This window comes from Mustelus asterias, chromosome 17 (assembly GCF_964213995.1).
Source record: "Mustelus asterias chromosome 17, sMusAst1.hap1.1, whole genome shotgun sequence".
Taxonomy (NCBI): Eukaryota; Metazoa; Chordata; class Chondrichthyes; order Carcharhiniformes; family Triakidae; genus Mustelus; species Mustelus asterias.
In genome coordinates this window covers 75,074,756-75,218,934 of record NC_135817.1, presented here as the reverse complement: position 1 = coordinate 75,218,934, position 144,179 = coordinate 75,074,756, and the positions used below count along the sequence as shown (strand labels likewise).

The window sequence follows — 144,179 nt, the reverse complement described above, 5'->3', positions numbered from 1 at the left end:
ATGTGCCCACTAGACCATTCGTTTGTATCCCTCTATTCCCAGTCTGTTCATGTGGCTACCTAGATAAATCTTAAACGATCCCAGTGTGTCCGCCTCAATTACCTTGCTTGGCAGTGCATTCCAGGCCCCCACCACCCTCTGTGTGAAATACGTCCCCCTGACATCTGTGTTGAACCTTGCCCCCCTCGCCTTGAACCCGTGACCCCTTGTGTTCGTCACCTCCGACCTGGGAAAAAGCTTCCCACTGTTCACCCTATCTATGCCCTTCATAATTTTATACACCTCTATTAGGTTGCCCCTCATCCTCCGTCTTTCCAGGGAGAACATCTCCAGTTTACCCAATCTCTCCTCATAGCTGAGACCCTCCATACCAGGCAACATTCTGGTAAACCTTTTCTGTACTCTCTCCAAAGCCTCCATGTCCTTCTGGTAGTGTGGCGACCAGAACTGAACGCAGTATTCCAAATGTGGCCTAACCAACGTTCTCTGCAGCCGCAACATCATATGCCAACTTTTATATTCTATGCCCCGTCCAATAAAGGCAAGCATGCCATATGCCTTCTTCACCACCCTCTCCACCTGTGCTGCCACCTTTAAGGATCTGTGGACTTGTACACCCAAGTCCCTCTGTGTGTCTATACTCCTGATGGTTCTGCCATTTATTGTATAGCTCCCCCTTACATTAGATCTACTGAAATGCATCACTTCACATTTATCTGGATTAAATTCCATCTGCCATTTCTCCGCCCAATGTTCCAGCCTATCTATATCCTGCTGTATTCTCTGACAATGTTCATCACTATCCGCAACTCCAGCAATCTTTGTGTCGTCCGCAAACTTACTGATCACACCAGCTACATCTTCCTCCAAATCATTTATATATATCACAAACAGCAGAGGTCCCAGTACAGAGCCCTGCGGAACACCACTAGTCACAGACCTCCAACCGGAAAAAGACCCCTCCACTGTTACCCTCTATCTTCTATGGCTAATCATGATGTGGAGATGCCGGAATTGGACTGGGGTAAACACAATAAGAAGTTTAACAACACCAGGTTAAAGTCCAATAGGTTTATTTGGTAGCAAAAGCCACAAGCTTTCGGAGCCTTAAGCCCCTTCTTCTTCAGGTGAGTGGGAATTCTGTTCACAAACAGGGCATATAAAGACACAAACTCAATTTACAGAATAATGGTTGGAATGCGAATACTTACAACTAATCAAGTCTTTAAGATACAAACAATGTGAGTGGAGAGAGCATTAAGACAGGTTAAAGAGATGTGTATTGTGGCTGTCCTGTCTGGAGACAATACACATCTCTTTAACCTGCTCTCTCCACTCACATTGTTTGCATCTTAAAGACTTGATTAACTGTAAGTATTCGCATTCCAACCATTATTCTGTAAATTGAGTTTGTGTCTTTATATGCCCTGTTTGTGAACAGAATTCCCACTCACCTGAAGAAGGGGCTTAAGGCTTCGAAAGCTTGTGGCTTTTGCTACCAAATAAACCTGTTGGACTTTAACCTGTGTTGCTAAACTTCTTTCTATGGCTAAGCCAGTTCTCCACCCATCTAGCTAGCTCACCTTTTATCCTGTGAGATTTAACCTTTTGCACCAGCCTGCCATGAGGGACCTTGTCAAACGCTTTACTAAAATCCATATAGACGACATCCACGGCCCTTCCCTCGTCAATCATTTTTGTCACCTCCTCAAAAAACTCAACCAAATTTATGAGGCATGACCTCCTTCGTACAAAACCATGCTGTCTATCGCTAATGAGATTATTCAGTTCTCAATGCGCATATATCCTATCTCTAAGAATCTTCTCCAACAATTTCCCTACCACGGACGTCAAGCTCACCGGCCTATAATTACCCGGGTTATCCTTGCTACCCTTCTTAAATAACGGGACCACATTTGCTATCCTCCAATCCTCTCGGACCTCACCTGTGTCCAGCGAAGAGACAAAGATTTCTGTTAGAGGCCCTCTATATCCCTCCATAATCCCTCTATACGTTGGTATAGAGGGATATGGGCCAAATGCGGGCAATTGGGACTAGCTTAGTGGTAAAAATTGGGTGGCATGGACAAGTTGGGCTGAAGGGCCTATTTCCATGCTGTAAAGCTCTATGACTCTATGAGAGGGCCGTGAGTCTCTGGAACTCTCCTTCTCAAAAGGCATTGGAAGCAGAATAATTGAATATTTGGGAGGCAGGAGAGATAGATTCTAGAATAACAAGGGGGGGGGGGGTGAAAGGTTATCGACATAGATAGAAAGATGGCTCCCCATTGGCCACCAGTGACATTTGCTGGCCCGGGTGGTGTCCATGGCACTTTGCAGCACGATGGCACAGTGGTTAGCACTGCTGCTTCACAGCGCCAGGGACCCGGGTTCAATTCCCAGCTTGGGTCACTGTCTGTGTGGAGTCTGCACGTTCTGCCCGTGTCTGCGTGGGTTTCCTCCGGGTGCTCCGGTTTCCTCCCACAGTCCGAAAGACGTGCTAGTTGGGTGCATTGACCCGAACAGGCGCCAAAGTGTGGCGACTGGGGGAATTCCACAGTAACTTCATTGCAGCGTTAAAATAAGCCTTACTTGTGACTAACAAATAAATAAAATACAAATAAATAGCTTGCCCATCCCGCTGCTCAGGAAGCTGCTACTGGGAAGAGGGAAAGGGGCACCTTTGCTGGGATGGGAAGATCCCGCCATCGGGAAGGGCCAGAAAATCCCACCCTTAGTCTCAGTAATGGCGATGGTGATGTTTGAAATCCGCTGGTTCACTAATGCCTTTGAGGGAAAGAAATCTGTCTTTATCTGGCCCGGCCTCCATGCAACTCCAGACCCACTCTAATGTGGTTGACTCTTACCTGCCCTCCAAAATGGTCTAGCAAAGCACCCAGTTCAAGGGCAATTACGGATGGATATAAAAATGCTGGCCTTGCCAGTGATGCCCATATCCCAAGAAATAATTTTTAAATATTACAGGTTAAAGGAAAAGTTCAAGACGTCATAAAATCCAGCATACACTTCATACCTCAGTATAAGTCCCTTGCTTAAGCTGCAATTGATCTATTAGATCTCAGAGTAAATTGGAATTAGCAAGCCATCTTGCCTCATCTGATGCCCAGCTTTATTTAATTAAAAAAAAAGTCAGCTCACCAGGGCTTCAAAAATACAATTGCAATATGAAAACTGAAATTATGCAAAAGGAATGAATCTGTCAGTCTTCATCAATTTTTAATATCAAGAGTTGCTGCAGTAGCTAATTAAAAATCGCCATGCGATTGAGATACAAGATGATTGTTAACAGTCTGTTGAACATGCATTATTTTAACTAATGTGCATAAAATCACAGACCATGTTGGCCCCCACTCGCCCAGCGGAGAAACCAAGACACAATGAACTAGGATGGCCCAGCTATACCGCTAGCTCTTGCTGAGTTAGCTGATCAAAGTGGGGTAGCAAATGCTGCATATCATTTAAAGAAAGACATGCATTTATGTAGCCTCTTATCGCAGAGGGAGGCAATGACCTAGTGGTGTTATTGCTGGGCAGCACACCGGCATAGTGTTTAGCATTGCTGCCTCACAACACCAGTGACCCGGGTTCGATTCCCAGCCTCGGCTCACTGTCTATGTGGAGTTTGCACTTTCTCCCCGTGTCTGCGTGGGTTTCCTCCGGGTGCTCCGGTTTCTTCCCACAGTCTGAAAGACGTGCAGGTTAGGTGCATTGGCCACTTTATATTCTCCCTCAGTGTACCCGAACAGGCGCCAGAGTGTGGCGACTTGGAGATTTTCATAGTAACTTAGAATCATAGAATCCCTACAGTGCAGAAGGAGGCCATTTAGCCCATTGAGTCTGCACCAACAGCAAATCCACCCAGGCCCCAGCCCCGTAACCCCATGTATTTACCCTGTTACTCCCCCTGACACTAAGTGGCAAATTATGATGGCCAATCCACCTAACCTGCACATCTTTGGAGTGTAGGAGGAAACCCACGCAGGCACGGGAGAATGTGCAAACTCCACACAGTCACCCAAGGCTGGAATTGAATCCAGGACCCTGGTGCTGTGAGGCAGCACTGCTAACCACTGCGCCACCATGCCACCCCTTTTTTTGCAGAAGGAAGTCATTTGGCCCATCTTAGACTATTAATCCAGAAACTCCGCTAATGTTTTGGAGACCTGGGTTCAAATCCTGCCACAGCAGATGGTGGAATGTTAATTCAATAAAAATGTTTGGAATGAAGAATCTACTGATGACCATGAAACCATTGTCGATTGTCAGAAAAAAAACTTCTGGTTCACTAATGTCCTTTAAGGAAGGAAATCTGCCATCCTTACCCAGTCTGGCCCACATGTGACTCCAGAGCCACAGCAATGTGGTTGACACTCAACTGCCCTCTGAACATGGCAACTTGGGATGGGCCATGTCCCACGAATGATAAAAAAACCCTCTACAATATCTCGACGTGCTCCAGGGACAATGAATCACCTTGAAGTGCAGTAGCATTGATGTGTATCCATGTTGCTAAGTGACGTCAATACTCCTGAATACGGAGCAGTAAATTAACTCCTGACTACTGTCCAGGAACCCCCTCTGAAACATTTGGGGACATGGACAACGTGGTGTCCTCTGTGATCGAATAATGACCCTCACGACCAAGGTTGGGAAGCGGAAGAGGGAGTTATGAAGGTCAAAATTGTTCTACATAGAAACATAGAAACTAGAAGCAGGAGTAGGCCATTCGGCCCTTCGAGCCTGCTCTGCCATTTATCTTGATCATGGCTGATCATCGAATTCCATATCCTGATCTCCCTTCCTCCCACATCCCTTTATCCCTTTAGCCCCAAGAGCTATATCTAATTTCTTCTTGAAATCAGACAACGTTTTGGCCTCAACTACATTTGGTGGTAGTGAATTCCACACATCTCTCCTGAAAGCTGATCTTCTGAAAGATAATCTTTCAGGAGAGGAATGAGGACAGTTGAAAAAAATTGCAAAACACAGTTTCTCATGTCTAATTGGATTTCTTTTCTAAACACATTTTTTAATGAAGTGTCGAACATGCCCAGACCTCAGTGAGAAATATACATTTCTCTCCGTGAGATTCTGCCAAGGCCACTTGGCTGCAGACCTCATTAAATCCTTGGCTCAAACATGGGAAAAAGAGCTCAGTTCCAGGGTAAGGTAAGAGTAGACACAGTGAGAATTCTCACAACACCAGGTTTATTTGGTAGCACGCTGCTCCTTCATCAGGTGAGTGCTACCAAATAAACCTGTTAGACTTTAACCTGGTGTTGTGAAACTTCTTATTGTGCCCACCCCAGTCTAATGCCGGCATCTCCACAACAAGGTAAGAGTGACTGCCCTTGGCATCAAGGCAACATTTGACCAACTGTAGCATCAAGGAGCCCCAGCACATTTGAGGTCCAAGGAGTCATAGAGTCATAACGGTTTACATATTGGGAACAGGCCCTTTGGCCCAACTTGTCCATGCCATCCTTTTTTTTAACCACTAAGCTAGTCTCAATTGCCCACATTTGGTCCATATCCCTCTACACTCATCTTACCCATGTAACTGTCTAAATGTTTTTTAAAAGACAAATTTGTACCCGCCTCTACTACTAACTCTGGCAGCTTGTTCCAGACACTCACCACCCTCTGTGTGAAAAAATTGCCCTTCTGGACCCTTTTGGATCTCTCTCCTCTCATCTTAAATCTATGCCCTCTAGTTTTAGACTCCCCTACTTTTGGGAAAAGATGTTGACTATCTAGTTGATCTATGCCTCTCATCGTTTTGTAGACCTCTATAAGATCACCTCTAAGTCTCCTACACTCCAGGGAAAAAATCCTAGTCCATCCAGCTTCTCTTTAAAACTCAAACCATCACGTCCCGGTAGCATTTCAGTAAATCTTTTCTGCACTCTTTCTAGTTTAATAATATCCTTTCTACGATAGGGTGACCAGAACTGTACACAGTATTCCAAGTGTGGTCTTTCCAATGTCTTGTACAACTTTAACAAGATGTCCCAACTCCTGTATTCAATGTTCTGACCAATGAAACTAAACATGAGCTATATGATAAATGGCAGAACCATAAAGGGTGTAGATACGCAAAGGGACCTGGGTGTGCAAGTCCACAGATCCTTGAAGGTGACGTCACAGGTGGAGAAGGTAGTGAATAAGGCATATGGCATGCTTGCCTTTATAGGATGGGGCATAGAGTATAAAAGTTGGGGTCTGATGTTGCAGTTGTATAGAACGTTGGTTCGGCCGCATTTGGAATACTGCGCCCAGTTCTGGTCGCCACACTACCAGAAGGACGTGGAGGCTTTAGAGAGAGTGCAGAGGAGGTTTACGAGGATGCTGCCTGGTATGGAGGGGCTTAGTTATGAGGAGAGATTGGGTAAACTGGGGTTGTTCTCACTGGAAAGACGGGGGATGAGGGGTGACCTAATAGAGGTGTGTAAAATTATGAAAGGCATAGATAGGGTGAACGGTGGGAGGCTTTTTCCCAGGTCGGTGGTGACGTTCACGAGGGGTCATAGGTTCAAGGTGAGGCGGGGGGAGGTTTAACACGGATATCAGAAGGACGTATTTTACACAGAGGGTGGTGGGGACCTGGAATGCGCTGCCAGGCAAGGTGGTGGAGGCGGACACACTGGGAACGTTTAAGACTTATCTAGATAGCCACATGAATGGAGTGGGAATGGAGGGATACAAAAGAATGGTCTAGTTTGGGCCAGGGAGTGGCACGGGCTTGGAGGGCCGAAGGGCCTGTTCTTGTGCTGTATTGTTCTTTGTTCTTTGTATGCCAAATGCCTTCTTCACCACTCTGTGCACCTGTGACTCCACTTTCAAGGAGCTATGAACCTGTACCCCTCGATCTCTTTGTTCTATAACTCAGAATCAGAAGAAAAACTCTCCACTGGTTGGAGTCATACCTAGCACAAAGGAAGATGGTTGTGGTTGTTGGAGGACAATCATCTCAGCCTCAGAGGATCACGGCAGGAGCCCTTCAGGGTAGTATCCAAGGCCCAGCCATCTTCAGCTGCTTCATCTTGACCATTCCTTCAGTGTTCAGTATCATTCTCATCTTCTCAGTTGCTGAAGCAGTCCATGCCTCCTAACAACAAGAGCTCGACAATATTTTGACTTGGGCTGATAGATGGCAAGTAAAATCTGTGCCACACAAGAGAATGTAATCATTTCCTGTTGACATTCAATGGGCATTACCATCACTGAAACACCCACTATCAACATCCTGGGGTTACCATTGACCAGAAACCTAGCTGAAGCTGTCATATAAATACTGTGCCCACATGGGCCAGTTTGAGGCTTGGAATTCTACATCAAGTAACTCACCTCCTGACTCCCCAAAGCCTACCCACCATTCGGTACAAGTCTGGCGTATGATGGAATATTCTTCACTTGCCTGAGCGAGAGCAATTCAATCAACGTTCAAAAAGCTCGACACCATCCAGGACAGAGCAACCTGTTTGATCAGCACCTTACACGTTCATTCTCTCCACCACCAGCGTACAATGGCAGCAGTGAGTTCCATCTGCAAGATGCACCCTAGCAACTCACCAAGTCTCCTTCAACAGAACTGTCCAAACCCGTGGCCTCTATCACCTTGAAGGACAAGGGCGACAGGGGTGCATGGCAACACAAATGAAGGTCCTCCTCCAAGTTACACGCCATCTTAACTGGGAACCATATCACTGTTCCTTCACTGTTGCTGGGTGTTGTAGGTAAAAAACCTCTGACACTATTAGTGGATCGAAGTGCAGGTTTATTTTCACAATTGTGGGAGAAGTGAGGTTCCTAACAGTGGACCCCCAGCCTTCTCATCGAACACAAGTAAGAACAGAGTTTATATATGTCCCGGGCCCCGCCCTCATTACATTGCAATTCTCTAAGATGTCTGTCATTGTTCATGGTGAGATTCTTGTTGTATTAGCAGTATCTTCCTCTGCGTAGTTTGTTCGATCTCCAAGGTCACGATTGTTCGTCATTTATATCCTTGAAACAACATCACAGGTTTTGCACAAACAAGTTCACTAATATACATACAAGTTTGTATAATACTTTATATCAGGATAAGATGAATAACGTATGATGAATATATATATATAAATCAATGGTTATACAAAGACAGAAGGCATACATGTCAATTCCATCGTGTTAAACAAAGGTACATAAAACTGGAGACTGTTTAGCTTATTTCGAGCTGGGTTAATCGCATTTCTTAATAACAAGAAAAGCTGTTCCTCTTATCTGGCACAGACATGAAAAACACCAAACTCTGACAAAAACATGAACTCTGCAGTGTTCTCAACAAAATCACAGAGTTCGGGTCTTAATGCTTAAGTGTGACAAAGTTCATTAACCCATTCCCGACTTCACTGGGTCAAAGTCCATGAACTCTCATCCTAACAGCATTGTGGGTGTTCCTACAACATGCGGAATACATTGGTTCAAGATAACCATCATTTTCTCAAGGGCAGTTATAGATGAGCAAGTAATCCTGGCCTTGCCAGCAACCCTCGCATCTCACAATCATCGAATCATAGGGCGGAATTTTCCTGTCCGCCTGACAAGGGAATTGTAGCGGGCGGGAATGGACCATGCAAAGATCCATTGGCCTCGGGGGGGGAGGATTTTCTGGTTTTGGGGCGAGTGTGGCTGGAAAATCCCACCCTTAGAATCCCTACAGTGCAGAAGAGGCCATTTGGCCCATCGTGTCTGCACCAACTTTCCAAAAGAGCACTCTACATAGGCCCAATTCCCCACCCTAACCCCACACATTTACCATGGCCAATCCACCTAACCTGCACACCTTCCAACTCAAGAATAATTATTTTAATAAAAATTTCTGATCTCAGTGATAGCAACAACAATAAAACCTTGCATTCGTATCATGCCTTTAACAAACTGAAAAACCCAAGTTGCTTCACAGAATCATTATCAAACACAATTTGTTACCAAGCCAAACTGCAAATGACCAAAAGCTGAGTTGGAGAAATAGGTTTTATCCAGTGTGTGCATTGAGGAAAGGAAAAAGAGATGTGGAATGGTTCAGGTAGGGAATTCCAGCGTTTGGGGTTTTAGCAACAGTAGACACGGCCACCAAATTTGATGCCAGTTAAAACACAGGCAATAGGCCTTTGGATCACCTCAAGTTTAGGAAGGGTAGAATAGTCAAGTCTCGAGGTAACAAAGGCATGGATGAGGGTTTCAGCAGCAAATGCGCTGAGGCAGGGGTGGAATTGAGCACAGAGGTGGAAATATGTGATCTCAGTGATGACACGAAAATGCTTTCAGAAGCTCATCCTGGGGTCAAATATGACACCAAGGTTGCAACCAGTCTGAATCAGTCCCTGACAGTTGCCAGGCGGAGGGTTAGTGTCAGTGGCCAGAGAATGAGTTTGAAATGGGAAACAGAGTTTGGTATGGAGACCTAAACAATGACTTTGATCTTAAGGAGGTTACAAAGCGATACAGATAGGTTAAATAAGTGGGCACTGATCTGGCAAATTGAGTATAATGTGGGAAAATGTGAAATTGTCCATTTTGGCAGGAAGAATAAAAAATAAGCTTATTATGTAAATGATGAGATCGCAGAACTCTGAGATGCAGAGGGATCTGGGTGTCCTAGGGCATGAATCGTAATAGGCTAGTAAGCAGCTACAGCAAGTAATTAGGAAAGCTAACAGAATGTTATCATTTATTACAAAGGGACATTGAATACAATAGAAGGTACGACACGGTGGCACAATGGTTAGCACTGCTGTCTCACAGCGCCAGGGACCCAGGTTCAATTCTGGTCTCGGGTGACTGTCTGTGTGGAGTTTGCACATTCTCCCCGTGTCTGCATGGGTTTCCTCCGGGTGCTCCAGTTTCCTCCCACAGTCCAAAGATGTGCAGGTTAGATTGATTGGCCATGTTAAATTGTCCCTTAGTGTTGGGGGATTAGGACTGTAAATATGTGCGGTTACGGGGATGGGGCCTGGGTGGGATTGCTGTTGGTGCAGACTCAATGGGCCAAATGGCCTCCTTCTGCATTGTAGATTCTATGATTATGCTTCAGTTATACAGGACATTGGTGAGACCACATCTGGCATACAATGCGTACAGCATTGGTCTCCTTATTTAAGGAAAGATGTAAATGCCTTTGTGTAGTTCAGAGAAGGCTTACGAGACTACTGCGATGAATGGATGGATTGCCTTACGAGGAAAGGTTGGAGCGGTTAGGCTTGTATCCGCTGGAGTTTGGATTTGAGGTGATTTGAAGATCGTGAGGAATTTTGATGGGGTGGATGTGGAGAGGATGTTTTCTTGTGATAGAATCTCGAACTAGGGGGTCAATGTTTAAAAATAAGGGACAGCTCACTTAAGACAGAAATGGGGAGAATTTCTCTGCCTACAGCTGGCTAGATGCATATCCTTCATGAATCAGTATAGATCAGAACATCTCTCCTGAAAAAAAGGAAAGGAACAGCCACAGCTTCTCAAACCTTTCCTCAGGCCAGCAATGGAACCGCATTGGGGAGATCCAGTCACTGGGCTGCAGCCTGATCCCTGGACTGAGGATAATGTGGGAATGGGGAGAGACCAAGAAAAAGGATAGGTAAAAAAATGCAATTGATGAGGAAAATAAATCTTCCACCTACTAGACAAAACATGCGTTTTCTGTGGACTATCTCATTCCTCGCCTAATATATTTCCAATCCATACCATCTATGTAGGCTTTCAAACTCAAGCTGGATTTATTCCCAGAGGTTACAGCACATGACCACCAATCCCCACTTCTGTCATTGGCCACCTGATCCATTTATCCTCCCAGCACACTGTTGTAAACTGAACGTTATCTGATTCTTGGGTAAGAGGCCTTCTCACTCCAAATCCCACTCCACCCTGCCTCTGATATTTTTTTTATCAGCTTTCTCCCAGTCCAAAGATTATAGAATCATAGAATCCCTACAGTGCAGAAGGAGGCCATTTGGCCCATCAAGTCTGCACTGAACACAATCCCACCCAGGCCCTATTCCTCATCTATTTACCGTGCTAGTTCCCCTAACATTAAGGAGCAATTTAGCATGGCCAATCCACCTAACCCGCACATCTTTGGAGTGTTGGAGGAAACCAGAGCACCCGGCAGAAGCCCACGCAGACACAGGGAGAACGTGCAGACTCCACACCGGTGCCCCACAAGGCTGTGTTCTCAGCCCCCTACTATACTCCTTGTACATCTATGACTGTGCGGCCAAATTCCCCTCCAATTCAATTTTCAAGTTTGCTGACGACACCACCGTAGTGGGTGGGATCTCAAACAACGACAAGACACAGTACAGGAATGAGATAGAAAATCTCATCGTGAACTGGTGTGGCAACAATAATCTCTCCCTCAATGTCAACAAAATGAAGGAGATTGTCATCAACTTCAGGAAGCGTAAAGGAGAACATGCCCCTGTCTACACCAATGGGGACGAAGTAGAAAGTGTTGAGAGCTTCAAGTTTATAGGTGTCCAGATCACCAACAACCTGTCCCGGTCCCCCCATGCCCACACTATAATTAAGAAAGCCCACCAACACCTCTACTTTCTCAGAAGACTAAGGAAATTTGGCATGTCAGCTATGACTCTCACCAACTTTTACAGATGCACCATAGAAAGCATTCTTTCTGGTTGTATCACAGCTTGGTATGGCTCCTACTCTGCCCAAGACCGCAAGAATCTACGAAAGGTCGTGAATGTAGCCTAATCCATCATGCAAACCAGTCTCCCATTCATTGACTCTGTCTACACTTCCCACTGCCTCAGCAAAGCAGCCAGCATAATTAAGGACCCCACGCACCCCGGACATTCTCTCTTCCACCTTCTTCCTTCGGGAAAAAGATACAAAAGTCGGAGGTCACGTACCAACCGATTCAATAACAGCTTCTTCCCTGCTGCTGTCAGACTTTTGAATGGACTTACCTTTCATTAAGTTGATCTTTGTCTACACCCTAGCTATGACTGTAACATTACATTCTGCACTCTCTCGCTTCCAAGGTCGTGTCCAGGGATGTGCAGGTTAGGTGGATTGGCCATGGTAAATGCTCGGGGTTATGAGGATAGGAATGGAGGGGTGGGTCTGGGTAAGAAGCTCTTTCGGCAAGTCAGTGCAGACTCGATGGGCCAAATGGCCTCCTTCTGCGCTATCGGGATTCTATGGTTACTTGCAGTTCTGTCTGTGGCTTGTAGGGAGGGTGTGGGGAGGGTGGGGGACGGGGGAAGAATTAACCTTTAACTCCTGGAGACTCCAGGTTAGTCCTGCTGGGTTCGCAACCCCATGTGTGTGATTGAATGATCTTTGTGCCTCTGTCACCACAGCAACAGGTAAAGGTTAAATTGCAAAGTCAATAATTTCCCATGAGTGCCTCCTTTCGGAGCCCAGTATTCACAATTGTAGTCATTGAAAACATCTCAAGAGTCAGTTACATTTCATCTGACAGTTATTGTGCCAATTACAACGGAATTGTAGAATTCATTTATTGAAGAAGATAAGCAAATTTAGGCTGAGATTAATTTTCATTTAATCATAAAATCATACACCCGTCAGTCATACTGAAAATATGCATATATAATGCAGCGAAAACAACTGCCAAAATCCCACAAAGAAGTGTCAACATCCCTGACTTACATACCAATCAATTGTATCCTAGATGTGAATTGTGTGAGAGGAATGAAAATAGAAAGGCCATTGCCAGTGGGTGGGCAAAACATTTGTTGACTTACAATAGAAATATTTATCAGAGGTTCATAGAATCCCTACAGTGCAGAAGGAGGCCATTCGGCCCATCAAGTCTGCACCGACCACAATCCCACCCAGCCCCTATTCTCGTAACCCCATACATTTACCCTAGCTAGTCCCCCTGACACTAAGGGGCAATTTAGCATGACCAATCTACCTAACCCGCACATCTTTGGACTGTGGGAGGAAACCTGAGCACTTGGAGGAAACCCACACAGACATGGGGGAGAATGTGCAAACTCCACACAGACAGTGACTGACCCTAGCTGGGAATCAAACCCGGGTCCCTGGCACTGTGAGGCAGCAGTGCTAACCACTGTGCTACCGTGCCACAAAAGTCAATTCTTGTTTACCATGATTAAAGTATTTTTAAATTTATATAGTACCTATCATGTCCTCAGATGTCCCAACATGTTTGCAACCAAGTACTTTTGCAATGTAGGGAATGCAACAGCACAAGGCTAGATCCCACAAACTGCACCGTGATAGTGATCAGATAATCCATTATGATGATGTTGGTTGAGGGATAAATGTTGGTCAGGATCCCAGAGATAATTCTTTCCTATTTTTAAAAAGATTCCATGGGATTATTTACACCCATCTGGGAGGGTGTCAGCTTAACATCTCACCCAGCACCTCTAACAATGCAGCACTTCCTCAATGCAGAAGTGGATGTTTGGGTTTTGAAATGCAACAGTACTGCATGTCTTATCTGTGGACATGTGACCTCTGTCATGAGGGAATCTCTGTAAGCTTCCATCTTAGAATCAATTCAGGAGAGACTTCTCACTGAGACAGGTACTGAAGAAGAACTGCGGTCTTCAAACACAGAACAGGAGGAGTACCAGCTTAAATCAAACCTCTGAGGGGCGACACTGTGGCACAGTGGTTGGCACTGCTGCCTCACAGTGCCAGGGGCCCGGGTTCGATTCCCAGCTTGGGTCACTGTTTGTGTGGAGTTTGCACATTCTCCCCATGTCTGCGTGGGTTTCCTCCGGGTGCTCTGGTTTCCTCCCACAGTCCAAAGATGTGCAGGTTAGATGGCTTGGCCATGCTAAATTGCCCCTTAGTGTCAGGGGCACTAGCTAGGGTAAATGCATGGGGTTTTGGGGAAAGGGCCTGGGTGGGATTGTGGTCGGTGCAGTCTCGACCTCCTTCTGCACTGTAGGATTCTATGATTCTCTGGGCTAAGCCTGTGAATTCACAACCTCTGATTTATGGCTGGAATTCTCCAACCGTTCACGCCGGCGGGATTCTCTGGTCCCGCCGGCAGCGCGTCTCCGCCATGGGTTTCCCAGCAGCGTGAGGTGGATTCAATGGGAATTCCCATTGACAATGGTGGGACCAGACTATTCCGCCACCAGGGACCGGCGCGCCACCTCCCACTGCCGAGAAACGTGCGGGTGGGAGGCCAAGGAATCTCACCCAGAGGCAAGAGTTCCACCAGCTGAGTCATGTTGACAGCTCGGTATTCTATTGACTGGTTTTCTAAATTTAATGAACAAAGGAATTAACTTGTCCTGGGTACTCATGGATGAGATCACTGATATCGACTGTTGTTAATTATCACTCCTCAGGTCATGGCGTTCTTCAAAAAAACAATCCGCCAATAACCTCTACATCACTTTCCAAATTCTTGAAGAACAGAAATGTCACGGACAAGTTTCTAACTTTTTTTTCCTTTGATCCTCACCGAATCCATAAATTACAACATGTCCGCCTCCTCAGGTTGGCCCCTCAATCTGAAGACTATAGGCTGGATTTTACAGCTCCAGTTGGCATGTTTGCTGGCAAGGGGGATGCTGCAAAATGCCATGGGTGCTGTGCCCACTGCCTGCCTACCTGGCCCCGATGAAAGCAGAAGTCACATCCCAAGGCAATTCACACCCCTTTGAGTGTTTAAACGCTTGCTTAATAAGCTGCAGGAGTGGGGATGAGCTCACCTCTGACTATTCCGGGGACGGGAGGGTGGGGGTTTGCGGAGAATTGTGTCTTCAGCTGGATTTAACAGGGCACTGATGTTGTTGCCCATACACCCCCATCGGCGCCCTCCTGACCCATCTCCAACATCCACCCCCAGGAAAAAGGCAGGGGCCAGCTCATCTGCTCCTGTGGGTTACCCCATAGGCATCTAACACTCGGAGGATGCTTCCAGCCGATCAAACGTTGCCTAGCTCTCCAGTTCCAGCTGGCCACTGCTGGGACTGCATCCAAACCCTGACCACCCGGAGCCTGAGCTGGAACGAGAGATAAGTAGGATATGGGGCTGGCACCCAGGCCAGGCTGATGGGGCCACGGGAAGGAGAAGTGAGGAGGATGGGGAACCAGGGTAGACAGACCCAGGGGGGGGAAGTTCAACAAACTGGGGTGGACACACTGGTGGTGGAGGTGGGGCGTGGGCCGGTATTCGTAAGGGGGGAGGGGAACTCCTCCAGAGGGGGCTATCTGACAGGCGTGGGGGGCCTGTTAAGGAGGCCCATGACCAGTGAAATTACCACAGTGAAAGCTGCTGATGTTGAGTGCTGGGTATGGGCCTAATCCTTCAGTGGGAATTAATTGGCCAATTAAGAGCCACATGAGCATGAGGGTCACCTGACAGCCCCACTCCCACTGCTATTAAAATGATGATGTGGAGATGCCGGCGTTGGACTGGGGTAAGCACAGTAAGAAGTCTCACAACACCAGGTGATGGCCAGATCAATGGTCGGGCAGGTACATGGGGAGACATGGCGGCGTGGCATTTTACAGAGCCCACCCCCCTCTTGCCCGCAAGCAAACCTCCAGACGGCTGTAAACTCCAGCCCACTTCCCTCACCATGGGAAGGATGTTTTTGCACTGTCTGAAATGCAACTAATGCCAACAGCCAATCTCCATAGAAACAGGAATAGGTTAATCACCCCCCTGAAGCATGCCCTGCCATCCAGTCAGATCATGGCTGGTCTGTACCATAACTCCAATTACCTGCCTGCTTCCATATTCCTTCATGCTTGCATCTGACAAAAAATATTATCAATATTATTTCTTGAAGTTATTTATTGAGAATAGCTCTCTGAGGAAAAGAATGCCAGATTTCCGCTCACCGTCATGTAAAGATTGTTTTAATTTGAAGGTGATGCCTCTTTGTTCTGAGCTGCACAATATTTCCAGCTCATGACTTGACTCTGATAAACTAATCACAGACATTAAGTACAGGACATGGAATAGCTCCATCAATCTGCCAACAGGGTATTCATTGATTATTGTTAAAAGGTGCGGCCAGGTTCACAGTTGAAATGGGAAGAATATTGTGTTGATAATGTTGCACGTTAATCACACACAATTCACAGCCACAGCAGCACATTAATGACCCTTCCGTGGGAGGGTTATTTGGACTCAAAACGTTGGAGCCGATTTTGATCCCGCGCTGTCCATCTTGCGGGAATGGCACTGCGTGCCCCAAATACGGAGATCACCATTCGCGCTGGTGAGCTTGCGAGTTCCGATCTTACCAGCCCCTCGCCGGGGGAGTGGCGTGAAACACGCCGCGGGATCCCAGAAAACTCACTTTACTGCATTAGCATGTCATTAGCTAGCACCCTTTCCAGGACCTTCCCCCCACCTCCTCACTGGATATTCAGCCATGATGTGGAGATGCCGGCCTTGGACTGGGGTGGGCACAGTCAGTAGTCTCACAACACCAGGTTAAAGTCCAACAGGTTTATTTGGTAGCACGAGCTTTCGGAGTGCTGCTCCTTCATCAGGTGAGCGTTTACAACAGGTTCACCTGGACGTGAACCTGTCGTGGGGGTCTCCCTGGGGGCATAAAGTAAGTGTAGCCCCCCCGGGGAGAGGGACATGGCCAGGCAGTGACCTGGCACTGCCCCCCTGGCACTGCCTCTTGGCACAGGTTGGCAGTGTCAACCTGTACCAAGAGGCAGGCCCCAGTGAGAGCTTCATGCGGGTGGGGAGGGAATTCATTTAGATGTGTTGCTGCCCGGGAGAGGATGCAGGAGCAGGGATGCCGGCGATGGGCGTTGGGGAGGGGTGTGGGTGGAGGTGGGTGCCAGCACAGACTTGTGGGTGGGGCCAATGATCAGGTGGGAAGTGGGGAGTGGAGGGTAGAGAAGTGCTGACTCCAGCCAGGGGTAGGGAAGGGGGGAGGTTTACCCAGGTCCTGATCGGGTGCTGTTTAATGATGGCGCCCCGATCTCTGAGCAGCGGGACTTTTGCCAAGCGTTTGAGGTCCCTCCCCCCTCAATGACAGCATGAAACACGCCCCCTTGATTTTGTTCGGCAGATTGGCGTAAGACCTGGAGAGAAAACCGATAGGTTTCCCTGGAGAGAAGCAACACCCTGCCATTGTTTGGTAAGATTTCACCCTTCGATTCTGTTTCTCTCTCCACAGATGCTGCCAGATCTGCTGAGTTAATCCAGCATTTTCTGTTTTTATTTCAGATTTCCAGCATCCACAGTATTTTGCTTTTATTTGCTTTTATTTACATATCAATAATATTCTTATACCACAGCACATCTGTCCCACTGTACAAGAAGAAAGAACAAAGAAAATTCCAGCACAGGAACAGGCCCTTCGGCCCTCCAAGCCTGCACCGACCATGCTGCCCAACTGAACTAAAAAACCCCATCCTTCCGGGGACCATATCCCTCTATTCCCCTCCTATTCATGTATTTGTCAAGACGCCCCTTAAAAGTCACTATCGTGTCTGCTTCCACGACATGCCCATAACATTTGATGCAATCTGACAGATTCCTGTCTCAGCTTACTGGTCTGCAGCTCTTGGCATAGCTGAGTGTAACTTGAATGTCTTGGTAGAATCTACTATCTTTATCTCTTAGCTGCCATCAGCCCATTGTCCATCTAACAGGCCAATCGTAATGATCCCTTGGGGCAAGAACATCAGAATCGATATTTGCACTTCAACATTCCTCAGTGCTAAAAGTAATTCTCCCAGTGCAATTTCACAGAAGCTGTGTTCATTTGACCAGCCTGGGCATTTTAACAAAACAAAGAAAATTACAGCACAGGAACAGGCCCTTCGGCCCCTCCAAGCCTGCACCGACTATGCTGCCCATCTGAACTAAAACCCCCTACCCTTCCGGGGACCATATCCCTCCATTCCCATCCTATTCATGTATTTGTCAAGATGCCCCTTAAAAGTCACCATCGTATCTGCTTCCACTGCCTCCCCCAGCAGCAAGTTCCAGGCACCCACCAGCCTCTGACAAAAAACTTGCCTCGTACATCTCCTTTAAACCTTGCCCCCTGCACCTTAAACCTATGCCCCTGAGTAACTGACTCTTCCACCCTGGGAAAAAGCTTCTGACTATCCACTCTGTCCATGCCTCTCATAATCTTGTAGACTTCTATCAGGTCGCCCCTCAACCTCCGTCACTCCAGTGAGAACAAACCAAGTTTCTCCAACCTCTCCTCACAGCTAATGCCCTCCATACTGGACACATCCTGGTAAATCTTTTCTCCAAAGCCGCCACATCCTTCTGATAGTGTGGCAGCCAGAATTGAACACTATGTTACAAGTGCAGCCTGATAAGGTTCTATAAAGCTGCAAACATGACTTGCCAATTTTTAAACTCAATGTCCCGGCCGATGAAGGCAAGCATGCTGTATGCCTTCTTGACTACCTTCTCCACCTGCATTGCCACTTTCAGTGACCTGTGTACCTGTACACCCAGATCCCTCTGCTTATCAATACTCTTAAGGGTTCTGCCATTTACTGTATATTTCCAATCTGTTTTAGACCTCCCAAAATGCACAGTGGTTAGCACTGTTGCCTCACAGCGCTAGGGACCTGGGTTCAATTCCCGGCCTGGGTCACTGTCTGTGTGGAGTCTGCCCGTTCTCCCTGTGTCTGCGTGGGTTTCCTCCAAGTGCTCTGGTTTCCTCCCAAAGTGCGAAAGACGTGCTGGTTAGCTGCATTGGCCATGTTAAATTCTCCCTCAGTGTACCCGAACAGGCGCCATAGTGTGGCGACTCGGGGATTTTCACAGTAACTTCATTGCAGTGTTAATGTAAAACCTACTTGTGACAATAATAAATAAATAAACGTTAAACATTAAATGTTACCTTACATTTCTCTCCATTAAACTCCATCTGCCATCTCTCAGTCCAAGTCCCATTTCCATATTCCCATTTTAATGGGAATATCTCCATGTTTGCTGGTGTCTCTAATCGCCAGTTTAAGCTCAGACCTCCTTTCAGCCTTCAATACTGATGATCCTCTTCGGAGTTGCCAATGACAGTCCTTTAACCCTCCCAGACAAGCAGTCAACTAGAATACTTCAATTATTTTATCTGCGGTTGCTAATTGGTTTTTGGTTGCTCCTGTTCTCTCTGTCATTATATATGGGGAACACAGTGTCCCTCCTGAATGGAGATATTAAATAAATGATGCGAATCCAAAGATACCATGCACCAACATTGTGCACCCGCATTAATGCAAACTTTTATTTTTTTCACCTTGCATGGTACTTTTTCTTTGAGGAGTTGGAAACTAACTTAATGGTCATCCATTTTGATAGGAATAACAGCAAAATGGACTATTATTTAAATGGCAAAAAATTGCAGCATTCTGCTGTGCAGAGGGACCTGGGTGTCCTTGTGCAGGAATCTCAAGGAGTTGGTTAGCTGGTGCAGCAGGTAATTAAGGCAAATGGAATTTTGTCCTTCATTGCTAGAGGGATGGAGTTCAAAAACAGCGAGGTTATGTTGCAGCTGGTGAGGCCACACCTGGAGTACTGTGTACAGTTTTGGTCTCCTTACTTGAGAAAGGATATACTGGCACTGGAGGGGGTGCAGAGGAGATTCACTAGCTTGATTCCGGAGTTGAGAGGGTTTGCTTATGAGGAGAGACTGAATAGACTGGGGCTATACTCACTGGAATTCAGAAGAATGAGGGGAGATCTTAGAGAAACATAAGATTATGAAGGGCATAGATAAGATAGAAGCTGGGAAGTTGTTTCCACTGGCGGGTGAAACTAGAACGAGGGGGCATAGTCTCAACATAAGGGGAAGCAGATTTAGGACTGAGTTGAGGAGGAACTTCTTCACACAAAGGGTTGTGAATCTGTGGAATTCCCTGCCCAGTGAAGCAGTTGAGGCTACCTCATTGAATGTTTTTAAGGCAAGGATAGATAAAGTTTTGAACAGTAAAGGAATTAAGGGTTATGGTGAGCGGGCGGGTAAGTGGAACTGAGTCCATGAAAAGATCAGCCAAGATCTTATTGAATGGCAGAGCAGGCTCGAGGGCCAGATGGCCTTGTCCTAGTTCTTATCTGGCAACACCTTCTTAATTTGGAATTCACTAAGCTCCTGTGGTTACAGTGCTGAACAGGAATGAAACTTCCTGCTGGCATTAACAAGGTATTCTGATTTAAATTGTCCTGGACAAGTCCTAAGTTTAAGTTTAAGTGCATTTATTAATGTCACAAGTAGGCTTACATTAATACTGCAATGAGGTTACTGTGAAAATCCCCTAGTCGCCACATTCAGGTGCTTGTTCAGGTACACTGAGGGAGAATTTAGCATGGCCAATGCATCTAACCAGCACGATTTTCAGATTGTGGGAGGAAACCGGAGCACCCGGAGGAAACCCACGCAGACACGGGGAGAACGTGCAGACTCCACACAGACAGTGACCCAAGCCGGGAATCGAACCCAGGTCCCTGGTGTTGTGAGGCAGCAGTGCTAACCACTGTGCTACCGTGCTGTCCTGGACAAGGTCGCTGATACATTCTCTTCTTGTACCTCAATTCTTTGGAAATTCCACTCAAAATCCATCAAATTCCAATAGATCACAAATTTGACGGAACTGCATCTGGCCTTTTTCCTCACCCTCTCAAATTAAAGCCTTGAATTAATCTATTGAAGGTGACTGAATCTTCATATGTTGGTTCTTAAGTGTTAAAGATGCACAATATGTACTCCTGCTACTTGTTGGAATCTTCAAATTAATGCATGGTTGAAGGATGCAAAACATGAATATTTATTAGTATAACTATTGCCTGTGAGGCAATTTCCCAGACTGTTTTGAAGCAAATTATATCTGAAAGTTCCTCCCCCAACAAAACCGAATGCAGTCAATATGCAAAAGGGTCTAAACAGAAAAGTAGGTCAATCAATCTGGCAATCAAGTACAGGTTCGGTGGATTGGCCATGCTAATTATTTTTCATTCATTTGTGGCACATGGGCATCGCTTGCTGGGCCAGCATTTATTGCCCATCCCTAGTTGCCTGAGGGCAGTTATGAGTCAACCACATTGCTGTGGCTCTGGAGTCACATTTGAATGAACTTTTGAATGGACCTACCATATATTAAGCTGATCTTTCTCCATACCCTTTACATCCTTTCCTTCTCCCCTATGTACTCTATGAACGGTATGTTTTGTCTGTATAGTACGCAAGAAACAAAACTTTTCACTGTGTTGTGGGAAATTTACCACCGGAGTCAGACTGGAGGTTCAACAATACAATTTTATTTTGGGTACGAAGCTTCAGGGAGAAAGCGCTGGTACTCCGCAGCTACCTTCTCAATTACACAATAGCAGTTGATCATTTTTATACCTTTTAGACGATAGGTAGCCCGGACATTAGCCGTTTAACACATCGTTATAGTTGAGTAGACAGATCATGGTGATCGATAGTTAACACATCGTTACAATCAGACAGGTACAGACATGGGCAGTTAACATAGCATTGTTCATAGAATGGATACATTTCCTCTATCAAGGACTGGTTTCGATCTATACATTCAGTGATTGGTGTTGTTGCATTTATGTATTTATGTTCCCATCTAGGGCTGATCTTATTATCAGTCTTTATTGTTCTGGGTCTGCCCTTATCTTTAAAGTGCCTCAAGCTCTGACTAGCTTCCTGCAGCATTTCGGTTACTGCATGTTTTAACTTTAAATAACTGTCTGTGCTAAACGCCAGTGCCTGTTAATGTCTCTTTCCCAGGTAACCATTTTGTGTGCCAGGTAACCATTTCTTTATTTTCCCCACTTCAGCTGTATACCAATACATGTGACAATAATAAATCAAATCAAATGTAGGCCAGACAACATGGTGCGATGACAATAATCTCTCCCTCAATGTCAACAAAATGAAGGAGACTGTCATTGACTTCAGGAAGCGTAAAGGAGAACATGCCCCTGTCTACATCAACGGGAATGAAGAAGAAATAGTCAAAAGCTTCAAGTTTTTAGGTGTCCAGATCATCAACAACCTGTCCTGGTCCCACCATGCCGACACTATAGTTAAGAAAGCCCATCAATGCCTCTACTTTCTCAGAAAATTAAGGAAATTTGGCATGTCAGCTACGGCGTGCACCAACTTTCACAGATGCACCATAGAAAACATCCTTTCAGGTTGTATCACAGCTTGGTATGGTTCCTGCTCTGCCTAAGACTGCAAGAAACTACAAAAGGTCGTGAATGTAGCCCAATCCATCACGCAAACCAGCCTCCTATCCATTGACTCTGTCTACACTTCCTGCTACCTTGGCAAAGCAGCCAGTATAATTAAGGATCCCATGCACCCCGGACATTCTCTCTTCCACCTTCTTCCGTCGGGAAAAAGATATAAAAGTCTGGGGTCACGTATCAACCGACTCAAGAACAGTTTCTTCCCTGCTGCTGTCAGACTTTTGAATGGACCTACCTTGCATTAAGTTGATCTTTCTCTACACCCTAGCTACGACTGTAACACTACATTTTGCACTCTCTCGTTTTATCTCTATGAACGGTATGCTTTGTCAGTATAGCGCGCAAGAAACAATACTTTTCACTGTGTTAATACATGTGACAATAATAAATCAAATCAAATCCAGGTAAGGACAACATATTTCCTTCCTTAAAAGACATTAGTGAACCAGATGGGTTTTTTCAACAATTGACAATAGTTTCATGGTCTTCAGTAGATTCTTAATTCCAGATAAATTTTTATTGAACTCAAATTCCACCATCTGCCATGGTGTGATTTGAACGCAGGTCCCCAGAACATTAGTTGAGTTTCAGGATCAATAGTCTAGTGATAATACCACTAGACCATCGCCTCCACATTACTCCTTAGTTTACCAAGATGTGCAGGTTAGGGGGATTAGCAGCAATAAGTGCAGGTTATAGGTGAGGGAGGGGGAGAGAGCCTGGGTACAATACTCCGTCAGAGAGTCGGTGCAGAGTCGATGGGCCAAATGGCCTGCTTCTGCACTGTAGGGATTCTATGAACATTCTATTCTATGAAGGCAGTTTATTTGCTAACTGTGCAGTTATATTCACAATTTACACCTAGATGGAAGGCACCGAGGTTTGATAACAAAGCACGTTTACTACGCATATTAACTTCCAACTACAGTCACTAATTTTTATTTATTAGTCACAAGTAAGGCTTATATTAACTCTGCAATGAAGTTACTGTGAAATTCCCCTAGTCGCCACACTCCGGTGCCTGTTCGGGTCAATGTACCTAATCAGCACGTCTTTCAGACAGTGGGAGGAAACCGGAGCACCCGGAGGAAACCCACGCAGACACGGGGAGAATGTGCAAACTCCACACAGACAGTGACCCAAGCCAGGAATCGAACCCGAGTCCCTGGCGCTGTGAGGCAGCAGTGCTAACCACTGTGCCACCGTGCCGCCCATCACACAAAAGAGTTACGAACATTAGCTTAGAAATGGCATTTTAGCAGAATTGAATGGTAGCCATTTCAACTGATGCATTAACCCAGAACCCTGGTAAAATGGCATACAGAATTATCAGAACACTTGAATCATTTGTATGTTAATGCCACAAATTTAATGCTTAAATTTCAGCCCATTTCTTCCAATTCTTGTCCTGCTCTGGTGGGTACATTTTGGAAAGTGAGTCATTGTTTTCTGGAATCACTTTGCTTTTCAAATTTACACTCAACGTTTGTCAGACGGAATGCAAATGTTATTTATTATTTAGCTGCCATGTCAAACTCAAACTCTCAAGCATAACACCCATCTCATCATCGTACAGATTACACTTGTCATTCCATCACTGTTGGTCATGCACAAAGACAAATTTGTATGAAGGCACAGTTGTTACTATATAACTAGATTCCATTAGCCAGTCTACTCTGAAAATTCCACCAGGGATCCATTAAAATGATATGGTTAAAGGGTCCTCTGTTAATAAAGGCACTTCTGTGCATTCAACTTAGCTACGAAGACTCACAAGAGCTTGAGGAGGGAGTTTACATATGCTTCTGGGGTCGACACAGTGCTTGGCACTGAACAAAAAACAAAGAAAATTATAGCACAGGAACAGGCCCTTCGGCCCTCCAAGCCTGCACCGACCATGCTGCCCGACTTAACTAAAACCCCCTACTCTTCCAGGGACCATGTCCCAAAGCTAAAGATTTACACTGAACCAGCCAGGAGTAGAACCTGGAATTTTCTGATCTATAGTCAGACATGTTATCCATTGCACCACTGGCCCACAAAATTCAAATGCCACATCTGCCGTGGCTGGATTTGAACTGGGGTCCCCTTAACATTAGCTGAGTTTCTGGATTAATAGTTTAGCAATAATACCACTTGGCCATCACTTCTCCTTGTGCCAGGGATCCAGGTTCAATTCTGTCCTTTGCGACTGTCTGTGTGGAGTTTGCCCGTTCTCCCCGTGTCTGCGTGGGTTTCCTCCGGGTGCTCCGGTTTCCTCCCGCAGTCCAAGGTTCATAAAATATAGGAGCAGAATTAGGCCATTCGGCCCATCGAGTCTGCTCTGCCATTCGATCATGGCTGATATGCTCCTCATCCCCATTTTCCTGCCTTCTCCCCATAACCCTTCAACCCATTACCAATTAAAAATCTGTCTAACTCCTCCTTAAATTTACTCACTGTCCCAGCATCCACCGCACTTTGGGGTAGCGAATTCCACAGATTCACACCCCTTTGGGAGAAGTAGTTTCTCCTCCAACTTTGTTTTAAATTTGCTACCCCTTATCCTAAGACTATGGCCTCTCGTCCTAGAATGCCCCACAAGAGGAAGCATCTGCTCCAAGTCTACTTTATGTGCCAGGTGCGTGGAACTGCAGCTCTTGAGGGACCGTGTTAGGGAACTGGAGCTGCAGATCGCTGACCTTAGCCTAGTCAGGGAAAATGGGAGAAAAATTGACAGCAGTTATAGGCAACTAGTTACACCGGGGCATCGGGAGAATGACACGTGGGTCACAGTTAGGAGGAGTAAAGGGCAGAAGGGTAAAGTACAAGGGAGGACTCCAGAGGTGTCTCAAAATAGGAAGGGCTTGGTGACAGGTGTGAGAGGGGAGGGGAGTGGACAGTTAGAAGAGGGGTCACCTGTGGTTGTCCCTCTCCAAAACAGGTACATTGTTTTAGATAGTGTGGAGGAGTGTGCCTCTCCAGGGGTAAGACACAGTGACCAGGTCACTGGCACACAGTCAGGCTCTGTGGCCCGGAAAGGCAAGAGAGGGGTTAGGAGAGCGATAGTGGTGGGGGATGCGTCAGTTAGAGGCACAGACAGGCGATTCTGTGGGGGCGAACGGGACTCCAGGATGGTAGTCTGCCTACCTAGTGCTGGGGTCACGGATGTCTCCGAGCGGATAGGAGGCATATTAAAAGGGGAAGATAAAGAAACGGATGTCATTATACACATTGGTGGAAATGACGTAGATAGGAAGAGTAGGGGGGTCCTAAGAGAGCAATTCAGGGAGTTGGGAAATAGGTTAAAAAGTAGGGTCACTAGGGTGGCCATCTCTGGGCTGCTCCCAATGCCTCGTGCCAGTGAGGCTAAGAATAGGGAGTTGGTTCAAATGAATGCCTGGCTAAAGGACTGGTCCAGGAGGGAGGGCTTTATTTTCATAGACCAATGGGAGGTTTTCAGGAGAGGATGGCACCTGTACAAGAGGGAGGGGTCACAACTAAGTTGGAAGGGCACAAATATCCTGGCTGGGAGCTTTGCTCGTGCAGTTCGGGGGGGTTTAAACTAGTATGGCAGGGGGGTGGGGAACAAACTATTAGGTCTATAAGTGTGGTGGCTGGGGACGAGCTTGGGGCTGGGACAAGGCTGGCAAAGAAGAAGAGCACTCTGGGGGAGGACGACCTCACTGAGCCTGGGGGTCTGGAGTGTTTATACTTCAATGCAAGGAGCGTAGCAGGTAAAACAGACGAACTTGGGCCTTAATGCGCACGAGGAATTTGGATGTGGTTGCGGTGACAGAGACTTGGTTGAAAGAGGGACAAGACTGGCAGCTGAATATTCCAGGGTACAAGTGTTTTAGGCGAGACAGACGAGAGGCCAAAAGAGGTGGGGGAGTAGCGGTATTGGTTGGAGAGCATATTACAGCGGTGCAGAGGGAGGACAATTCGGAGGAGTCGTGTAGCGAGTCACTCTGGGTGGAGCTTAGAAACAGGAAAGGCGCAGTCACTATGTTGGGGGTGTACTACAGGCCCCCCAACAGCCCAAGGGAAGTGGAAGAATGGATATGTCAGGAGATACTGGATAGGTGCAGGAAATATAGGGTTGTTGTAGTGGGAGACTTCAATTTCCCTGGTATAGACTGGAAATCGCTGAGGGCAGGGACTCTGGATGGGGAGGAATTTGTAAAATGTGTACAGGAGGGTTCGTTGGAACAATATGTGGACAGCCCGACTAGAGAGGGGGCTATACTGGACCTGGTACTGGGGAATGAGCCCGGTCAGGTCTTCAAAGTTTTGGTTGGGGAACATGTGGCAAATAGTGACCACAATTCTGTTAGCTTTAGGATAGTGATGGAAAAGGATGAGTGGTGTCCCAAGGGTAAGGTGTTGGATTGGGGGAAGGCTAACTTTATTGGGATCAGGCAGAAATTGGCAGCTCTTGATTGGGAGAGGCTGTTTGAGGGTAAATCCACATCTGGTATGTGGCAGTCTTTTAAGGAACGGTTGTTAGGGCTACAGGACAAGCATGTGCCTGTAAAAAAGAAGGATAGGAAGGGTAGGATTAGAGAACCGTGGATAACCAGGGAAATTGAGGGACTGGTCAAAAGGAAAAGAGAGGCGTATGTTAGGTCCAAGCAGCTAAAAACGGAGGGAGCTCTGGAGGAGTACAATGAAAGTAGGAAAATACTCAAACGGGGAATTAGAAGAGCAAAAAGGGGTCACGAAATGTTCTTGGCAGACAGGATTAAGGAGAATCCCAAGGCATTTTATTCATATGTTAGGAACAAAAGGGTTGTTAGGGAAAAAATCGGACCTCTCAGGGACAAAAGTGGGGACTTATGCTTGGAGCCCAAAGAGGTAGGGGAGATCCTAAATGAATACTTTGCGTCGGTATTCACAAAGGAGAGGGATGTGTTGACTGGGAGTGTCTCGGAGGGGAGTGTTGAACCGTTGGAGAAAATCTCCATTACAAAGGAGGAAGTGTTAGGTTTGTTAGAGAATATAAAGACTGACAAATCCCCAGGGCCTGATGGAATCTATCCAAGGCTGCTCAGGGAGACGAGAGGTGAAATCGTTGGGCCTCTGACGCAAATCTTTGTCTCGTCACTGGACACAGGTGAGGTCCCAGAGGATTGGAGGATAGCCAATGTGGTCCCGTTATTTAAGAAGGGTAGGAAGGATAACCCGGGTAATTATAGGCCGGTGAGCTTGACGTCCGTGGTGGGGAAGTTGTTGGAGAAGATTCTTAAAGATAGGATGTATGCGCATTTAGAAAGGAATAAACTCATTAACGATAGTCAACATGGTTTTGTGAGAGGGAGGTCATGCCTCACTAACCTGGTGGTGTTTTTTGAAGAAGTGACCAAAATGGTTGACGAAGGAAGGGCCGTGGATGTTGTCTATATGGACTTTAGTAAAGCGTTTGACAAAGTCCCTCATGGTAGGCTAGTGAAAAAGGTTGGATCCCATGGGATAAAGGGGGAGGTGGCTAGATGGGTGGAGAACTGGCTTGGTCATAGAAGACAGAGGGTGGTAGTGGAAGGGTCTTTTTCCGGCTGGAGGCCTGTGACTAGTGGTGTACCGTAGGGCTCTGTATTGGGACCTCTGCTGTTTGTGATTTATATAAATGATCTGGAAGAAGGAGTAACTGGGGTGATCAGTAAGTTTGCGGACGACACAAAACTGGCAGGACTTGCAGACAGTGAGGAACATAGTCAGAGGCTACAGAAGGATATAGATAGGCTGGAAATTTGGGCAAGGAAATGGCAGATGGAGTTCAATCCTGATAAATGCGAAGTGATGCATTTTGGTGGGAATAATGTAGGGAGGAGCTACACGATAAATGGAAGAACCATAAAGGGTGTAGAGACGCAGAGGGACCTGGGTGTGCAAGTCCACAGATCTTTGAAGGTGACGTCACAGGTGGAGAAGGTGGTGAAGAAGGCATATGGCATGCTTGCCTTTATAGGACGGGGCATAGAGTATAAAAGTTGGGGTCTGATGTTGCAGATGTATAGAACGTTGGTTCGGCCGCATTTGGAATACTGCGTCCAGTTCTGGTCGCCACACTACCAGAAGGACGTGGAGGCTTTGGAGAGAGTACAGAGGAGGTTTACCAGGATGTTGCCTGGTATGGAGGGGCTTGGTTATGAGGAGAGATTGGGGAAACTGGGGTTGTTCTCCTTGGAAAGACGGAGGATGAGGGGAGACTTAATAGAGGTGTATAAAATTATGAAAGGCATGGATAGGGTGAACGGTGGGAAGCTTTTCCCCGGGTCGGTGGTGACGTTCACGAGGGGTCATAGGTTCAAGGTGAAGGGGGGGAGGTTTAACACAGATATCAGAAGGACATATTTCACACAGAGGGTCGTGGGGGCCTGGAATGTGTTGCCGGGCAAGGTGGTGGAGGCGGACACACTGGGAACGTTTAAGACTTATCTAGACAGCTATATGAACGGAGTGGGAATGGAGGGATACAAAAGAGTGGTCTAGTTTGGACCAGGGAGCGGCGCGGGCTAATTGTTCCTTGTTTCTCGTTTCAAGGCTTCATTCTATGATCATCTTGCTGGTGCCAGTACAGAGCGAGACTGCGGATAGTTGGGAACCTGTCTCGGGGGCAGGGAATTCATATGGTGTTCGTGGAAGTGGAAATGACTAGGGTTGGGAAGCATTTTCCGATCAGGGCCATTGTGATCTCCTGGACTCGTTTCGATCGCCTCAGGGGGTCGGAGAGGAATTTCCCAGATTTTTTTTTCCCCATATTGGCCCTGGGGTTTTTCACTCTGGGTTTTCGCCTCTCCCTGGAGATCACATGGTCTGGAATGGGGGGGTGGGGGTGAGTTAATAGGTTGTAATGAACAAAGCATCGTAGCTGTGAGGGACAGCTCGGTGGATAGGATATTGGTATGTAGATAGGCTGGAAAAATGGGCGGGGATCCTGGATTCAGGATTCATTCCTGGACCGGGGAGCGGCGCGGGCTTGGAGGGCCGAAGGGCCTGTTCCTGTGCTGCATTGTTCTTTGTTTTGTTCTTTATCCATACCACCCAAAGATGTGCGGGTTAGGTTGATTGGCCATGCTAAATTGCCCCTGAGTGTTAGGCGGATTAGCAGGGTAAATACATAGGGTTTACGGGGATAGGGCCTAGATGGGATTGTTGTCGGTGAAGGTTCGATGGGCCGAATGGCCTACTTCTGCACTGTAGGGATTCTATGATTCTAAGAATACTGGTCCAAACTTGTCTTGTATTCGTTAAAATGGAACACCAATAAAAACAAGGAAATAAGAATGCTAGCCCAAACTGCTTTTTTCCTATTGGGTGCTGTGTGGTGATGAGTCATGGATCCTGTACCGCTGTCATGTACGCACTCGAGAAGATTTTCATTCAGTCTCCATAGCATCTTCATGGTCCATTCCCAGGATTGTTCCGCAAACATTCAATCCATGGAACCAGCCAACGTCACCAGCATCGAGGTCAGCCTCCTGCGTTGGTCACGTTGCCTGGTTGGGGAACAGTCGTCAGCCCAAGCTTGTGTCGCGTGGTGAACTGAGTACTGGTAGGCAGAACAGAGGGGCCTCACACAAATGTTTCACAGACCCCCTGAAGAGGTCGCTCTCTGTGTGCCACATTGGCCATCGCCAGTGGGTAGCGCAGGCCATAATCGTGATGCCGAGAGAGGAATGTTACAACCACCTTTCGGGACTGAGTGAAGAACCAGCACAAAAGAGGAAAGGAGGAGAGCGATAGGTCTAATTACTATAGCTTCACTGGCACCCACTGGAGGGAAATCTATCAATCACTGATAGACTGAACTAGCCACCAGCGAACCTGCAACCGATGAGAAGAAAACTACAACCTTCCAAACATCCTCATTCGTGAAGAATCCAAAAACGAGAAGGATGAAGAGTAATGAGGCTAACCTCAGACTGAGTTAAGGAACTGACCTCAGCCTCGTGTCACTCCTAGTCCATAAATGTTTCTTTTTATTCATTCGTGTGACAAGGGCATCGCTGGCTGGTCAGAATGTATTGCCCATCCCTAATTGCCCAAGGGCAAGTTGAGAGTCAACCACATCGCTGTGGCTCTGTAATGACATGTAGGCCAGACCAGGTAAGGACAGCAGATTTCCTTCCCTAAAGGGCATTACTGAACCAGATGGGTTTTTCCAACAATCAACAATGGTTTCATGGTCACCAGAAGATTCTTAATTCCAGATATCCCTTTATTGAATTCAGATTCCACCATCTGCCGTGGCGGGATTCGAACCCGGGTCCCCAGAACATTAGCTGAGTTTCGGGATTAATAGTCTCGCTATAATACCGCGAGACCATCACCTCCCCCTAAGTGGATGGACAGGTTTCCTCTCCCAGAGCATTGTTCATTAAATCTGGCAGGAAGCCATGCAGGTTGTCAGGTGATGAAAGGTTGTGATGACTCTCTGTCCCCTTCCACCTCCGCATCTGAAAAACGTTCTATCACTCACAATCGAGTCTCACGTGTGAAGAGAATTCACGTTGGTGAACAGGAGGCACTGGATGGCAGCTGGAATCCGCTGGTTGCCCTGGCATGAGTCAGCATCTTCCAGTGAGGATTGGAGAGGAGAGCATTTGAGTTGGCACGGAAGAAATCTTGGCCTCTTGGAGTGCAACGTTATACAAAATATAACCTCATTGCGGCTAGTTACAGATACCTTCCCACGTGAGGTAGAACGCCTAAAATAGCCATTAACTGGAGTAGGTACATGCTGCGAAATCTACACCGCCTCACACAGTTGGGATGACGTGGGTTTGGAATGGAATCTGGCTGCGATCAGTTCATTCCTTTTGCTATATGACATAAGAGAAAAAGATAAAGATCCCAGCGCTGGGATGGATTGTTAACAGACGACTTGCTAGTTTTCTTAATGTGGTTGATTTTTTTTTCAGCTTCCCTTACCTTCAGCTAAACCATACATCCTGTCAGACTGTGTACTTTCTGACAAGCTGTTTCATTTGCATAAGTTCATGGGGCTCTATTTAATTGAAGCGGAATTCATTCTCAAGAAATGAATGTGCCTGGCAGAGTGATATAGCAGCAACAAGGAGAATAAAGAACCTCCCCGTGAGCTGCGGTGGTCTTTGGGATGAGCGGGTCTTTTATCTACATGTGCTGTTGCAATCCCTCCTGCAGGCTTCCACATCATAGGAAACACAGGGAACGGTAGGACATTGGGCCCGTCGACCTGCTCCTTCAATACGATCATGGCTGATCTTGGGCTTCAACTTCATTTTCCCTCCCATTCCCCATATCCCCCGGTTCCCTGACAGACCAGAAATCTGGCTGTCTCAGCCTTAGATATCCCCTATGATGGACCGATTGGCCTTCTTCTGCACTCTATGATGGAGCATCCCACAACTTTCTGGGGTAGAGAATTCCAAAGAGCTCATTGAGTTTCTTTGCCAGGTATTGACTGTTGTGATGCACCATTAATGCAGCACATCCCAAACATTGCTAGCTGCAGAACCTCCCAAGAGTACCGAAGAAATCCCTAGAAACATTAGTAATGTGTTGAAAAGACAAACCACAAAAAAATTCCTTTCGCACAATTGATATAAACACACAAACCTTAGTTTCACAGAATCACAGAAACACAGAATACTACAGCGCAAAGAGGCCCTTCGGCCCATCAAGTCTGCACCAACGCATGAAAGGCCCTGACTTGCCCACCGCACCCCACTTGCCAGCACTTGGCCCATAGCCTTGAATGTTATGACATGCCAAGTACTCATCCAGGTACTTTTTAAAGGATCCAGCCTCCACCACCCTCCCAGGCAGCGCATTCCAGATTGTCACCACCCTCTGGGTAAAAAAGCTTTTCCTCAAATCCCTCCTAAACCTCCCACCCCTCACTTCTAACTTGTGTCCCCTCGTAACTGACCCTTCAACTAAGGGGAACAGCTGTTCCGTATCCACCCTGTCCATGCCCTTCATAATCTTGTACAACTCAGTCAGGTCGACCCTCAGTCCTCTCTGCACCACAGAAAACAATCCAAGCCTATCCAACCTCTCTTCACAACTTAAATGTTCCATCCCAGGCAGCATCCTGGTAAATCTCTTCTGCACCCCTTCCAGTGTGATCGCATCCTTCCTATAACATGTACGAGACGGCAGGAGGCATTGTACCAATAAAGAGAAAGGAATAGACCAAGTAATACAGGCCAGTCAACCTAACCTCAGGGGTGGGCAAGTAGTTGGAGAAATTCCTGTGGGACAGTATGAGTTGTTATTAGAGAGGCATGGATTAATCTAGCACAGGTGAGAGGCTGGGAACAGCAACAAAACCGACCTAGCTGTGAAGTTTCAGGCAAGATAGTAGCAGCTATAGTTAAGAAAGCTGTAGACACAATAGTTAAGAAAGCCCACCAACACCTCTACTTTTTCAGAAGACTAAGGAAATTTGGCATGTCGGCTACGACTCTCATCAACTTTTACAGATGCACTATAGTAAGCATTCTTTCTGGTTGTATCACAGCTTGGTATGGCTCCTGCTCTGACCAAGACCGCAAAGCACTACAAAAGGCCATGAATGTGGCCCAATCCATCACCCAAACCAGCATCCCATCCATTGACTCTGTCTATACTTCCCGCTGCCTCGGCAAAGCAGCCAGCATAATTAAGAACCTCACGCACCCCGGACATTCTCTCTTCCACCTTCTTCCTTCGGGAAAAAGATACAAAAGTCTGAGGTCACGTACAAACCGACTCAAGAACAGCTTCTTCCCTGCTGCCGTCAGACTTTTGAATGGACCTACCTTGCATTAAGTTGATCTTTCTCTACACGCCAGCTATGACTGTAACACTACATTCTGCACTCTCTCGTTTCCTTCTCTATGAACGGTATGCTTTGTCTGTATAGTGTGCAACAAACAATACTTTTCACTGTATCCTAATATATGTGACAATAATAAATCAAACCAAATCAGCGAATGGCTATCTTGTCCCTGTGATTCCCTGCGAGGCTCTGAGTCAGCAGTGTACCGAGCCATTCACCTTCTAACCAATTAGTGTCACAGTCAATGGAGGTCAGCATTGGCTCTACCTCCAGCTCAATCACACCCAACTCATGCTCCTGAACACGGTGCTGGAACCTGCCCAATGCCAATAAGAGCTGCTGAGTATTGATCAGGAGGCTAAGCAGGAGTTTGTGAAACACCCCATTGGGCAGCACGGTAGCACAGTGGTTAGCACTGCTGCCTCACAGCGCCAGGGACCCAGGTTTAATTCCGACCTTGGGTGACTGTGTAGAGTTTACACATTCTCTCCGTTCCTGTGTAGGTTTCCTCCGGGTGCTCCGGTTTCCTCCCACACTCCAAAGATGTGCGGGTTAGATGGATTGACCATGCTAAATTGCTCTTTAGTGTCAGGGGGACTAGCAGCGGAAATACGTGGGGTGATGTGGATGGCGCCTGGGTGCGATTGTGGTTGGTGCAGCCTTGATGGGCCGAGTGGCCTCCTTCTGCACTGTAGTGATTCTACATCACTATAAAATCATGTGACTGGCTCTGAAAGCAATCATGCAACCACTTAAATATATGACACGCTCCAAGAAAAAAATTTCTTGCAGCCTTCAAGGTTTAACTGCAATGTTAAGTTACTCACACATCTCATTCAGTGCTGACTAATGCAGCATCCCTCCAGGTCGTGCAATGATTTTCCCCAAACTCTGATATAAAAATAATAAACTCTTTTTTTGCTTCCAATTGCAGAAAGAGCACTGCACCAGCCTCTCGATGTGATAAAGTAGCCCAGGATAGTGTCCCCTAGTACAACAACTCTGTCTGCCCAGGGTTCAGGCCTCTCGCTGGTCGTCAGGCTGGAGTGGGGGGTGCGGAATGCATGGGGAACAACTGTACGATTGAGAAGGTATTGATTTTCACAATACAATTTGCACAGCTTTTGCTCAAACGTTTATTCTGAGTGTTTTGTCTGGAGTCAGTTACAAGCAGTGCAGACAGTGTCTGTATTTCAGTTATGTGAGTTGGTTCTCTTTGTTTCCACAATAAAATTTGCATAGTTTTTGCTCAAGTTTTTATTCTGAGTGTTTTGGCTGGATGTGCATGGAGATGAAGCCTCCAAATTCTGCTGAATTACACTTATTCATCCAGAACACCTCCATTCACATATACACACACGCACACACACACACACACACACCACACACACACACACACAGACACACACACACACATACACACACACACACAGACACACAGACACATATACACACACACACACACCCACACACACACAGACACACAGACGCATACACACACACACACACACACCCACACACACACAGACACATATACACACACACAGACACACAGACACATACACACACACACAAACACACACAGACACACACACACAGACACATATACACACACACAGACACACAGACACATACACACAAACACACACAGACACACACACAAACACACACACAAACACACACTCAACCACACACACAAACACACACACACACACACACACAGACACACACACACACATACACAGACACACACACACAAACACACACACAGACACAGACACACACAGACACACACACACACAGACACACACACACACAAACACACACAGAAACACATTGGAAAGGGACTGAGTACTTCACTTGAATACTGACATCAGTTGATTCTCATTAAAGCCTGTCTTATATATACACACACCGACAATAAATGCACCTCATGGTTGGAGCTCGAAATACTGGGAAACTGGGACAATAACCAGCTTGGAGCTGGCCTACTGGTAGTCACCAGTTTAACTGACACTATTCCTTGTATTACTGGCAGTAATATCACCAGTTCTGCCCCACTGAGCTGCCTCTGTCTTATAGGCAGAACCTCAGAATCGAGGATGATTTGCTTCCACACTGAAAATGAGTTCTCAGGTGACTGAGGCGTCCAATGCATGATTTACAGTCTCTCTCACAGGTTGGTAGATGGTTGTTGGAGGAGCCGGTGGGTGGGTGGGGGGCCCAGGTTGCTAAGCGTTCCTTTCACTGCTGACAACTGGCTTCAGCTTGCTCTCAGTGATGAAACTCGAAGTGTTCAGCTCCTCCCCGGATGCTTTTCCTTCACTTTGGGTGGTCTTGAGCCAGAGATTCCCAGGTGTCGGTGGGAATTTTGCACTTTTCCAATGAGGCTTTGAGGGTGCCCTTGAAGCACTTCCCCTGCCTTCCTGGGGCTCGCTTGCTGTGTCGATGCTCCAAGTAGAGCCCTTGTTTCAGGAGTCTCGTGTCAGGCATGTGGACAATGTGGCCTGCCCAGCAGAGCTGATTGAGTGTGGTCAATGCTTCGACGCTGGGATGTTGGCCTGAGTGAGAACACTGATGTCGGTGCACCTATCCTGGGCGGCATGGTGGCACAGTGGTTAGCACTGCAGCCTCACAGCGCCAGGGACCCGGGTTCGATTCCCAGCTTGGGTCACTATCGGTGTGGAGTTTGCACATTCTCCCCATATCTATGTGGGTTTCCTCCGGGGGCTCCAGTTTCCACCCACAGTCCAAAGATGTGCAGGTTAGGTGGATTGGCCATGCTAGGTTCTCTCTCAATATACCCGAACAGACGCCGGGCTGTGGCGACCAGGGGATTTTCACAGTAACTTCATTGCAGTGTTAATGTAAACTTACTTGTGACTAATAATAAACTTTACTTTAACTATCCTGCCAATGGATTTGAAGGATCTTGTGGAGGCAGCACTGTTGCTACTTCTCCAGGGTCTTGAGGTGCCTGCTGTATATGGTCCATACCTCTGAGCCATATAGGAGGGTGGGGATCACTGCTGCTCTGTAGACCATGGGCTTGGTGCCGGGTCTGAGATCCTGGTCTTCAAACAGTACGACTTTGATAATTCTCCTCCTTTTTAGAATTTGTAATATCTATGGATGGTATTCAGTATTCACCGTTTAAAATTAAGTGGTTCAGCTTTGACTTGTTGTTGGGCAATTAGCAGTCAAGATGGTTTGGGAAATGGGAAAAACATATGTTTGTGAAAAAACATTCTGGTTTCAGTGCTTTATGGCAGAGCTCATTTGAGTTAAGCTGAAACTGTCTTAATGGCCAAAATACCAGGATGTGTTTGTTTTGAAGGAATGGCTAAAACCGTGTGAGGTTAGGATGGCACTGGTTAAACAAACCATGTATGACTTTAATGGATCTTTAAGAGAGAAAACCCTTTATTCTCTAATATTATGATAAGAAGTAGTCTTATTTGTTGATTTTAATATCTATAATGTGGGGCTTGGGTTAAGATGTGTTGACAAGAGAATGTGACTTTATAGTTTCTTTGCATCCGGAAGGAGATGTGCATTTGTTTGTGATGGAATGCAAATTTCTGGAGTTTAGGACCCATAGATGGCACGGTGGCACAGTGGTTAGCACTGCTACCTCACAGCGCCAGGGACCTGGGTTCGAATCCCGGCTCGGGTCACTGTCTTTGTGGAGTCTGCACGTTCTCCCCGTGTCTGTGTGGGTTTCCTCCGGGTGCTCTGGTTTCCTCCCACAGTTTGAAAGACATGCTGGTTAGGTGCATTGACCATGCTAAATTCTCCCTCAGTGTACCCGAGTGTGGCGACTAGGGGATTTTCACAGTAACTTCATTGCAGTGTTAATGTAAGCCTACTCGTGACACTAATAAATAAACTTAAACTTTAAACCATAGTGCAGAGGTTGTTGCAAAAGGTAGGGTGGCTTGAGATGATTTGTGTCCTACAGCCAATAGGAAGAGTGAATTTGGACCATCGCCAAGAAAGGAAGGAGAAATGAGAAACTAGGGGATAAAAGTTGAGAAATGCTGATTTTTGTTGGCACAGTGTTACCATGGCTTCTGGGGTATGACTCTTCTGGACAAAGTTCAACGTCACTTCAAAGACAGAGAAAAATGAGTCTGTGCCGACAACACCAAGATTTCCTGGGATCTTGAGAGATGAGAATCTGCAATATTGTCTTCACAGCTTTTTGTTAAGCATATGTAAAATCTTGCTGAATATATTCTATTTGCTTCATAATTGCTAGTTATTCATACCTTGAACCCTAGTGTTAGAAATTAAAAATTCAGGTCTTAAGAGTTTTTTTATTTAGAAGGGTTTTATACCTCAAAACCCTGAACCTTACAAAATGCCCTCTTCCTCAGGTGACCAAAGGCTGTGCTGGCACACTGAACCACATCATCCATGTCTCCTCTTGCTGACAGGATGCTCCCAAGGAATGGAAAGCGGTCCACGTTGTCCAAGGCCTTGTCAAGGATTTTGGCAGTTGGTTGGCAGTGCTGTGTGGTGGGGGCAGGTTGGTAGAGAACCTTTATCTTATGGGTGTTTAGTGTACGGCCTATGCTCTCGGTGAAGATGTTGACAATGGCTTGGAGCTCGGCCTCCTTGGTGCAAACACGCAAACGCAGTCTGCATCCTGTAGTTCAATGACAGAGGATGGGATTACCTTGGATCTGGCCTGGAGGAGATGGAAGTTGAACAGATTCTCTGTTCTGTAGTTTAGTTCCCATCCAGTGGGGATCTTGCTGAAGGTGAGATGGAGCATTGCAGCAAGGAAGATTGAGAAGTGTGTTGGTGCGATGATACAGCCTGGCTTAACCCCAGTCCGAGCGTGAATTGGGTCTGTGGTAGATCCCACATGGTAGATTGGCCAGGATCATGGCTTGAATGACACTGTGGAGCAGGTGGAGGACGATGGTGACAAATCTTTGGGGCAACTGAAACGGAGGAGAACACTTCACAATCCCTCGTGGTTGACAGTGTCAAAAGCCTTTGTGGGGTCATAGAATCCCTACAGTGCAGAAGGAGGCCATTCAGTCCATCGGGTCTGGGCGGAAAACAATCCCATCTAGGCCCTACCCCCGTAACCCCACATAGTTACCCCACTAATCCCTCTAGTTTAAACATCCCAGGACACTAAGGGGCAATTTAGCATGGCCAATGCACCTAACCCGCACATCTTTGGAGTGTGGGAGGAAACCAGAGCACCTGGAGGAAACCCACGCAGACACGGGGAGAACGTGCAAACTCCGCACAGTGACCCAAGCCGGGAATCGAACCCGGGTCCCTGGAGCTGTGAGGCAGCAGTGCTAACCACTGTGCTACCATGGCCTTCTTTGCTGTGTATAAGAGTTGGTGCAATGCCCTGCATTTCCCTTGCAGTTGCTGCTGGTGAAGTTCATGTCCAGGGTGGGTGGAATCTGCACTGGAGCTATGGGAGGATCTCAGGAGAATGCAATTGAGGAGGACTCTTCCTTGTGATCGACAGCAAGTAAATTCCTCTGCAGTTACTGCAGTGAGAATTCTCACCTTTCTTCAAGATGCTCATGATCATGGCATCTCTGACATCTCCTGGCATGTTCTCCACTTTCCAGATAAGGGAAATGAGGTCATATATTTGCGCCAATGCTTCTTCTCCGCCATTTTTAAGTGCTTCGGCAGGGATTCCATCTGCTCCTGATGCCATGTGTTCCTTAGCTGTCGGATGGCCTTTTCCACCTTGTGCCAGGATTGGGGTTAAGCTGAGATGGTGACGGGTAGCATGCTGCGGGATGGAATCGAGGACACTCACGTTAAAGAGAGCGTTTCTGTTAAAGAGGTCTTCAAAGTGCTTCTTCCAGTGGACACTGTTCTTGAGGAGCACCTCTCCATTTCTGGCCAGCAGTGGGCCAGAGCCTTGGGTGCTTGGTCCATAGGTGGTCTTGACTACACAACAGAAGCTTTGCACATCATGATTATCAAATAACAGCTGGATTTTCTGTGCTTTCTCCGCCCAGCGTCTGTTCTCTAGGTCACAGGTTCGTTCAGCCATCTGTCGAGCTACTTACCTGCTCTTGAGTCAGGTTGCTGTTTCAGGTTCAGAAAAGCCTTGAGCCTGCAGATAACCAGCTCCTGGATCTCCCGGCTGTTCTCATCGAACCAGACTTGGTATCACCTGTTTGAGTGAGCAAGTTTTTTAAAATTCTTTCATGGGACATGGATGTTGCTGGCTGGCCAGCATTTATTGCTCATCCCTAGTTGCCATTGAGAACATAGAACATAGAACAGTACAGCACAGTACAGGCCCTTCGGCCCTCGATGTTGTGCCGAGCTTTGTCCGAAACCAAAGGTGGTGGTGAGCTGTCTACTTGAACTGCTGCAGTCCTTGTGAAGTGGGTTGACCAACAATGCTGTTAGGGAGGGAATTCCAGGATTTTACCCCAGCGACTGTGAAAGAATGGCAATATATTTCCAAGTCAGGATGGTGAATGGCTTGGAGGGGAACTTGCAGGTGGTGATGTTCCCACGTATCTGTTGCCCTTGTCCTTCTAGATGGAAGTGGTCGTGGGTTGGAAGGTGCTGTCTAAGGAACTTTGGTGAATTGCTGCAGTGCATCTTGTAGATAGTACTCACTGCTGCTACTGAGCATCGGTGGTGGAGGGAGTGGATGTGGTGCCAATCAAGTGGGCTGCTTTGTCCTGGATGGTGTCGAGCATCTTGAGTGTTGTTGGAGCTGCACCCATCCAGGCAAGTGGGGAGTATTCCATCACACTCCTGACTTGTGCCTTGTAGATGGTGGATAGGCTTTGGGGAGTCAGGAGGTCAGTTATTTGCCACAGTATTCCTAGCCTCTGACCTGAGCATGCTGCCTGACAGCACCAGGGACCTGAGTTCTATTCCCAGCTTGGGTCACTGTCTGTATGGAGTTTGGATGTTCTCCCCGTGTCTGCATGGGTTTCCTCCGGGTGCTCTGGTTTCCTCCCACAGTCCAAAGACACACTGGTTAGGTGCATTGGCCATGCTAAATTCTCCCTCAGTGTACCCGAACAGGTGCCAGAGTGTGGCGACGAGTGGATTTTCACTGTGACTTCATTACAGTGTTAATGTAAGCCTACTTGTGACTATTAAATAACTTACTTAACTTACTATGTGGTGAGTCCAGTCGAGTTTTTGGTCAATGGTAATCCCAAGGATGTTGACAGTGGGGGATTCAGCGATGGTAACACCAAGTGTCTCTTCACAAATACTAATTACAGAGGCCTTGAGGACAGAGCAGGCACTGTGGACACTCTGCATCTCTGGGTCACTGGGAGTTCACAGTAAGAGTTTGAACAACACCAGGTTAAAGTCCAACAGGTTTATTTGGTAGCAAATACCATTAGCTTTCGGAGCGCTGCTCCTTCATCAGATGGAGTGGAAATGTGCTCTCAAACAGGGCACAGAGACACAAAATCAAGTTATACTGATTAGAATGCGAATCCCTACAACCAGACAGGTCTTAAAGATACAGACAATGTGGGTGGAGGGAGCATTAAGCACAGGTTAAAGAGATGCGTATTGTCTCCAGACAGGACAGCCTGCAAGTCCAGGAGGCAAGCTGTGGGGGTTACTGATAATGTGACATAAATCCAACATCCCGGTTTAGGCCGTCCTCATGCGTGCGGAACTTGGCTATCAGTTTCTGCTCAGCGACTCTGCGCTATCGTGTGTCGTGAAGGCCGCCTTGGAGAACGCTTACCTGAAGATCAGAGGCTGAATGCCCGTGACCGCTGGGAGTTGTCAGGTTAGCAGTGAGGTGTTGGTTGAATAGGGCCTCGCATCAGGGATCTCGAGCGCCTCAGTGTTGATTTCTCTGTGGCATTGTTTCTGTTGCTGTCGCTGCTTTGGAGCTATATTGATCTGGATCACAGGACAGATTAGATAGTTGTCCATCCAGAAGTCACCGGCTCCTGTCGGTGATATGCACGACCCTGCAGTCCCTCGCTCAGAAAATAACAGTCAAACAGGTGCCAATGCTTGGAGCGAGGGTGTAGCCAGGGCACCTTGCATGTGTCTCTCTGATGGAACAAGGTCTTGTTCTGAGCATTTTGTCAGGAGCAGTTCAGAACTGGATAGAACTGGTACCAGTTTGACTGGAACTCCCCGCTGGGATTCAGCATGGGGGTTTTAAGGGAAAGCCATGTCTGAATAACTTGATTGAATGTTTTGAGAAGTAACAAGTGAGGATGGCATGTTTGATGTGGTTAGCATAGATTTTAGCTTTTGAGAAGGTCCCACATGGCAGATTGGTCAGTAACTTAAAACTCAAAAGATATCAGAGAGCAACAAGCTGGATCCAAAACTGTCTACAAAGTGTAATGACTAAGAAAGCGATTAAGAAAGAAAAGATAGATTATGAAACTAAACTAGCTCAAAATATAAAAAATGATAGTAAAAGTTTTTACAAGTATATAAAAAGGAATAGAGTGGCTAGAGTGAATGTTGGACCCTTGGAAGATGAGAGGGGGGATTTAATAGTGGAAAACGAGGAAATGGCTGAGACTTTAAATAAGTTATTTGTGTCGGTCTTCACGGTGGAAGACACAAATAGTTTGCCGAATATTAGAGATCGAGAGTTGGTGGGAGGGGAGGTCCTTAATACAATTACTGTTACTAAGGAGGTGGTGCTTGGTAGACTAATAGGACTGAAGGTAGACAAGTCCCCGGGCCCGGATGGAATGCATCCCAGGGTACTGAAAGAAATGGCTGAGGTAATAGCAGATGCGTTAGTAGTAATTTATCAAAATTCGCTGGACTCTGGGGTAGTGCCGGCTGACTGGAAAACAGCTACTGTTACGCCGCTGTTTAAAAAAGGAAGTAGACAAAAGGTGGGTAACTACAGGCTGGTTAGCTTAACGTCCGTAGTTGGGAAGATGCTAGAGTCCATTATTAAAGAGGAAATAACAGAGCACCTGAATAAGAATGGTTCGATCAAGCAGACGCAGCATGGATTCATGAAGGGAAAGTCGTGTTTGACAAACCTACTGGACTTTTATGAAGATGTCACTAGTGCGGTTGACAGAGGGGAACCGGTGGATGTGGTGTTTTTAGATTTCCAGAAGGCGTTCGATAAGGTGCCTCACAAAAGGTTGCTGCAGAAGATTGGGGTACACGGAGTTAGGGGTAAGGTGTTGGCGTGGATTGGGGATTGGCTATCTAACAGGAAGCAGAGAGTTGGGATAAATGGGTGCTTTTCTGGTTGGCAGTTGGTGACCAGTGGCGTGCCGCAGGGATCGGTGCTGGGGCCTCAATTGTTTACCATTTACATAGATGATCTGGAGGAGAGGACTGAATCTAGGGTATTCAAGTTTGCTGATGACACGAAGGTGAGTGGGAAAGCGAATTGCGTGGAGGACGCGGAAAGTCTGCAGAGAGATTTGGGTAGGCTGAGCGAGTGGGCAAGGATCTGGCAGATGGAATATAACGTTAGCAAATGTGAGGTTATCCACTTTGGAAGAAATAACAGTAAATTGGAACATTATTTAAATGGAGAAAAATTACATCGTGCGACTGTGCAGAGGGACCTGGGGGTCCTTGTGCACGAATCGCAAAAGCTCAGTCTGCAGGTGCAGCAGGTGATCAAGAAGGCGAATGGAATGTTGGCCTTTATCGCGAGGGGGATAGAATATAAAAGCAAGGAGGTCTTGCTGCAACTGTACAAGGCACTGGTGAGGCCGCAACTGGAGTAGTGTGTGAAGTTTTGGTCCCCTTATTTGCGAAAGGATATATTGGCCTTGGAGGGAGTGCAGAGAAGGTTCACCAGGTTGATACCGGAGATGAGGGGTGTAGCTTATGAGGAGAGATTAAACAGATTGGGTCTGTACTCGTTGGAGTTTAGAAGGATGAGGGGTGATCTTATAGAGACATATAAGATAATGAAGGGGCTGGATAGGGTAGAGGTGGAGAGATTCTTTCCACTTAGAAGGGAAACCAGAACTAGAGGGCACAGCCTCAAAATAAGGGGGGGCCGGTTCAGAACAGAGTTGAGGGGGAACTTCTTCTCTCAGAGGGTAGTGAATCTCTGGAATTCTCTGCCCATTGAAGTGGTGGAGGCTTCCTCGTTGAATATGTTTAAATCACGGGTAGATAGTTTTCTGATCGATAAGGGAATTAGGGGATATGGGGAGCAGGCGGGTAAGTGGAACTGATTCGCTTCAGATCAGCCATGATCTTGTTGAATGGCGGGGCAGGCTCGAAGGGCCAGATGGCCTACTCCTGCTCCTATTTCTTATGTTCTTATGTTCTTATGTAATGGTCAATAGGGGAAGACTGTTGTCGGGGAGTTTCCATAGGGCTCAATGTTGGGTCTCTTGCTTCCTGAGGTATATAAGACTGAAATATAAGGGGCATGAATAAGGAGTTTGCAGATGATACCAAAAATTGGCCTTGTGGCCGATCATGAAGAAGAAATGTCTAGACTCCAGGAAGATAGACAGGTCAGTTGGGAGAAAGGTCGCAAGTGAAGTTCCATCCCGAGAAAGCTGAGGTCATATATTTGAAGAAGGAAAACAGAGCATGAGAACACTTATAAAAGGAGGATTAACAGTGAGATGTGTAGATGAACACAGGGATTTTGGAGCGTATATACCCACAAGACCCTGAAGGCAGCTGGACAGGTAGTTAAGGAGGTTCACGATTGCACTTTGCTTTAAAGTTTATTTATTAGTGTCACAAGTAGGCTTACATTAACGCTGCAATGAAGTTACTGTGAAAATCCCCTAGTCGCCACACTCTGGCGCCTGTTCGAGTACAATGAGGGAGAATTTAGCAAGGCCAATGCATCTAACCAGCACGTCTTTCAGACTGTGGGAAGAAACCGGAGCACCCGGAAGAAACCCACGCAGACACAGGGAGAATGTGCAGACTCCACACAGACAGTGACCCAAGCCGAGAATTGAACCCGGGTCCCTGGTGCTATGAGGCAGCAGTGCTAACCACTGCGCCACCGCGCCTTTATTCCCCAAGGTCTAGATTATAAGAGCAGGGGGAATGGTCTAAAACACTGAGTAGCCTCCATCTGTGCTGTAATTTTTTTGTAACTCTAGAGAATTATTGCAAGGAAAAGGGGGTGATTCCTCTTGCCTTTCTATTACCTTTTTGCAACTTGAGGATATATAATAATATAAAATATAAATATAATAATATAAAAATGTGTTTAATGGCAACTGAACATATGAACATGGCGAATTGATCGGCCGGAGAAGACCTCCTGATCCATCAAGCCGACACCAGCATGGTGGCTGGAGCACCACAAATCGATACGTCCTCCCCTTCCCCCACTCTCCACTTCCCTTTGTGAGGGGGGACAGGGGAAGGGAGGGAGTTGGATGGAGCCAGATTGTGACACATTGAGGCCCTAAGCTATGTCAGGCTTTACAGGCCCCGTACAATAGAAATAATCCTCTGTTATTGTCCCGGAACGAACACTAAAAATATAAATATGACAGCTTTATATTTGCACATGTACAAAAGACGAAGAAACAACGAAATAAAACCCACTAAAACACGTCTTACCAAATACTTGTTTGCATTACATAACACTTTCAAATTAAAATACGTTGGTGATTTCTTAATTATTACATATCAAAACTTTTTATCATCACCAACAGAAAAGCTTTAACACAAATCAGCAATGATATAACCAGCAGGCTGTCTGTTTGTACATCACATGAAGTTATTCATTTAAAACATGTTTTTTTTGTGATTTTTGGAGGGTAAGGTGATTGATGATGTCCTCAGGTGATAAGCGATGAAGTTTATCACTTTTGATGCGCACGGTGCTCAGGGCAGATCGCTTTCCCGGCAACATTGGTGTCCGCAGTTCACTCTTAATGTTTTTCAGTCACGAAAATGCCCTGTCCCCTGGGTGGTTTGTTACCGTTAAACTCAGCACGAGCCACAATGTTGTCTCCCCATGAGGGAATGCCAATTCAATCTTATCTTGGATGACAACTTGATACAGGTCCCGGTGGCTTTAATGTCCTTTATTTGCATAGTTTTCTTTAATATCAGCATCAAAGCACTTCATTTCCCCAATGAGGCCAACCTTCAGGATCATCTTTCATCAGATCTTTTACACTTTATTTGGCACAGTGGTTAGCACTGCTGCCTCACAGCACCAGGGACCCGGGTTCGATTCCCGGCTCGGGTCACTGTTTGTGTGGAGTTTGCACGTTCTCCTCGTGTCTGCGTGGGTTTCCTCCGGGTACTCCGGTTTCCTCCCACAGTCCGAAAGCTGTGCTGGTTAGGTGCATTGACCATACTAAATGCTCCCTCAGTGTACCCGAACAGGCGCCGGAGTGTGGCAACTCGGGGATTTTCACAGTAACTTCATTGCAATGTTAATGTCAGCCTGCTTGTGACACTAATAAATAAATAAACTTTAAGTTCAGGGGAGGCAGTGGCATAGTGGCTTTACCACTGGACTAGTAATCTAGAGACCCAGGGTAACTCTCTGGGGACCCGGGTTCAAATCCTAACATAGCAAATGGTGAAATTTGAATTCAATAAAAATCGGGAATTAAGAATCTACTGAAGACCATGAAACCATTGCCAATTGTCGTAAAAACCCATCTGTTTCACTAATGTCCTTTAGCGAAGGAAATCTGCAGTCCTTACCTGGTCTGGCCTACACGTGACTCCAGACCCACAGCAGTGTGATTGACTCTTAAATGCCCTCAGGGATGGGCAATAAATGCTGGCCCAGCCGGCGACGCCCACATCCCATGAACAAATAAAAAAAGGCATCTAAACCAACCAAAAATGAAAAGAATTGTTTGCAACACTTTCACCTAGGAATGCTCTTGTGACGAATCTCAAACTCAACCTTTCTCTTTTAGTTCAGAGGTGAGAAACTCTGGTTCCTGATGAACCTTGGGTCTCCCAAGGAAGTGCCTACATAAGAGAAGCTCTGGCGATCTGAGAAGACAGCTGAAAGTTGGTGACTCCACACTGCAGGCCGTTGGGGCAAAGGTATCACTTTTGAGCAGTGGTATTCCGTGTGGCACAGCCAAAGATCTGAAATTGGGCTTGAAAGGGGAAATTAGAATGTATTTGGAGATCCAGGAGAAAGGAATCTTGGAAGGCAAGATTGAAACACTGCAAGGTGGATTATTGTTGATGATTAGGGAGCGACCTTTGAAGAAAATTCCAAGGCAAAATCTTTAAGTGTTGAGATTGGAAGCCCTCATGATAAAGACAATGATTCAGTGCGATTAGTTGGCTCACAATGTGATAAACTTCTAAGTGGGTTGCTGAGAAATCCATAGATTCTGTTTTGGTCACATCTGTCATCTAGCATGTAGTGTTATTTGTTCAACCACAGTTTGCCTGTTAGTTCACATGTATCTCATACTTACCCTTAATGTGCAAGTATATAATAGATTTTTCACATTGTTTTATCTTCTTGAACTTGGATTGTAACGTTTGTGTTTGTTTGTTCCAAACCCGTAGAACTTTGTGGCTTTATTCACTCAGTAGCAGCTTCACTCTCAAACTTTGTCCACTTACAGCAAAATGTTATTGATCCCTAATCAGATCTCCCCCACGACTTGGGGTCTGGCTAAGGGTCAAGACACTCTTTTCTTCAGGTCTGTCTCAAGTGCACCCATCAGAGGGATAAAGGATTTCACCCGAAATGTGTCTCTTGGAGAAAGCATTTCCTGGCCATTAGGGGCATCACAATCATTAACTTATTTTTTAGTCACGTTTAGCACATAAATTTTGTAGGAGGGCAACTGAACAAAACTTTCCTTTGTCCGCATTTTTCCATGGATTTCCGTAAAATTTGGAGATGATTTGTTGTATCTGCACAGATTTGTGAATCCATTCTGACCAATAATGATGTAGCCAACTGCGACATGTATATTTTTGTCACATCGGAATGAAACATCCATATTTAAGGATTCATTTTCCCATCTAAACAGTCAACTAAAATAAAACTTGATATTGAGCCCCTTTTTTTTTCTTATTTAGAGGCCCTTGATTTTGTCAGGCCCCCAAAGTTGGAGCTTAGTTAGCACAAGGTTAAATCCGGCGCCAGAGTTGGAAAAGAAATCGATGCACCTCAAATATTGTTTGAAATTTGCAGTGCTTGTCAAGGTCCAGAATGTCAATACCGGTGATGGAATACTTTTCTATTTCCGAGATCTAGTAGCAGCATTATGCATTGGATGGCATTCCCAAATTGCAGCTGGGTTTCCTTCTGTTAGCTTTCCCTGATTCAGATGTTCCACTGCCATGTCACCCAAGTATTTACATCGGAAATACTGGCACACAAAAAGGCCATTCAGCCCAGTCATGCTGGTGTTTATGCTTCACTCAAGCTTCCTCTATTCACTTCTCACTCACAGGCTTGTCTAGCTTTCCCTTAAATGCATCTAGAATATTCGCTTCAACCTGTCCCTGTGCCAGGCAGTTCCATATTCTCACCACTCTTTGGGTTAAGACGTTTCTCCTGAATTAAATTAATAAGTGAAACTTGGTGAACCTGGGTGAACACTTTATCCCCTGGGATGTGAGAAAATATCCCAGTTCTTTCAACAAAGAAGTTTCCCATTACTGAAGTCGCCTCCTTCCTACGTCGTATTTGTTGGCTTGCCCGAATTAAGGGTGTATTTGACTTCCACCTATTCTTCTTCTCTGCTACCTTCAGACACCTTGTCTGCCCTTTCCTGCCATCTTGGGCTTTCTGCTATTGCCATCACCCTCACAACCAGTATCACCACCACACGTACCCCCATCCCCTCACCTCTGACCCAGCAACACAGACTGTTCAGTCTCTTGCCTACTCCGCTCCGCTATCTCTGTTGTTCTAGAGTAGTCGTTTCCTGTCTGAAGCCAGGACACTGAGAATTTATTTCTTCTTTCTCCCATTTTGCCTGATGTTTCTCTCCACTGGATTGCAACCAATTTGGATCAAATAGTTCAGTTTAGCTTCCCCTTAACCTCCATTTCAGATCTCACTTAGGGTGCCATCGATTTCATCTTGCTTACCAAGACCTGCATCTCTGCTGTTCCGCATGGACCCACTCATTGTCTGTGCTATTATGTTCCCATCCCTCTCCCATCTTGATTTTGATTTGATTTGATTTAATTTATTATTGTCACATGTATTAGTATACAGTGAAAAGTATTGTTCCTTGCATGTTATACAGACAAAGCATACCGTTCATCGAGAAGGAAAGGAAAGGGTACAGAACGTAGTGTTACAGTTACAGATAGGGTGTAGAGAAAGATCAACTTAAAGCGAGGTAGGTCCATTCAAAAGTCTGATGGCAGCAGGGAAGAAGCTGTTCTTGAGTCGGTTGGTACATGACCTCAGACTTTTGTATCTTTTTCCCGACAGAAGAAGGTGGAAGAGAGAATGTCCAGAGTGCTGGGGTCCTTAATTATGCTGGCTGCTTTGCTGAGGCAGCGGGAAGTGCAGACAGAGTCAATGGATGGGAGGCTGGTTTGCGTGATGGATTGGGCTACATTCATGTCCTTTTATAGTTTCTACTTCACTCCTCCCTTCTCCCTAAGGGGGTGTTGGTGGCCATGAACTTCCATTAGATTGGGCCATGATTATGCCTGGCAAAGTATTGCAGTGGTTTGCTGCCTTCTGCTGTGCGGCTGATACTGCCACCAGATACATTGGGAAGATTTACAGGCTGATAGTTAATGTTTGGCTACATCATGAACGCAGCTTCTGTGGCCATCAAGTACCAAAGTGGGACGTGAACATTGAGCTTCTGGTTCAGAGGCAGGGACACTAGTACCGTGTCACACAATGTCACTCTCTACTTCATTATTAACTCCAATTCAAGAAAAACCAACCTTTCTCAATGAATTCCTTACTGCACCTTTCCTGCTATCCATCTTGCCTCTCTCCTCCACTTCAATTATCCAATTTCAGTTTCATCCCATGTCTTCTGTGCGTAGCATGCCTTGCACAACATTCAGGGACAAGGAAGTTGCTCCTTCAGTGACAAAACAACAATCATAAGTCCCCTTTAAAGCAGGAAAAAGATCTCGAGGTGCGTCACTGAGGCAAACCAATAAAAAAAGATGATCCAAAGGAGGAGATATTGTTGGAATGAACAATAATCGTGTCGAAGAAGTGGCTGTTAAGGAAATTCCTAAAGGAAGAGAGGAAAAGTAGAGAAGAGGATGGAAGCTCAAAACTAGGACGCCTAAAAGATGGCACAGCGGTTAACGTTGCTGCCTCACAGCGCCAGGGACCCGGGTTCGATTCCTGGCTTGGGTCACTGTCTGTGCGGAGTCTGCACGTTCTCCCCGTGCCTGTGGGTGCTCCAGTTTCCTCTCACAGTCCAAAGATCATAGAATCATAGAAACCCTACAGTGCAGAAGGAGGCTATTCGGCCCATCGAGTCTGCACCGACCACAATCCCACCCAGGCCCTACCCCCACATATTTACCCACTAATCCCTCTAACCTACGCATCCCAGGACTCTAAGGGGCAATTTTTAACCTGGCCAATCAACCTAACCCGCACATCTTTGGACTGTGGGAGGAAACCGGAGCACCCGGAGGAAACCCACGCAGACACGAGGAGAATGTGCAAACTCCACACAGATGTGCAGGTTAGGTTGATTTGTCATCATAAATTGCCCTTTAGTGTCAGGGAAACTACCAGGGTAAATACACGGGGTTATGGGGATAGGGCCTGAGTGGGATTGTTGTCATTAAAGGCTCATTGGGCCCAATGGCCTCTTTCTGCACTGGAGGGATTCTATGATTCTAAGGTCTTCAGGGACTTTGGGAAATGTGTGTTCCCCTGTGTCCCCAGCAGTTTTCATCCCTAACTAACATCGCTAATCATGTCATAGAGTCATAGAGCAATACATCACAGAAACAGGCCCTTCAGCCCAACTGGTCCATGTCGACCATGGTGCCCTCCCAGCCAGTCCCAATTGCCCGCGTTTAGCCCATATCCCTCGAATCCTTTCCCATCCATGTACTTATCCAAATGCTTTTTAAATGTTGCTATTGAACCTGCCTCAAGCACTTTCTCTGGCCGCTCATTCCATTTACACACACCCTCTTCGTGAAGAAGTTGTCCCTCAGGTCCCTTTTAAATCTTTCCCTTTTCACCTTGAGACTATGTCCTCTTGTTTCCAATTCCCCTTCCCTGGGAAAAAGGCTATGGGACGAATTTTCCCATTTCGCCCACCACGGGAATGGCAGCGGGCGAGGGGCAGACCATGGAAAGGTCCGTTGAATAGCCGAAGGCAAGACCATTGGTGTGGTTGAGAAGGAGTGTGCAGGTTTAAGGAGGGTCACAAGACTGGAGGAGGTTTAGAGACAGATATTTCAACACAAGGGTGATTATTTTGGACCTGAGGTTTTGGGGGAACCAACAAGGCCAGCAGAGGTGTGATAGGGGAAGGGGATCTGGTGTAGGACAGAATATGGGCAGCAGAACATGGAGGAAGTGAAATGAATAGAGGGTAGAAGATAGGAGGCCGGACAGGAGAGCACTGAAGTAGTCAAGTCTGGAAGTGGCAAAGGTACAAATGTGAGGGAATTTCTTTTATGATAAAATCGTTCCTGGTAAAGGGTCAGGTAGATCAGCCATCTGGCTTAGCACGTGCTCATAATTCACCATATTAACTCAGACTGTTCATTGGAAAAAGAATGCAACAGCACACTTAAACATCTTTAATAACATATAACAAATCAAACAAATCAAACTCATACCCTATCATTGAACATTCATGGGTTTATATTTTAGCGAGTGTGTAAAAGTTGTTTGTTGGCCATACGATAGTGTAGCAGAAAATACAGGTACAACAATAAGGATAAGAGAAGACCCAGACTGCCTGAGAGTTTTTTTTAATTCATTCATGGGGCATGGGTATCACTGGTTGGCCAGCATTTATTGCCCATCCCTAGTTGCCCTTGAACTGAGTGGCTTGCTAGGCCATTTCAGAAAACAGTTGAGAGTCAACCACATTGCTGTGGCTCTGGAGTCATATGAAGACCAGACCGGGTAAGGATGGCAGATTTCCTTCCCTGAAGGACATTAGTGAACCAGATGGGTTTTTCTGAGAATCGACAATGGTTTCATGGTCAACAGTAGATTCTTAATTCCAGATTGTTTTATTTCATTGAATTCAAATTCCACCATCTGCCGTGGCGGGATTCGAACCCAATCCCCAGAACATTAGTGGAGTTTCTGGATTAATAGTCTCATGATAATACCACTAGGCCATCGCCTCTCCCAGATACTGACCACCTAAATCTTTTAGCTGAGATAAATCTTCATTGCCACCGTCTCGAGAGACAGGGTAATTTGACGGAGTGGGTCATTTACCTTTAAGAGCAGGGGAGTTTCTCCCCGGTGTCTTGGCCAATATTTATCTCTCATTCAAAATCACATAAACAGATTATCTGGTCATTAACACATTGCTGCTTGTGGGAGCTTGCTGAGCACAAATTGGCAGCCACATTTCCCACACTATCACACTTCAGAAGCACTTCGTTGGTTGTCAGGCACTTTGTTCTTTGCCCTGAGGTTGTGAAGGGAGCAATTATAAAAGTATTCCTTCTTCATAAATCTGTATTGAACAGAATAAAAAACAGGCGGATTCTCGAAAGGGAGCTGGCTATCTGATCCTCGAGATTACAGCCCTGTAGGGGGCACTGAAGGAAAGTAATGTTGCAGGGGTTGGCATGTAGGTTGGCACGGTGCTGAACATGGTATCTGGATTGTGCTTTAAAACTCCGCGGCAGGTTGACAGCCCCGGAGGTGGGGTTGTGTGGTTGGGGTGCCGGTGGGAGGGTTAGGAAACAGGAGTGAGATTGGCGAATCATCAAGTAAAGCGGAATAAGATGGCTTATGTCCTCCCAGTGTGTTCACTTGGAGCAAGGTCTAGTTCAGCCGATACCAACTGGACACTCTGGTAACACAGAGGGGACTGTGGAATTGCAGGTGGGGGTGCCGGGGGTGGGGTGGTTTGCAAAAACTGATCACAGTCCCATTTATTGACACGGTGACTCAAGGGCAATTTAAGTAAATGACACTCCAAAGAACACAAAGTAATATGAAACAGCTTTCCCTTCATTTGGAACAAAACGCCCGTGGGATAGAATAGAAATCCCCAACCTTGTGTTTAATTTCATTTGTATCAAATTGCCTCAGTCCACACAGCTTTGATCAATCGCATGCAGCCTGCAACTCAAACCCCTTCCTACAATCAATCTTTTTCCCATTAAGGAATGACTCTTGCTGTCAGAGACTCTTCAAATGCAGAAGGCTTGCCAGGAGTTATGATTTCTAATGCAAGGAAACCAGAGTACAAAAACGAGATGGAAGCATAAAATATACAAAGCCCTCCAGGGCACACACAGTCCATCTGGTCAAACAGCTGTCACGTGTCTGGTTTTCCGTGGGTAAGTTGGCATGTTCACCATGTATTGATTGATTACTACCTTCTGGCTTCCATGGTTGCTGGCTGGAACCGCTGGCGTCTGTTCAAAGCAGAGAAAAGACATGGGTAAATCCAAGCCAGAGCTCGTACAGACTGATCAACATTCACGGGCTAATTTTCTCAAGCACAAACCTACTTGTCCCAGAGAAAGAGCGCTGAATTGATACCTGGGATGATAGGGCTGCCCGCTGGGGCAGCACAATGGTTCAGTGGTTAGCATTGCTGCCTCACTGCACCAGGGACACAGGTTCGATTCCCAGCTTGGGTCACTGTCTGTGCGGAGTCTGCACGCTCTCCCCGTGTCTGTGTGGGTTTCCTCCAGGTGCTCCAATTTTCTCCCACAGTCCGAAAGACGTGCTGGTTAGGCGCACTGACCATGCTAAATTCTCCCTCAATGTACCTGAACAGGCGCCGGAATGTGGCAACTAGGGGATTTTCACAGTAACTCCATTGCAGTGTTAATGTAAGCCTACTTGTGACTAATAAATAAATTAAACTGAGGAAAGGTTGAATAGAATGGTCCCAAATTCAGAAGGATGAGAGTTAATCCCATGGCACCGTGCACCAATCTTGGAGAGCTTGGCATGGTGGATGCGGAGAGGCTTTCTCCCCTGGTTGGAGAGTCTATACAGCTTGGGGTCAGTTTAAGGGGTTTGCCATTAAGGATTGAGATGAGGAGAAATGTCTTCACTAAGTGGGTTGCAAATCTTTAGAATCCTTGACTCCAAAGGATTGTGGGTTAAATATATTCAAAAGAGAAACCAATAGGTATTATAGCAGGCTATGAAAAGGAGATAAAAAGTTTACAAATGGATATTGACAGGTTAGGAGAATGGGCTACAATCTGGCGGATGGAGTTTAATGTGGATAAATGCGAGGTTATCAATTTTGGCTGGAAAAATAAAAGGGCAAATTAATATTTAAATGGGAAACAGATTCAAAAGGCGTCTGTGCAGAGGGATCTGGGTGTCTGTGTGCATGAGCCTTAAAGTGGGTATGCAGGTACAGAATGTTGTAAGGAAGGCAAATGGAATCTTGGTATTTATTGCAAAGGGTCTAGAGTATAAAAGTAGAGAAGTGTTGTTACAATTGTATAAGGCCACACTTGTGAGACCACACTTGGAGTATTGTGTTCAGTTTTGGTCACCTTCTTTGAGGAAAGATGTAGTGGCCCTAGAGACAGTTCAGAAGAGGTTCACTAGATTGATTCCAGATTTGAGGGGCTGTCGTATATTGGAGCAGTTGAGTAACTTGGGCTTGTACTCGCTGGAGCACAGAAGAATGAGTGGGGATTTGATTGAGGTATATAAAATACTCAATGGGATTGATAAAGTAAATGTGAACCAAATGTTCCGCCTTCTAGAACAGTCTAGGACAGGAGTTCATAGACTGGTCCTCAGTCAGCCCCTACTGCGGCCTTCTAACACAGGCTTTCCCTTGCCTCTGCCAGGCTGGAATTGGAGAGAAAGGTTCATGAGGTACTGTTATCAAATTTGGCAGCACTGCTGCCTTCCTGGTATTTCAGGCTTGCCCACCCATAGGCATCTGTCCTGCTCCCTTCTACCTCCCCATAAATGTCAGGGTCAACAGCGCAGTACCAGGAAAGTTTAATAGCACAAAGGCCAACATTAAAAATGCAAGAACCATTATCGGCTAGTCCATATTACAGCAAGAGCTACATTTAAGGTAATTGGCAAAACACCCAAGGGTGCCATTAGGAACAATATATTAAGCAAAATGCTTTATGATCAGGAATATACTGCCCGAAAAAATGGTGGAAATGCATTCAATAGAGGCTTTCACCAAAGAATAAAGAGCAAAGAAAAGTACAGCACAGGAACAGGCCCTTCAGCCCTCCAAGCCTGCGCCGATCATGATGCCCTAACTAAACTAAAAATTAGTTCTGTTCTTACTTGGTCCATATCCCTCTATTCCCTTCCTATTCATGTCCCCATCCAGATGCCTCTTAAATGTTACTAATGTGTCTGCTTCCACCACCTCCTCTGGCAGCACGTTCCAGGCACCCACCATTCTCTGCATGAAAAACTTCCCCCGCACATCTCCCTTAAACTTTCCCCCCTCTCACCTTGAACCTGTGCCCCCTTGTAACTGACATTTCCACCCTGGGAAAAAGCCTCTGATTATCCACCCTGTCTACGCCTCTCATAATTTTGTAGACCTCTATCAGGTCTCCCCTCAGCCTCCGTCTTTCAAGTGAAAACAGTCCTAGTTTATTCAACCTTTCCTCAGAGCCAACGCCCTCAAGACCAGGTGAACCTTCTTTGCACTCTCTCAGTGTGGTAGTGTGGTGACCAGAACTGCACGCAATACATCAAATGCAGCCGAACCAAGGTTTTACATAGCTGCAACATGATTTGCCAACTCTTGTACTCAATGCCCCGGCTGATGAAGGCAAGCATGATCATAGAAATCATAGAAACCCTACAGTACAGAAAGAGGCCATTCGGCCCATCGAGTCTGCACCGACCTCAATCCCACCTAGGCCCTACCCCCACATCCCTACATATTTACCCACTGATCCCTCTAATCTACGCATCTCAGGACACTAAGGGCAATTTTAGCATGGCCAATCAACCTAACCCGCACATCTTTGAACTGTGGGAGGAAACTGGAGCACCCGGAGGAAACCCACGCAGACACGAGGAGAATGTGCAAACTCCACACAGACAGTGACCCAAGCTGGGAATCGAACCCGGGACCCTGGAGCTGTGAAACAACAGTGCTAACCACTGTGCTACCGTGCCGCCCTATATGTCTTCTTAATCACCTTGGCCACCTATGTTCCCTTTCCCTCTCGAAAAGGAATAGGATATATGTTTGAAGGGGAATAACTTGCAGGGAAATGGGACTAATTGCATAGCTCTTTCAAAGAGCCAGCACAGGGCATGATGGGTCAAATGGCCTCCTTCTGTGTTGTATCATTCTATGATTCTAACAGAGGGAAACCTGGGATTACCAATGGAATTAGCGTACACTGCTCACAGATGTGCACTACACAGCAGATCATCATTTTGAGGCAACTACAATAGGCGTGGTGGACACCACTTGCTATTGCTGTTGATCTCTGTGTTAAGCAGGTAACACCCACCCACCAGACACCTACACTTTAACGCAGACAATTTGCATTAGTAGCCCTAGCTCTGGCTCAGATGTAGGAGTGGTGTTTCTTGCACCACATGTTCCCAGCAGTGAGTGAAGGTGGCATCAATAGTTGTGAGCACGAAGTCCAAGACCACACGTTGGTCACGATCTCGAGAGAGAACAATGATGATGAATCAGGAGAGATCGGCAAGCTGAACAAACTTCTGTGCGGGAACTTTCCGGCCGTTCACGCCAACGGGATTCTCCAGTCCCGCTGCAGTGAACGGAGATTAGGTTGAGCGCCAAATCCTCTGCCCTCGCTGGCAGCGGCGGTGGGGCACGAACGGCCAGAGAATTCCAGCCCTGGTCTTTAATACTCGTCAAGAAGGTAATGTTGAAATTGCAAAAAGGAAATGATTGCAAGTGTAGTGACTCAGGTCAATTTCCAGTCATTCTGACTGAAGGAAATTTGTTAATACTGCTATTTTTAGTCAGTTTTAATGGGGCCACAGACACCTATTAAAATTGTTAAAAATAGCATCGTTAAGTTTACTTTCCTGAGAAAAATATTTCCTGCAATAATTTGAATTCACAGATATCACTAAAAATGAGGAATCACTTTTTTTCTGAATATAAATACAGTCATATAAGTTTATGTTTAGTGTCACAAGCAGGCTTGCATTAACACTGCAATGAAGTTACTGTGAAAATCCCCTAGTCGCCACACTCCGTCGCTTGTTCGGGTACACTGAGGGAGAATTTAGCCAATGCATCTAACCAGCACGTCTTTCAGAGCGTGGGAGGAAACCAGAGCACCCGGAGGAAACCCACGCAGACACAGGGAGGATGTGCAGACTCCTCACAGACAGTGACCCAAGCTCGGGAATTGAACCCGGGTCCCTGGCGCTGTGAGGCAGCAGCGCTAACCACTGTGCCACCGTGCCACTCTATATTAACCCTGTAATATGGATCATCCCCACCCTAAGCTGTGATACGAGGAGTCAACCTGCCGCTGTGAATACCACTAAAGATTGTGTGGGAAGGCTCTGGCTTACACTCCCCCCTGCTGTTCACTCTCTCTCTCTGCCTCCACTTTGGAGCATGGCTAAAATCAGGTGCTTAAGAGTATGACAAACTTCAGGATAGCAGCCCATGGCGGAGTGGGCTGGGCCTCCAATAAATTCTGCTGCTCAGCCTTTTAAACCAGAGGTGTTCAAGCTCTTTGCCTTCATGGGGCTTATTGATGCCTGACACTGAGCCACGGGGAAAAGTATTCATGAACTGCATGGGACTGAGGCCCCAAAATGGGGGTGATGATAGAAACAAAGAAACATACAAGATAGGAGGAGGCCATTCAGCCCTTCGAGCCTGCTCCAGCATTCATTACGATCATGGCTGATCATCCAACGCAATAGCTTAATCCTGCTTTTTCCCCATAACCTTTGATCCCATTCACCCCAAGCGTTATATCCAGCCACCTCTTGAATACATTCAATGTTTTGGTATCAACTGCTTCCTGTGGTAATGAATTCCGCAGGCTCACCATTCTTTAGGTGAAGAAATGTCTCCCCCCCCCCCTCTGTCCTAAATGGTCTACCCTGAATCCTCAGACTGTGACCCCTGGTTCTGGGCTCCCCCACCATCGGGGACATCCTCCCTGCATCTACCCTGCCTGATCCTGTTAGAATTTTATAAGTCTCTATGAGATCCCCCCTCATTTGTCTGAACTCCAGCAAAAACAATCCTAACCTAGTCAATCTCTCCTCATATATCAGTCCCACCATTATTAATGCATGATTAAACAATGCCTGCTGCTTTTAAAAAAAAATTGTTCATAGGATGTGAGCATCAGTGGCAAGCGCATCCTTAGCTACTCTTGAGAAGGTGCTCGTGAGCTGAACTGCTGCAGTCCGTGTGATGTAGGTACACCTACTGTGCTATTAGGGAGGGGGTTCCAGAGTTTTGACTCAGCGACAGTGAAGGAACGGCTGATGTATTTCCAAGACAGGATGGTGTGTGACTTGGAGGGTAACCTGCGGTTGATGTTCCCATGTATCTGCTGCTCTTGTCCTATGAGAGGTTTGGAAGACGCTGCCAAAGGATCCTTAGTGAGTTGCTGCAATGTATCTTGGATGGCAGCTTAGTGCGCTATTGTTGGAGGGGTGGAACATTTAAGGTGGTGGATGGATGCCAAGCAAGCAATCTGCCTTATCCTGGATCGTGTTGAATATTGCATCACACTCCTGACTTGTGCCTTGTAGATGTTGGACAGTCTTTGGGAAGTCAGGAGGTGAGTTAATCACAGCAGAATTCCCAGCTCTGGCCTGCTATTGCAGCAAAGTTATTTATTATTTATATGGCTGGTCCAGTTCAGTTTCTGCACCAGTTGTGATTCTTCAGGCTGCCTGCTAGTTTAAATGATAGTAGTGTGCAGCTCAGTGCTAATGGCACTGCTGCACATCTCAACATGAGCCCCAAGTTCTTGCAAGGCTAGCACCATTAAGATCAAAGATGTGCGGGTTAGGTGGATTGGCCATGCTAAATTGCCCCTTCGTGTCATGGGGACTGGCTGGGGTAAATGCATGGGGTTATGGGGATAGGACCTAGTGGGATTGTGGTCAGTTTAGACTTGATGGGGTGAATGGTCTCCTTCTGCACTGCAGGATTCTATGATTCTAAGTCCACCTGAAGGGGGGGTGCATTGTAGCAGCAGGTGCAGAGTGGCTGCGAACATTATGGAACATTGATAAATGCCGCTACAGGATACAGAGCAAGGATCTCAGATGCAGCACTGGAGGCCTTGGTGCAGGAGATCAACAGGAGGAGGAAGGTCCTCCACCCTCGGGAGATCTTCTGGACAGGCAGTGGGAGCAGATAGCCGCAGAGGTCGATGCCAGTAGTGCAGGCCTGACACTCTGGGTGCCATGCCGAAAGAAATTCGTTGACCTCACACAGGTGGTCAAGGGCAGTGAATCCACCTTCACCCGCCACATTCCTACAACTGAACCAATAACTTCACATACACACACTGCTCAATGAACCACCCCCTGTCACTGTCCTGTTAATGTCCACCAAGCCTATCACATTCATAGCTTCACCTCATCTACAGAACACTTGTTACACTCCTCACCCCCACATTCCAGTCTGCTCACACTGCCCGCATCCCAACCATGACATGCGCATCGCTCGATCCGATTGGATGAAGCTCACTGAAGATAATGGTAGGTTTCTACCCAATGCTCGTCCTCACATCTCACTACCCCCTCTTCTGATTTACAAGCTGCCAATGGTGCAAACACGCACCCCTTGCTTTCTCCTGCTTCTCTCAAAGTAACCTTACCCTTCTGCCATTCTCCTACCTGATACCCAGGAACTGGTAACTGTCCTGGAAGTGCAACACAAGCAAGAGACTGGTGATAATCAAACACTGTCACTATCGATTTGACCAGCTCAAATACTGCTACTTTGCATACTTTAGAAGGTAGCAAAGTAAAGTAAAGTTTATTTATTAGTCACATGTAAGGTTTACATTAACACTGCAATGAAGTTACTGTGAAATTCCCCCTAGTCGCCACACTCCGGCGCCTGTTCGGGTCAATGCACCCTAACCAGCACGTCTTTCAGACTGTGGGAGAAAACCAGAGCACCCGCAGGAAACCCACGCAGACACGGGGAGAACGTGCAAACTCCACACAGACAGTGACCCAAGCCGGGAATCAAACCCGGGTCCCTGGCCCTGTGAGGCAGCAGTGCCAACCCAGCATCTACACTTGGTGACTCATTGAGCACAAGTAGCCTACAACTGAGTGCCAGTTCTCCAGAGGGTGAGGCCACACACGCGAGTTCAGCCGCAGTGGACTCAGATGAGGATTTTAGTGGAGCAGGTATATGGAAAAGGACTGATGGGCAGGCATGCTGAAATATTCCCTGTAATGGCTGGCCTTCCAGGAAGGCTGCTATCACTGACGAGGAGTCTGGCATCAACTAGCCATTGGACATTGCATAGATATCAGAGCTCTTGCTTTTCAGTGTGGAAGTGGTGACCAATTCCGTTAGCAAATTTGCAGAGCCAACCATGATGCAGTATCGGAAAAACAAAGAACAAAGAACAGTACAGCGCAGGAATAGGCCCTTCGGCCCTCCAAGCCTGCGCCAAACACAAATTTCCTACCTAGACCAACCAACCGTATCCCTCTATTCCCCCGTTTGTCTATGTGTCTATCCAGGTAAGTCTTAAATGTCGCTAACGTATCTGCCTCAACCAGTTGGCAGTGCATTCCAGGCCCCACCACCCTCTGTGGAAAAAAACTTCCCCCGCACATCTCCACTGAATTTTTCCCCCCTTATCTTGAACTTGTGTCCCCTTGTAATTGTCATTTCTGCCCTGGGACAAAGCTTCCAACTGTTCATCCTATCTATACCCTTCATAGTTTTATAAATTTCTATCAGGTCGCCCCCCCCAGCCTCCGTCTTTCCAGGGAGAACAACCCCAGTTTATTCAATCTCTCCTCATAGCTAATACCATCCATACCAGGCAACATCCTGGTAAATCTTTTCTGGAATCTCTCCAAAGTCTCCACGTCTGAAGCGTAACGTCACAGATTCTATTGCAGTGCTAGCTGTGTGACCACTGTAGTGGAAACTCAGACTCAGGACATGAAATCTGTGCTTGTTACCATGGAAGCGCAACCTGTAGCATTGCAGGCACAGAATGCTGTCGTTATGACATGGCAGTGGCTCCATGGGCCACACCTGCCTGCTGTACGTTCATGGAATACCAAACTGTTGTCTTCTCTCAGGCTGAGAGCTTTCGCCTTCCCACTGCTGCCCCTTTGACGATGCCATTGCAATTGCTTGTCGGGCAGCCAGCACAAACCGCTGCCACCATGTCGAGTTGGTGCAGCCCAAAGTCAGGCCTTCTCCGCTCAGAGCTGCCTGAGCTCCTCCTGTGAGGCCACCTGCGGCCTCCCACTGGCTGGCCACCGTAGGAGCATCATGACAAGGAGAGATACCTTCAGGACAGGCGCTAAGGAAATGTGCAAGGATGAGTAGTTGACTTTTGTGTGCTTTATTTTGATAAAGTTGACTTAACATGGTTGTTTTGTGATGGCTTTTACTTCAGCGTTGTAGCCAGAAGGAATCCGTGATGGTTAGGAACTGAGAGAAGTAAAGCCTGGGATTGTTAGTGAATGGAGAATCGGGATTGTGTTTAGCCAGTTGAGCTGGCCATGAGCAGCCTGGCTGGAAAGGACATGGGCCGGTTACCTCCTCTTTTGTTCATCTCTTCCTTCTTCTCCTTATTCTCAATGCTCAATAATCATATACTCAAATCCTTAGCTTGTCTGCATATTTCTACCTCCACTTAATGGTAGAAAGATCAAGGTGGAGGAAGGAATGTGCAGAGAAACTAGGGAATTGAGTAAAAAACATAGAATGATAATATGGGGAAATTTCAATTACCCTGATATTAATTGAACTAAGTGATAAGGGAATGGACTTCCTCCAATGTGTGCAGGCCTCCTTTCTAACTCAATATGGAACAACACCCAACAACTGAAGACCCATTGGATCTAGTAATGGAGAATGAACCAGAGCACAAAAAAGAAGTACAAGTGGGGAGCATCCAGCTAATAGTGACCATAACATAATACATTTTAAGTGGATGATAGAGAAGGACATAACTATTATGAAAACCAAGTTAATGGATTGGAGAAAAGCACGTAAAAAAGCAAACCAAGCCCTAGGTTTTATTTTCAGAAGGATAGAATTGAAAAATAGGGAAGTTATGCTCAAGCTGCATCTGACCTTGGTCAGACGACACTGAGCACTGCAGTTCTGGGTACCACATTACTTAAATAATATAGAAGCACTGGAGAGGGTGCAGAAAGGATTTACAAGGGCAGTAGCAGAAATGCCTGGTGTGCATATCATGAAAGTTGGGTTCCTGCTCTTTTGAAGCACAAATATTGACTGGTGACCTATTGGAGGTGTTTAAAATTATGAAAGGTTTTTAATAGGGTCCATACAGAGAGAATGTTTCCAATTGTGAGGAAGAGCATAACTAGAAACCTTCAATGCAAACTAATCACCAAAAATTCCAATAGGGAATTCAGAAGAAACTTCTTTATCCAAAGGGCGGATAGGGCGTGGAACTCAATAACACATTGAGTAGTTGACAGCATAGATGCAAGAGGAAACTGGGCAAGCAGATGAAGGAGAAGGGATAAACGATTACAAAGATAAATTTAGATGAGAGAAGGTGTAAGGAGGTTTGATTTGCAGCATGCCAGCATGGAAATTCACCACATGAATTCCTCTCCCTGTCGACTGTGCATTTTAATAGCAATATAAAACTCACAATACTTCTACAAACTCGGGCAGATCAGGAGAAATTAAGAAGCATCAGTTGAAAGTAGCTGCTGGTCCCTATAAATAGCTCTGGTGATGTACTGGATAAAAGCTTTGACAAAGGGTCAACTGGACGCGAAACGTCAGCTCTTTTCTCTCCTTACAGATGCTGCCAGACCTGCTGAGATTTTGCTGCATTTTCCCTTTTGTTTTCTGGTGGTGGACTGTCCTTCCTGTATGCGTATTCAACCTTGCCAGGTTAAGAGAGAACATTGGCTAGAGTAGCAAAGGTGAGAATAGCAGTGCTCCTGTCAAATGAAAATGACACACACTGACAGTACAGCCAGCTTACTCTGCACTTCCAGCGCATATCCAAGTAAGTGCAATGAGGCTTTTGCCTTAACAATACTGAGATAACATTTCTCCTCAATTCTCAAATCATTCCAGCAATTACCTTAAACCTTATTATTGATTATTAACCTCTCTGTGGGGAAATAGGTCTTTCCTATCCACTCTACCTAGACGCTTCATAATTTTAAACACCTTAATTAAACCTTCAACAGTCTCTGTTACAAAGTAAACAGCGCCAATCTTTAGGCATAGCAAAATTTTCAAGTCCCGGCAACATCTTTGCAAATCTCCACTGTATCGTCTCACATCCTCCCTGTAATTTTTTTTATTCATTTAGCCATTTTATAAATTTATTAGCGTCACAAGTAGGCTTACATTAACGTTGCCGTTAAGTTACTGTGAAAATTCCCTAGTCGCCACACTCCGGCGCCTGTTCGGGTTACACTGTGGGAGGATTTAGCACGGCCAATTCAAATTCCACCATCTGCCATGGCGGGATTCGAACTCGGGTCCCCAGAGCATTAGCTACGTTTCTGGATTAATAGTCTGGTGATAATACCAATAGGTTTCCCCTAATCATTAGTATACTGCAACCATCTCTGCTTCTTTGGAACTGGCTCTGTCCTATATCCAGACAGCAACATTCAACAGAATTGAACTCACAAGCGCTGCAAACAACAATCTGATGTACAAGTGAGAGTATCCTGGACTCACAGCGACACATTCCATTGGTGCATGACCCCTGGTTTCTCTCCCAAGTTTAAAAATGGTGAAACCTTCCAGTAAATTAGCACCAGCCCATTCACCTGCAATCACGATTCTTATCCACACAAGTGGGTTTTAACAGAAGACTTACACGTCGCATTGAGTGATGGATATCTTCTCATTTTAAAATGAAACTAACACCACACTTCCAGATGCCCAGCATGGAGTATTTTATAAGAGAGCAAAGTATGGCAGATGATGCAAATCTAAACTACAAAAGGAAAATGCTGGAAATACTCAGCAGACCAGGCAGTATCTGTGGAGAGAGAAACAGACAATGCTCCCAGTCCACACTCTGCACTCGTTCTGAGGCAGGGTCACTGACCTCTGTTCCTCCGTGCATGGATGCTGCCAGACATATGCAGACTTTCCAGCACTTACTGTTTCTATTGGAGCAAACAATTCTCAGCAAGAAACCCAGCAGCAGCTGCCTGAGATCTAGATTGGCACAATATTAAACATGCATTTAAAAAAATAATAATTAAGGTGTTAATAAATCACAAACAACATGAGGGGCCAAAAAAATGACAAAGTAACAAATTGATATATTTTTTTAATGACTAATTAATAAAAGTGACCATTAAAAAGTGCCAAGCAGCAGAGCTAACTAATAAATCCATTTTTGTTTGCCTTTTCAATCTGGGAGGGGAGCTGGAGGGAGACAAATTGGACCCCAACTCATAGTTCCCAGGAACGTAGGAGAGGACTGGGGGTTTAGCTAACACGGATCGTATGTTCGCCTCTGGTGGCACACGCTCCGAATTGGCCTCAGCCTAGCCTGGATCTACCTCCTCTCCCGGACTCAATTGCAAAAAGTTTATTTATCAGTGTCACAAGTAGGCTTACATTCACACTGCAATGAAGTTACTGTGAAAATCCCCCAGTCGCCACATTCCAGCACCTGTTCAGGTACACTGAGGGAGAATTTAGCATGGCCAATGCACCTAACCAGCACGTCTTTTGGACTGTGGGAGGAAACCGGAGCACCCGGAGGAAACCCACGCAGACACGGGGAGAATGTGCAAACTCCACACAGACAGTGACCCAAGGCTGGAAGTGAACCCGGGTCCCTGGCGCTGTGAGGCAGCAGTGCCAACCACTGAGCCACCATGCCACCCTAGCTGGGGCCATTTCCAGGACCTGACTCTGTTTGAGACACCGTGGCCGAAAATTTATCGTCCTGCCCGCCATGGGAATCGGAGCGGGCGAGGGGCGGACAATGGGGAGGTCCATTGACCTCAGGTGGGATTTTATGGTTTCGGGACGAGTGAGGCTATATAATTCCACCTTGTGGCTCAGAAACTATTCTACTCTGTAGAGCAATATCGAGCAACATGCTTGGAGAAGAATGTGGCTCATCTCCTGACCCTCTCCTGTAGTTTGTGTAGGAATCTGCTTAAGATTCTTTTTTAGTCTCAAGACATTTCCATTCCTACTTTGTCCAGTACTTTGTTAATATGAGTTACACACATGCTGACGATATCAGTACTGGGCGGGAATTTTCCGCCTCGGGCGGGCGGGAGCAGAAATTCTCTCCAAGAACAATGGATCTTTCAATGGTGCATCAAATTGTCCATCCCCCCCAGCGATGGTTCCCACGGCAACTGGAAAATTTACCCCGTGCGATATAATTCAATGTATTAAAAAAATCAATTTTAAGAATCAAGCTAAATCTTTGTAAATACCTTTTAAAATTCATTCCGTTCAATTTCTTCCCATAATTGGAGCCTGATTAATCTATACTTTTTTTTGGAAAATCAAGCTGATTTTTCTCCCTTTTAGCAAATTCGAACTCATCAATTGTTTTCAGTTCTGTACCTCCAACAAATTGGGCTAAAAGAGGGGTTTTGTGGTTTTCTTGCAGGAGACGGGGTGTTGCTAATCACAACCTATCTGCATCCACTCAGATTGAAGTGGAGGAGACCCTGCGATCTTTATCTATGCACTTCATCTGCCTCGTTGGCCCAAGGCAGTTGCAATCCTGCATCCTCTTCATCGGCACCTCCAAGTGTAGACTTTGAACACAGTAGGGGGAGACCTGGTCAATGCCCAGGAGGGGGAGGCTCACTTGCATGGGGTAGGTCTCCCTAGTGACAGCCCAATTAGGATGCTCCTCCCTGGAGCTCCATCGGATTGGGCTTCAATGTGGTTTGTGGATGAGGCTGTGTGCCACCTAAGCAGAGGGTCAGTGCTGCCAGCAGGAAATGCTATGAGTTGAGCCTGGGACCCCGTACCCCTGTGGGCACACGGCACTCATTCACTCACCCGCTACCCCTGGAGGGTGAGGCGGCCACTTGAGGAAAGGGTCGGCGCTGCCCGAGCTCAGACCCTCTCAAGACACAGAGCCCAGTGATTAGCACTGTCTGCAGCCCCTCTCTCGGGCCCTGGCATCCCTACCTCTGGGCCAGAAGATCTGGGTTTGAGTCCCATTTCAGGGCTTGATGGCCAGATAGAAGGGTGTTGATAACATGGTCAAACAGGTTGATTATCAGCCTGTAAATCCTACCACTCCTCATGATGGCGGTAAGAGCGGGAGTGTTCCCTGGTCCGCCACAATGCAGAATGGCAAACCACTGCAATACTTTGCCAAGTATAATCATGGACCAATCCAATGGAAGTCCAAATCGCCAACATTGTCTTAGGGTATGGTATCTGACTGAGGAGGAATTACAGAACCAAGTATCCCTTATGTTTTCCTAACTGCCTCCTTGACTTCCAGCCAATATTCACCCCAGGGCCCTCTGTTCTTACACACACCCCGAAAATAGCATCATTTGGGTTGCACAACCTCTCCATGCTGTTTCTCAAATCACTTCACACTTATCTACGTTAAATTCCATCTATAATGTGTCCGGCTATTTCATCAGCATTTACATGAACTCGCCTGATCCTGCTAACTATTTAATACATTGTTCAGTTTTTATTTCATCGTCTGGAAGCTTTGAAATTGCACTCCCTAAAACTAAGAGCAGTTCAGTTACATACATTAAATGTAATGGTCCTGCTACTGACCCCGGTGGACCCCACAGAATGTTCCCCTCAGGTCAGAAAATAATTCCATTCATCACTACTCTTTGCCTCCTAATCCTGAACCAATTCTGTACCCAAGTTAGCAATGTCACCTTTAAGTGTATGTGTGGTATAGGTGTACATGTCTGTGTATGTGACATATATCTACATGCATATGTAGGTGTACATGTATGTTTGGTATATGTGTTAGCATTGGTGTATGTGTGATATATATTGTATCTGTGTATGTGTGTTATAGATGCATGTGTCTATGCATATGAATGTGTGGTATATGTGTCTGCACTTGTATATGTTTTTATGTGATATATGTGTAGGTGTCTGTATATCTAGAGCATATATATATATGTCTTGTGTGTATGTGTATGGCATGTGTGTACATACCTTTGTGTATATGTGTATGGCATATATGTACATACCTTTGTGTATATGTATACAAATCTCTATATGTGGTATATGTGTACATGTATGTGCGGTATTTGTGTACATGTATCTGTATGTGAGATATATGTGCATGTGTCCATGTATGTATGTGAGGTATATGTGTACATGCCTGTGTATGTTTTTGTGTGGTATATGTGTCCTTGTCTGTACACATGTATATGTGCTTGTGTGGAATATATGCATGTATCTGGATATGTGTACATGTGGTATATGTGTACACACATGTGTATGTTTATGTGTGGTAAATGTGTACATCTCTGTACATGTCTATGTGCATGTGTAGTATGTGTGTGTCTATGTGTGGTATATGTGTATATTGAGAAATGTGTGTACGCGTCTGAACATGTGTGTGTGTGGTATATGAGTGCATGTCTGTATTTGTGGTATATGGGTGTATGCCTGTGTGTGTGTGTGTGGTATATGGGTGTATGTAGGTAAATGTGTAGTTTATATGTGCATGCATATGTATGTGTGATATATGGGTGCATGTCTGTGTATGTGTGTGTGTATGGTGTGTGTGTGGTATATGTGTATGCATCTATGTGTGGTGTATATGTTTGTGGCCTGTGTTTGTGTGGAAATGGAAAGTGGCCAGAAGGTTTTAGTTTGGCTGTGAGATATTGTTCACAGATGAAATATTCTGCTCACATGAGGAACTTGTACTTGGGTCGGGTAATGGAGAGGGAGCGGATGCTCATTGAACTGTAACCCAGCAGTAATCAGCATTTTCAGGAGAGAGTTCCTTATAAAATATTTACGTATGAATGACACAACATTATTTACTCCCACAATACTGCACCATTTAAAAAAGAACATCTCCCGGTATCAGAGTGAGCTGCAGCACGATGGAAGAGATTTTAGAAGCTGGCATACCCACCACCCCCCCAGACAGCATTTTAATGGTGTGACAATCAGGTGGAGTCCACAGGGAATGGGAAATCCGCTCGGCAATGGAGAGGGAAAATCTACCTCTTGGCATTAGTGGCAGAGTGGGAATTTCTGCCTACTTAGCACACGGGTCAGGCTGGGAATGAAATACCTCCCAGGGACACAGGCTGAGGCACTCAGACCTCTGGACAGAACCCAGGCGACGGCATTAAGTTCGGGCTGTTCTGATGTGAGCTGTAAATGATCTTGTGAGGGGCTGCAGTAAGGATAATGTTATCCAACAGTAGATTCAAGGTCACTGAGGAACTGACTTCCAGGTTCCTTTTCACTTGTAGCTGTTAATAAGCAATTAAAACCCAGAGTGTTTCATTACATTGTCTAGCTCAGAACTCAGTCCAGCCTTGAGACAGCAATTCTTTCCAAGGTAGCTTTCACACCCGATCACATTCTAGTGACCCCCATCCCACCCCTCCGCCCGGACTGTGCATCCGCAGCTGGGAGGTGAGCCTACCTGAGCATTGGGAGGACAGGAGCAGGCTTGGCTGGGCTAGTTGTGGTAGGTATGCAGTCAAGTGTTCATAGAATCCCGACAGTGCAATTCGGCCCATCGAGCCCGCACCAACAACAATCCCACCCAGGCCCTATCCCCGTAACCTCCCCCTCATGTTTACCCTGTTAATCCCCCTGACACTAAGGGGCAATTCATCATGGCCAATCCATCTAACCTGCACATCTTTGGAGTGTGGGAGGAAACCGGAGCACCCGGAGGAAACCCACGCTGACACAGGGAGAACGTGCAAACTCCACACAGTCACCCGAAGCCAGAATTGAACCCTGGTCCCTGGCGCTGTGAGGCAGCAGTGCCAACCACTGTGCCACCTTGCCACCCTCTCAGCACTCATAGTCTGGGCTCACTCCTGATTTGGAGGCATTGAAGAGAGAGCCACTGACTTGGAACCATACCCGAATATGAGTCAATGCCTTCGGGGAACAAAAGATAGACTCTTACAGCACAGACGGGATCCATTCGGCCCATTGTGACAGTGCTGGCTCGTTGAATAAGCTATGAGATTAGTCGGACTCCCCCTTCTTCTGTGTTTTTAATCCTCAAATTGAGTGTTTTTAAGCATCCCCACCCTCCATCCATAGATAGCTGTCGACAGACATATCCCAGGAAAAGTCCAGACTGCATCGTCACTATGGAAACAGTTTGCAACAGAACACTGTATAATCCAAGGTGCCAGAGTTCTTATGAGAACAGATAGAGGAGGAGGGTTTGGCACAAAAACTGGGAGAAGCCCTGTGTCAGCCTCCAATATCAGTGTCACGCCAAGCGCGTAAAGAAGGCAAGGAGCTGCTTGAAGCTCATTACTTAAAAGTTCCTTTCACATTTGCATATGTGCTTGTTTCTGCTGCAATCATTATGCATCAAATAATATCCATTTAATTGCATGCATTTATCAAATAGCTTTTTGGATTGCTACTTTGCATTTTGAATTACTTATCAATTATTTACACATATTGTTGTTAATTTTCAGAGGGGTGTGGTGGGGGGGGGGGGGGGGGGGGGGAGAGGAGGAGGGAATTCTCTCCCCAAGCCTCCGCCTACCTCCATTGCCTCATTTGTCCGACCAAGATTTCCCTCCCCCCGTGCCCACCCTTGTCAAGATATGCGTGTGGTCATCATTCCCTGCCCGCGGAACGCAAATAGCAGTGAAATTAGGGGACCGGAGTCCCAGCGGACTTTCCTGCTTCCTGCCCATTTAGGGTCACCCCACCCCACCAGGACGATCATATTGAGCTAATGTTAGGCCCTGAGGAGTGGCGACATATCCCCATCAGAAGGAGCCCCACCATGACCTCCTCTTTCAGAGTTCAGCCCCAGCTTGGTCTGATTTGCCCCTCCTTGATCCCTTGCCAGTCAACGTTGCCAACTTTCATTTTATGTTTTCAGACATACAAATATTGTAATAAGTCATTAAGGTTCAGCCTCTAAGTATTGATCCCTTGCCAACTTTCATTTGACATATTCCTTAAGATTTGATCTTGTCATCCCTCTCACGTGATGTTTCGCCATGTGACATTTGATCACATGGCATTTACCCACTGTTTGCACATCATGCCATTTACCTTAGTTGAATTGGGCAGGCAGTGGCGTAGTGGTATTGTCACTGGACTACCAATCCATAAAGCCAGGGTAACGCTCTGGGGAGCCGAATTCGAATACCACCACGGCGGCAGATGTTGAAATTTGAATTCAAATAAAAATCTGGAATTAAAAGTCTAATGATGGCCATGAAGCCATTGTGGATTGTGTTAAAAAAAAAATCCATCTGGTTCACCAATGTCCTTCAGGGTAGGAAATCAGCCGTCCTTACCTGGTCTGGCCTACAGGTGACTCTAACCCACATGAATGTGGTTGACTCTTAACTGCCCTCTGAAATGGCCTTGCAAGCCATTCACCGGAATTCTATCGCCCAAACCCGCCACGGGAATCGGAGCGGGCGAGGAGCAGATAATGGGAAGGTCCGTTGACCCTGGGCGGGATTTTACGGTCTCGGGTCAAGCAAGGCCGTAAAATCCTGCCCAGTTCAAGGGCAATTAGGGATGGGCAATAAATGCTGGACCTGCCAGTGACACCCACATCCCCTGAAAGAATGATAATAAAAAAGAATGTGAATATCTACAAGCCCCGAATAAAATGTTCGTTTTTTTTAATATCGCAGGATTAATCATTTATAAAACAGAGAAAGAGCAGTAAGATTTAAGGATAAGTAATGTTGAAATAAAAACTATTTCTGTGATATTTATTTAGCATCGATGTCTGAAGGAACATGAAATAAATACCACTGTTCAACAAAATCATCACTACCAGTAACTTCCAAGCGAAAGTTTTCATACAGTTTGATGACTTTATAACACACAGTAACTTACAAGAACAATAAAATAAAAATCAAACCTAATTAATCACTGACTCCCACACACCATCGCTGCAACCCAGCATCAGGGCAGTTAGACTCAGTCCTCAGAGAGAAGATCAAAACTGCCAGATTCCCATTAAGCACATTATACAAGAGAGCTCTCCCTCCCTCCTTCCAGTTAGCATTTCTCTCACCCTCCCCAAACGGCTGTACGTTACTCTTTCACTTTACCTTCCCCACTTTCCCTTTCCCGCTCACACTTTCCCTCCCCCAGTTTGCATCCGCGCCTTTCTCTCTCATTCTCTCCTTTCCCAGGCAAACCTCACCGGAGGATCCCTACTCTCACCTCTCCACAGAGATGCCCAACAACTCCAGCACCCCCCTGCTCCCCCGACTTTTCCCTCCCCCCGTCCCTCCCCAACCATTGGGAAGTCCTTCCTTCTCTACTAGTATCTCTAATGGGCACCAGTAACAAGACAGGGAAGGGACAGACGCTCAGTGGCACAGTTCTGCTGCCTCACAGCGCCAGAGACCCGAGTTCGATTCCCGGCTTGGGTGCTTAAACTCAAGTAGGATCCTGCTGGAACATGAAGGGCGAATTACTGCAGGGACCAATTCTGCTGCTGTTTTGATTTTAAGTGAACGTCATCAAGTCTGTACCCACAGAAAGAAACATAAAAGCGAGAATGCACGCCATGCATAGTTGGAATTAAAGCATGAAGGCCAGAAATATCCCTAGTTCACATCTGGTTCACATTTTATGCGGTACAGTGGCACAGTGGTTAGCACAGCTGCCTCACAGCACCAGGGACTCGAGTTCGATTCCCGGCTTGGGTCACTGTCTGTGTGAAGTTTGCACGTTCTCCCCGTGTCTGCATGGGTTTCCTCCCATAGTCCAAAGATGTGCGGGTTAGGCGGATTGGCAATGCTAAATTGCCCCTTAGTGTCAGGGGGACTAGTAAGGTAAATACATGGGGTTATGGGGATAGGGCCTGGGTGGGATTGTGGTTGGGTGTAGACTCGATGGGCTGAATGGCCTCCTTCTGCACTGTATGGTTCTATGATTCCTGCTCTGTGCCAAGGGAGCTGTTCTGAATATAGATATCTATCGTATAACCCTCCACCACCACAGACCTGCAGCAGAGAAACAACAAGCAGTATTCCCACACTGCTCCGCATTCCAACTGGCCCTCTCCTGGAGCGTGTTTCCTTGCCTGGAAAGAAGTGGGCTTGGCCACAACAGTTGTCTTGCCCGCAGGTATCCCAGTCTCATTTCTCCATCTGGCCAACTGCCCAAACAGGAAAATGGCCAAACATGGTTTGCAACTGAGGAGGAGTATGCTGGTCTCCGTCTCTGAGCTTATCAGCTGAATAACAGGAGGGATAGCTATCCACAGCTAGAACACCAGTCACTGGCAGCTTGTTGTTTGTACATTTGTGTCCTAACACCTAGAATTCGAGCTATGTACTGGGCAGGAAAACCAGGCTACGCTGCCACCGTTCACGCACACACATGTGTTACTGGCCAGTTGGGGGAGAACTGGCAAACATCTGGAAATTTATCATCCAAATATGGTGTCACAGTGACTTCAGGAGAGGAGGGGAGAAACACAACAGATAATATTTCAAATGGTGTGATGCCTGCAATCATTTCCGAGTTGGTTTCTGACCAGTTGCAAGTCGCAGGGGCAGTGTGGCAGCATTGATATCACGAGCCGCAATCTATTCCTGGATATTTCAGGCAGTTTTGGCTCTGTACTTAGTGTTGTGTTTGACATGTGAAACCTTGCAATCTGGAAAAATGCAAAATCTACCACACCAAGATGTCCGCCACAGCTCCCTGATAGCATTCTCCTTTCCGCCTCTGTCACTCCAGAGATTTCCTGCTCAACGCACCAGCAGGTCTGAGGGAGCGCTACACTGTTGGAGGTCTTTTGGATAAGAAGTTAAATCATGGCCCTGTCTGCCCTCTGAGGCAGACCTAAAGGATCCCGAGACATTACTTGAAGAATGGGGGAGTCAAGGGTGGGACAAGAGGTGTTCTCCCTAATGTCCAAGTCTTCAAAAACAGATTATCCAATCATTATTACATTGCTGGTTCTGGGAACTTGCTGTATGTAAATTAGCTGCCATGATTGCTACATTTTTTTAACTTGGATGTGAGCATTGCTGGCAAGGCCAGCATTTGTTGCCCATTCCTAATGGTCCCTGAGGTGGTGACTGCACTTCAGCAGTGCGTCATTAGCTGTGAAACACTTTGGGACATACTGTGGTCATGAAGAAAGCTTTATAAATGCAAGTTATCTCCCTATTCCCACTAAACTGCTCACCACCTAACTTCCCTTCCAACAGGCAACGTTACCTGATCATTTTAACGTTTCTCTCTTCTTAGCCACTGTTTCCCCCCACCCCACAACACCACCATTTCAAATTAGCTATCATCATCCCTCTCCTCAAAAAATCACAACCCTGGACTCCTCCATCCTTACAAGCTACTGCCACATCTTTAACTTGCATCCCTTTCCAAAGTACTTGAATATCCAAAGATCCTTAGACAGCACCTTCCAAACCCACGACCACTTCCATCTTGAAGGACAAGGGCAGCAGATACATGGGAACACCACCACCCGCAAGTTCCTCTCCAAGACACTCACCGTCCTAATTTGGAAATATATCACCGTTCCTTCGCAGGCGCTGGGTCAAAATCCTGGAATTCCCTCCCTAACGGCATTGTGGGTCAACCCACAGCACAAGGACTGCAGCGATTGAAGAAGGCAGCTCACCACCACCTTCTCAAAGGCAACTAGGGATGGGCAATAAATGCTGGCCAGCCAGCGATGCCCGTGTCCCATGAATGAATAAAAAAAACTTCCAAAATCTGTCCATCCTTCCCACAATTCCATGTTTGAGTCCTTCCTGAGCAGTTTTCCTCCTATGCCACAATGTCAAAATGGCTGTTATCAAAGTCACAAATGACACCCTAAGTGACTAAATGTAAACTATCCCTCTCCATCCTTCTGGATCTGTCTATAGCCATTGGCATGTTTGATCAATATGCCTCCTCCAACACCTCTCCACCAATATCCAGCTGGCTAAGACTGTCCTCACCTAATTCATATCTTATCTATTTGATATTAGCCATGGTATCACTTGCAATGCCTTCTCTTCCTGCTCTCACACTGTTATGGCTGGTATACCCCCCACCAGGGAACTATCCTTGCTCCTCTCATATTTCTCATCTACTTGCTTCCTCTTAGAAACATCGTCAGAGAATAAGGCACGGGGTGTGTGGTGAACCATCGTTGGTTCACCACTGGGGGTTGTTATTATGTTACTGTTGGGCTAGGGTGTTGTTACTGTGGGGGTTGTACAATGTTGTTGGGTTAGGGTGTTTACCTGTTATAAGTGTTATCATGGCACATTCCAGTGGGGTCCCGCCTCCGGTGGCGAGGTATAAGACCCTCTGCTCCGGCAGGACCCCTTCAGTCTGAACTGGTGTATTCGTGTTAGTAGTTCCATTGTTACACAATAAAAGCCTTCAATATCGAAGCCTTGGTTCCACGTGCTTAATTGTCGCGCATCAATTTTATTGTGTAACAGAAAACTCTCAGCTGTACAAAAAAAAGAGTATGGAACAGATCTTAAAACCAGATCGTCTGGCACTGGACCCACGTGCGGTCGGTGCCGCTAACACATTCGACCATTGGTGGAAGTGTTTCGAGGACTACCTGGCAGCCTCTGTAGCTATCACTACAGACAGTGATAAACTCCAGGTCCTCCACGCAAGGGTAAGCAACACGATTTATCTCGCCATTCGTGCGGCTCCCACTTACCCGAGGGCCGTCGAGCTCCTGAAGAAACGATACACGAAGCCACCCAACGAGATACACGCTCGTTACCTCCTCGCTACACGACGTCGGCAGTCGGGCGAAACCATGGAGGACTACGCCAATGAGCTCCTGCAGCTTGCCAGGGGTTGCGATTGTAAAGACGTATCAGCCGAACAATATATGTACGACCTCGCCCGAGACGCGTTCGTAGCAGGGGTAGGGTCCTCGTACATCAGGCTTAATTTGCTGGAAAAGGGGAACCTCGACTTGACCCAAGCAATGGAGATGGCTGGGATGCTGGAAGCGGCGTCGAAGAGCTTGGCGCTGTACCCCGAGGACCACGTGCAGTCAACGTGGCAGGAGCAAGCTCAGCTCCCTCCTCGCCCCGCTAACCCGCGCTCCCAGATCGATCCGACGACGGCGGCAGCTCCAGGTGGCCAGCGATGCTATTTTTGTGGTGGGGCCAAGCATCCACGGCAACAGTGTCCGGCAAGAACGGCAATCTGCAGCCAGTGCGGTAAAAAAGGCCACTACGGCAAAGTCTGCAGGTCAAAGTCTAAAAACGGCAGTGCAGCTTGTAACCCTCCAGAACGGAGACAATCTCCTTCGGCGTTGCAGTACCCACGAGGTCCGACCACGTGCGAACCCAGGACGGCGCCATCGTGGCTGACGGAGGAGGAGGAAGACCACCAGGAGTCGCTGCGTTTGGCGCCCTCGCCCATGTGCGATTCATGGGGGCGGCCATCATGGTCCACGACGACTAGGAGCGACCAGCAGGGGTCCTCAGCATCAACATCGGCGGCATGCAGTGACGCCCAGGGGCCAACGGTGGCGTCGATCTCCCTGGACCAGACCAAGCACCACAGGCTTGAGAATTCCATGATGGATATAAAGGTAAATGGTCGAACTGTGAATTGTCTGTTTGACAGTGGGAGCACCAAAAGTTTCATACACCCTGAAACTGCTAAAAGGTGTGGACTCTGGGTTCTCCCTGCCAAGCAGACAATTTCCATGGCATCACGGTCCCGGTCTGTACCGATCCAAGGACGATGTATGGTAACTCTTGAGGTACAGGGCACAATTTACGAGCAATACAGGCTCCTTGTGTTACCTCACCTTTGTGCGCCAATTCTCCTCGGACTAAGTTTTATGGTCCACATGAAGAGTGTGATCCTACAGTACGGTGGGCCACTCCCTTCACTGGCAGTAGGGACTCAGCCGCAGCCTCCAAATTGTCCAAAGCGCCCCGCATGCAATCTATCCACTCTGAAAATCACTACACCGTCCCTCTTTAAGAATCTGATACCTGGCTGCAAGCCCATCGCTACTAAAAGTAGGCGTTACAGCGCTGAGGACCGGATCTTTATTAGATCTGAGGTTCAGCGGCTCCTCAAGGAAGGGATCATACAGGCCAGTGCTAGTCCGTGGAGAGCGCAGGTTGTGGTAGTCAAAAGCGGGAACAAACCTCGGATGGTCATCGACTATAGTCAGACCATTAATCGTTATACGCAGCTGGATGCGTATCCTCTCCCGCGCATTTCTGATATGGTCAATCAGATTGCGCAGTACCGAGTGTTCTCTACCATAGACCTTAAGTCCGCCTACCATCAACTCCCCATCCGCCCAGAGGACCGACAATATACGGCTTTTGAGGCGGATGGTCGTCTATACCAATTCCTCAGGGTTCCATTTGGTGTCACCAATGGGGTCTCGGTCTTCCAGCGTGCTATGGACCGAATGGTGGACCAGAACGGGTTGCGGGCTACCTTCCCGTACCTGGATAACGTCACCATCTGCGGCCATGAGCAGCAGGAGCACGACACGAATCTCCAACACTTTCTGCGCACTGCATCTCGCCTGAATCTGACCTATAACAGGGAGAAGTGCGTATTCCGTACGCGCAGGTTAGCCATCCTCGGATACGTGGTGGAAAACGGGGTCATTGGCCCTGATCCAGACCGTATGCGCCCACTTACTGAACTTCCCTTGCCCGCTAGCACGAAAGCACTGAGGAGATGCCTCGGGTTCTTTTCGTACTATGCACAGTGGGTCCCCAACTACGCGGACAAAGCTCGTCTGCTCATTAAGTCCACGACCTTCCCACTTACGCCGGAGGCCCAATTGGCCTTCAAGGCTTTGAAAAGCGACATCTCGAAAGCCACGATGCACGCGGTGGATGAATCCATCCCTTTCCAGGTGGAGAGTGATGCATCTGATTTCGCCCTAGCCGCCACACTAAACCAGGCAGGCAGGCCTGTCGCGTTCTTTTCCCGCACCCTTCAAGGCCCCGAAATTCGGCACTCAGCGGTGGAGAAGGAGGCTCAGGCCATTGTGGAGGCAGTCAGACACTGGCGCCATTACCTGGCAGGGAAGCGGTTCACCCTGATCACGGATCAACGATCCGTGGCGTTTATGTTCAGCAACACGCAGAGGGGCAAGATCAAGAACGATAAGATCTTGCGGTGGAGAATTGAGCTCTCCACCTATAATTACGATATTATGTATCGTCCAGGGAAGCTCAATGAGCCCTCGGATGCCCTCTCGCGCGGAACATGCGCCATCATGCAGGAGGACCGCTTGAAGGCTCTCCACAATGATCTGTGTCATCCTGGAGTCACCAGACTCTACCATTTCGTCAAAGCCCGCAACCTGCCCTACTCGGTGGAGGATGTCAGGTCAGTGACGAGAAGCTGTCGGATTTGCGCAGAATGCAAACCGCACTTTTATCGACCAGACCGGGCACAATTGGTCAAGGCCACTCGCCCTTTTGAGAGGCTGAGTGTGGATTTTAAGGGCCCCCTTCCCTCAACGGACCGGAATGTCTATTTCCTCAACATAATAGACGAGTACTCCCGGTTCCCGTTTGTTGTCCCCTGTGCGGACACGTCGACTGCCACCGTCATCAAGGCATTCAGTGAGCTTTTTACCCTGTTCGGGTACCCCTGCTACATTCATAGCGACAGGGGCTCGTCGTTCATGAGCAACGACTTGAGGCAATTCCTGCTCTCATTCGGGATTGCCTCTAGTAGAACCACGAGCTACAACCCTAGGGGTAATGGACAGGTGGAAAGGGAGAATGCTACAGTCTGGAAGGCTATCCTACTGGCACTGAAACCAAGGGGCCTTCCAGTCTCCCGTTGGCAGGAGGTCCTTCCAAATGCGCTCCATTCTATCCGCTCCCTCCTGTGTACGGCAACCAATGCTACTCCCCACGAGAGGATGTTCCCATTCCCTCGGAAGTCGTCCTCGGGGATCTCATTGCCAGCCTGGTTGACGTACCCAGGACCCGTCCTTCTGCGGCGACATGTGAGGGCTCGCAGGTCCGACCCCTTGGTCGAACCGGTCCAACTCCTCCACGCCAACCCTCAGTATGCCTATGTGGCATATCCTGACGGGCGAGAGGACACTGTCTCCATTCGAGACCTGGCGCCCGCAGGGGACGTAGCAACTCCTGTCGCTCCTATTCCCCCAGTCACGAATCCACTACTCCTCATTGCTTCCCCAGACGTGGCGCGGTCAGCACCGGGACCAGTGCATAACACTTTTACTCCCATGTACAGCTTGCCTGAGACTCGGAGATCGGCGCCACCATCACCACCACCACCAAAGGTTCCAGGATCCCCTGCACCATCGCCTCACCAGGGCCGACCGGCCCGGGAGTCCTTGAGGGGACAGCCGGACGTGGTTTTGGAGAGAACGCCACCGCAAGCACCTGCTCCGGTTTCGCAACCGGTGTTGAGGAGATCACAGCGTCGGTGCGGTCCTCCAGACCGCCTGGACTTGTGAATTCTGTTTATATGACCTGTTTTTTCTTGCACCCCGCCACCTTTTGTTTTTAAAGGAGGGGTGAATGTGGTGAACCATCGTTGGTTCACCACTGGGGGTTGTTATTATGTTACTGTTGGGCTAGGGTGTTGTTACTGTGGGGGTTGTACAATGTTGTTGGGTTAGGGTGTTTACCTGTTATAAGTGTTATCATGGCACATTCCAGTGGGGTCCCGCCTCCGGTGGCGAGGTATAAGACCCTCTGCTCCGGCAGGACCCCTTCAGTCTGAACTGGTGTATTCGTGTTAGTAGTTCCATTGTTACACAATAAAAGCCTTCAATATCGAAGCCTTGGTTCCACGTGCTTAATTGTCGCGCATCAGGGTGGTGATGGCCTAGTGCTATTATCGCTTGACAATTAATCCTGAAACTCAGCTAATGCTCTGGGGACCCGGGTTCGAATCCACCATGGCAGACGGTGGAATTTGAAATCAATTTTAAAAATATCTGGAATTAAGAATCTACTGATGACCATGAAGCCATTGTCAATTGTCGGAAAAAACCCATCTGATTCACTAATGCCCTTTAGGGAAGGAAATCTGCCGTCCTTACTTGGTCTGGCCTCCAAGTGACTCCAGACCCACAGCAATGTGATTGACTCTCAACCAAGCAGCACAGTGGTTAGCACTGCTGCCTCACAGCGCCAGGGACCCAGGTTCAATTCAGGCCTTGGGTCACTGTCTCCCCGTGCTGCGTGGGTTTCCTACGGGTGCTCCGGTTTTCTCCCGCGCTCCAAAGATGTGGGGGTTAGGTGGATTGGCTATGCTAAATTGCCCCTTAGTGTCAAAGGGATTAAATATGTGGGGTTATGGGAATAGGGCTTGGGTGGGATGTGGTTGGTGCAGACTCGATGGACCGAATGGCCTCCTTCTGCAGTGTAGGGATTCTATGATTCTATCCACTCTTAAGTGCCTGAGTGAGACACTCAGTACAAGGGCAATTAGGGATGGGCAATAAATGCTGGCCAGACAGCGACACTCATGTCTCACGAATGAATAAATCTGACCTATTATCTCCTTACGTGGCTGCGTAAACATTTATTTGCTACTGCTTCCTGTGAAGTGCCTTGGGACGTTTTAGATTAAAGGCACTCCAAAAATGTAAGCTGTTATTGTTGAAGCTTCTCTTTCCTTCTGTGGAAACCATGGGTGCAGACTTGAGGACATATTCGTTTACAATCGAGACAGCAGCAGAGTGGGCCAAAGCCAACGTGGGATGTTAGCAATCACTCTAATCGGAGTAAAATACAGCAAACTAATTCACATGTTGCTGCTGTGTCAGCAGCTAGGATCTATGCTGAGTGTCCCAAAGGAACCGTACAGTTTACAACACAAGTCATGGGCAGCAGTAGATCTGATGGATTGTTCCACAAGTGAGGCTGCTCCACAACTCACGGTAATGAATTAGCATGTCAGCTTTGGAAGTACAAGTATTCATCAGGCCTCACTCTGAGTCAGGACAATATTGCACCATTCCAGTTGCGTTAAATTTAAAGTAAAGGATTGAATTTTGCGTGTGTGTGCGGCTGTGTGTGTCAGGAACCTAAGAGTTTACCTCTGGAGCTTATGTCAAAATGTAAGTCGCGACTAAAGAGCGGTACGGTGGCACAGTGGTTAGCACTGCTGCGTCACAGCGCCAGGGTCCCAGGTTCAATTCCGGCCTCGGGTGACTGTCTGTGTGGAGTTTGCGCACCCTCCCTGCGTGGGTTTCCTCCGGATGCTCCGGTTTCCTCCCACAGTCCAAAGATGTGTGGGTTAGGTTGATTGGCCGCGGAAAATTGCCCCTTAGTGTCAGGGAGACTAGCAGGGTGGCTATGTGAGATTACAAGGATAGGGTCTGGGTAGGATTATGGTCGGTGCAGACTCAATGGGCCAAATGGTCTCCTGCACTGTAGGGATTCTATAATTCTATTCTATGATTCTAAAGGGATGCAAGGTCCTGTGTGAGGTGAGTGGAAACATCTCAATCTAACTCTTAATCAGGATACGTCAGTAGCAAAATGTGCCCTCGATTTGGTACAACTCAGAATTAGATTGACAAACCCATCTAAGTCAGAGCAGAGGATGGGAGCACCGTATTATGGCAACACCATTCCCTATCACAATAGAGTTAATATTGTCGTTCATCTAAAATCACTGCTTAGAATGATTGGGACTGACGACGCTAGTTTTATGCAACAATCCTCCACTCACTGAATTTTGCAGGAGAAACCAGCTTGCTTTTATTGGGCGATGTTGCTTTTTTTTAAAAGTTTATTTATTAGTGTCACAAGTAGGTTTACATTAACACTGCAATGAAGTTACTATGAAAATTCCCTAGACGCCACACTCCAGCACCTGTTTGCGTACACCGAGGGAGAATTTAGCATAGTCAATGCACCTAACCAGTACATCTTTGGACTGTGGGAGGAAACCAGAGCACCCGGAGGAAATCCATGCAGACACGGGGAGAACGTGCGGACTCCACACAGACAGTGACCCAAGCCGGGATGTCCAACTCAGAGAACGCCTTGTTTCGTGTACAAATCTTTGATTTGGGGCATGGGGTACCTATCAGGTTTGGAGACCTGATTGACTGCTAGTCTATAATCCCCACACAGAAAAACTGATTTGTCGGGCTTGGGAATAGGGACTACAGGCTCAGCCCATTCTGCAAGTTGCACGAGCATTATTATGCCAAACTTTCAAGGCACCCAGGTTCAGTTTCCACTTTCAGCATGGAGTAAGGGGACTGTTCTTGCTCTGAAATACCTAGGTGTCGTGTTAGGCTCAATGCAGATCTTGGCCTTGGCCCCATTAATTTCTGTAAGAAGTCTCACAACACCAGGTTATAGTCCAACAGGTTTATTTGGTAGCAAAAGCCACTAGCTTTCGGAACCTGACGAAGGAGCAGTGCAAGTGGGAGTTCTGTTCACAAACAGGGCATTTTAAGACACAAACTCAATTTACAAAATAATGGTTGGAATGCGAGTCTTTACAGGTAATCGAGTCTTAAAGGTACAGACAATGTGAGTGGAGAGAGCGTTAAGCACAGATTAAAGAGATGTGTATTGTCTCCAGACAGGACAGTTGGTGAGATTTTTTCAATGGCTTCTTAAAGTTCAAATTGGATTCTGCCAATAGCCTCTGTTGGGTGGTTAGGTCAATTATGCCACATACCAATCTGTCTCACAACATTTCATTAAGAGGCAATGCAAATTTACAATGTTCTGCCAATTTCCACAACCTAGCCAAGGACTCAGTGACAGGTTTCCCAGGAGTTGTCGCAGCCATGTTGAAGTGATATCTCTCGAATATAACAGAGGACTTTGGGTCTTAATAGCCTTTACCCAGGTCTGCTATCTCATTAACAGTTTTTGAGTCAGGGACATCTGGATTGGCCACACTTTTTATCATGAAAGTCGGGGCCCCGCATGTTGTCAACAACATTGCCTTTTGTTTTTCACCTCCTTCAATGTTAGTAGCACAGAAGTAGTAAGGCATGCGCTCTGTATATTGGGCCCAGTCTTTTTCACTGGTATCATAGGGTTTGGGTTTCCCAAAAAGAGGCATAATGGTTTTTTGGCCTTTTCTTACCAGAGAGAAGACTTACAGAGGTTGCCGGTGGGAGAGATAGAAAGAAAAAAATTTTCTCCTTGTCGCCAATGTGGTAATTAAACCAAACGCCAGTTCCCATCACAAACACCCTTTGTTTTGTACCAAAGAGAAGGGTCACACCCGCAACTTGCAGCGAGATAGCCTACACCGAGACTTACAACGCAGGTCCTAGATGAGCAATGGGGTTAAAATCCCCCGCTGTCCACTTCTTATTGGGTGAGCCTCCACTCATTCAGTAGGGCAGCTCATCCTCCACAAAGCCCATGGGGAGATCTATCAATGATCCCCAATGGCCTTTGTGGCCACCATAACAATGAGAATCCCCCTTAATTATCACAATATGTTTCTTACCATTATTTCTTGATTTATATTGTGTCGTATAGTGTTGCTACAGTCAGGAGGCTTATAAACCACTACAACCAGTGGGGACGGCATGGTGGCACAGTGGTTAGCACTGCTGCCTCACAGCGCCAAGGACGCGGGTTCGAATTCGGCCTCGGGTGACTGTCTGCGTGGGTTTCCTTCCGGTGCTCCGGTTTCCTCCCACACTTTAAAAATGTGCAGGTTCGGTGGATTGGCCCATTCTCAATTACCCCTTAGTGTCAGGGAAATTAGCAGAGTAAATACGTGGGGTTACAGAGATGGGGTCTGGGTTGGGTTGTTGTCAGTGCAGGCTTGATGGGCCGAATGGCCTCCTTCTGCACTGTAGTGATTCTATAATTCTATGAACAAGTGATTTATTTCCTTTGCCATTTCTTATCTCCATCCCAATTTATTCTACATTTTGATCCTGGCAGGAGGATACAAAGGGAGGGAGTGGCGAGGACATGGAGGGGTCGGCATACCTGCAGTACACTGCACCCACAGTGTCCCAATTCGACCCAGTAAGAAAACTCATGTTGTTTTAATTCTCTCTCTTTGACCACTTTAGACTTCTGTCTTCAGAAAGATTAATGTAGTTTTCAAAAAAATTAGCTTGCAGCAATTTAATTAAATGTTTACCCAATCGGTCTGCAGGTTGTAAAGTTTATAAAGTTGAAGTTTATTTATTAGTCACAAATAAGGCTTGCATTAACACTGCAATGAAGTTACTGTGAAATTCCCCTAGTCACCACACTCTGGCACCTGTTCGGGTCAATGCACCCTAACCAGCACACCTTTCAGAATGTGGGAGGAAACCAGAGCACCCGGAGGAAACCCACGCAGACGCAGGGAGAACGTGCAAACTCCACAGACTGTCACCCAAGCTGGGAATTGAACCCAGGTCCCTGGTGCTGTGAGGCAGCAGTGTTAACCACTGTGCCACTGTGCTGCCCAAAAACTAAGGGTCAATTTAGCATGGCCAATCCACCCAACTTGCACATCTTTGGGGTGTGGGAAGAAACCGGAGCACCCGGAGGAAACCCAAGCATATACAGGGAGAATGTGCAGACTCCACACAGTCAGTCACTCAAAGCTGGAATTGAACCCGGGTCCCTGGCGCTGTGAGGCAACAGTGCTAATCACTGTGCCACCGGGAATCAAACCCAGGTCCCTAGCGCTGTGAGGCAACAGTGCTAATCACTGTGCCACCGTGTCACCCTCAAAAGAGGATCCACAGAACATGATAAAATCATCAGGCAGCAAAGGTAGAAAGTGTGAAGGGCCAAGTTTGAAAAGGGATTCTGTGGCTGGAGAAACATTTACTGTTCCCGTCACTATCATATCACCTAACATGATCCATTTCCCAATCTTCTTCTTGCATCCCTTGTACAGCAGAGCCAGATGTGGTACCAAGGCTCTGGTTGCACTTCCCAGAGAAATTATTGAGTCCAGAATGCACATTTTAATCTGAAAATGGCTTTGCATAGCGTAATGTCTTTGACAATGCTATTCAAAGAAAATCAGGGAGTTCTCCTTGTATCCAGGCCAATGTTCCTCCCTCAGTTGAAACCATCTAAAGAATACTCTTTCACCTTTTTTGCTTTTGTTGAGAATAGCACCTACATTTGCAGGCGCAATGGTGATGTAGTCGTAATGTTGCCGAATTAGTAACCCAGAGGCCTGGCCAAATGTTCTGGAGACATGGGTTCAAATCCCATCACAGCAGCTGGTGGAGATTGAATTCCATCAATAAATCTGTAATCAAATCTCGTTTATGGCAAGCGTGACAAATATAATTTTAGTTTGTTGTCAAACCCATTCTAGTTAACTGATGCCCTGTTGGGAAGGAAACCTACCTACCTGTGACTCCAGACTTGCAGCAACGTGGTTGATTCTTAACTACCCTCTAAAATGGCCTAGTGAGATACTCAGCTCAAGTACAATTATGAATGGACAACAAATGCTGACCTTGCCAATGACGCCCACATCCCATGAAAGAACAATTTTAAAAAACTTAACTCTCAACTAAGTGGGATTCGCTGTGTCAAGACCTGTTAGTCCACATTTCGAAATAAAAATGCCATTGTTTATTAAGTTATAATTCAATTTTTGTAGCTGAAATAGGAATACACAGTGGCACGGTGGCACAGTGATTAGCAGTGCTGCCTCACAGGGCCAGGGACCCGGGTGCAATTCCCGGCTTGGGCCATTGTCTGTGTGGAGTCTGCACATTCTCCCCGTGTCTGCGTGGGTTTCCTTCAGGTTTCCTCTGGTTTCCTCCCACAGTCTGAAGGACGTGCTGGTTAGGTGCAGTGACTCAAACAGGCCCTGGAGTGTGGCGACTAGGGGGTTTTCACAGTAACTCCATTGCAGTGTTAATGTAAGCCTTACTTGTGACTAATAAATCAACTTTTACTTTTACTTTGGTTGAGTCCTTATGCACAAAATAATTTTCCTTGTTTGGAATATCAGTGTTAACCACATCTGCTGTGCTTACCTCCAAGGTATCATTGCTCTTTTTCCAAGACCTTGAGTCTACCTGGTGAGGTGAAGGTCCTGTCAAAGAAAGAGTACCATGAGTGATATAAAATTAGCTAGCATTACTACATGTTCAAAAGCAATTTTAATAAACAGCATGCTTTTTCACTCTGTGGTCCAGTTCAGAGATAAATTTTGAGGATCACTGACTCTATGTCACTGATTGCTACAACATTTGCATTTTCATTGTAAATATACAATAGTTTTGTTATTTACCATTTTTCTTTTACTTCTTTAAACTGTTTCTATCCAGCGTTCTGTAATGTTGTTGTGAGTGCAGGAAGACAAATCACTCCTCACCTTGTGCCAAGTAGAACTTTGACAGCAGTCTGTTGTGTGTGTACGTGTGTGTACATGTGTGTGTGTGTATGGAGCCAGGTTCCCATAAAATTGAAGGCAATCTTGGAATCATAGAATAGTACAACACAGAAAGAGGCCACTCGGCCCATTGAGTCTGTGCCAGCTCTTTCGAAGGGGAATCCAGTTAAGTTTAAGTTTTTTTAAGTTTATTTATTAGTTAGCCCCACCACCCTACTCTTTCCCCAAATCCCTGCATTTTTTCCTCCTTCAAACGTTTATCTAATTCTCTTTTGAATGCTAATATTGAATGTGTGTGTGCGTACCATCCCACCAGGCAGTGCATTCCAAATCTTAATCAATCCTTGCATCAAAACGATTTCCCTTATGTCTCCTTGAATCTGTCCCCTGGTTATCAAACCTTCAACCATTGCAAACAGTTTGGCTGGAAACCTCCGACCTTGTCCATGGCTGGGATTCACCAGTCCCCCTGCAGTGAATGGAGTTTTGGCTGACAGTGGGGCAGGTCATAGAATCATAGAGGTTTGCAGCATGGATACAGGCCCTTCGGCCCAACTTGCCCATGCCACCCAGTTTCTACCACTAAGCTAGTCCCAATTGCCCGCATTTGGCCCATATCCCTCTGTACACATCTTACCCATGTAACTGGTTTTTAAAAGACAAAATTGTACCCACCTCTAGTACTGCCTCTGGCAGCTTGTTCCAGACACTCACTACCCTCTGAGCATGGAAAAGATTGGAGAATCCTGCCCCTTTTTCTCATTTAATTTATCTTCATAATTTTAACCACTTACATCAAATCTCTTGTTGGCCTTCTCTGCTCTAAAGAGAACCACCCCGACTTTGTTCAGTGTTTCCATTAAATCACCTATCCCTGAAAAGATTCAAGTAAATCTCTTCTGTACCCTTTAGAAAGCATTTGTGTTCCTCCTTTGTAGTGCTCAATAATAGTCGCCATGCTAACTGAGGTCAAACTAGACTTCTGCCCTGTATGCCATTATTCAGAAAGTCCATTATTCTGTGTTAATTGCCTTGTTGCCTGTTCTGTCACCTTCAAAGACTTGTACACAAACGCCCCTGTACCCGTTTTAAAATTGTCCCATTTATTAGAATCTAGAATCCCTACAGTACAGAAATTAGGTCATTTGGCCCATCGAGTCTGCACCAACAACAATCCCACCCAGGCCTTATCCCCATAACCCCACATATTTACACTGCTAATCCCCCGACACTAAGGGTCAATTTAGCATGGCCAATACACCCAACCCACACATCCTTGGACTGCGGGAGGAAACCGGAGCACCCAGAGGAAACCCACGCAGACACGGGGAGAACGGGCAAACTCCACACAGTCAACCCAGGCCGGAATTGAACCCGGGTCCCTGGCGCTGTAAGGCAGCAGCGCTAACCATTATTATCTCTCCTCATTCTTTCTACCTCATACTTTGTGGGATTGAATCTCATCTACCATGCGTCCACCCATTCCACTAGCCTGCCGATATCCTCTTGAAGTCTGTTACTATCTACCTCAGTTTTTACTACACTTCCAAGCTTTGTTGCACATTTTGGAATTGTGCTCTGGGTCTAACTCATTAATATCCCTGAAAATCGGTAATGGTCCTAGCACTGAAGGTTGAAGCATTCCATATGCCACCCTCCAGTTCAAAACACTGCCTTTCATCACAGTTCTCTGTTTTGTGTCTCGTAGCCATATGCTGCTACTGCCTTTTTTGTCCCATGGGTTCAATTTTGCCAACAAGCCCAGTCTGTTGTACTTTATCAAACAAATTATGAAAGACTATGTACACAATGCCAGCACTGCCCTCTCCCCACCTCACTGTTACCTCATCAGTAGATTCAGTCAGGAATGATTTTGTCCTTGAGGAATGTGTTGCTGGCTCTGATTTATCAAGCGAGGTTTGTCCAAGTGGCTGGTAACTTTCCCCTCAATTATTGTTTCCATTCCCCAGCACAGGTGTTAAACACTCTTTGATTTGATTTATTATTGTCACATGTATTAGCATACAGTGAAACGTATTGTTTCTTGCGCACTATACAGACAAAGCATACCGTTCATAGAGAAGGAAAGGAGAGAGTGCAGAATGTAGTGTTACAGTCATAGCTAGGGTGCAGAGAAAGATCAACTTCATGCGAGGTAGGTCTGATGGCAGCAGGGAAGAAGCTGTTCTTGTGTCGGTTGGTACGTGACCTCAGACTTTTGTTTCATTTCCCGGAGGGAAGAAGGTGGAAGAGAGAATGTCCGGGGTGCGTGGGGTCCTTAATTATGCTGGCTGCTTTGCCGAGGCAATGGGAAGCGTAGACAGAGTCACTGTGATTTCCAGATTTCCACATCACTGTTCCCTCATCAGACGACTCAGTCAGGAATGATTTTGCCCTTGAGGAATGTGTTGCTGCCTCTCATTTATTAAGTAAGAAGTTTAACAACACCAGGTTAAAGTCCAACAGGTTTATTTGGTAGCAAAAGCCACACAAGCTTTCGAGGCTCTAAGCCCCTTCTTCAGGTGAGTGACTCACCTGAAGAAGGGGCTTAGAGCCTCGAAAGCTTGTGTGGCTTTTGCTACCAAATAAACCTGTTGGGCTTTAACCTGGTGTTGTTAAACTTCTTACTGTGTTTACCCCAGTCCAACGCCGGCATCTCCACATCATCTCATTTATTAACCCAGGCTTGTCCAAGTGATTGGTAACTTTCCCCTCAATTACTGTTCCCATTTCCCAGCACTGATGATAAACACTCTGGCCTGTGATTTCCAGATTTATGCTGTTCCCCTTTTTTGAACAAGGATGTAACATTTGCAATCCTTTGGCACCAGCCCTGCATCTCAGGAGGATCAGAAGGCTGTGGCCAGGATCTCTGCAATTTCTATTCTATTTTAATTCAGCAACCTCCATCCGGGCTTATCTACTTTAATACTTGCAGCCTTCCCAGTACTTCCTCCTGTTTTTATCTCCAGTCTCCCGGCAACCTAATTCCTCATCAGTTCCACCACTCCTCTAACAACCTTTGTACTGTTAATTTGCCTGTAGGCTACCCTTTTATAGAAGCATAAAATGACACAGTACAGAAGGGTTCCATTTGGCCCATCCTGTCTCTGCTAGCACTTGGAAAGATCTATTCAATTAATCCCATTGCCCTGTCCTTACTCTTCAAAGGTTATTTATTAGTGTCGCAGGTAGGCTTACATTAACACTGCAATGAAGTTACTGTGAAAGTCCTCTACTCACCACACTCCGGTGCCTGTTCGCGTACACTGAGGGAGAATTTAGCATGGCCAATGCACCCAACCAGTGCATCTTTTGGATAGTGGGAGGAAACCCACGTAGACATGGGGAGAATGTGCAGACTCTGCAGAGACAGTGACCCAAGCCGGGAATTGAACCTGGGTCCCTGGCGCTGTGAGGCAGTAATGCTCACCACTCTGCCATCGTGCTGCCCACTTTACCAATATATCCAAGTCCCTTTATTCCGATATTACTGAACCTTTTCATGCAGTGCATTCAGGACAATAACAACTTGCTGCATAAAAATATTCTCACTTCTGATTCTTTTCTCTTCTATCAGGAGAAACAGTCTCTCCCTGTTCACTCTGTCACACCTCCTCATGGATGTGAATACTTGTACTGAATCCTCCTTAATGTCTCTGTTGTTCAGGAGAGCATCCCCAGCGCCTCTATCTCTCCAGATATCTGAAATCTAGCATTTCTAGTACCATTCTAAATAACCTCCTGCGCACCATCTCTTCTTGACATCTTTCTTAAAATTCGCTCACCCAAAGTTGGACACAATCCTTCAGCTGAGGCCTAATCAGTGATTTATAAAGGCTTACCCTAACGTCACTGCCTTTGTCATCATTCCTTCTAGATTGCAGTAAATGGGTGAGGTTCTCCAGCCTCCCAGCCACATGTTTCCCACCGGTGGGAGGTGGCGCGTTGTTTGTTAGCGGTGGGATTCTCTGGTCCCACCGCTGTCAATGGGAATTCCTATTGATGCTCCCCCATGCTGGTGGGAAACCTGCGGATGGGGGTCCAATGCCAGCGGGACTGGAGAATCCCGCCAGCATGAACGGCCAGAGAATTCCGGCCTTTATCATTATCTTTTCCAGCTATTGCTTTGTTCACTTCATTTACAAAATTCTTCATCTATATCTTGCAGCCGTTCTGGGTTCCACGCATTTTCTGCATATTCCACCTTCTCCAACTTTTTCCCTTTTCCCAAGAATATGATCGCAGTCTGTGTCGGCTCCAGGCTGGGCCTTTGGGTTCTTGGCACTGTTCACACATCTTCGTTCCATCATTAAATAGTGCAGTTGAAATTTCCCTGCATTGGCAAGCATCTTCCAGGTATATCATCTTCTTTCACGATGCCAAAACCATGTCTTTGTGATCACAAGTCCCGTTCAATAATGATCACCCAAAGAAAGAAGCCAAAGGCATGCTGTTGTTCTGACTTTTGCACACTTAATCGGATTATCCATCCATCGAAGGTTGTGTTGGGAGTTAAAACAAAGGATGGGAAGGCACTACATGGGAGGTAGAATTATAGAATCATTGAGTGCAGAAGGAGGCCATTCGGCCCATCGAGTCTGCACCAACCACAATCCCACCTAGGCCCTATCACCATAACCCCATGTATTTATCCTAGCTAGTCCCCTTGACAGTAAAAGGCAATTTAGCATGGCCAATCTGCCTTACCTGCACATCTTTGGACTGTGGGAGGAAACCAGAGCACCCAGAGGAAATTCACGCAGACACGGGGAGAACGTGCAGACTCCACACAGACAGTGACACAAGCTAGGAATCGAACCCGGATCCCTGGTGCCGAGAGGCAGCAGTGTTAACCACTGTGCCATTGTGCCCCCTATAATGGTGATTAGTTGGGAATTCCAGGGAGAAAGCGGGACAAGAGAAGCAATTGGTGTTATAAGATTATTGCGTGAATGCAGTTGAGAGAATGGACAGGGATCATGGCGGGATCTTCCGTGCAACCTGGAGAGATAGAGGACTCATAAGAAATCTGTACATGGGACAAACAGCAACCGTGGGGAGTCAGAACCACTTGCATTCAGAAGAGGAGTTTGACAAGAGCATCATTTAGCCCCAGTCCACTTCGATATCCATGCAAAAGAAATGATCACAGAGACTAATGAAGACAGAAAATGTTCAGATTGCTTTGGGAGGCAGTGGGTTGGGACTTTGGAGATGACAAAGAATCATAGAATCCTACAGCGCAGAAGGAGGCCATTCAGCCCATCAAGTGCGACCACAATCCCACCCAGGCCCAATCCCCATATACCACATATTTACCCTGCCAATCCCCCCTGAAACTAGGGCCAATTTAGCTTGACCAATCAACCTAACCCGCACATCTTTGGACTGTGGGAGGAAACCGGAGGAAACCCACGCAGACATGGGAGAGAACGTGCAAGCTCCACACAGACAGTGACCCAAGCCAGGAATTAAACCTGGGTCCCTGGTGCTGTGAGGCAGCAGTGTTAACCACTGTGCCACCGTTCCGCCCTCAAGCAGTTGTAGCAAGCATAGGAGGAGGGTTACAGGAAACTGGTACATCGCTCAATAACAGCAGACATGAACTTTGGAATGAAAGTGAACATGGACAAAAATCAAGTGACGCATATCTCAAAATCGCCAAGAAATGTTTGTATGTTCATAAAAGGAAAGGAATTAGAACAGCTGCAAGGATTCAAGTATTTCTGCAGATGCAAGTTGCAACAAAGAAATAAGAACAAGGGTAACAATGGGAATGGCCATCTTTGGTAAGAAGCGACAGCACTATCCAGAGAGGAGAATAAAACAACTCAAAAAATGACTTGTAAAGAACGTGATTGGAGTATTGTTTGTGAGACTTTTGCCCTACAGAAAGAGGAAACCAATGGCAGAATCACTCAACAGAGTCAAGAAAGAGGTGTAAATGTTTCTGATGAAAAACTGGAATAAAGGGCAATGGGGAGCAGGCAGGAAAGTGGAGCTGAGACCAGGATAAGATCAGCCATGATTATGTTAAATGGCAGAGCAGCATTAAAGGGCTAAATTGCCCACTCCCCGCCCTAATTCCTATGTTCCTATGTAACTTGATAAATAGCTTTGAAATGGGGGGGGGGTCTGGAGGAGATTGGCTGAACAGAAAAAATAACAGATGGTGAAGTGCGGAGGAGTGTGAATGGAACAGAAACATTTCCTGGTCACAAATCGGAAAAGGCAGAGCGACTGGGAGGCACATTTTAAGAGGAAGTGGGCTTGGAAGAGGCATTAAGGAGGGAAGGTTGAAGGAAAAGAAAGAGGAGAAGAATATCAGTGCTGGTTGGCTCGGACATTGAAGGGAGTTATTGAAAACTTAAAAGAGTTAATGGGGGTTCACAGACAGAGGGGATTGAGAACACCTAGACACCCTTCGAAGGCCCTGGATGGATGCCCCCCAGGTATCTGTCTGATGCTCCTCCTTTTTTTAGGGTGCCCAAGGGCCCTTCCCCGATTCCCTGAGGCGAACGTGTACCTGGAGGGAGGTCAAGGCTCTTAACAAGACACTGCAGAAGTTCACCCATAGCTAGAGTGACAGAGTGCAAGCCTGAACGTTTCTCCAGCACAAACTGTACATTTCGCTTCTCCGTGGCATCTGCCATCTTCCCGTAGAGACTTCAACGTGCTTGCATATCAGAGTCATGATATCGAAGAGAATGTGAACTGACTCTTCTGCCTCTGAGGGCCTCTGACCTATCTGCCCTGTGTCTCTTTGATAACCATGATGTGGAGATGCCGGCGTTGGACTGGGTTAAGCACAGTCAGAAGTCTCACAACACCAGATTAAAGTCAACCAGGTTAAAGTCCTACCAAATAAACCTGTTGGGCTTTAACCTGGTGTTGTGAGGCTTCTTACTCTCTTTGATAATCCAGCATCTTCTCCATGACTACTTCCAGTGGTTCATCGCCTAGTTCTGACTTAGCAGAGGCCTGTTCTCCAGCAGTCCCCTGAGTGCCAGGGACTTAGGCCGTCACTGCCTCCTCCTGCTGTGGACATGCGTCTGTGAAGTGACCACCAGAGTGTGAGCCCAAGCCTAGACTATGACCCATCGAGGTGTAGGTCTCTGGGCTGGTGGAGGTGCAGGTGAATGCTGTGATAACTGTACATGTGTGAAGTTATTGTCCTTGTCCTCCTCCAGGCTCTCCTATGGACCGGGGCTGAGTCCAGGTGAGAGGGCTTCTCCCACCCGCCTCCTGCTGGCACCTAGAATGGAGAGAATAATGCTGGTCTTTGCTGGTCGAACATGGCACTCATCAATCACCTTAATTTTCCGAGGTTTTCTGGATTTTGCATGGTTTCTCAGTCGAGGTTTGGGGGAAGCTGACCTCACCATTGGCACTGACCCGGTCACGAACCTCCCCTGCCAGCTCTAGCCTAGCCAGTGACACCCACGGCCCATGACAGGAAGACAAAATGAGTGGTGATGTGAGTTTGGAGGGTAAAAGGTACACTTACCCTTACAGCACTGCTGAGATCATTCATCCATTTCCTGCTGCGTAGGGTGGTCCTCCTCTGGACCCTGCGGGTGCCGATTACCCCGGCCAACCCCTCTACTGCCGGAGTGGTCAGTCGGGTGGGCCTCCTGTGGCCGTCCTGCAGAAGAGGATGTTCCACCTTTCCTGATGCTCCAGAGATGCATTGCTGAAGTGGGGAGTCGTGACTTATTGCCTTCTCCCGCTCATCCTCCTCACAGAGCCCTGGCGCCATTCATTGAGGCCTGTCTGAGTGCCTTTTAAATATGATGCCCAGACAAAACAACGGGGCCTCTGACTTTGTCCACCCCGCGACGAGACATGGATGCGAACCGTGCAGAAGCGTAATTAATGAGGTGGGCAACACACAATTGTGCGTAAAAGCTCTCCCCATTCTACACAGGCAAAGCTCCAGACTTTCTAATCTTGTCACGGGACGTAAGGCAGGAGGGAGCATTCCACCCTGGAAGTCCACTATGAATAAGGACCTGTCTTCGAGCAAAGCACACATGATGATGATTTATCTCTGTTCTGTTCATCACCCAACTTGTAGATTCTCTGCCTCTCACATGACACTTGCGAAGTAAATAATGGCCTTACTACCTCGATAAGGCTCCATTTGCTGGACACATTGAGAGCAACATTTTTACACGCTTCATCACCCACCTTCCAGTGTCCACCACCCCTGAGTGAGGAGGTGGCGCCCATTTTTTGCCTCGCAAAGTGATTTGGCACTAATGCGTTTAAAGATATCTATCTAAATTGGAATTGAATGGCTACACCCAATTAGCGGCAATGCAAAAACGCCCAAAAACAATGTAGGAGATTGCGGAGGGACACAAAGAGATTTCTATATGTTAATGTAGACGGACACGCATCTGAACACCTACTTGGGGAAAGTTGGTAATCATTCACACTGTCAGTGGACATTCCGAAGTTCGCCAGACCGGAGTCTTTCGGATCATTCCCAGTCCCCTCAAGAGATTTCCTCCTCGATATTTTTCTTTAGAGTGACAAGCAAAGGTGAAAATGTAGCAGGTTATATACAAATGAAAAATCTACATAGTGCTACTGAGCTGGTCGAATGGCTGGGAGTGAGTAACAGGCTATTGTTTGTTCAGTGGTGGAAGAGAACAGATTGTCCCCACATCAAAATTGTAGGCCGAGTGAGGATGGCCCGCTGAGTTGAAAGACATTGGAAGAATTTCTGCACAATACCACAAGCGGGAACAGGCACCCAATCCATCTTTTTTGCAATGAATTAATTACACAGTTATTTGGAATATGAAGCCAGAAGTGGGCCCAACTGGCCTATGCCAGTGTTTACGCTGCACACGAGCCTCCTTCCATCCTACTTCAATCTCTCCCTCAGGTGCCTATCTACTTAAATACAGCTCTATAATTCATCTCAACTACTGCCTGGGATAATAAATTCCACATTCTCACTGCTCTTGATGTGAAGAAGTTTCTCCTGAATTCCCTATTTGACTTACTCAGAATCCCTACTGTGCAGAAGCAGACCATTCAGCCCATTGGGTCTGCATCGACTCTCCAACGGAGCATCCCACCCAGACCCTAGCCAAGTAACCCTACATAATCACCCCACTAATCCCCCTAACCTACACATCTTGGGGTACTAAGGGGCAATTTAGCATGGCTAATCCACCTAACCTGCACATCTTTCAGACTGTGGGAGGAAACTGGGGCACCCAGAGGAAACCTACGCAGACACGGGGAGAACGTGCAGACTCCACACAGACAGTAACCCAAGGCCAGAATCGAACCCGGGTCCCTGGAGTTTTGAGGCAGCAGTGCTAACCACTGTGCCGCCCATGGTGACACAGTGGTTAATGCTACCTTATAATAATGACTCCTTGTTTTAGCCTCCCCTAAAATTGGAAACATTCTCTCAACGCCTACATAATTTTAAAGACCTGTGTTTTTTGGTCATCCCCTTCTAGATTGAAGTGAGGTTAGAACCCACACCTCTGAGAACACTGCCAACTGAAGCAAGCTAACACTTTTGTTCAGGTTGATCACTGCCAAGTTTTTTGTTTTTTCTTAATTACACATTTCAGCATTGATGCTCCTATTACAACCTTAATTGCAGAGAATTCTTTTTACTTGATTTCCAAAAACCAGAGTTCACCCAGAATGCTTGGGTGAGGCTACAACATGAGCAAATGAAAGCTAACCAGCAGAAGCAATCCCATAATCAATAGACCAGCTCAAAGCTTTGTAGACCTGTCACATTCAGTTGTGAGTGGTGATGGACAATAAAGCAACTAACAAGAGGAGGGAGCTCTGTTCTGGTAGTTAATCCAGTGGACAGCAGTGACTCCATGACACCATTCGAAGGGGTACACAGTGATCTCCTGGGCCAACATTCATCCCTCAATTAATGCAACAGTAGCAGTATGAGCTGACCATTTATCCCATTCATGTTTGTGGGACTTGATTGATGTTCCATTTTCTTTCAAGACAAAAGTTACTCATTCAACTAGATTTCATTGTGGAAAATGTCTTGGGATATTTAGCTACCAAAACACAAAGGGTCATGATTCTGCCGAATTGGGACTAAGCACCCACACCAGCAGGAAAACCAAGTGTTTCCCGCTGGTGTTGGCAGTGTCTATCAGATGAGATTCTCCTCTGTGCCAACGGTGCACTGCCATCTGGCAACCCTGGCACTGACACCCTGGCCTGGCGCCTTGGACCCCGAGGGGGTCCACCCTGCCAACTGTATTACAATTAGTGGGTTTGCATAATTTTCGGGGCTGACAGGGCGAGTCAGGTGAATCCCGATTGCATTGACATCTGGCGGGAATCACAATCTTTGGCTGACGCCCCATTCAGTGGGGCATTGGGATTCCCACAGACCCTCTGACGGAGCTGGAAAATCCCACTCCTCCCCCCACCCCAAGATTTTCAGCAGATTTCTGTCGGGGTCTGAAGGCAAGATTGTACGATGTCAAGTGACAATTTCTTCTTATTTTTGAATTTATGTTGAATAGTTCCTTTTTTCCCTAATGTTCTCCCCTTCTTTCCCAATAGTGTTGATTTATTCTGGGGTTCAGTGTAAAAAAATAATGGTTTCCACCCAGTAACTTTCCCAACTGCCCATTTTCATTGACCAGTCTACATAGAGTAAGTTTTAATGGGCCGCAGCTTGCAGTTGAGCCTGAACCTATTCCTACCTGACATTCACTTGTGCCCCTTCCAACAGGAGTTACTGCACAGCGATGGGGATCAGGAACACTGAGTGAATTTTCTCCTGCCTAGCTGATATCAGTAGAATCATAGAATCCCTACAGTGCAGAAGGAGGCCATTCAGCCCATCGAGTTGCACTGACCACAATCCCACCCAGGCCCTATTCCCATAACCCAACACATTTACCCTAGCTAGTCCCCCTGACACTAAGGGTCAATTTAGCATGGCCAGTGCACCTAACCTGCATACCTTTGGTAATAGGCTATCTACTGACATCCTGGCTAAGACCATCAAACTAAGCACAGAATCTGGACCCTATCGTTGAACAAGATACTGGACAATCAGGAAGGTGAAACATTTTAAAAGAATTTTGACCGCTTTATGAGTAAACATACAATACCGTAAAAGAACTAATGCGTGTGCGTATTTACCTTAACTCATTCTGATAATTGGATTCTAGGAGGAAAAGAAAGAGTTAAAGAATATTAACAATTTAATTAAAAATGAAAATCTCCTTTTGTTTTGAAGATAACATCCTAATTTATCAGTTTGCTTGTGATTTCATCATGTAGAATTTTCTTTCCAACACAAAGTAGTATCTTAACGATATCTGTGCCCAAGTGTGACAACTGGAGGAGTGGGAATTTTTCAGGTGTTACGTCTGAGTGAAGGGCCAATGCAGATAGTGCAAGAGACGTTCAAAACTGAAGGGATGCAGTAAATCATGGTAAGGTGATCACAGGTTTGGCTTTGAACAACCTATACCAATTTGCCAATGACCCAATATGGGAGGTAAGGAGGTCGAGTGTTTTGGGAAATAATGTATTTCAGTTGAAAACTGTATGATGAATTTTAAAAGGCAAACTAGTGTCTTAAAATAAAGCTTCCAGGACATGTAATGGACTCAGATTCCCAGCTTGGGTCACTGTCTGTGTGGAGTTTGCACATTCTCCTCGTGTCTGTGTGGGTTTCCTCCGGGTGCTCCGGTTTCCTCCCACAGTCCAAAGATGTGCGGGTTAGGTTGATTGGCCGTGCTAATATTGCCCCTTAGTGTCCTGAGATGTGTAGGTTAGAGGGATTAGTGGGTAAAATATGTAGGGATATGGGGGTGGGGCCTGGGTGGGATTGTGGTCGGTGCAGACTCGATGGGCCGAATGGCCTCTTTCTGTACTGTAGGGATTCTATGATTCAGTGTTCTGCACCGACTGTACTTCAATCAATTTTGATCCATCATAGTTAACCTTGATCACCAGCTTATGCTTTCCTTGACTCAGTGAGCACAGTGCTTAGCACTGCTGGCTCACAGCACCAGGGACCTGGGTTCGATTCCCAGCTTGGGGGGAGGTCAGTGTGTGGAGTTTGCACGTTCTCCCCGTGTCGGCATGGGTTTCCTCCGAGTGCTCCGGTTTCCTCCCACATTCCAAAGATGTGTGGATTAAGTGCATTGGCCATGCTAAATTGCCCCTTAGTGTCCCAGAGGGATTACTGGGGTAAATAGGTGGGATTACAGGGATAGGGCCTGGGTGGAATTGTTGTCGGTGCAGACTCGCTGGGCCGAATGGCCTCCTTCCGCACAGTAGGGTTTCTATGATTTCTATGACTCTATGATTCACTTGAATGCAAACCATGCAGTCATCCAGAACAAGGGGAGCACAGATTTAAGGTACATCTGAATGCACGAATTAGGAGTTGGCCACTTGGCCCCTGGGATCTGCTCTGCCACTCAATAAGAGCATGGCTGATCTGATTATAACCACAACTTCACCTTCCAGCCCATAACCTTTCACCCTCTTGTTTATTCAGAGTCAATCTACCTCTGCCTTAAAGATAATTAAAGACTCTGACTCAAGTACCTTTTGAGGAAGAGAATTCCAAAGACTCACTTCACTCAGAGAAAACAAATCCTTGTCTCTGCCCTAAGTGGGTGGCCCCTTATTTTTATACAGTGACCCCAAGTTCTATATTCTCCCACAAAAGACAGTCAGCATAAATCCTTTCCACAATCACCCTGTCGAGACCCCTCAGGGTCTTACATGTTTCAATCAAGTTGCCTCTTACTCTTCTAAACTCCACAGAGACAAGCCTAACCCAGTATGGCATGAACCTGATTACATTGCTGGTGAGGGGCGGCAATAATTGGAAATAGTGACCTGGCTGCTCATCTCGTGGCCAAAGAGTGTGGGCTCAAGGTCCCGCCCTTTGCGTCATCCTCACCACTTGCCTTCCCACCTATTTTTGTGCCATTCACAAACTTGGCAACAGTACATTCACTTCCCTTGTGTAGGTCATTAATACATATTATAAATAATTGTGGCCCCAGCACTGATCCCTGTGGCACTCCACTAGTTACAGATTGCCATCCTGAAAATACACCTCTTATTCTAACTCTCTGTCTTCTATCAGTTAGCCAATCCTCTATCCATGCCAATATAGTACCCCCCAACACCCATGGAGTCTTATCTTATAAAGTAGCCTTTTAATGTGGTGCCTCATCAGATGCTTTTTGGAAATTCAAATATATTACATCTCTTTATCTATCCTGCTCGTTACCACCTCAAATAATTCTGATACATTTGTCAGGCATGATTTCCCCTGCATGAAACCATGCTGACTTTGCTTGATTATATCATGCATTTCTAAATGCTCTGTTATTACATCCTTTATAATGGACTCTAACATTTTCCCAATGACTCAGACTTTAGTTCTCCAAGGAAACCAGTACCATCCTCTCCAATCTATCCTCATAATTATAGTTTTTATGTCTGGAACCATTATTGTGAATATCCTCTGTACTCTTTCTATTGCTTTCACATCCTTCCTCAAGTGTTCAGAACTGGATGCAGTCCTCTAGATAAGGCCTAACTAGTGTCTTATAGAAGTTTAACATGACCTCCTTACTCTTGTGCTCAATGCCCCTATTAATAAAGCCTTAGATATCATTTGTTTTCATAACCGCTCTCTCAACATGCCTTGCCATCTTCAATTACTTATCACCTAACAGAGTTCCCTCTGTCCTCCAATCGAGTTTTCTCCCTTTATTTTATATTGCCTCTTTATATTCTTCCTGCCAAAATGAGTCACCCCCTAATTTTCTGCATTGAACTTCACCTGCCACTTGTCTCTCCAGTCCAACATGTTTATGTCCTTTTGAATGAAGTTCAAAACTACCCTCATCACAGTTAACAACATTTCTAATCATTGTATCATCTGCAACTTTTGAAATAATGTCCTGAGAACCACAGCCTAGGTCATTAATATATATCAGGAAGAGCAAAGGTCCCAACACTGACCCCTGGGGAACTCCACTACAAACCTCCATCCAATCTGAAGAACAGTCATTTATCACTACACCTTGTTTCCTGTCACTCAGACAATTCCTTATCCAAGTGGCAACTTTCCTTTTTATTACATGACCTAGAATTTTGCTCACAAGTCTGTTGTGTGGCACTGTATCAAATGCCTTTTGAAAATCCATATACACCACAACAACAGTGTTTGCCTTATCAATGTTAGAATCATAAAATCCCTACAGTGCAGACGGATGCCATTTGGCCCATCGGGTCTGCACCAACAACAATCCCACCCAGGCCCTATCCTTGTAATCCCCCTGACGCTAAAGGGCAATCCCACCCAGAACTGTTCCCCATAACCCCAAGTATTTACCCCGCTAATCCCCCTAACCTGCACATCTTGGGACATTAAGGGCCAATTTAATATGGCCAATCCAGCTAACCTGCACACCTTTGGAGTGTGGGAGGAAACCAGAGCACCCGGAGGAAACCCACGCAGACACAGGGAGAATGTGCAGACTCCGCACAGTCAATCCCCCGAAGCCGGAATCAAACACGGGTCCCTGGCACTATGAGGCAGCAGTGCTAACCACTGTGCCACCACCTGCCATGTTCTCTGTTACCTCCTCAAAAAACTCCAGCAAGTTAGTTAAACATGACTTTCCCTGAATAAATCCATGCTGGCCTTCCTTAATTATCCTGCATTTGCCTAAGTGACTATTGATTTTGTCCCGAGTTATTTCCAGAAGTTTTCCTACCACTGAAGTCAAACTGGCTTTAGCCTTGCACCCTGTTCTGAGCAAGTATGTAACATTCCCAATTCTCCAGTCCTCTGGCACCACCCCTGTGTTTAAGGAAGACTGGAAAATGGGGAGGCGATGGCCTAATGGCATTATCGCTGGACTGTTCATCCAGAAACTTTGCTAATGTTCTGGGGACCTGGGTTCGAATCCCCCCATGGCAGATGGTGGAGTTTGAATTCAATTTTTAAAAATTCTGGAATTAAGAATCTATTGATGACCATGAAACCATTGTCGATTGTGGGAAAAACCCATCTGGTTCACTGATGTCCTTTAGGGAAGGAAATCTGCCGTCCTTACCTGGTCTGGCCTACATGTGACTCCAGAACCACAGCAATGTGGTTGACTCTCAACTGCTATCCAAGGGCAACTAGGGGTGGGCAATAAATACTGGCCAGCCAGCGATGCCCATGTCCCACGAATACAAAAACACTCATCTTATCAATTTTAAATAAAGATTGCCTTTGTACTGGTAATTGTGAGCTGTAGTACAGCAAATACTGAAACAACCATCAGCTGGAGAATTTGAGGGACAAACATTTCCTACTCATATGAATATCACTGTATGATTATACTGCAGTAAGAAGTTTAACAACACCAGGTTAAAGTCCAACAGGTTTATTTGGTAGCAAAAGCCACACAAGCTTTCGGAGCTGCAAGCCCCTTCTTCAGGTGAGTGGGAATTCTGTTCACAAACAGAGCATATAAAGACACAAACTCAATTTACATGAATAATGGTTGGAATGCGAATACTTACAACTAATTGCATTCCAACCATTATTCATGTAAATTGAGTTTGTGTCTTTATATGCTCTGTTTGTGAACAGAATTCCCACTCACCTGAAGAAGGGGCTTGGAGCTCCGAAAGCTTGTGTGGCTTTTGCTGCCAAATAAACCTGTTGGACTTTAACCTGGTGTTGTTAAACTTCTTACTGTGTTTACCCCAGTCCAACGCCGGCATCTCCACATCATGATTATACTCCAATCCACTCATGCACATTTACCTTGGAGGTTGAATATTACAAATTTAAGGTAGCATGGTGCAAACAAAGAACAATAAAAAAAATTGCAAATAAACCAAATATGTCAGCATTTGAAGGATTAATTTACAAAACAGGTACTGACCGGAGTGTTTGTTTCGTTTTATGCAGCATACGACGATGATGATGATGATTATTAGAAGCAGGATAAACACAATAATAGGCACCACAATAGCAATAATCAACCAGGTCCGGTCTTGACTGGCTGCAAAGTCAAACACTTCAGGGAATTAGTCACCAGCTGATATCCCGAGCACACAACCTTTTTCTGATACGCGATGTATGGACTTGGTGATAAGGAGCTATGAGACTTGGATTCAAGGCTGTATCCCAAAACGCCAGAGTGAAGTTCAAGTGAAGGTTAAGGCATTCTCTCCCTATCTCACCTGAAAGTGTTGACTGTAGCTGGGACAGAGGTTCCAAAGACACTTTTTTTGCTCACCCAAGCGTCTAACTTTTTACATGAACTTGTTTGACTTTGAGGTTGTAAAGACTGAGACTCTGATCACCCAGTGTCTTCACCCATGCATTTGAATAAATGGTATTAGCAATTAGCTGACCATCCCGTCCTAAGGAGATTGAGGTCAATCATTCGCATCCCCCCCTCCCCTCACCCATCTGAACTCACCACAGACCATAATTTTAACACCTAAAACGCCCTTGTCCTTATTCACATGGCCAACAAGAGTTCTATTAGTGCAGAATCATTGTAACATATTCCTGTTTAGAGTCCATAGAATCCTACAGTACAGAAGGAGGCCATTCAGCCCATCAAGTCTGCACCAACCACAATCCCACCCAGGCCCTACCCGCATAACCCCATGCATTTACCCTAGCTAGTCCCCATGACAGTAAGGGGAAATTTAGTATGGCCAATCCATCTAACCCGCACATCTTTGGACTGTGGGAGGAAACTGAAAAACCCGGAGGAAACCCATGCAGACACGGGGAGAACGTGCGAACTCCACACAGACAGTGACCCAAGCCAGGAATCGAACCCGGGTCCCTGGAACTGTTAGGCAGCAGTGCTAACCACTGTGCCACCGTGTCGCTATGATTTAAGAAGTAATAAAAGACATCAGAATTCTACAATAAAAGCAAAATACTGCGGGTGCTAGAATCCTGTGTTCTTTACATTTTCAACATTAGAATAGTAATTACAGTTAAAAAATATTTCACTAGCTGTCCTGAAGTTGGCCAAATACCATAGAAATACAAGTCCTTTTGTCACTTTATGATATAATTGTCACAAAATATTACACTTCTGACATTGTATTCTCAGCGTAATGTTCTGCAATATTTTTGTGACTTGAGGTGGTCATAATGTAAGGAGATTTGCAAGATTCCACTAACCATTGATGTATCAGCACTTCTCAATTTGTAGCACTTTCATTTTTGAGTCCAAAGTTTGTAGGTTCCGGTGCCACTCTAGGACTTGAACATGAGAAATGTAGGCTGATACCTCAGTACAGTCCTGTTACAGGCACTGTCAGTGTATTAAATCAAGACCCATCTGCCATCTCATTGGTCTGGCTCCTGCTTTGTCCAAGGCCACAAGACACTACAAAGAGTTGTAAACAAAGCCCAGTCCATCACACAAAGCAGCCTCCCATCCATTGACTCCGTCTACACTTCCCACTGTCTCAGAAAAGGAGCCAGCATAATCAAGGACTCCACGCATCCCGGATATACTCTCTTCCACCTTCTTCCGTCGGGAAAAAGATACAAAAGTCTGAGGTCACGTACCAACCAATTTTCTTCCACCTTCTTCCATCAGGAAAAAGATACAAAAGTCTGAGGTCACGTACCAACCAATTCTCTTCCACCTTCTTCCATCAGGAAAAAGATACAAAAGTCTGAGGTCACGTACCAACCAATTTTCTTCCACCTTCTTCCATCAGGAAAAAGATACAAAAGTCTGAGGTCACGTACCAACCAATTCTCTTCCACCTTCTTCCATCAGGAAAAAGATACAAAAGTCTGAGGTCACGTACCAACCGACTCAAGAACAGCTTCTTCTCTGCTGCCATCAGACTTTTGAATGGACCTACCTTGCACTAAGTTGATCTTTCTCTACACCCTAGCTATGACTGTAACACTACATTCTGCACTCTCTCCTTTCCTTCTCTATGTACAATATGTATTGTCTGTATAGCGCGCAAGAAATAGTACTTTTGACCGTATAATAGTACATGTGACAATAATAAATCAAATCAAAAATATAAAAGATCCCATTGCCCTGGCCAATATTTATCTCTCAATCAACAACACCATAAACAAATTAACACTACTGCCTATGGGAGCTTCCTGTCCACAAATTAGATGCCTTGTTTCTCATATCGCAACCACAACTAATCTTCAAAAGGTCCCTGCTTGACTGTGAAGCAATTTGGGACAGCCTGTGGTTATGAAAGATACTTTATAAATGTAAGTATTTCTTTTAAATTTTACCGTCTTTTTATTTACGTATCTGTCAAAGCAAATCATAACACCGGCAATTTTTAAGAATTGTTCATTGACTTGCACCTTGTTTTCTTACACTCTCATGGATGTTGACAAGTTTTGATCAGTTTGATATGGCGTTGATGTTCTCACCGCCAACCTCTTCAGGGGTCACTGCTGTTATTATTATCCACATAGTGCGGAATATTGTACAGGTTCTGACAGTCCGCACCAGTTACCTTCAATGTTGACCCATAAGTAACCCCCGTTTTGGGAACGCAAATTTGTCAAAAGATTAGCAAAGAGTTGTTGGACACCAACAATCAGTTTGAGAAGTGGAGAATGTGTAATAAATACCAATTCTGAAAGATTGGGGTCTTCAATGTTATGGAACTCGTCTGTACACCAGAGAAGAAAATCATTGAAAAGCATCCAGTCCACTAAGTACTGAATTCACGGAGTGTTGTTTTAGCAGTGATGGGGAACTGATTGAGGTGATAAATTCAACAGGGAGCTGGATAGATATTTGGCGAGGGAGGTAGTTGAGAGATACCAAAAAATAGAAGGGTGCATTCTAGTGTTTTAGGACTGAGGTGAGGAGAAATTGTGGAATGTGCGGAATTCAGTACCACAGAAAGTAGTTAAAGCCAAAATGTTGTGTGATTGCAAGAAGAAATTAGATATAGCTCTTGGGGCTAAAGGAATCAAAGGGATATGGGGGGTGGGGGGGAAAGGTGGGAACAGAATATTGAATTTGGTGATCAGCCATGATCAAAGTAAATGGTGGAGCAGGCTCGAAGGGCCGAATGGCCTACTCCTGCTTCTAGTTTCTAGGTTTCTATGTCTAGATGGACTGGACTGGTCTTTTTCAGTCTTGTATGTTCCCTTTTGCCTCAGTTAACCCTAGTGGCTTCTGATAATGCAGCAAAATCTAATAAATTATACCAAAGGTCTAAAATTTAAGATACAAGAAGAGTCTTCAAAATCTGGGCATTAAACATCTCAACTCTACTAGAAACTGGAGTTTTTTTCTATAAACATGCAGCTTACTTTTCTTCATAATTCTCCTAAAAATAACCCAGTTAATACTTCCCGTCAGGTCATGTGATATTACAACAGCCCGAATACTGCCATCCCTGTCATTTGATTAGGCATCATGGTTACTCCAAAGTAGCCTATCCACTGTGAATACTCCCAAGGTTCAAATGAAGCTTCTGACAGTTCTCCTCTTAGTCCCTAAAGGCACAGACACAGGAGCTGGCTTTGGGATTGGAGAAGTGCTCATCCACCTCCCCAGGAGGACTGTAATAAGTCCTCAGAGGCAGAAGTCCCTTCATCAAAATCCCTTTATTTACAAGTCCGACAACAGCATACAGAGCGCTTTCAGCTAGCAATCTACACTCAGAGTCCCAGAGGAACTGACACACCTGGTTAAGTACAAAGCAAGAGGCTCCTTGATTGGCCCATTAATTTGGCCCTTAATCAGGGAGTTCATATGCTAACAGGCCCACCTCAATTGCCTGATTAAAGTCACTGCAAGGACCATCCTCTTTGATAGCCCCGCAGGGACTGAGGGCCGACAGGAAATTTGGCCATGGGTGGAATCACACCTGGGACCGTACACTGTCCTCACCTGACACTGGCATGTACATTTCAACAGGAATCAAAAAGAAAATTCAATATCTTTCCCTTCCTCGGCCTGGGGGCAACCAAGTCCAACGATAATGGCGATCTCACCACCGTTAGTCAAATTCCTCATTTTCCAAAGATAATCTGGAGATGATCCTGTTTGACATGGTTCAATTTCACAGAACTAACATTTATCTATGAGGTGGAGATGCCGGCGTTGGACTGGAGTGGGCACAGTAAGAAGTCTCACAACACCAGGTTAAAGTCCAACAGGTTTATTTGGAATCACGAGCTTTTGGAGCGCTGCTCCTTCATCAGGTGATGAAGGAGCAGTGCTCTGAAAGCTGGTGATTCCAAATAAACCCATTGGACTTTAACCTGGCGTTGTGAGACTTCTCACTGTCACATTTATCTAGTGAGGGAATCCTCATACAGCCTTGGTTGAATATATAGTTTGACATTGTGACCAATCAGCAAGCATCAACAAGCCTAAAGATACTTACATTCGTAATTATGAGGTTTCACAGTGATGTGAAGTTCAGTAGTTTTAGGCTGAGGAAGTGCCTTTATAGTGGCCAGGCACCTAACTTCAGCATTGGCACTAAGTGTGAGATTTAATGTGCTGAGGGCATCGTAGAGATGTTCGGAAGCTGGGTAAAAGGTGCTGGTGTACAGTTTTGAATCCACGGCTTTTTGGTTTATTGTCCAGGTGATAGTCGGATGAGGGTTCCAGCTTTCTGCCTTACAGACAACGTCTGTGCTATGGTTTATCACCACAGACGAAATCTTGCTCTCAAAATTTACCGTTCCGGCAACTGTGGCACAATAAAAGCAGAGGGTTAGTTTTATCAGAGGTAAAATTGACAGTTATTTTTCTGAACACTCTTTAAATAGGAATTACTCTGAAAATAGCTGAAGTGCTTTATTTATCTTTTGTGATCACTTCCTCAGCATCACACAAAACAGCCTCCCATCCTTTGACTGTGTCCACACTTCCCAAAACCTCGGAAAAGCAGCCAACATTATCAAGGACCCCGCACATTCTCTCTTCCACTTCCTTCCATTGGAAAAAAGATACAAAAGTCTGCAATCACAAACCAACTGACTCAAGAACAACTTCCTCCCTGCTGCCATCAGACTTTTGAATGGGCCTACCTTATATTAAGTTGATCTTTCTCTACACCCTAGTTATGACTGTAACACTACATTCTGCACCCTCTCCTTTCCTTCTCCTCTATGTACACTATGTCTGTATGGCTCGCAAGAAACAATACTTGGGAAGGCAATGGCCTACTGGTATTATCATTAGGCTATTAATCCAGAAATTCAACTAATGTTCTGGGGACCCTGGTTCGAATCCCACCATGCCAGTTGGTGGAATTTGAATTCAATAAAAAATATGTGGAATTAAGAATCTACTGATGACCATGAAGCCATTGTCGATTGTTGGGAAAACCCATCTGGTTCACTAATGTCCTTTAGGGAAGGAAGTTTGCCATCCTTACCTGGACTGGTCCACATGTGACTCCAGAGCCACAGCAATGTGGTTGACTCTCAACTGCCCTCCAAGGGCAACTAGGAATGGGCAATAAATGCTGACCAGCCAGTGATGCCCATGACCCATGAAGGAATAAAAAAAGTAAAAAAATACTTTTCACTGTATCCCAATACATGTGACAATCATAAATCGAATCAAATCCTTGCTGTCAAACCTATTTTTTTATCAACCAACTTACAGATGCGAGAGTGTATATTCTATTGTTCCTTCTCAGGATGTGGGCATCACTGACAAGGCTGGCTTTATTACCCATCACCAACTATTTTGAGAAGGCTTGCTACTTGAAATGCTGGTAGCGTTTGGTCTAACTGGCTATACTTGATCACATCAGACATGGCATAAATGTTCTGGAGAAAATACTGAGGAGATTTACAAGAATGTTGCCAGGACTTGAAAATTGGAGCTATGTGGAATGGTTAGATAGGCTGGAGTTGTTTTCTTTGAAATGGAGGAGGCTGAGGGGTGACCTGATAGAGGTGTGCAAGATTATGAGGAGTCGAGATAGAGTTGTCAGGGATCCCTGGTTTCCCCAAGCAGAGAGGTCAGTTACCGGGGGGCACAGACTTAAGGTGATTGGTGAAAGGATTAGAGAAGACATGAGGAAAAGTTTATTCACCTAGAGGGTGGTGGGTGTTTGGAATTTGCTGCCTGTGGTTTGTTGGCTGAGACAGATGCCATCAACTCTTTTAAAAGGTACTTGGATCTGCACGTAAAGTGCTATAACCAGCAAGGCTACGGACAGGGTGCTGGAAGATGGGATTTGATTGCATAGTTAGATTTTGTTTTGGCCAGTGCAGACATAATGGGCTGAATGGCCTCCTTCCGTGCCATACCATTTCTAATGTTTGCTAATCAAAGCGTTAATCACCTTGATGTAGAACTGGAGTCACACGTGGACCCAGACTTGGTAAGGACAGACTATGTCCTTCCCTAAAGAACATTCGTGAACCAGTTGGGTCGTTACAACAATCCAACAGTTTTATACTCACTCCGAGTGATGCCAGATATTTATTTCCTGATTTTTTTTTTCTTAAATTGAATTGAAAGTGTTAATTTGCCATGATGACATTTGAAATCATCAGACAGAGGAGCAGAAGTGTGCAGGTTAGGTGGATTGGCCATGCTAAATTGCCCCTTGGTGTCCCAAGATGTGCAGGTTAGTGGGGTAAATAGGTGGGGTTACGGGGATAAGATACTTTGTCAGAGGGTCGGTGCAGATTCAATAAACTGAATGGCCTTCTCCTGCACTGTAGAATTCTATGAAGTAGGCCATTCGGCCCATCGCCATGTTTTCTGGATTATTAGTCCATTAACACAACTCTTGCATTACTTTACCTTCAAGGTTCAGCCCAAACTGCTGAGAACCCAAGGGCGGATCTTACCTGCCATAAACGCCACGCTCCCACTGCCGTGAGGTCGGAGAATTTGGCGGCCAGCCAAGTCTCCGTTCACTGCAACGGGATGGGAAAATCCTTCCGGAATGAACAGTGAAAAGATTCCGGCCCAAACTGGCAAGGTCACTAGCTGCAGACGATCAAAGCCATGGCAATGTAGTTCCATGAAAGTGCCATTGAATTGAGGCCTGCTCTTGCAGCAAGGTACCTGGCTCTGCTGATATATATATATATATATATATATATATTCCTTATGAAAATTAATTTTGGGCACATTGCTCGTTCATTAAAAATGACATATGAATGAACGATAACAATTCAAAGAAAGAAAATTACTTTATCACAGAGGTCTAACTTAATTAAAATGTGTAGTAAAATTTATTCCAGCGTATTAAAATTACCAGCCGGTGAATTCCAACCTCAGACACACATCAAACCTCAGTTATTACAGTGAACACAGGAATAGGAGCAGGAGTGGACTACACTGCCTTTGAGTCTGCTCTCCACTACCCACACAACCAGGCCTGATTCTGGGCTTCAACACCATTCCCCTCCCACACCCAATATCGCTTAATTCCCTGAGACTGAGAATCTGTCTGTCCCAGCCTTAAATGGGTGAGGTTTCCTTGGAAATTGGCAAAGGTTGATGCCGGGCAGGAAATGTGGCCGTGAAACTGCTGACAGCAATGGCAGCTTTTTCTGTGGTATAGTCCTGGGCGTCAAAGGACAAGTACCACGACATTGCGCTGGCGGGGCACCTCCTGCACCCACACCGCCAGCAACTTCGGCAGCTGAGGATCAGGGCACCATTTTCAAAGGCTACCCCAGGGTAGAGAGAGCAAAGGAGTTCACCTGGCCCAAGTCAGGAATGTCGCCTGGATGGATGCAACTCCAACAACACTCAAGAAGCTCAACACCACCCAGGACAAAGCAGCCCGCTTGATTGGCACCACATCTACAAACATCAACTCTCTCCACCACCGAAGATCAGTAGCAGCAGTTATCTACAAGATGCACTGCAGCGATTCACCAAAGATCCTTAGACAGCACCTTCCAAACGCACGACCACTTCCATCTAGGAGGTCAAGGGCAGCAGATACATGGGAACACCACCACCTGGAAGTTCCCCTCCAAGTCACTCACCGTCCTGATTTGGAAATATATCGCCGTTCCTTCGCAGTCGCTGGGTCAAAATCCTGGAATTCTCTCCCTAACGGCATTGTGGGTCAACCCACAGCACATGGACTGCAGCGATTCAAGACAACAGCTCACCACCACCTTCTCAAGGGCAACGAGGGATGGGCAATAAATGCTGGCCAGCCAGCGACACCCATGTCCTACGAATGAATAAAAAAAATCTTCCCAGCATCCCCCTGGCACTGCCCCCGGCACTACCTGGGCACTGGTCCCTGGCACTACTCAGGCACTGCCTGGGCATAATCCTCTCTCCACCTCACGCTTCACTCATCTGACCTTCCCTGGGAGCTCAGATCGCAAGGTCCATGCCTTGGGAGTCCAGTCGTGATTCACACCGCGCCGGATGGATTTGCTGATGAGGTGGCGGGGGAGGGAGGATTCAGGTGAAGAGGCCTGATAATTATATACTAATATATTCAAATAATGATCCCGATGTTTAACGTTGGGAAATGTACCCCGTCACTGACAGGTGAGGAACCAATCGCACGACATGTTTACAACAATGTAACACGCGACTTTGCAGTTCTTGCAAAGGCGAGGCAATAGTGGAGGGGGAAGACCCAATGATATTATCACTAGACTTTTGGACTTTCATCTGCCACGGCAGCTGGTGGAATTTGAATTCAATAAAAAATTATTTGGAATTAAGAATCTAATGTTGATCATGAAATCATTGTCGATTGTCGGAAAACCCCACCTGGTTCACTAATGTTCTTTAGGGAAGGAAATCTACTGTCTCACCCGGTCAGGCCTACATGTGACTCCAGAGCCACAGCAATGTGGTTGACTTTCAACTGCCCTCTGAACAAGGGCAACTAGGGGTGGGCAATAAATGCTGGCCAGCTAATGATGTCCGTGTCGCAAACAAAGTTTGGTTCCCTTCGCGGAACCCGCCTGAGCGATTGGGAATGGAAAATCTCGGCCAACATATTCAATGATGGAGCATCACAAACATCTGGGGCCCCATTCTCTCATCCCAATGCGCACGTTTTTTGGTGTGTTGGGTTTGGAGATGGGCTTGTTGGCCATTTTGCGGGATTCGCGCATACGTTCCTGACGCAAGTGCATCTCCCATAGCCGGAGAGCATGCAGAGTCTGGACCGCGCTGGAAACTGGCAGGAAGAGAGGAAATTGATTCAGATCTGTTTTTAGTCTTATTTAAATGTGAGTATTGGGCCCGGGGCTGAATTCTCCAGGCCCGATAGCATCTCCCACCCCGCCAGGAGAATTTCACTCTGGTAGGGTTTAGAGTCGCTCCCCACTTGTGGGGAACTAGCAGGAGACCCCGCCGGAGTGAAGGGGAGGGCAATCACGATCAGTTGGTAGGGGGATGGTACCCCGGGCATGGGCACCCTCGCAGTGCCAAAGGGGCAAAATGCCCATGCCCAGGGGGCACCTTGGCACTGCCCACCGGGTATCGGGCAGTGCCAAGGGGGTGGGGCCTTAAAGCCTATCTCTTTCACCAAACCTTTTGCCAGCTGTCCTAAAATCTCCGTATTTGGCTAGGTGTTAGGTTTTGATCGATGTTCCTTCAGGGATTTTTTCCCATGTTGTTGTTGCACAATGAAATGGAGCCGGATGTCCATCCATTCTCCTGGGCTATGGATGGTTGAGAATATAAGAGCAGGTGGAGAGGGAGATGAATCAAAATGGCCGACCCAGGATGAAAACGCCCCTCAAGCGTGTCAAGAATTGGAAACACCACAAAATCGGAGCACACAAGATGAAGAGGATGGGAAGGATTGCCTTCACTTCTATAATTGAATAGCATGAAAAGATCCAGTGATGCATTTCCTTCAATCTTTCCATTTATCTTTTTAATCCCCTGCCCTGACTCCCACTCCTTTCATTTCATTCTCATCTCATGTTTGTAGTCTCTGATCTTATTAACTGAGAGAGTGGAGTTCGTCAACACAAAGAGATTCACATTTGGGCTATGTGATGGTCACAAATAAATCAAAATGGGGCCTGAGGTATGAAACTTCACAGAAAGCCTGTGCTCCATTCTGACTTTGAATCTTCCAGATACAAAGCAACCCTTAGATTCTCACCAATATCTCCATCATTAGCTACAAATTGGCTTCCAGATAGTGTAAAAATAAAGTACCCAGGATGACAACTGCAAAAAGAACTAGAGGTGTATTAGAAATTGTTAAATAAAAAAATTGGCAAATGTTGGAAATTCTCAGCTGATCAGGCAGCATCCGAAGAGAGTTAACCCTCCCCAGCTTTCCCTGCACGTATTTAAAACCTGTTAACCTCTGCGGGTGGTGGGTTTTCCCCTATCCCCGTGACACTGGGAGCAGGACGCGGGGGACAAGGCCAGGCAGGAAGGGGGGATTAGAGGAGCAATCTGTAAAGGGGGCCAGTGATGGAGGATACCCCTTCCCCTAACTCTCTAGGCTGAGGGCTGAGCGAGGTGAGCTCCCATCCATGAACCTCTCCCGCTGGGCGTGAAAGAGAGTTTCCAGTCAATGAGCTTTCGTCAGAGCGAGGGCAGAAATTTACAGATGGGTCAGAAAATGTCCAGGGTGGACATCATGCCACCTTCCCGTAGACCCTAACCTGCCTCCCATTTTGCAGGGGAGGGCAAGGGGTAGGGCACATCCTTGTCGCAACTGAGATCCTTTAATTGTTAACTAATGAGATTTTGAGGACGGCAGGAGAGGTTCACGGATGGGAGCTCACCTCATTCAGCCTGGAGAGTTAGGGGAAGGGGTCCCCTCCATCACTGGCCCCCTTTACAGATCGCTCCCCCCCGCCCCTCCCCCAATGGTCCCTCCTCCATGTCCTGCTCCCAATTTTTAAAAATTCATTCGTGGGACTTGGGTGATGCTGTCTGGGCCAGCATTTATTACCCATCCCTATTTGCCCTTCAACTGAGTGGCTTGCTAGACCATTCCAGAGGGCAGTTGAGAGTCAACCACATTGCTGTGGCTGTGGAGTCACATGTAGGCCAGACTGGGTAAGGATGGCAGATTTCCTTCCCTAAAGGACACTAGTGAACCAGGTGGGTTTTTCCGACAATCGACAATGGTTTCATGGTCATCAGTAGATACTTAATTTCAGATTTCTTTTAGTGAATTCAAATTCCACCATCTGCTGTGGCGGGATTCGAACTCAGGTCCCCAGAATGTGAGCTGAGATTCTGGATTAATAGTCTAATGATAATACCACCAGGGCATCGCCTCCCCAGTGACGCAGGGATAGGGGAAAACCTGCCACCTGCAGAGGTTAACAGGTCTTAAGCAAGTTCAGAGGCGGGGAAAGCTAAGGAGGGTAAAGAACAAAAGGGAAGCTCTACGATAGGGTCCGAGGCAGAAGTGATTGAACAGCATGAGGGATGATGCTGCAATAGAAGATGAGGTTATAATTATAGAATCATATAATCCTGAAGGAGGCCATTCTTCCCATTGTGTCTATGCCAACTCTTTAGGAAATTAACAATTTAGTCTATATCCTGTTCTTACCCTGCAAATCGTTCCTTTTCAATCAAAGCCTTAGGGCCTTTTCGATGGGCTGAAGAGCCATACGCTGTATGACTCCATCAGTGGAATTTTCCAGCCACATTGCCCCAAGGCTGGAAAATCACACCCAAGGTCAACAGAACTTTGCACGATCCGTGTCCTGCCTGCTACAATTCCCGGTCAGGAAAATTCCACCCGATGACTCTATTCTCTTTTGAACTCTATTATTGAATCTACTTACACCAGCCTTTCTGGTAGTGAATTTCAGACCAAGACAACTTGCTTTGCGTATTAAAAAAAAAATCCCTGTGTCGCCTCCTTGGCATTTTGCCAATTATCTTAAACTACCTCAGTAATTTTGCCAATTATCTTAAATGTGTGTCCTGTGATCACCGACCCTTCATAATTCGAAACACCTCGATCAAACCTCCTCTGAACGTTCTCCCAACTTTCCTGTTCTCCCCGCATCGTTGAAGCCCCTCAGTTTTTTAATTGGAGAAATACACTGACCTTGCACAAACAAATTTGCCTGTTGTTGTCCATCAGTCTGAATGTTGCACTGCACAGTCACATTGTTTTTCAAGGTCACTGCCCAAATGATGAATTCTGAAGTAAAACTATCCTGAGTTGTATAGTTGCGTTGTCCAAACTGAGGGTCTGTGATAATTGGTCCTTTCGGCACCACAGTAAGGACAGGTGTGCTATTCATTATCCAGATAATAACAGACCAAGGCTTCGACACTGTGCAGTTGAATGCAGCATCAGACTTAAGCAAAACAAAGGCATTCTTTGGACCTTCTAGGATAATTGTAGATAAACACATACCTAAAAAAGAAATAGTTGACATTAGATGAAAGTAATATTGAGCTGAGCAACACATAAAATTCTGAGGAAAGAAGAAAGTTGGCAACAAAAAGCCTCTTTGTCTTCAGGTGCTACACATTAGTGCTGTACTCATCAACTTGTGCCGAGGGAGGATACAACATCGAAAGCCTTCAAATGGGATGTGAGTCTATGCAGGACTGTGCCTCCTGTGCTTTGTTATCGGATCAGGTTTCATATTGGGGAAAAAAAACTACCTCACACGCACGCACATAAAGGATTGGGCTGGGGCCTGTTTTTGGTGTGTGTGGCTGAGGACATAGTTTGCATCCCCTCCACCTGAATGTGGAGGCCGGTTGCTCTCCTGAACCTAGGGCCTCATTTCAACGTTGCTGGATGAAGCATCGGCGAATCCGTCAGCGAAGAGGACCCTAGCGCCGGATTCTACCACCCCACCCACCACGGAATCGGAGAGGGCGAGGAGTGGACAACAGGAATGTCCGTTGACCTCCATTGAGGAAATTTCCGGTCTCGCTCGAGAAGGCCATAAAGATCCCGCCCTAGGTTTGGGCTGCTGCTAAGACGCATGTTGTCAGGGTTCGGGGCCTGAGTCAGGATTATGGCCTGGTTCAGGGCTGCCTCTCATTTGTCCTTACCCAGTTTGGCCATTGGGGAACATCCGGATTAGACGTGCACTCAATGTCGTTTAGGAAATAGCAAGAAATAAAAACAATTGGAATATGGCCGTGTCCACATTGGTATATATTGTGGTTTGGAAAAAATGACAACCTATATATACAGTATAGTTCTCTCCATATTCACCTAATGATCTTTTTCTTTTTAAATTCTTCTCCTGAATACTTGGCAATTATTTGTACTAGGAAAATGAGGAATTATGATATTTGTCTTTTAATAATATCACTGTCATATTTCTCAGGTAATGGAAAACAGGCTGGTGGGATGTGGTTGTTGTAATTGGATTAAGAGACAGAATCTTACCCTGTGAAACCGGTATGTTTCTCTCCAGATCTTATGACACTTTGTCGCCACAATCATTTCAGGCATTGGACCCCTTCACCCCAAACACTGCTGGCATCTCCACTGCTCCCGCGTTCCTCTCTCCCCCTCCTCCCCACCCCACAAATAACTGAATCCCAGCACATGAGGTTCTCCCTAGGGAAATTCTGGGGACGAAGCAGCGCTGAGATAGATGAGGATGGACGTGCTAGTCTGTATGAGGGTTCAGGGAATCGAATAAAATCTCACTCTCATGGGCGGGTAAAATGTCTGATTAATGGTGCTGCAACTATATTTAACACAGGGACATCCCTCATTAATAGTTTCAGTTTAGCGACTTCAACCCTCATGATCTGCATGGCGAATTAATCACTAACTGACCTTCCAGTTGGGCCCATTGAATACGAGCTCCCTGAGGATTGGTAATTAGCCAACCAGGTGGAGCTCGTATTCCGAGCCCTGTATAAAGCAAGAACCCGAGAGGGTCCATTATCCTTTTAGTCCCGGTTGGGACCTGTTGTGTTCACCACAGCCTTGTGGTTATTATTTATTTTTATTTGTCCAATAAAAGCACGGTTCCTTCCCAGCTGATTCCTGGAGTATTATATAGACATCACTATAGACATAGTGATAAATACCGTTATAAATAGATTAAGGAAAATATTAAATGGGATGAATGATATGGAACTGAATGAATTAGTGGAAAATCAGATAATGACTATTCATTTGTAAGAGCTGGTGGGGGAATTGGAAAAGAATGCCCACCTCATGAATAAAATTATAAGAGAGGATCAAGCCTCCTCTGTGGAAACTGCTGAAAATGATGTTTGCACAATGTATGGAGAGAACTTGGTTGGTGTAACAGGCCCATGAAAACCTCCAGAGGATTGCAGAACGGAGATTACCCTCCCGGGTTACTGATAAACATCTTAGAACTCTGCCCATTAACCAATTTACCAGTGATAAAAATCAGAGGATTGGTGCAGGTAAACCCAATGAACTGAATGCCATCTCGGCAACAGTAGTATGTGTCACATTGTGACCTATACCCCTAGGTACACGGCACGAGTGGATGGGATCATTCGGGTATTCCTAGATTGGTGTGCTTGTGCTCGGAAAGGAAATGTTTTGGTTTGCCCAGTTGATGTTACTGAAAATCCAGCACCAACCTTTGGCTTCACCTCGGATCGGGAAGGGCCCAGTTGCACAGTCGTGGTGCCCACAGGAACAGAGTTCCCGACACATGTGGCATATAAAGGAAATGGGGAGGATTGCGTTACAAAAAATACACTGGCAATACCAGGATAAGGATCTGGACTGCCCTATTCCAGGTGGAATGCTTTGTTTTATCCCAGTTTAGCCTCTTAGACTGGGTGCACAGGTAGTATTAAATCTTCCAACTCATGGGATGGCTTGAAAGCACAGCTATATGAGTATGTTATCTGATTTGGGTATGACATACCCTTAAGACCATAAGATATAGGAGCAGAATTAGGCCATTTGGCCCATTGAGTCTGCTCCACCATTCAATCATGGCTGATAAGTTTCACAACTCCCAATCACCTGCCTTTTTCCCATAACCTTTGATCCCCTTACCAATCAAGAAACTCCCCTTACAAATCAAGAAATTTGGGTTGTTACAGTGTTAACACTTTCAACAAATATTTTTATGCACTAAAACACAAGGAAGTTAAGGTAGAAATACCAGACATTAGTGCTAGGTACTAGTGGAACATTGGTCTTAACTTTGAAATACATTTTTGGATACAAGATATACCTTACATACTGAGTGCTGTAGTCATTTATTGTTGTATTATCTGTTTTATGACATGTTTACTCATACAAATGTAGGAGAGCGAAACAATGGGTGAAAATGTTACTGAACAGGGGCGGCACGGTAGCAGAGTGGATAGCACTGCTGCTTCACAGCTCCAGGGACCTGGGTTCGATTCCCGGCTTGGGTCACTGTCTGTGTGGAGTTTGCACATTCTCCTCGTGTCTGCCCGGGTTTCCTCCGGGTGGTCCGGTTTCCTTCCACAGTCCAAAGATGTACGGGTTAGGTTGATTGGCCAGGTTAAAAAATTGCCCCTTAGAGTCCTGAGATGTGTAGGTTAGAGGGATTAGCGGGTAAATATGTGGGGGTAGGGCCTGGGTGGGATTGTGGTCAGTGCAGACTCGATGGGCTGAATGGCCTCCTTCTGCACTGTAGGGTTTTTATGATTTATGATTTCTATGAAGGAACAGAATAAGGTTAATTGATTTGAAGCATCCAGTTACCAGCAATATCTATAACAATGTGATAATGTTTGTAGGCAACATCATACACTTAAGGGTGGATTCCGTAGGGCATTTTTACTGTCTCTTGCATTTTGGTTTGTAAGTAAAATGTAACCCAGTTGTGCTATGTGGACCAGCAAGTGAAGCTCACCAGGTGGCACAGTGGTTAGCACTGTGCCACCACTGTATACAAATGTAGGAGAGCGAAACAATGGGTGAAAATGTTACTGAACAGGGACAGCACAGTAGCACAGTGGTTAGCACTGCTACTTCACAGCACCAAGGACCTGGGTTCAATTCCCAGCTTGGGTCACTCTGTGTGGAGTCCGTACATTCTCCCCGTGTCTGCGTGGGTTTCCTCCGGTTTCCTCCCACAGTCCAAAGGGCGTGCTGGTTAGGTGCATTGGCTGTGCTGAATTCTCCCTCAGTGTATCTGAACAGATGCTGGAGTGTGGCGACTGGAGGATTTTCACAGTAACTTCATTGCAGTGTTAGTATAAGTTCACTTGTGATAATAATAAATAAACCTAGAGTACAGAGGACACTGGAATTCTGACCAAAGACATTATATTGACCTTATTAAAAAATAAAGACAGTTTTAATTAAACCTGGGAGACACACAAAGAACAAATAGTGATCCGATTTGAGGGATTTGTTTTATACCTCAAAGCGCCAGAGTCAGAAAGGGATGTAAAGCCAAAGCCTGGAAAGGACATTGTTACTCCAACCTGGGGAAGCATGACTTGGTAAGACAAGGAAAGTTGTGCAGAAGAATCCATTCAGTGGACCGACCACCCGGAAACAAGCTCTGGTACACGGGTCTCACTAAGCAACTAGTGTTGTAAGAATGTACTACTGCTTATTGGGCTGATAGTGATTTTCCACAAAGTTTGTTTCGTGTCATTGATGCCTAGAGTATCGGGTCCAAGAATCAGGGGGAAGTTTGGATCCCTGTTAAAGAGTCTTACAGCACTTCTGGAACATTATTCGTACTCATGGAAAACACTACGGGCGGCATTTTGCCAGCCTTCCCACCTCAGAACCAGAAATTTCCACCCAAGGGCAATGGTCCATTAAATTATCTGACTGCCACCAGCTCCCCACCCCGCCCCCCCCTCCCCAACCCCACCCACCTCCACCCATGACAATTCTGGTACTGGGAGGGGCAGGGAAATTTGCCCCTATATATAAATGTAAGTTCTTTCCCCTTTTAAGAAAATGAGAACTAGGAGCAGGAGTAGGGCATCTGGCCCCTCGAGCCTGCTCCGTCATTCAATAAGATCATGACTGATCATTTTGTGGACTCAGATCCACTTACCCACCTGCTCACCATAACCCTTAATTCCTTTACTGTTCAAAAAATGTATCTATCCTTGCCTTAAAAACATTCAACGAGGTAGCCTCAACTGCTTCACTGGGCAGGGAATTCCACAGATTCACAACCCTTTGTGTGAAGAAGTTCCTCCTCAACTCAGTCCTAAATCTGCTCCCCCTTATTTTGAGGCCATGCCCCCTAGTTCTAGTTTCACCCACCAGTGGAAACAACTTCCCTGCTTCTATCTTATCTATTCCCTTCATAATCTTATGTTTCTATAAAATCTCCCCTCATTCTTCTGAATTCCAATGAGTATAGCCCCAGTTTACTCAGTCTCTCCTCATAAGCCAACCCTCTCAACTCTGGAATCAACCTAGTGAATATCCTCTGCACCCCCTCCAGTGCCAGTACATCCTTTCTCAAGTAAGGAGACCAAAACTGTACACAGTACTCCAGGTGTGGCCTCACCAGCACCTTATACAGCTGCAACATAACCTCGCTGTTTTTAAACTCCATCCCTCTAGCAATGAAGGACAAAATTCCATTTGCCTTCTTAATTACCTGCTGCACCTGCAAACCAACTCCTTGAGATTCCTGCACAAGGACACTCAGGTCCCTCTGCACAGCAGCATGCTGCAATTTTTTACCATTTAAATAATAGTCCATTTTGCTGTTATTGCTACCAAAATGGATGACCTCACATTTACCAACATTGTACTCCATCTGCCAGACCCTCGCCCACTCACTTAGACTATCTATATCCCTTTGCAGACTTTCAGCGTCCTCTATACACTTTGCTCTGCCACCCATCTTAGTGTCATCTGTGAATTTTGACACACTACACTTGGTTCCCAACTCCAAATCATCTATGTAAATCATAAACAATTGCAGTCCCAACACTGATTCCTGAGGCACACCACTAGTCACTGATCGCCAACCAGAAAAACGCCCATTTATGCCCACTCTTTGCTTTCTGTTAGTTAACCAATCTTCTATCCATGCTAATACATTACCCGTAACACCGTGCACCTTTATCTTATGTAGCAGTCTTTGGTGCGGCACCTTGTCAAATGCCTTCTGGAAATCCAGATACACCACATCCACAGGTTCCCCATTGTCTACTGCACATGTAATGTTCTCAAAGAATTCCACCAAATTAGTCAAACATGACCTTCCCTTCACGAACCCATGCTGCGTCTTACCAATGGGACAATTTATATCCAGATGTCTCGCTATTTCTTCCTTGATGATAGATTCAAGCATTTTCCCTACTACAGAAGTTAAGCTAACCGGCCTATAGTTACTCGCCTTTTGTCTACCTCCTTTTTTAAACAGTGGCGTCACATTTGCTGTTTTCCAATCTGCAGGAACCACCCCAGAGTCCAGCGAATTTTGGTAAATTACCACTGGTGTATTTGCTATTTCTCCCACCATCTCCTTTAGGACCTGGGATGCATTCCATCAGGCCCAGGAGACTGGTCTACCTTTCACCCCATTAACTTGCCCAACACTACCTCTTTCGTGATCATGATAGTTTTTACGTTCTCGCCTGCCATAGCCTTCCTGTCATCAATTTTTGACATGTCATTTGTGTCTTCCACTGTGAAGACCGACACAAAATACCTGTTCAATGCCTCACCCATTTTCTCATTTCCAGTTATTACAGCCCCCTTCTCATCCTCCAAAGGACCAATGCTTACTTTAGCCACTCTTTTTTTATTTTATATATTTGTGGAAATTTTTGCTATCTGTTTTTATATTCTGAGTTAGTTTACTCTCATAATCCATCTTACTTTTCTTTATCGCTTTTTTTGTGGCTCTGCTCAAGTAGGTCCCTCAGGTAATCCATCTTACTTTTCTTTATAGCTTTTTTCATGGCTTTCTGCTCAGGTAGGTCCCTCCACGCTGATGCAATAGTTAAGAAAACCCACCAACGTCTCTGCTTTCTCAGGAGGCTAAGGAAATTTGGTATGTCTGCTCCGACTCTCACCACTTTTTACAGATGCACCATAGAGAGCATCCTTTCCGGATGTATCACAGCTTGGTATGCCTTCTGCTCTGACCAAGACCGCAAGAAACTACAAAGGGTTGAAACGTAACCCAGTCCATCACGCAAACCAGCCTCCCAGACATTGACTTTGTCGAAAGTTCCCACTGCCTCAGAAAAGCAGCCAGAATAATCAAGGCTCCCACGCACCCCGGACATACGCTCTTCCATCAGGAAAAAGATGGAAAAATCTGAGATCACGTACCAATCAACTCAAGAATAGCTTCTTCACTGCTGCCATCAGACTTTTAAAGGGACCTACCTCATATTAAGTTGATCTTCCTCTACACCCTAGCTATGGCTGTAACACTACCTTCTGCACCCTCTCCGTTCCTTCTCCCCCATGTACTCTATGAACAGTATGCTTTGTCTGTATAGTGCGCAAGAAACAATACTTTTCACTGTATATCACCAATACATGTGACAATAATAAATCAAATCAAGGGAAACAGAAAAATCAGCCAGGGACCCCAAATCTGATGAATGCCCAATGATTTCTATTGGAATTGTACATGTATGGACAAGATTGAACTCAGTCCAATTCAAATGGTGCACGTGCGAAGAGGATTAAACTTGGCGGCACTGATGCATCCCCTTTACATAAGTTGCTGACATTCACTATCTGATGCCACTTCTGAAGAACGGCCACTTAGGAGAGGCATCAGGAGTCTGCTTTTCACGTTGGAACCATGCACCATAAGAACATAAGAAATAGGAGCAGGAGTAGGCCATCTAGCCCCTCGAGCCTGCCCCGCCATTCAATAAGATCATGGCTGATCTGAAGTGGATCAGTTCCACTTACCCGTGACACTTACCCATGACAATTAGACGGGAGAGCAGGAACATAAACATAGAACAGGTTTTCACTATGCTTACAACTTATTGTAAAGTGCACACTATAGTTTACTCACCCAAAGATATGCTAAATAACTTCAAAATTGTTCTGACAGTCCCCATGATGTGTAAGAAGTGTCATCTCAAATGTCGTGGCTGAAAGAGCAACGATCCAGATCATTGAAGGAAACATAATAACAATTTACAGTAATACTCAATATTGATGCTTTTAATTGTCAGTGCTGGAGGACTTTGTTGGTAAGGTTGCCAACTGTGATTAAATTATTCCTGGAGGTTTCACCATATGACTTGCTCCTCCCATTCCAGCCATTAATCGGCCAACACATCCATCCTTGTGGCGCACTGCTTTCCTACGTCAATTCCCATAGAATCCCATAGTATCCCTACCATGCAGAAAGAGGCCATTCAGCCCATCGAGTCTGCGCCGACAACAATCCCACCCAGACCCTATCCCGGTAACCCCTTGTATTTACCTTGCTAATCCCCCTGACACTAAGGGGCCAATTCACCTAACCTGCACATGTTTGGACTGTGTGAGGAAACTGGAGTACCCGGAGGAAACCCACACAGACCTGGGGAGAATGTACAAACTCCACACAGGTAGCAAAAAGGACTCACCCAATTGGATGATCCAAAATCGCCTTTGCCTCCCCTAATTTTCAATATTTTTATATGTGGGAAAGGGAAATGTTCAAAGAAAGTGACAAAAAAAAACAATGTCCTGATGATTTTTCTCCAGGGTCACACACAGCAGTGTCTTGGAGCTTGATCTACAATGCTTGGAGACTCCAGGCCAATCCTGGAGGGTTGGGAACCCTAATTGTTGGCCCATATCCACACGTGGGGATATGGAAGAGGAGTTCACTGCTCCACTCCTGCGAGAACAACCTTACATTAAGATGAATCAGTATTGACCACTGCACACCAAAGTGGGATAGACATGATGGGCTGAATGCCCTCCTTCTGAGTTGCAATCATTCACTGTGATTCTAACTTATGTGTGTTTGTTTTCCACATTCCACAACTGAATTGTGACTTTTTCATGGATTAGTGTTTGCCGGTACTGAACTGCTCTTGTCTCCCTTGAACACAGTTTTCCTACCATTGTAGGTGGTCTGGGCGGCCTACCTTTGGGGCTGGAGGAAGAGAGGGAGCAGCGAAGGAGACAAGAGAGAGAGAGATGGACCAGCCAGGAAAAGAGCACTGCGCAGAGAAAATATCCACAATGGGTCTTCACTGAGAATTCTCATACCTTAAATAAAGTCCGGGAATTATTCAGCATGCGAGGCAACATCTGTAGAGAGAGAAGCAGATGTTATGACCAAGAATTAGACCCAGCGATGGGGGACCCTCCTCCCACTGTTGCGTTATTGCAATGCTATAATACCTTGGGCTATTTTCCGTATCTGACGTAAGGCACAAATCACTCTCCAATATCAGCAGTGCCACTTGGAGTGGTGGATGCTGCCTGCAATGTTTCTAGGCCCAACCTGGGGCCTGTTGCTTGATCCCAGGACACAGATGATGAAGACTGTGGGGAGGGAGTTAATGGAGAGGGAAAGCAGGGGGGGGTTCAGAAGCAAGAAATAAAAATAGAAAATGCTGGATTAACTCAGCAGGTCTGGCAGCGTCTGTGGAGAGAGAAACAGAGTTAACGTTTCGGATCTAAATAAATGGTCCTTTGACAGACCCCGTTCTGTGGAAGAGTCATTCAGACTCGAAACGTTAACTTTGTTTCTCTCTCCATAATGATGCCAGACCTGCTGAGGTTCTATAGCATTTCCTGCTTTTATTTCAGGTTTCCAGCATCCGCAGTATTTTGCTTTTATTTGAGGGTTGGAAGCAAAGGTGGGACAAAGATACCAGATCCCCGATTGGGCACCTGACCACCAGTGTCCCCCACCCCCACGAGGCCACAGGCAACACCATCAGGGGTTGCTGGGCGACCTTTGTGGGGCATGGGTGGGCTATGCGAATCCCATTAAATCTCTGAACCACCAGTAAATTCCGGAGAGCTCAGGGACAATGGGGGTGGCACAGTCATTAACACTGCTGCCTCACAGCACCAGGGACCCAGGTCTGATTCCTGGCTTGGGTCACTGTCTGTGCGGAGTCTGCACATTCTCCCCGTGTCTGCGTGGGTTTCCATGCTAAATTGTCCCTCAGTGTACCTGAACAGGTGTGACAACTAGGGGATTTTCACAGTAACTTCATTGCAGTGTTAATGTAAGCCTACTTGTGACTAATAAATAAACTTTAAAATTGCTCCAAAGTAGATTATTTAATAACACCTTGTTGCCGGCAGGTCCCGTGTCCGACCTTCCCACCCCAGCTTAAAATGGGATGTGATTGCACTAGAGAGGGTGCAGAGGAGATTCAGCTTTGACAAGGGGTCATCTGGACTCGAAACGTTAGCTCTTTTCTCTCCTTACAGATGCTGCCTGACCTGCTGAGATTTTCCAGCATTTTCTATTTTGATAACCAGGGGACAGGTTCAAGGAGACATAAGGGAAATCGTTTTGATGCAAGGATTGATTAAGATTTGGAATGCACTGCCTGGTGGGATGGTACGCACACACACCCAATATTAGTGTTCAAAAGAGAATTAGATAAACGTTTGAAGGAGGAAAAAATGCAGGGATTTGGGGAAAGAATAGGGTAGTGGGGCTAACTAATAAATAAACTTTAAAAAACTTAAACTTAACTGGATTCCCCTTCGAAAGAGCTGGCACAGACTCAATGGGCCGAGTGGCCTCTTTCTCTGTTGTACTATTCTATGATTCCAAGATTGCCTTCAATTTTATTGGAACCTGGCCACGCACGCACACACGACTGCTTTCAAAGCTCTACTTGGCACAAGGCAAGGAGTGATTTATCTTCCTGCACTCACAACAACATTACAGAACGCTGCATAGAAACAGTTTTAAGAAGGAAAAAAAACAGAAAATAAAAAAAACTGCTGTATACTTACAATGAAAATGCAACTGTTGTAGCAATCAGTGATCCTCAAAATGTATCTCTGAACTGAACCAGAAAATGAAAAAATTGCTGTTATCAAAAGATTTAAGGTAAGGGGCAGGAGATTTAGTGGGAATTTAAGGAAAAATCTTTTCATCCAGAGGGTGGTGGGAATTTAGAACTCACTGGCTGAAAGGGTGGTAGAGGTGGGAACCCTCACAACATTTAAGTATCTAGATGAGTCCTTGAAATGGCATAGCATACAAGGCAAGGACCAAGTGCTGAAAAATGGGATTAGAATAGATAGGTGCTTAATGGCCGGCACAGACAGTGGGCTGAAGGTTCTCTTTTTGTGTTGCAAAACTCTATAACTATAACACCCCTGAGGACTGGAAAATTATGGTCAATACCTCCACAAATTTCCATCCTCACTGCCCTCAGAATTCTTGGATACATCTCATCTGGTCCTGGTGACTTATCAATGTTAAGTACAGGCAGCTTACCGAATGCCCCTCCTTATTAATGTTAAACCCTTAAAAGTCTCAATATCCCTCTATTTCATCATGACTCAAAAAACATCTTAGAACAAAGCACAATACAGCGCAGGAACAGGCCCTTTGGACCACCAAGCCTGCACCGATCACATTGTCCTACCGAGACCAACAGCCTGTATCCCTCTATACCCCGCCTGCTCATGTGCCTATGCAGATAAGTCTTAATTGTTGCTAATGTATCTGCCTCAACCACCTCACTTGGCAGTGCATTCCAGGCCCCCTCCACCCTCTGTGTAAAAAACTTCCCCTGGACATCTCCACTGAATCTTTCCCCCCTTACCTTGAACTTGTATCCCCTTGTAATTTTCATTTCTGCCCTGGGAAAAAGCTTCCAACTGTTCATCTTATCTATGCCCCTCATAATTTTATAAACTTCTGTCAGGTCACCCCTCAGCTTCTGTCTTTCCAGGAAGAACAATCCCAGTTCATTCAATCTCTCCTCATAGCTAATACTTTGCATACCAGGCAACATCCTGGTAAACCTTTTCTGTACTCACTTCAAAGCCTCCTCGCCCTTCTGGTAGTGTGGTGCCCAGAATTGGACACAGTATTCCAAATGTTGCCTAACCAATGTTTCATACAACTATAACATAATTTGCCAACTTTTATACTTGATGCCCCGTCCGATGAAGGCAAGCATATCTTCTATCTTGGTAAAGACTGATAGAAAGGATTTATTTAATACACCAGTCATGCTCCCCGCTTCCATGCATAGATCCCCTTTTAGATCCTAATCAGCCCCAGAATGAGCGAACAGAAAATAGAGATAAATGGGTCATTTTCGCAAAGACAAACTACAACACATGGAGTGGGATTTTATGGCCTCGCTCATCCCGAAACCGTAAAATCCCGCCCGAGGTCAATGGACCTTTCCATGCTCCGCCCCTCGCCCGCTCCGATTCCCGTGGTGGGCGAGGGGCGGTAAAATTCCAGCCATGGAATGCCACAGGAATCAGTACTGTAGCCTCAACCATTTCCAATCTGTACCAATGACTTGGATGAAGGGACCAAATGTGTTGTCGCTAACTGAGACAGTAAGTAGTCTCACAACACCAGATTAAAGTCCAGCAGGTTTATTTGGTAGCACGAGCTACCCCTCCGAAAGCTTGTGCTACCAAATAAACCTGTTGGACTTTAACCTGGTGTTGTGAGACTTCTTACTGTGCCCACCTGAGTCCAATGCCGGCATCTCCACATCATGGACATAAAGACAGGTGGGAAAGGAAGAGGAAATTAGGTGTCTACAAAGAGATTTGGATGGGTTAAGTGAGTGGGCAAAAAGTTGGCAGATAGAGTATAATGAGAGGAAACATGACCTTGTCCACTTTGGAAGAGACTACAGAACGTGAAGGTGCAGAGGGATCTGGGTGTCCTGGTACATGAACCAACAAAGGTTAGTATGCAGGTGCAGCAAGTGAGTAGGAAGGCAGGTAGAATGTTGGCATTTATTGCAAGAGAAATCAAGTATAAAAGTCGAGAATTGTCCCCTCAGCTGTACAGGGCCATTGTGAAACCGCATCGTACTTTACAGTAATAAAAATAGAAAATGCTGGATAAATGCAGCAGGCCTGTGGAGATGTTTCCCTGTAGCGGGAAAAGGGCAGACCATGGAAAGAGTCCAGAAAATAAGTTTCTCCTATTTAAGATGGAGGTGAAGAGACAGTTTCTTTTTCCTCAGAGGGCCACTGGTCTCTGGAATTCGCTTGCCCAGAGAGGCTGAGTGTGGGTTATAGAGATTTCGATAGACAAGATATCCAAGGTTAAGGGGGGACAGACAGGAAAGTGGAATTGAGACCACAAACAGATCAGCCATGATCTTAATGGATGGCGGAGCAGGCTCAAAGGTCCAAGGAGCCGACTCCTGCTCCTAAATCTTGTGTTCTTATGTGTTCGCTTCTCCTGGAGATCACATTGGCTCAGTAGTTAGCGCTGCTGCCTCACAGCGCCAGGGACGCGGGTTCGATTCCCGGCTTGGCTCTCAGTCTGTATGTTCCCCTCGTGTCTGCGTGGGTTTCCTCCGGGTGCTCCGGTTTCCTCCCACAGTCCGAAAGACATGCTGATTAGGGTGCATTGGCCATGCTAAATTCTTCCTCAGTGTACCCGAACAGGCGACTAGGGGATTTTCACAGCAACTTCATTACAGTGTTAATGTAAGCCTACTTGTGACACTAATAAATAAAACTTTAAAATCAACGATTTCAGTCTGTAATCTCTGTTCACATTGTTACTCTTTGTTTGACAATTTTTGGGTCACAATTCAGCATTTTCCCATTGACATCACATGGAATCATGGAATCCCTGCAGTGCAGAAGAAGGCCCTTCAGCCCATCAACTCTACACCAACTCTTTGACAGAGCATCCTATCCAGGACCTATCCCCGTAACCTCACTTACTTAGCCCACTAATCTCCCTAACCCAAAGGAGTAATTTAATAATGGCCAAACCACCTAACCAAAATGTCCTTGGACACTAAGGGACAATTTAGCATGGCCAATTCACCTAACCTGCACATCTTGGGACTGTAGAAAGAAACCGAAGCACCTAGAGGAAGCCCACGCAACACGGGGAGAACATGCAAGTTCCACACAGACAGTCACACCAAGGCTGGAATTGAACCTGGGTCCCTGGCACTGTGAGGCAGCAGTGCTAACCACTGTGCTGCCTCAGCCACTCTTAGACACATCTTTTGTTTCCTTGCTTGTCTGATTACCACATCTCTTTTGCCTTGTACCCTAATCCTTTTTGTCATTCTGTCTCCTGCCTTCCGCCCGAACACAAACCTACCATTTTATTGGTTTCTCTCCCCTCCCCACTTCCCCTGCCTCTGCACACACTGAGTATCTCCGACATATTCCATTTTGAGATCAGGGTTGCAGCAGCTGCAACATTTTATTCTTGCACTCTCATTCCGGAGTTTCAGCTCAGAGAAATGTTACCAGGGGCTTGCACATCACCTTAAGGCATTCATTTCTGAGTGCTGTCACCTGTAGCAACGACAACTGGAGCCACACACTAGGACACGGCACTGCCTGTAGCTGTCAAGGTCATCATGGTCCTTAACTTTCTCACAACGGGCTGCTTCCAACCATCAACATCTGACATCAGTGACAGTTTCCAGTTTGCTGCCCACCACTGCTACAAGGTCTTCATAGAATCCCTACAGTGCAGAAGGAGGCCATTCAGCCCATTGAACCTGCACTGACAACAATCCCACTCAGGCCCTATCCCTGTACCACCACGTATTTACCCTGTTAATAACCCCTGACACTAAAGGATAATTTACCATGGCCTATCCTTCTAACCTGCACATTTCGGACTGTGGGAGGAAACCGGAGCACCCGGAAGAAACCCACGCAGACACGGGGAGAATGTGCAAACTCCACACAGACAGTCACCCAAGGCTGGAATCGAACCCGGGTCCCTGGTACTGTGAGACAGCAGTGCTAACCACTGTGCCACCCTTTTGCAACAGCACGAATGGAGATATCAAACTGAAAGCCTGCCCTCTGTCCGTGAAATGCAGTGCTGCACATCAGGAGCATGGAGTCATTAGGGCACACAAACAGAGGCCATTCAGCCCCACCCACTCAAGACTGCCTCTCTGTTGAGAAATCCAGTCGGTGCCATTCCCCCAACTCTATACCCATAATCCTGCAAGTTTAATTCCCTGAGCGGCCAATCCAATTTCCTGTTGAAATTATTCATTGTTCTTCCACCATCCTCCTGGGAAGCGGTGCCCAGGTCAATTACCGCTTATTATGCATTGCCCCTTCCAGCTATCAAAGGGCTTCCCAGCCACATGATCCCCCCCTCACTGAATTTACAATCACTATGTAAAAATAGGAATCAGTCGAGGGGAGCGTGCTGGGGGTGCCAAAGTAAGTATAGCCTCCGGGGGGGATGGGGGGGGGGGGGGGGGGGGGGAGGGGGGAAAGAGGGACATGCCCAGGCAGTGCCCTCACATTGCCCTCTGACGCTGCCCCTAGTAAGAAGTTTAACAACACCAGGTTAAAGTCCAACAGGTTTATTTGGTAGCAAAAGCCACACAAGCTTTCGGAGCTGCAAGCCCCTTCTTCAGGTGAGTGGGAATTCTGTTCACAAACAGAGCATGTAAATTGAGTTTGTGTCTTTATATGCTCTGTTTGTGAACAGAATTCCCACTCACCTGAAGAAGGGGCTTGCAGCTCCGAAACCTTGTGTGGCTTTTGCTACCAAATAAACCTGTTGGACTTTAACCTGGTGTTGTTAAACTTCTTACTGTGTTTACCCCAGTCCAACGCCGGCATCTCCACATCATGGCTGCCCCTAGCACAGGTTGGCACTGCCTCAGCACTGCCACCCTGGCAGTGCCATCCTGCGCAAAACAAATTGTGGGACCCCATGGGGGAGGGTTCCCTTTGTGTATTCTGGTGGGGAATGTTGATGCTTGTAAGGGAAGCCCCAATATGCCTGTGGTAATGAGGGGGAAGAGAGCCTCCGATATTTTCATTGTGGGGAGATCACCCCGATGCCTGTGGGGTATTCCTCTGTGTCCATCGGGGCTATGGGGAAGTTGATTTTCAGCACAGATCAGGGCATCCTATAAATGATGGCTTTCTAATCTATGTGGAGCCGACATTGCCAGCTCCATCAGGTCCCGGTCCTTCAGAGTGACGGAGCAAACCACATCCCCAGATTCTCTGCGCAAAAATCTGGAGTGAAAACTCAGATGTGTTTCTGGGGAGATACACACCAGCTTCACAGTCAGAAACTGACACACTGACAAATTCCGGTAAAATTCCACCCAAAGTCTGCCAGAAACCATGGCTGGAGTTCTCCGGCCATTCACGCCAGCGAGATTCTCCAATCCCGCTGCAGTGAACGGAGATTTGGCCGAGTGCCAAATTTTCCGTCCTCACTTGCAGCGACGGCAGGGTGGGAACAGCTGGAAAATTCCAGCCCCTAGTGGACAAGAACAAAGAAGAGCAAAGAAAATTACAGCACAGGAACAGGCCCTTCGGCCCTTCCAAGCCTGCACCGACCATGCTGCCCGACTGAACTAAAACCCCCTACCTTTCCAGGGACCATATCCCTCTATTCCCATCCTATTCATGTATTTGTCAAGACACCCCTTAAAAGCCACTCTCAGGTCTGCTTCCACTACCTCCCCCGGCAACGAGTTCTAGGCACCCACCACCCTCTGTGTAAAAAAACTTGCCTCGTACATCTCCTTTAAACCTTTCCCCCTCGCACCTTAAACCTATGCCTGAGTAATTGACTCTTCCACCCTGTGAAAGAGCTTCTGACTATCCACTCTGTCCATGCCCCTCATTATCTTGTAGACTTCTATCAGGTCACCCCTCAACCTCCGTCATTCCAGTGAGAACAAACCAAGTTTCTCCACCCTTTCCTCACAGCTAATGCCCTCCATACCAGACAACATCCTGGTAAATCTTTTCTATACCCTCTCCAAAGCCTCCACATCCTTCTGGTAATGTGGCGACCAGAATTGAACACTACATTCCAAGTGCGGCCTCACTAAGGTTCTATAAAGCTACAACATGACTTGCCAAGTTTAAACTCAATGTCTCGAGTGGTGAGGGGTCAGAGTGACACGCCCCTAATATATCCCAGGAATATGCAAAGTAGGCAGATCATGACATCAATCATTACGTAACATTGATCTGATGCCAGCACTGCCATTTTAATGCACAACCTTAACCTTGGACCGCGGAACATGTTCAGTGGAGTCTGGAGCAACAGCATGAGACAGCCCATGGATTTTCTCCCTGGCTCTGCCTTTACTTTTCCCTAATTGTCAAAAATGGAGGATTGATCATTTTGATGCAAACAGACCAGTTGCCATTTTGGATAAACCAGTCTGGAATATTTTTTGTCCTAACATTTTCCTCTCTAACCAATGACATTTTCCCATTAGGTGTGGTGACAATCCACGAAAGAGAGTTGACTGCCTCTCGAACTAGTGTGGTGACTGCTGAAGTTGTAAATGTACGTCACAACTGCCCAGGAGCCTTAACGAGAAAGTAAAACTTTCATCTTCTTCAATTTTTAACCAAGTGTCAACGGAATGCTCCAGTAAACCACAAGAGAACTTTCCAGTGTCTCTCCCAGCATTGCAGTGAGCAGCAGACAACCAAATGTCTTGGACGTGAGCCCAAAACCAAGAGAAGCTTCCAAACTTACAGATCAATGTGCGATAAAGAAAGTCCGTTTAGCAATTGGAAATATCACATAAACGTAAAATAACTGAACCTTACCGAGGAAAGGAACTAATTAACAAGGCTTCTCGGAAGGAACCTTAAAAATGAATGAAACTAATTCTTACCTCTTGTCAAACTTGCAATTCTTTTGTGACTTGGCTGAAGGCTAAAGCCTGCGGAAAGCAAATCAAGGTTTAATATTTAACCAGCTACTACTGAGTGCATTGGAGGCGTGTTCCTGCTAATAAATAGCTTAGCTTCAGCCCCTCCCCATAGTTCAATACGGTCTGTTGCAATTCATAAGATGGCCGAAACGCACTGAGATTAGCAATGCATCAGTGAAATGCTGGAAGAGTATGCTTTTGGACCAGTGATCTAAATGAGACAGAGAAGGAGACAGAGTGGCATGGTGACAGAGTAGTTAGCACTGCTGCCTCACAGCTCCAGGGACCCAAGTTCGATTCCCGGCTTGGGTGACTGTCTGTGTGGAGTTTATGCATTCTCCCCGTGTCTCTGTGGGTTTCCTCTGGGTGCTCCCAGATTCCTCCCACAGTCCAAAGATGTGTGGGTTAGGTTGATTGGCAATGCTCAATTGCCCCTCAGTGCCTGGAGAACTAGCATGGGGTTGTGGGGGTAGGACCTGGGTGGGATTATGGTCGGTGCAGGCTCGATGGGCTGAATGTCCTCCTCCTGCGCTGTAGGGATTCTATGAGCTGTGACTGGTTATGGAAAACAGTAGCTTTAGGTGATCAGTCCACAATAATCAACTTTCCCTTCTCCTCAGGCAGAAAACAAACCACTTAAATCACCGCCAACATTCGGAAAGTGCGTCGAACCAGCTGCAACATGGTTGATAATAGTTCTGGAAATTATATCTGTGGGAAAGGTTACGTTTTACCGCCTAGTCCCAGTGTAATCAGTTACAGAGCTTTGCATATCTCAGCTTCAGAAATACATCAATGCCGCATTATTAAAGCCGCCAGCATCTTTCTTCAACACGCTGAATTTCAACCTATTTCTCACCTGGAAAATTAGTTATTGAGGCGCTGACAGCAGTTTTGGCTGCACCATTGGTGCCCACTTACCCGCCAACAGGTAGGCAAGTAGACCACCAGCCCGGAACATAGTATCATAGAATCTACAGTGCAGAGGGAGGTCATTCGGCCCATCGAGTCTGCACCGACCACAATCCCAGCCAGACCCTACCCCATAACCCTACATATTTCCACACATGACAACAGTGACTACACTTCAACTGACCTTCTCCTGCACTGTAGGGATTCTATGAAAAGTATTTTAACTGGCTGTAAAATACTTTGGGACTTCCGATGGTCATGAAATTAATGCTAACCATTCTATCTGATAAAAATGAAGTTGGTTTTGTGTATTTTGTAACTCCATGCAGAGATGACTTTCACAGGTAACCGGTTTTATCGGTTCAATCCTGCTGACACGAGGGTTAATTTAGCATGGCCAATCAACCTAGCCTGTACATCATTGGACAGATGGGAGACTGTTTAATCAAAGGGACCTGAGACTGCTTGAAGTAGGTGATTGTGTGGCGTGGTGGTGGCGCTCCTAACTCTGGACCAGAAGCTCTGGGTTCAAGACCCACTTCAGGACTGGATAACCACAAGAGGAGCTTGGATAATGTGGCCAGACTGGCTGCTTATTAGCCTGCAAGCCCTCCCAATATGCCTGGTGGCAGGCACTAAGAACAGGAGAATTTCCTGGTTAACCCTAGGCAATGGCAAACCACTGCAGTACTTTACCAGCATAATCATGGCCCAATCCAATGGAAGTCCACGGTTGCCAACACCCTCTTAGAGCCTGCTGCCTGAACGAGGAGTATTTTATTATTTTTTGCACAGGACCTGGTCATCGGAGACCAGATCAGCATTTGTTGCCTAAGGCCTAATTGCCCTTGACCTAAGTAGCTTGTTCAGCCATTTCAGAGGGCAGCTGTGGGTCTGGAGTCACATCTAGGCCATAGAACATCGAACAGTACAGCACAGAACAGGCCCTTCGGCTCACGATGTTGTGCCGAGCTTTATCTGAAACCAAGATCAAGCTACCCCACTCCCTATCATCCTGGTGTGCTCCATGTGCCTATCCAATAACCGCTTAAATGTTCCTAAAGTGTCTGACTCCACTATCACTGCAGGCAGTCCATTCCACACACCAACCACTCTGCGTAAAGAACCTACCTCTGATATCCTTCCTATATCTCCCACCATGAACCCTACAGTTATGCCTCCTTGTGATAGCTCCATCCACCCGAGGAAATAGTCTTTGAACGTTCACTCTATCTATCCCCTTCATCGTTTTATAAACCTCTATTAAGTCTCCCCTCAGCCTCCTCCGCTCCAGAGAGAACAGCCCTAGCTCCCTCAACCTTTCCTCATAAGACCTACCCTCCAAACCAGGCAGCATCCTGGTAAATCTCCTCTGCACTCTTTCCAGCGCTTCCACATTCTTCTTATAGTGAGGTGACCAGAACTGCACACAATATTCCAAATGTGGTCTCACCAAGGTCCTGTACAGTTGCAGCATAACCCCACGGCTCTTAAACTCCAACCCCCTGTTAATAAAAGCTAACACACTATAGGCCTTCTTCACAGCTCTATCCACTTGAGTGGCAACCTTTAGAGATCTGTGGATATGGACCCCAAGATCTCTCTGTTCCTCCACAGTCTTCAGAACCCTACCTTTGACCCTGTAATCCACATTTAAATTAGTCCTACCAAAATGAATCACCTCACATTTATCAGGGTTAAACTCCATTTGCCATTTTTCAGCCCAGCTTTGCATCCTATCTATGTCTCTTTGCAGCCTACAACAGCCCTCCACCTCATCCACTACTCCACCAATCTTGGTGTCATCAGCAAATTTACTGATCCACCCTTCAGCCCCCTCCTCCAAGTCATTTATAAAAATCACAAAGAGCAGAGGACCAAGCACTGATCCCTGTGGCACTCCGCTAGCAACCTGCCTCCAGTCTGAAAATTTTCCATCCACCACCACCCTCTGTCTTCAATCAGATAGCCAGTTACCTATCCAATCGGCCAACTTTCCCTCTATCCCACACCTCCTTACTTTCATCATAAGCCGACTTATCAAAGGCCTTACTAAAATCCATGTATATGACATCAACTGCCCTACCTTCATCAACACACTTAGTTACCTCCTCAAAAAATTCAATCAAATTTGTGAGGCACGACTTGCCCTTCACAAATCCATGCTGACTATCCCGGATTAATCCGCATCTTTCTAAATGGTCATAAATCCCATCCCTAAGGACCTTTTCCATCATTTTACCAACCACCGAAGTAAGACTAACCGGTCTATAATTACCAGGGTCATTTCTATTCCCTTTCTTAAACAGAGGAACAACATTCGCCACTCTCCAGTCCTCTGGCACCATCCCCGTGGACAGTGAGGACCCAAAGATCAAAGCCACAGCCTCTGCAATCTCATCCCTTGCCTCCCAAAGAATCCTAGGCCAGAATGGGTAAGATGGCCAACGAGTGCGAGGCCCCTTCTGAACCATCTCCCATTTCTGGACAGACAAGCCAACTGATTGCCAGTTGGTTTCATGCCCTCACCAGGTCGGTGAGCTATGCAGAGAGCTTGTAATCCACAGATCCTCAGCACTGTGATAAGAGGACCTGCAGCCTCATAGCAGCACCCAAATTTTAAATTTTGACCCCCCCCCCCCCCCATGACAATTTATTTGCTCCCAGGATGCATCAGCAGAGGGCAGCAGAAACATGAAATTCCGATGGTATAGTTGGCATCATATGTACCCACCTAACATCTTTTGGCAGCTGTGTGAACAGCATTTATCAGCAAAAAGGAATTATGCTTCAGGAGTTCACACCAATTGTCCATGTCTTAATGGATTCACAGCCTTACTCTAGGATGACAATGGGTTGAACTTCGATTTGAGATGCTGAACAGAAAATCTCTCCACTCCTTCTGCAAAAATGTAATGAGAAAGCAGCAGAAAAGAAGGGATAGTCAGATGGTGAGGTCTACCAGGTGTTCTCAAGCCCATAATCCATCCCCTGTCCATGCAGTTTTGAAGCAGAAGTTAATCCCCTTTACCTCACTTCGTCATCTGTTAACAGTGTTTGGGAAGGTGTTAACTGTTCTACATTAATGTTTAGAGGTTCATTAATATAAAGACCTGACACTCGCTTTGAGTGAATAATTAACAAGTTATTTTTACCTAACCAACGAGCACTTTAACTAAACAAGTAACATATTAATTAAAGGAAGGTTCGACTGAAATGCTGTTCAAATAAATATAAGGATCATTCAGTACCGAAACAGTAATGACAGAATTTTAGTCACTCTTAAAAAATATATACAACCAGGTCTGATGGCATTTCGGAAGCTTTTGGAGCTTTTCTGGTGATTTCTCTGTCTTTAAAGTCTTTCTGATTTGATATCCTGCTGCTAGATAGATGGCGAATTCTCTTCAGAGATAGTTCTTTAGCTGGCAGGGTGGAGACATGCTCTAGAGATGGCCTTCTGTTCTGGCTGGCTCTCAGTTGAACTCAACTGAACCGCAGTCAGGCAGTTGAGTTCCTGTTTATATTCCTGATGACCTGTCCATTCCCTGTACCCGGATTGGTCTGAGGTTGATAACAACAGCAAATTCAAATTTGATAGGTTCCCGTAAGCTGAGTGTTTTCTTTAAATTCATAGGCTGTCAGAATGCAAAAACCTGCAAAGGCTATTATCAATGCAACCTTGATGTTTTGATCTCTGCAACAAATGTTGCCACCTTAATACCCTGTGTGCCTCTGCATTTTAAAAATCTCAGCATTAAACATCAAACCAGCTTTTAAAGGGACCACGCACTGTTTTTGCAATTCTTTACATCTTTACAAACTCAACTTCACAACAATGCGGACAGTCAGCATCGTCCCATCCCCAGTTGAAACACTCTTGCTTGGGTTTTCTTGCTTGCTGCCACTGGACACCCGGGTTCTCCTGGCTAAATCAAGATATCTGGCCACCTTACCCAGTCTGGCCTAGATGTGACTCCAGACCCACAGCAATGCAATTAACTCTTAACTGCCCACTGAAATGGTCAAGCAAACTACAATTAATGCCTGGAGAAACATGGACTTCTTTGTTTGGGTAGTTTGATTGTAAGTAAACCTTTCATGATTACTGCCGCTTAACTGGAAAAATGCAAAAAACAATAACTGGAAAGCTAAAATGCCATGATACGTCTTGTCTGGCTGAGGGAGAGCAACATCATAGAAATCAAAGAAACCCTACAGTGCAGAAGGAGGCCATTCGGCCCATCGAGTCTGCACCGACCACAATCCCACCCAGGCCCTACCCCCACATATTTACCCGCTAATCCCTCTAACCTACGCATCTCAGGGGCAATTTTAACCTGACCAATCAACCTAACCCACACATCTTTGGACTGTGGGAGGAAACCGGAGCACCCGGAGGAAACCCACGCAGACACGAGGAGAATGTGCAAACTCCACACAGACAGTGACCCGAGCCAGGAATCGAACGCGGGACCCTGGAGCTGTGAAGCAGCAGTGCTAACCACTGTGCTACCGTGCCGCCCACTTAATAATATCCTTTCTATAATCATAGAAACCCTACAGTGCAGAAACAGGCCATTTGGCCCATCGAGTCTGCACCGACCACAATCCCACCCAGGCCCTACCCCCATATTCCTACATATTTACCCACTAATCCCTCTAACCTACACATCTCAGGACACTAAGGGACAATTTTAGCATGGCCAATCAACCTAACCCGCACATCTTTGGACTGTGGGAGGAAACCGGAGCACCCGGAGGAAACCCACACAGACACGAGGAGAATGTGCAAACTCCACACAGACAGTGACCCAAGCCGGGAATCGAACCCAGGTCCCTGGCACTGTGAAGCAGCAGTGCTAACCACTGTGCTACCGTGCCGCCCAGTACTGTTGGAGGCTCCATTTTCCAGGCATATCTGCTCCTGGTCAGTGGATGCAGAAGATCCAATGGCACTATTTTAAAGAGCAATGTAGGTTCTCCTTGGTGTCCTGGACAATATATTTACATATCAACTAATTTTACTGAAAGATGTTCTCTGGTCACTATTTTATTGCTGTTTGTGGGATCTTGCTGTGCATAAATTGGATGCTGCATTTCCACACATGACAACAGTGACTACACTTCAACTGACCTTCTCCTGCACTGTAGGGATTCTATGGTTCTATGAAAAGTATTTTAACTGGCTGTAAAATACTTTGGGATTTCCGATGGTCATGAAATTAATGCTAACCATTCTATCTGATAAAAATGAAGTTGGTTTTGTGTATTTTGTAACTCCATGCAGAGATGACTTCCACGGGTAACCGGTTTTATCCTGTGTGTTTTGAAATGTCTCCTCCATGCTCCAGCTCCAGCTCCCGGCTCTTCCTGCAGCTTTGTTCACTTTTCTGAGTCCACATCCAGGTTTCACCATCAAGAACAGTTGAGCGTCATTGGTAACCAGACGGGGAAATGGTGGTGTAGTGGTATTGTCACTGGCTGGCAATCCAGGGTAACAGTCTGGGAACCCAGGTTTGTATCCCAGCATGGCAGACGGTGAAGTTTTAATTCAATAAATATCTGGAATTAAAAGCCTAATGGCAACCATGCAACCATTGTCGATTGTCGTTAAAGCCCTTCACAAATTGTCCTTTAGGGAAGGAAACCGGTCGTCCTTATCTGGTCTGGTCGACATGTGACTCCAAGCCCCCAACAATGTGCTTGACTCTTAAGTTGTCCTCTGAAATGGACTCCGTTCAAGGGCAATTAGAGGTTAGGCAACAAATGCTGGCCCAGCCAGCGACGCCCACATCCCCGAATGGATTTTTAAAAATCAGACACAGAACAAGTGAACAGTGCAGGAAGGGAGCATGTACACTTTGCTTCTCTCTTGTACTTTGTGTAGTTACATGCCATGTTCTGTCTACCTTGCTCGTATTAAAGAACAAAGAACAATACAGCACAGGAACAGGCCCTTCGGCCCTCCAAGCCTGCACCAATCATCCGTTTGTATCCCTCTATTCCCAGTCTGTTCATGTGGCTATCTAGATAAGTCTTAAATGATCCTAGCGTGTCTGCCTCAACCACCTTGCTTGGTAGTGTATATACATGTTACATACATATACATATTACATGATGTATTCCTAATGGAACAAGTACAGAGGCTTTCTGAGAGGCTTGCTGAAGAGGTACTTGTATCACCTACCATGATGGTCATGTTGTAGATCGGTACAGTTTGAAGGAAAAAGATATGGATGGAAAAAGAGTGTTGGATACTGGATCAAACAGAAAGTAATGCAGGTGAAAAGGTAAAAGTGACAGATGGAACCATTGTCAGAGAGTAGAACAGAAGATCTTCGAATTGGGTCCATTGGTCCTTGGAGACATCGAGGGGCAGATACCATTACGACGAGAAACAGCTAGCTTTATTGGTCTATGAGGGCATGCTTGGTTTTCAAGATTTCTTCTGTAGTAGGAACATAATCGGGGCGACACGGTGGCACAGTGGATAGCAGTGCTGCCTCACAGCGCCAGGGACCTGGGTTCGATTCCCGGCTTGGGTCGCTGTCTGTGTGGAATCTGCATGTTTTCCCTGTGTCCACATGGGTTTCCTCCGGGTGCTCCGGTTTCCTCCCACAGTCTGAAAGACGTGCTGGTTAGGTGCATTGGCCATGCTAAATTCTCCCTCAGTGTACCCGAACAGACGCCGGAGTGTGGTGACTAGGGGATTTTCACAGTAACTTTGTTGCAGTGTTAATGTAAGCTGACTTTTGACACTAATAAATAAACTTTAAAAATAGTTGCAGCAGAATCTCGAGAGTCCATCTGAAGGTGACCACGCTTTGGCGTTTCCGCAGAGTGTCAGCACCCTCCATTTTGCTGCAGTCCCTCAGCACTGCACTGAATGACAATCCAGGTTATGTACTGACTCCCTTGGGTGAGTTTTGAGGACACAGTGCTCTGACTGAAAGACCCGAGTCCCACCAACTGAGTCACACTGTTACCCTAATGGGGTAGAGATAATGCTTATTAATAAAACTGACTTTGCTAAGCTTTGCTGAGAGGCTTGGAATACTGCAGCTCGCAACTCACCTCCTGACTCATAGAGTCATAGAGTCATACAGGCCCTTCGGCCCAACTTGTCCATACCGCCCCTTTTTTCAACCGCTAAGCTAGCCCCAATTGCCCACATTTGGCCCATATCCCTCTATACCCATCTTACCCATGTAACTGTCTAAATGCTTTTTAAAAGCCAAAATTGTACCTGCCTCTACTACTACCTCTGGCAGTTTGTTCCAGACACTCACCACCCTCTGTGTGAAAGAATTGCCCCTTTGGACCTTTTTGTATCTCTCTCCCCTCACTCCCCAAAGCCTGTCCACCATTTACAAGGCACAAGTCAGGATTATTATGGAATACTCCCCACTTGCCTGGATGGGTGCAGCTCCAACAACACTCAAGAAGCTTGACACCATTCAGGACAAAGCTTGAATGGCACCTCATCCACAAACATCCACTCCCTCCACCACCGATGCTCAGTAGCAGCAGTGAGTACTATTTACAAGATGCACTGCAGCAATCCATCAAACATCCTTCGGCAGCATCATCCAAACCCACGACCACTTCCATCTAGAAGGACAAGGGCAGCAGATACATGGGAACACCACCACCTGCAAGTTAACTTCCAAGACACTCATCATCCTGACTTGGAAATATATCGCCGTTTCTTTGCAGTCGCTGGGTCAAAATCCTGGAATTCCTCCCTAACGGCATTGTGGGTCAACCCACAGCGCATGGACTGCAACGATTCAAGAAGGCAGCTCACCAGCACCTTCTCAAGGGGCAACTAGGGATGGGCAATAAATGCTGGCCTAGCCAGCGACGCCCATGTCTCACAACTGAATAAAAAACATTGAATCTATTCATTACTGCTGACCTTTGCAGTCGAGTATTAGTTACAAAAAGGTAGTGGGGCAAGGTGGAAATGCCCAGAAGGGTCAGGATCCATGTCAGAACCAATAATTCAGGGAAGAGAAGGGTGAAGGTGCTGGAATTTATGGGGCCGCTGGTGTATCTGTTTAAATAGCACCAGACTGCTGTCTTGGAAATCAATTTTAAATCACTGGAGCAAACATTTTTGTTTGACGTGTGATGGGAGTCTGAATTTACTGAAGGACGCACAAAAGTTCAAAGTCAGCTGTGTCCTATTAAAAAAAGAGTACAAGTGCGCGCCCGCCACACATCCATGGTTTGGAACCTCAGGCATAGAAAAAACTGGAAAAACGTTTGCCTTTCTGAGTGACAAAATGGAGACAGGGAAAGCAATCCCGTTGCAAGCAAAAGCGATTAAAGTGAGAGTCTGTTCCCTGCTTCGCTAATTAGCAAAGCTGGAGTTAGTATAGGAGACTTGGACTAGGCCGAACCTCGGTGCAGAGATTTCAGAATAAGCTTTGCAGTTACAGTATTAGCAACAGATGAGTTAATCCTGTTGCATTAACAGACACACCAAAACCCATTCTTCTGTCCATTATTTTAACAAATGCCTTAACCAGATTTGATTTATAAAAGTTAAGGCCTCTATTCAAATAGCAGATAGAAGAATTTCATACGCACAAGCTAAATCTATCAGTTATTAATACCACACACTGCGATTTCAACACACAAGTTTCAAATAAATTGGCAATTTAAACATTATTCCAAAGCTTATTTTATCTTCACGCTAAGCTCTTGCAGTTGAAGGATTTCCAAGTCTCAAATCAAGTTGTTTTGACCCTCTCCCTGCCAGAGTTAACTGTCCAATGCACGCTCGCACCACACGTACCTTTCACATTTGTCAGAGTTGAAATTCATTTTTTTAATTCATTCATGGGACCTGGTCATCGCTGGCTGGTCAGCATTTATTGCCTATCCCTAGTTGCCCGAGGGCAGTTGAGAGTCAACCACATTGCTGTGGCTCTGGAGTCACATGTAGGCCAGGCCAGGTAAGGACGGCAGATTTCCTTCCCTAAAGGACATTAGTGAACCACATGGGTTTTTCCGACAATCGAAAATGGTTTCATGGTCATCAGTGGATTCTTAATTCCAGATTTTTTTTTTGTACTGAATTCAAATTCCACCATCTGCCATGGCGGGATTCGAATCTGGATCCCCCAAAACATTAGCTGAGTTTCTGGATTAATAGTCCAGCGATAATACTAGGCCATCGCCTTCCCATTATTGATGCTATGCTCAGTTGTTTGGCTTATCTAAATGTATTTACAATTGCAGAACCACACAATGATATAAAGACAGATAAAGGCAGAATAATTTTCATAGCACACAGAAGAAAGCCATTCAGCCCATCATGCTGATGCAAGCTCTTTGAAAGGACAATCTAATTCCTTCCACTCCTGCTTCTTTCTCCATAGTCCTGTCAGATATTTCCCCATCGAATAATTTCCCAACATTATTCAGTGTATGTGGGGTTTGATTGCTTGTAGGGCACCAGTCAGAAGTGTTGATGAAATATCCCCCCAACTTGCCTGGATGAGTGAAGTTCCAACAGCACTCAAGACGCTTGTCACCATCCAAGACAAAGCAGCCCACTCCCTCCACCACCGACGCTCAGTAGCAGCAGTGTGTACAATCTGCAAGATGCACTGCAGAAATTCACTAAAGATCATAGAATCATAGAAATCATAGAAACCCTACAGTACAGAAAGAGGCCATTCGGCCCATCGAGTCTGAACCGACCACAAACCCACCCAGGCCCTACCCCCATATCCCTACATATTTACCCACTAATCCCTCTAACCTACGCATCTCAGGACACTAAGGGCAATTTTTTTTAGCATGGCCAATCAACCTAACCCACACATCTTTTGGACTGTGGGAGGAAACCGGAGCACCCGGAGGAAACCCACGCAGACACGAGGAGAATGTGCAAACTCCACACAGACAGTGACCCAAGCCGGGAATCGAACCCAGGTCTCTGGAGCTGTGAAGCAGCAGTGCTAACCACTGTACTACCATGCCGCCCCGATCCTTAGACAGCACCTTCCAAATCCATGACCACCTCCATTTTATTTATTAGTGTCACAAGTAGGCTTACATTAACACTGCAATGAAGTTACTGTGAAAATCCCCCAGTCGCCGCATTCCGGCACCCGTTTGGGTACACTGAGGGAGAATTTAGCACGGCCAATGCACCTAACCAGCACATCTTTTGGACTGTGGGAGGAAACTGGAGCACCCGGAGGAAACCCACGCAGACACGGGGAGAATGTCTGTGTGAAGTTTGTAAGTTCTCCCCATGTCTGCATGGGTTCCTCCGGGTGTTCCGGTTTCCTCCCACAGTCCAAAGATGTGCAGGTTAGGTGGATTGGCCATGCTAATTTGACCCCGCGTGTCAGAGGGACTAGTCAGGGTAAATGCATGGGGTTATGGGGATAGGGCCTGAGTGGGACTGTGATCGGTGTCGACTCGATGGGCCGAATGGCCTCCTCCTGCACTGTAGAATTCTATGATTCTATGAGTGTGCAGAATCCGCACAGACAGTGGCCTAAACTGGGAATCGAATCCAGGTCCCTGGCGCTGTGAGGCAGCAGTGTTAATCACTGTGCCACCATGTCCTTCCAGGTAGCAGGACAAGGGCAACAGATACATGGGAACACCACCACCTGCAAGTTCCCCTCCAAGCCATTCACCATTCTAACTTGGAAATATATCGTCGTTCCTTCGCAGTCGCTGGGTCAAAATCCTGGAATTCCCTCCCTAACGGCATTGTGGGTCAACCCACAGAACATAGACTGCAGTGATTCAAGAAGGCAGCTCACCACCACCTTCTCAAGGGCAACTAGGGATGGGCAATAAATGCTGGCCAGCCAGTGACCCCGGTGTCCCACGATTACATTTTTTAAAAGTGTGTGTACAAAGTTTCCACAGCTCATGAACCCAGCAATTGCTTTAGCCCAATGGTGCCCTCTAGTGATCACCTGTCATTTTCTGGCTCACTGGAGCACAATGTATCATGGGGCAGACAGGTATACAGAAAGTTGACGCTCTGCTTCCACTCAGTGACCAGATGTTACAGCACATAGGGTGGTCTGTAATGTAGGCAACGGGGGTCTCGCTCACTGACTGAAGGGCTGGTAAAACCCCTGCTGTTGGCTCCTTTGGGGAACATGCACCATAATTAAGTGCTCTCAGACACGTAAGTGGGCAGTGGTGGGCTTCCCCTGGATTAAGGCCCACCTGGGGTAGCAGGGAGGGGTGTTGCAAATCCTGTCCCCACCCACCGAAAGCCAGTTAATAGCTGGCAGCTGTCAATTGTAGGCAATGCCAATAGGAGCGATGGCAGCTGCCAGCAATGCACCCAAGGTGAGGCCTAGGATCATCACCAAGATGCCATGCAGCAACTCACCATGGCTCCTTAGACGGCACGGTAGCACAGTGGTTAGCACTGTTGCCTCACAGCGCCAGGGACCCCGGTTCGATTCCCGGCTTGGGTCACTGTCTGTGCGGAGTCTGCACGGTCTCCCCATGTCTGCGTGGGTTTCCTCTGGGTGCTCCAGTTTCCTCCCACAGTCCGCAAAACGTGCTGGTTAGATGCATTGGTCATGCTAAATTCTCCCTCAGTGTACCCAAACAGGCGCCAGAGTGTGGTGACTAGGAGATTTTCACAGTAACTTAATTGCAGGTTGCTTCCGGAGTTGAGAAGGTTGGCTTATGAGGAGAGATTGAGTAAACTGGGGCTATACTCATTGGAATTCAGAAGAATGAGGGGAGATCTTATAGAAACATGTAAGATTATGAAGGGAATAGATAAGATAGAAGCAGGGAAGTTGTTTCCACTGGCGGGTGAAACTAGAACTAGGGGGCATGGCCTCAAAATAAGGGGAAGCAGATTTAGGATTGAATTGAGGAGGAACTTCTTCACACAAAAGGTTGTGAATCTGTGGAATTCCCTGCCCAGTGAAGCAGTTGAGGCTACCTCATTAAATGTTTTTAAGGCAAGGATAGATAAATGTTTGAACAGTAAAGGAATTGAGGGTTATGGTGAGCGAGAAGCTAAGTGGAGCTGAGTCCACGAAAAGATCAGCCATGTTCTTATTGAATGGCGGAGCAGGCTTGAGGGGCCAGATGACCTACTCCTGCTCCTAGTTCTTAAGTTCTTATTAATGTAAGCCTACTTGTGACACTAATATATAAACTTCACTTTACTTTTTACTTTAGGCAGTCCTTTCCAAACCCATGACCTCTACTGCCTAGAAGGACAAAGGCAGCAGAGGCATGGGAACACCACCACCTGGAGGTTTCCTTCCATGCCACTCACCATCCTGCATCCTGACTATCACTGGGTCAAAATCCTGGAACTGTCTCCTTAGCAACACTGCTATGGTGTACCTGCATCACATAGACTGCAGTGGTTCAAGAATACCATAAAACTATAAGAGATAGGAGCAGATTTAGGCCATTCGGCCCATTGAGTCTGCTCCGCCATTCAATCATGACTGATAACTTTCTCAACTCTATTCTCCCACTTTTTCCCTGTAATCTTTGATCCCCTTACCAATCAAGAACCTATCTATTTCTGTCTTAAATATACTCAATGATCTGGCCTCTACAGCTTTCTGTGGCAATGAATTCCACAGATTCACTATCCTCTGGCTGAAGAAATTCCTCCTCATCTCAGTTCTAAAGAGTCGTCCCTTTCCTCTGAGGCTGTGCCC

General features: G+C 46.3%; 1 protein-coding gene across 2 annotated transcripts; it reads right to left on the bottom strand.

The window, feature by feature from the left end:
* Nucleotides 1–50,687: 50,687 nt before the first annotated feature.
* LOC144506628 (immunoglobulin superfamily member 5-like) lies at nt 50,688–130,620 on the bottom strand. 2 transcript variants are annotated; one of them, XM_078232993.1, is made up of 9 exons: nt 130,534–130,610; nt 120,753–120,831; nt 112,874–113,188; nt 105,251–105,562; nt 100,762–100,881; nt 95,978–96,002; nt 93,226–93,338; nt 84,450–84,508; nt 50,688–52,532 (listed from the first exon to the last, which is right to left on the bottom strand). In XM_078232993.1, exons 2-9 carry the CDS (start codon nt 120,796–120,798, stop codon nt 52,422–52,424), a joined length of 1,101 nt encoding a protein of 366 aa, XP_078089119.1. In that variant the 5' UTR covers nt 120,799–120,831; nt 130,534–130,610; the 3' UTR covers nt 50,688–52,421. The 2 variants fall into 2 exon arrangements, with proteins under 2 accessions (XP_078089119.1, XP_078089120.1); XM_078232994.1 differs by lacking the exon at nt 120,753–120,831 and having other exon boundaries at nt 50,712–52,532; nt 130,534–130,620.
* Nucleotides 130,621–144,179: the final 13,559 nt, after the last annotated feature.

Bases quoted from the DNA above. Each gene is read 5' to 3' on its own strand.
- LOC144506628 (XM_078232993.1), bottom strand. From the start codon at position 120,798: ATGGGGACTGTCAGAACAATTTTGAAGTTATTTAGCATATCTTTGG. The intron at 100,882-105,250 runs GTAAGTATCTTT...TTGACTTTGCAG, and splicing joins GAAACCTCATAATTACGAAT to CCAGTCAAGACCGGACCTGG. The intron at 96,003-100,761 runs GTCAGTACCTGT...TTTTCCTCCTAG, and splicing joins AAAACGAAACAAACACTCCG to AATCCAATTATCAGAATGAG.